Source organism: Mobula birostris, chromosome 1, assembly GCF_030028105.1.
Source record: "Mobula birostris isolate sMobBir1 chromosome 1, sMobBir1.hap1, whole genome shotgun sequence".
Classification (NCBI taxonomy): domain Eukaryota; kingdom Metazoa; phylum Chordata; class Chondrichthyes; order Myliobatiformes; family Myliobatidae; genus Mobula; species Mobula birostris.
Genome location: NC_092370.1, coordinates 199858504 through 199979262, shown reverse-complemented (window position 1 = coordinate 199979262; position 120759 = coordinate 199858504). Strand labels below are relative to the sequence as shown.

The window sequence follows — 120759 nt, the reverse complement described above, 5'->3', positions numbered from 1 at the left end:
CAGTTTTGTAAGTTACAAATAATGCATCGTCATTACATGCCGTGGATGATCATGGTCTTATGACCATGGTTGTTCTTGACAAATTTTTCCATAGAAGTGGTTTGCCTTTGCAGGTCGAGGTATTGTCGATCAGAGTAGGGATGTCATATTGCAGTTGCACAAAAACATTAGTTACACCACACATAAGATTATTGTGTACAGTTTGACACCCTACTACAGGAGGGGCTGATGGGTGTAAAGAGTGCATTAGAGATTCAGCAGAGTCTTGCTCGGAACGAAGGAGACATTTAAACATAAACAACAGGAATTCTGCAGATGCTGGAAATTCAAGCAACACACATCAAAGTTGCTGGTGAACGCAGCAGGCCAGGCAGCATCTGTAGGAAGAGGTGCAGTCCTGACGAAGGGTCTCGGCCTGAAACGTCGACTGCACCTCTTCCTACAGATGCTGCCTGGCCTGCTGCATTCACCAGCAACTTTGATGTGTGTTGCAGACATTTAAACATCTCTAGGGTGAGATTTTCGCCCCAAACAGAGGGCTATGAATTCCTGGAAAAAGATGGCTGCAGTTGCAACACTTAAAATGTGTTTGGACAGGTATTAAAATTGGGAAGGTGGAGAGGGATTTAGATCTAATTCAAAATTGACCTAAAGGTTCTTTTTCTGTGGCATATAGTTACATAACCACTCGATGGTAAGAACTCACGCCATGTACAGTATTTGGCCTAAAATCAAATTCAGACAATGCAAGGAAGAAAAATGGTAATAGATGCATTAAAACCGTTCCAAATGACTGGGAGTACAGAATCATTAGTCCAGTCTCAGGATAATGGAGTATACCATTTAGAACTACATCCAAGTTTTCTTATCCTAGAACCAGATGAAATAGTGGAGGCAAAGTCAGTAAATATACTTAAGAAAAAGGTGCATATATTTCACAATTTTATGAATGTATCCCTCTCACCATAGGCTCATAATGAGTTAGTTATTACTGTGAATACAAGCTAATAGTAACATACCTCTACAAGGCATGGAAATAACAACGAAAATGCCATTTCTAATAAATAAACATGTCTAACGTAAATATGATTTGGGTAAACACAAAATAGAGGTTTCAATGTTCCTTCTGAATGAAATTAAGGCAATTACCTATATGAACATCGACCCACCAATGCAAATTCGCTGTTCACCAGGAAACACTAATTTGGCTCACTAACTTGGATCGAAATTGCATTGACAAAATTTTTTAAACTATAACAAGCAGAATAATACTAGATAATACAAAATAAAGGGCCCATCGTATATATTTGTCTATAGTGTGCACGTAAGTGTTGGAGCTCACTGTTGCATAATCAATTCAGTTTGCTTCATTATGTTTACTCACGGTACTGAAATGGCTCTGCACTGAAGAACCAGTCCAAGTGAAAAAAAATCCATGCAACATCCAAGGAAAAAGGCATCAAACTTTCTCTAAAGTTGTGTGCTAGATAGCTAGCTAGCCAAAAGTTAACCATGAGACCAAAGTCTGTATGAGGATTGTTGTGTATGTGGCCTGGTTACACAACAATACTATTAATAAAAACGCTGGAGACAGGCGCATGCTTAATAGCGCATGCTCAATATGTGTCTAATAGCACATTCAACGACGTTACTAAAAAAAATATAAAGTAGTCCCTTATTATACTGTAGGCTATATGGTACACTCCTCCGCTTTTAATTTAATAGTGTATCAACTTCTTTTTTACTGGGGTGCTATGCTAAACAAATATGTTTACCCCCCCTTAACATACAAACGCCTACCATTTGTTTACTTAGTATCAAATTATAACAAAGTAATGTAATAATATCAAATTATAACAAGCCTTTGTTTTACTTTTGTTCTAAGACCCATTTATAACTCAAGTCTCTGGGGGGGGGGTCTTCTCTGCCTCTCCAGGTAATGTCTGTCAATAAACTTGTTTGTTTTAATACAGATTTCCATATAAAAGTCATGAAAAGTTGACCTCTGAACATAGGGAGTTAAGAAGATCTGCGCCGCCAACTTGCTAAGAGTTCTAGGCAGCAGATCGCCTCTGTATGATGAAGACTCCTCTGTGCAGCTGTCCTAGATATATATGCAGCTTCGTGCTATCACTTGTCTTCCTTACCCATGTCTCATTTGTTCCAACTGAGCTAATTACACAGCCAATCTTCGTATTCTCCTTAGATTCCAAATAGATAGCCTGACCTTTATGATACCATCTCTTATCGCAATATAACTTTCCATCTTCTATTCATGCTTCATATCTTTGCGCTGGTGATTCAGCAGGAGTGCTGGGAAGACGCTCAGGAGAAGGTGGAGATGCTGTCACTTTTTGTGGAACACATCATTTTGGGAGTTAAAGAAATACATGATAAATTGGAGAACAAGGTTGCATTCTACACTGGTCAATTTGCAAAGAATTTGAACAGTAACTCTGATGTGAGATCCCGAGGGCTCTTTCAGGCTGTGATTCAGGTCCTCAGGGACTGTAAAAATAGTGCAGGATGTCCGTTCTTCAGCTATGATCTGAAAGAATGTACAATTTGCTTTGGAGAACTCAACGATCCCATCCTGCTTCCATGTGATCATTTTTACTGCTTAAAATGTATAAAGCAGTGGCTTGAATTAGGACAACGATTCTGTCCACTGTGCCGTAGTTCTCCAGACGATGATTATGTACCAGCGGTAACAGAAGAAATAAGTAAAGCTGTAGCAAAATGAATCATATTTCACAAGAGGTGATGCATTTTTCGTAGCTTCGGTTTCCATGGTCTGCTTCAAAGATGACTTGCCATCAACAAGAAGTGCTTGGTGATCTGCTATCTCTGCTAGTTTACAAAAGTCAGGGCAATCCAATGACTCACAGAAGGATCAGTACTTTACCAGTAATCATTCACCATTTGATGAAGCAGTTGATCGAAATCTTGTTGTTTGTTCCATTGTTCTTAAGCTGCTGTTAAAGTACAGTTTTGCTGATATTAAGGATTACCTGCAGTGCTACCTGTCTGGCTCAAGAGGGAGAATTCCTTCAGGTGCACATTCATCTGGTGGCGTAGTGGCATCAGCGCCGGACTTTGGAGCGAAGGCTCCCGAGTTCGAATCCAGCCGGCTTCCTTGCACGCTTTCCATCTGTGCTGGGTTGAGCGTCGAGCTAGCAACTCGGCCTCGTGAAAATAAGAAAGCCTGCTAAAAAAAACGGCGTCATGATGGCATCCCGATGACTCCACTTGGAGTTAGGGGCTTTCTTCTTCTTCTATACAGTACAAGGATTTTCCAATATCGGTGTCTGTCCTTCCAAATGGGTTCTGGGCGCATTTCACCATGTTCTTTACTATATTTGTTATCTGTTTTCCTTTTCTTTCTCTTCCTTCGATTCCCCACTCTCTCTAGAAAATGGCAACACCATTCTCTCTAGAATATTCCCAAGACAATCCTATTTATTGGCCGATTCAACAAGCCTAACTTATCAATCAACTGAATTTTTATTTTAAACAGCACTGTGAAAAGGGCTTCATATGTTTTCCTCCTCACGCTTCCCCTACCATACTTGTTCTTTTGGTTCATTTTGCACTGCATGTCACTTTGGAATGGGTATCGAAGGCATATGCAAAATATAATAAAAACATTCCATTCAGGAACTCTGCTTACAGATGCCAGGAAGGAGGATGGAGTTAGTAGCTAGGAAGTAGATTTTATGGAGTGGATAACAGATAAACACTCTTAAACCAACTTCCACCTTCAAGTTATAAAATTCTTATCTATGTGATGATTGCAATTTGATTCAAACTCTAAACTAACTCTTCCACATGATTTGCATAATTAAAATCCAGGTTAAGATCCTTCATCTGGACTGGATAGAGAGCAGGGAGATATCTAAAATACCCAACATTCATATACAGTATAGTTGGAAGAAATTAATTATTTTTTCAATTCAGAATGTTGCACAAGCAGCATGACGAATCAACAGAACAGAACACCCAGATGGTATGCTGCCTCCCAAGTGCCAGGATCAGGGATGTCTCAGATCGCGTCCACAACATTTTGGAGAGGAAGGGGCAGCAATGACATAGGAAGGAAAAGCAATGAGGTCCTGAAAAGAGAATTTAGAGAGCTAGGTAGAAAGCTGAGAAGTAGGAACTCCCGGGTAGTAATTTCTCAATTGCTATCTGTGCCACATGCCAGTGAGGGTAGAAACAGGATGATTTGGCAGATAAATGCGTGGCTGAGAAGCTGGTGCAGGGGACAGGGCTTCAGGTTCTTGGATAATTGGGATCTCTTCTGGGGGAGGTATGACCTGTTCAAAAGTGACGGGTTGCACCTGAACCCGAGGGGGACCAATATTCTCACGTGTAGGTTTGTTAGAGCTGTTGGGAAGGGATTAAACTAACTTGGCAAGGGGTGGGAACTGGAGTGAAGGGACTCAGGATAGGATGGATGATAAAAGTCAAGATAGCGTGCAGTCAGACTGTCAGGAAGGGCAGGCAGGTGATGGGACTTAGTTGCAGCCAAGAGGCTGAGTATCAAATCATTAGGGATGCAGAATCAGAAAGGATAGCAAATATGTTACTCAAGGTGTTGTATCTAAATATGTGTAGTATAAGAAATAAGGTGGATGATCTTGTTGCAATATTACAGATTGCCAGGTATGATGTTGTTGCCATCACTGGATCGTGGCTGAAGGATGGTTGTAGTTGGGAGCTGAATGTCCAAGGTTACACATTATATCGGAGAGATAGGAAGGTAGGCAGAGGGAGTGGTGTGTCTTTACTGGTAAAGAATGGCATCAAATCAGTAAAAAGATGTGACAAAGGATCAGAAGATGTTGAATCCTTGTGGGTTGAGTTAAGAAACTGCAAGGGTAAAAGGATGTTAACGGCAGTTATATACAGGCCTCCCAACAGTGGCTGGGAGGTGGAACACAGGTTACAACAGGAAATAGAAAAAGTGAGTCAAAAGGGCAATGTTATGGTAGTCATGAGAGATTTTAATATGCAGGTCGACTGGGAAAATTCAGGTTGGTAATGGATCTCAAGAGAGTGAGTTTGTTGAATGCCTAAGAGAACTTTTTAGAGTGGTTTGTTGTTGAGCCTACTAGGGGATCAGCTATACTGGACTGGGTGTTATGTAATGAACCGGAGGCGATTAGGGAGTTTAAGGTAAAATAACCCTTAGGAACCAGTAACCACGATATGATTGTCTTCAACTTGAAATTTGACAGGGAGAAAGTAAAGTAGCGGTATTTCAGTGAAGTAAGGGAAATAACAGTGGTATGAGAGAGGAGTTGGCCAAAGTAAATTGAAAGGAGCTGCTGGCAGAGATGTCAACAGAGCAGCAATGACGTGCGTTTCTGGGAAAAATGAGGAAGGTGCAGGGCATGCGTATTCAAAAAATGAAGAAATACTTAAATGGTGAAATAGTACAACCGTGGCTGACAAGGGAAGTCAAAGCTATTGTAAAAGCAAAAGAGAGGGCATACAACAAAGCAAAAATTAGTGGGATGATAGAGAATTGGGAAGTTTTTAAAAACCTAGAGAGCAATTTTAAAAAATTAGAAGGGAAAAGATGAAATAATATAATATCAAAGTGGATAGTAAAAGTTTTTTCAAATATGTTAAAAATAAGAGAAATGAGAATGGCTATATGACTGCTAGAAAATGAGGCAGGTGAAAGAATAAAGGGTGACAAGGAGATGGCTGATGAACTAAATGAGTATTTGGTGTCAGTCTTCACTGTGGAAGACACTAGCACTATGCCTGATGTTATAGTGTGTGAAGGAAGAGAAGTGGGTGCAGTTACTGTTACAAGAGAGAAGGTGCTCAAAAAGCTGAAAGACCTGAAGGTACATAAGTCAACGGACCAGAGAAACTGCACCCTAGGGTAATAAAAGAGGTAGTTTTGGAGATTGTGGTGGCATTAGAAATGATCGTTCAAAAATCAATGGATTCTGGCATGGTGCCAGAGGACTGGAAAATTGCAAATGTTACTCCACTCTTTAGAAAGGAAGAAGGCAGCAGAAAGGAAATCATAGACCAGTTAGCCTGACCTCAGTAGCTGGGAAGATGTTAAAGTCAATTGTTAAGGATGGCCCAATTCTGCTCCTATGTCTTATGGTCTAAACTCATCTTGGGCTTCCAGCTGGATAAAAGTATCGATCATAACCGACGTTTTGATGAAAATCTCTGCCATCTTCATCAGGAATGATGGCTGAGCATTTCTAGTCTGGGGGTATATATACACCCCCCGTCCGTCCTTCCTGATTGGTTATTCCTCATGCAATCAGATTTCCACCGTCCCACCTTGTTTACAATCAAATTCTAGTTCTTACTTTGAACGAGACCTTCGTCTTTTTTAAAGTTCTCTTTCTCTAGTTTTATTTCGATGGTTTCCTCAGTAGAGGGTCCCAAAAGTCATTGGTGCAGCACAGTAATTTTTGTGCTGTCGAAGTCAATCCTATGGCCTCTGCGAATACAATGTTCTGCTAACGCCAATTTTTCCAAGTAGCCGAAACAAAAACACCTCCTGTGCTCCTTGATACGGGATTCCACCATGTACCCCGTCTGGCCAATATATGCTGCTTCATATTCACAGGGAATCCTGTAAACACCAGCCATCCTGAGTCCCAGGTCATCTTTGACCCACATAAGCTGGGATTTGAGCTTCCTTCCTCAAACAGCAGCTCTTTCTACTTTGATTTACTGTGTGAAAACTATTTTGGACCTGGAGAGTTTCCATGAGGAAATAAAATTATGCATAAATCAAATTGGCAAGGAGTCTATCGGAAACTCAATCACACAGACTGAGGCTACAACAATAACAGCCTCCATTATGCCTCCCAACATGGAGTGTTTCTTTCTACTTTGATTAACTGTGCAAAAACCTACGGACCTGAGACAATTACACACAATGTTCCTACAGAATGGCTACAATGTGGAGGAAATCAATTGAGCCCTTAAAAGGGCTGACTGAAGAATCAGGAAACCTAACAAAGAGGAGAACCCGTTGCCACTACCTGTCTTCCCTATACCTCCATGGTTTCTGGAAGGATCACCAGGATCCTGAAGAAATATCAGATTAATACCATCTATAAGCCTGTAAGGAAGCTCAGATCACTGAACTAGATATACCAAGGCATTATCCCTGATGAAGATGGCAGAGTTTGTCATTGAAACATCAGTTAAAATCGATACCTGTACCCAGATGGAAGGCCAAGAAGAATTTAGGGGATAAGAGAGATGGTGATGAGGGAGAACATAATATGCTCTTGGACTAAGTACACACTTTCATCGGAGGACAAAAGTGGGCAATCAAAATCTTTCATAATGTACACAAATGCACTAAATGAATTTACAGCATGTATTCCAATTAATGCCAGTAATAGATATAAAATTTCTGCAGGGAATAAGATTTTAAATCCTAAAATCAGGCCCTGAAAAAATAATTTTGGAAATACGGTAAACAGATTTAAAAACTGGGTAGACATGATGTCAAATTTAATCCAACTTCCGAGCACTACACAACAAACATTGTCCAGTAAGATTTTTTGATTTCATAGTATCTAGATTACATATCTAAATTTATAACTTAAGTGTTATAAATTTCCTATAGCTACCTTTTTTTTTCCAATTTCCTTTTTTCAGACTGGGAAAATCTTAAAATATATTCAGTGAAGTAAATACCCAAGTTAAAAAAATTGTTTCCGATTTATCAAAAGAAAATCTTACACAATTTCCTAATGCAAGATCTGATGAATGTGAATGTACAAACCCTTGAGAGATTACAGGAATACTTCAACCGTAGCTCCTTACTCAAGAACAAAATCTGAGGTGAACAAGCAAAAACTGAGCATCAGTCTTAAACCCATTTTCTCCCTTAAATGATATAAATCTTTCTTTTACACATGATGATTGCAACTGGATCCAAATTCTAAACTTGTACCAATGCAAATCCCAACCTTCCACATGATTTGTACAATGAAGCTAAGTTGCAGCATGTTCTTGAATTGTATCTAACAGCATGGGAGAGTAACACAAAGTATGGGAGGAACTCAGTGGGTCAGGCAGCATCTGTGGAGGAAAATGGACTGTTGGCATTTCAAGTTGAGGCCCTACATCTGGACTGGTTAGAGAGAGGGGAGATAGCCAGTATAAAAAGGTGGAGGGACAGGCTGGTATAAGAGCTGCCACTGATAGGTGCACACAGGTGAAGCGTGGATGTTAGATAAGTTCAAACTGTAAAGAAAAACCTTGCCCTAGGCAATCACTGGATGATCATATTGAAACATCATTTCACCACGCCATCTCATTTCATTCCTATTTGTGATAGTAGAATCAAAAGTGACCCTAAATCCAAAAAGTGATTTTAAAAAAATTAAATCATCAGAAGGTTAAATCCAATACCAGAGATCATGGACTAAATATTACTTATGAAGACACTTAACTTCCAGATGAATTCAAACTCTGAATCAACAGCTGGTCCAGATTCTACGTAGCACCCACAGCATCAATCAATAATGTTTTCACAGACACCACCAATACTTAAGGAAGAGCTTGGTTCAATTTATATAACAATATCTCCAAGAGCTGTCTTCCATGTTTGTGAGAATATAAAATGTAACATAAACAAGTCATTAGTATTTTAAATGGATAAGCCTATTTCACATTGTTCCAGACGTGTCTTAACATCTTTGTGACAATGGAACTGTGTTGTAAAGATTTATAATGTTTTGAGGAAAGCAGCAGAGTAAATACAGTTAATCGGGGCAGCCACTTATTTGGGACAATTCTTAAAAAACAAAAACTAATCAAGAAAATAGCTGGGATTCCCTTTGTTTACTTAGGTCATTATGCCACTTGTCTATTGTCTTAATTGGGGCAGAAGATTGTTGCCAAATAGTTTCTAACTAGCAAGTGCAATTATGAAGAAAGCATGGCAGCGTCTCTAGTTATAGCTTGCAAAAAAATCTCCGTAACATCTAAAACTTAGACAAACTTCTACAGATGTGTGGTGGAGAATATATTGACTGGTTGTATCACAGCTTGGTATGGAAACACCAATGACCTTGAATGGAAAGCCCTACAAAAAGTAGTGGATATGGCCCAGTGCATCACAGGTAAAGTCCTCCCCACCATCGAGCAGAGCACATCTACATGGAGCACCGTTGCAGGAAAGCAGCATCAGTCATCAAGGACTCACACCACCCAGGTCATGCTCTCTTCTCACTGCTGCCTTCAGAAAGATACAGGAGCCTTAGGACTCACACTACCAGGTTCAGGAACAATTATTACCCCTCAGCTATCAGGCTCTTGAACCAGTGGAAATAACTTCACTTGTCCATCACTGAACTGTTCCCACAGCCTATAAGGGACTCTTCATCTCATGTTTTTGATCTTTATTGCTCATTTATTATTATATTTTCTTTTGTATTTGCAGTTTGTTGTTCTAGGCATATTGGTTGTTTGGCTGTCTTGGTGGGTGCTGATTTTATTCTGGTTCTTAGATTTACTGAGTATGCCTACAAGAAAACAAAATTCAGTGTTGTATGTGGTGACATATGTACTTTGATAATAAATTTACTTTGAACTTTGAACCAATTGAGGGATAGAGAGAGCAAACAAAATTCACAAGGGGGCAGAATTCTAGACAATTGGTATTAAGGACAAAGTGCAGACTAAGTTACAATACAGTAAGCAAATATGATTATAAATGGTTCAATTTGCAAAACAATAGTGCAGAGCTCAGAATAAATGAAATATAAATTGTATTTTTGAAGGAGCAGGGGCAAGATAGCTCAAAAAATTGTTAACTCAAATGTATGATTTACAGAAGCAGAAAAGATGTACAAAGTCAGAGGTCAAAAAGAGAGCAATTGCATGCAGAAGGAAAAGAACTTGCAGTCTTAAGGACAGAGCAGCAGCAAAAGAGATCTGCACCAGTTACACAGAATGCAAACCTCTGACGAACAAACCATGACTACCATTGTTATATTGAATGGAACTTAATAAAATCTGTTGCGCTCATGCCAATATACAGTGGCATGCAAAAGTTTGGGCACCCCGGTCAAAATTTCTGTTACTGTGAATAGCTAAGCAAGTAAAAGATGACCTGATTTCCAAAAGGCATAAAGTTAAAGATGACACGTTTCTTTAATATTTTAAGTAATATTACTTTTTTATTTGCACGCAAACAACAGGAATTCTGCAGATGCTGGAAATTCAAGCAACACACATCAAAGTTGCCAGTGAACGCAGCAGGCCAGGCAGCATCTGCAGGAAGAGGTGCAGTCGACATTTCAGGCCGAGACCCTTCGTCAGGACCATCTTTTACAGTTTCAAAATAACAAAGTTTGGGCACCCTGCATGGTCAGTACTTAGTAACACCCCCTTTGGCAAGTATCACAGCTTGTAAACGCTTTCTGTAGCCAGCTAAAGCCCAAATTATACTTCTGCGTCAAATGTACGCCGTAGGTACCGCATACCCTACGCCGTAGGTGACGTACACCTCCCCAAAAAAGTAACTCATGCGTTGTGGCGCCACAGACTGCAACAACTGTGATTGGTCCGCTTGGTAGCATCACATTTCCTCCTACGCATTTCCGGTTGTTTTTCTCCGCCATGTCTGTACACTGATGCGAAATAAATGGTTGGAGATGATGAAACAAATCGTCAAATCTACCTGCCAACATCCGAAAATATTTGAAATGCGTTACCTTGTCCATGTCTCTCACGAAGAAAATCAACACAGTAGCATAGAAATCCTACTGCCAACTAGCGTCTTGGCGGTGAATTGCAGACACAACTACGCATGCTCGCTACGGTGTAGGGCGACGCAAAAGTATAAATCAGGCCTATGGCATAGCCCGTACACACAAATATAAATCAGGCTTAAGAGTCTTTCAATTCTTGTTTGGGGGATTTTCGCCCATTCTTCCTTGCAAAAGGCTTCTAGTTCTGTGAGATTCTTGGGCTGTCTTGCATGCACTGCTCTTTTGAAGTCTATCCACAGATTTTCGAGGATGTTTAGGTCGGGGGACTGTGAGGGGAATGGCAAAACCTTCAGCTTGCGCCTCTTGAGGTAGTCCATTGTGAATTTTGAAGTGTGTTTAGGATCATTATCCTGTTGTAGAAGCCATCCTCTTTTCATCTTCAGCTTTTTTACAGACAGTGTGATGTTTGCTTCCAGAATTTGCTAGTATTTAATTGAATTCATTCTTCCCTCTACCAGTGAAATGTTCCCATGCCACTGGCTGCAACACAAGCCCAAAGCATGATCGATCTACCCCCGTGCCTAACAGTTGGAGAGGTGTTCTTTTCATGAAATTCTGCACCCTTTTTTCTCCAAACATACCTTTGCTCATTGCAACCAAAAAGTTCTATTTTAACTTCATCAGTCCACAGGACTTGTTTCCAAAATGCATCAGGCTTGTTTAGATGTTCCTTTGCAACCTTCTGATGCTGAATTTTGTGGTGAGGACGCAGGAAAGGTTTTCTTCTGATGACTCTTCCATGAAGGTCATATTTGTGCAGGTGTTGCTGCACCGTAGAACAGTGCACCCCCACTCCAGAGTCTGTTAAATCTTCCTGAAGGTTTTTTGCAGTCAAATGGCCTATGTGCAGTTCTCTCAGAAAGTTTCCTTGGTCTTCCAGACCTCAACTTGACCTCCACCGTTCCTGTTAACTGCCATTTCTTAATTACATTACAAACTGAGGAAATGGCTACCTGAAAACGCTTTGCTCTCTTCTTATAGCCTTCTCCTGTTTTGTGGGCATCATTTATTTTAATTTTCAGAGTGCTAAGCAGCTGCTTAGAGGAGCCCATGGCTGCTGATTGTTGGGACAAGGTTTGAGAAGTCAGGGTATTTATAAAGCTTTGAAATTTGCATCACCTGGCCTTTCCTAATGATGACTGTGAACAAAGCCATAGCCCTAACAAGCTAATTAAGGTCTGAGACCTTGGTAAAAATTATCTGAGAGCTCAAATCTCTTGGAATGCCCAAACTTTTGCATGGTGCTTTCTTTTTTTTCCACTCTAAAATTGTACAAAACAAAAATAATACACTAATCTTGCTACAACATTGAAAAGAATGTTTCATCTTTAACTTTATGACTTCTGGAGATCAGTTCATCTTCTACTCACTTAACTATTCACAGTAACAGAAATTTTGACCAGGGATGCCCAGACTTTTGAATGCCACTGTACATTTTACTGATAATGGTTTGTTGTACTAACAAAAAAGTTTCTTGAACTGGGTCAAATCCAAATTAGCAAATGTTACAAGAGGGGAAAGCTCATAAATATGAATAAGAGATCTTCATTTAGTATGTTTTGCTTTGGATACATATTGGAGCTCAGCTTCATTATCCAGTGGCTACATACTCACCAGTTCTTGGTTCTGCAGGTCTTACCATCTTCCTTCATTTGATGGTATGAGGCATCTCTCTGTTGAAGCTGATCCTTCTGGCACTTGAAGCTCTACAGAAAGCATAAATCATTTAATTTCATTCAAAAAATTTTAAATCACCTAGTCCACCTGCAGTTAACCAAAACAAAATGTCATTGTCTCCACATTTGGTCTCCATAACTTTTTCCACCAACATAGCTGCAAATAAGGAGAAACAAACATGTGCATGAAAACTGGAAAAGTCAAAGAGAAATGCACAATTTATTGCAACACTGAGGGGACAGATGAACATTACCTCATTCTGTTCAGCATGAAGTTGAGCTTTCCATTTCAGGTAACCCAGACCCAGACTCCTGCTGTCCTCCTCTCACACACATTTCTTCTCCCTTTCTTGACTTTCCCCACCTGGTTCCATCTGCCCATTCCATCTCCTCCCCACCTGGGTACACCTCCCCACTCCCCTACACGATATCACCCCTCTCCCCACATAGTGCTCTATACTGGCAAACTTTCCTCTTAGTCCTGCTGCAGAGACATGACTGGAAACATTGACTTACACATTTTGCCTCCACAAATACTGCTCAACCCACTTACGTGCTGGAATGTGGAACAAAAAAGAGACACCAGCACTGTTTTTTTTTGTTCCAGATTATAGCATCTGCAGTCTCTTTTGACTTCATAAAAACTGAAAACTGAAATCTAAACAAAATCCAACACCTTAGAGGATATGAAACAAATCCCAGTGGTTTGGCATCTGACTCTCTGAATGGTATTTCCCACATTTCCCTTCCACTTGCCAGGTCCCCAGATTCCCATATCCCCTGTCAGCTCACCAAGGCATCAGATCCCCACTCCATTGAAATGTACTAGATTCTTTGAAATCTTATTGTGTAATATCTAAAATGAGAATTAAAAATGTGTTGGAGTATTAATAAAAGAACATCTCAGCCCAGAAAATCTGCTGGTCCAGCACCTATCAAAATCCTGAACATACTTACAAGTAATTAAAAGCCTACTGTTCAGATTAGCAACAAGTTCCAAGTAAGCCCACCAATTTATTAAAAGGAGTATTCAAATAAAATTTACAATTTACCCTTTTGGAACAACGCAATATCAAAAATTTATTGCTATATTATTCATAATAAACTCTACAACACAGAAGTATTACTAATGCCATAATCTTCATCAAAGAAAGTTGTTGCAGTCAAAATTAATTTGATTCACCTGTCACATGACCTTCCACTCACTTACTTACTATTGCACACCATCTCTGATAGGTAACTGATTGCAGGTCCTCTTCACTTGCAGCCAAAACAGCTACCTTAAACCCCATCATAAACTATCTGCTTTTGAGTAGAACACCATTTGACTGAACAGCAGAACTGCCACAAGTGATAAACCCAATGCATGTTGTAAATGTAAACTTAATAAAAGAGATATTAAATATCCCCAATGCAACAAAGTTCATTTTCAAGAACATTTATAACTCAAGCTTGTCTAAACTTAAATTTAATAAATGCAATTTACAAATAAGATGCTATTATGTTCAGATCATGTTGAAACAATTTACAGCATTGTTAGTCCTTTTTGAAAGCAAAGGCAGACAGTCTTGAATTCACAGTTGGATGTTCCTGTTTCTTCTTTTTGGCAGAAGCATCAGATTCTTCAGAATTTTCCTTTCTGTCTTCTAGTTCATTCACACCTTGCTCTTCTGTACGCTTGCGTTTTTTAACCTCTGTATCAGGCACGGTATTGGTAGCACTTTTAGCCCTCTCTGTCCAGGCCTGGAAAATAAAATCATTGCATGATCTGTCCATTTTGGAATTTGGATAACTATTTAACTACAACTAATTCTAACTTTTCTTTTATTGAAGGGTTAAAACAGGAGATGCAAAAAATGTTTACTATTGACTTCTGGCCTCTTTAATAGGTAGGAATCTAAACTATAGATACTTTAAGTAAATTGATGATTTGCAAGTTGAGAACTTACTGGACTAAAAACCCAAATGTTACTAACTTAGAATCTCACCATGTCAATTTGTGAAGCTGAATTCCAAAATATACCCCTGGTAATTAATGGACTAATAACATAAAATGCTGCATTCTTTCTTGGGCAAGCAAAAAGTATTAAGACTCCATTGCAACATACACAAAATGCTGGAGGAACTCAGCACGTCAAACAACATCTATAGAAATTGATCAACAGTCATCATTTTGGGGTGAGACCCTTCTTCAGGGCTGAGAAGATGCCAGAATAAAAAGGTGTGGGGAGGAGGAAGGAGGCTGGCTGGAAGGTGATAGGTGAAGCCAGATGGGTGGGAAAGGTCAAGGGCAGGAGTGGGAAAGGTCAAGGGGAATCTGATAGGAGAGGACACAGAGGGAACTGATAGCCAGGTGAGAAGTAGTATTTGGTCAGAGTGGTGAAGAGAGGAAGTGCAGGGAGGGGGGAGGGGGAATGTTTTAAAACTATATGATGGAATATTCAAGCCATCAGGTTGGAGGCCACTGAAATAGAATACAAGGTGTTGCTCTGCCACCTTGAGGGTAGCCTCATCTTCTCATATTGGCACAAGAGGAGGCCATGGACCAACATGTTGGAATAGGAATGGGAACTGAAATTAAAATGTTTGGCCACCAGGAAGTTCCAGTTGTGGTGGATAGAGTGGAGGTACTTGATGAAGCGGTTTCCCAGTTTAAGAAAGGTTTCACCAATGTAGAGGAGGCCGCATAGGGAGTACCGGACACAATAAACAACCCCAGTTGATTTGCAGGTGAAGTGTTGCCTCACCCAGAAGGATTGTTCGGGGCCCTAAATGGAGGTGAGGGAGGAAGTGTAATGGGCAGGTGTAGCATTTAGGCCGCTTGCAGGGTTAAGTGCCAGGATGGAGATTAGTGGCAAGGGATGAATGGACAAGGGAATTATAGAAGGAATGATCCATTCGGAAAGTGGAGGGGGAGGGGAGGTAAAAATATGTTTAGTGGTAGTATATCTTTCCAAATGGCAGAAGTTGTGGAGGATGATGTGTTAGATGTGGAGGCTGATGGGATGGTAGGTAAGGACAAGATGAACTATTGCTGTTAAACAATGGGAAGATGGGGTGAGTGCAGATGGTTGGGAAATGGAGGATCTGCGGGTGAAGGCAGCATCAATGTTGAAGGGAGGGTAACCCCATTCTCTGAAGAAGGAGAACATCTCTATGAGCCCTGACCAGCATCCAGTCCAGGTATCAGATGTCTGGAGAAGAGGGGACTTCAATCAGGTCTATGGCCCAAGGATAAAAGGCAGGAGCGAGTTGCGGCAGCGTAACAGAGCTTTGAGCAATGACCAATTGGCATTTGGGATTGATTAGTCAGAGCAAATTAAAGGAAGGCAGGGGCAAGAGCAGCAGCTGTCGTCTGAGTGGACATAGAATGGTGATCTTAACGCTTTAGCTCTTCAAGGCTTCAGCGAAGAGTGGCTTCACTCAAAGAAAGCAAAGGAAAGAAAAGCTCAAGTTTTTTCCTTCTCTTTATATCTGCTTAGCTAGGACAGTAGAGATGCCAGACAGGATAGTGAAATGCTCCTCTTGCAGGATGTGGGAACCAGGGAAACCTCCAGTGTCCCTGACAACCACATCTGCGAGTAGCGCATCCAGCTGCAGCTTCTAACAAACCACATTAAGGAGCTGGAGCTGGAGCTGGATGAACACAGCTAGGAATCACTAGATTTTGGAATGGTTCTAGAAGAATGGAAAAGTGCAAATGTCACTCCAGTCTTCAAGAAGGGAAAGAGGCAGAAGAAAGGAAACTATAGGCCAGTTAGTTTAATCTCAATGATTGGGAAGATGTTGCAGTTGATTATTAAAGATGTAGTCTCAGGGTACTTAGAGGCACATGATAAAATCAGGCGTAGTCAGTATGGTTTCTTCTAGAGAAAGTCTTGCCTGACAAATCTGTTGGATTTCTTTGAAGACAAAGGAGAATCAGTTGATACTGTGTACTTGGGATTCTCAGAAGGCCTTTGACAAGGTGCCACACGAGGCTGCTTAACAAGCTACAAGCCAGCCCACAGTATTACAAGAAAGATTCTAGCATGGATAAAGCAGTGGCTAATTGGCAGGAGGCAAAGAGTGGGAATAAAGGAAGCCTTTTCTGACTGGCTGGCAGTGACTAGTGATGTTCTACAGTGGGCTGTGTTGGGACGGATTCCTTTTCCGTTATATGTTAATGAGTTGGATGATGGAATTGATGGCCTTGTTGCAAAGTTTGCAAATGATATGAAGATAGGTGGAGGGCAGGTAGTTTTGAGGAGGTAGAGAGGCTACAGAAAGCCTTAGACAAATTAGGAGAATGGGCAAAAAAATGGCAGATGGAATACAGTGTTGGGAAGTGTATAGTCATGCATTTTTGGTAGAAGAAATGAAAGGGTAGACTATTTTCTGGAGGGAAAATACAGAAGTCTGAGGTGCAAAGGGACTTGGGACTGCAAGATTCCCTAAAGGCTAATTCGCAGGTTTAGTCCGTGTTGAAGGTGGCAAGTGCAATGCTAGCATTCATTCAAGGGGACTAGAATATAAAAGCAAGGACGTAATGTTGAAATTTTATAAAGTATGGTGAGGCCTCTCTTGGAGTACTGTGAGCAGGTTTGGGCCCCTTCTCTTAGAAAGGATGTGCTGAAACTGGAGAGGGTTCAAAGGAGGTTCACGAAAATGATTTCAGGATTCAAAATGCTTGTCATATAAAGAACATTTGATGGCTCTGGGCCTATATTTACTAGAATTCAGAAGAATGAAGGGTGACCTCCTTGAAACCTATGAAATGGTGAAAGGCCTTGATAGAGCGGATGTGGAGATGATGTTTCCTATGGTAGGAGAGTCTAAGATGAGAGGACACAGCCTCAGAATAGAGGGGTGTCCTTTTAGAACGGAGATGAGGAGGAATTTCATTAGCCAGAGAGTGGTTAACCTGTGGAATTATTTGCCACAGCCAGCTGGGGAGGCCAAGTCGTTATGTTTATTTAAGACAGAGAGTTATAGATTCTTGATTGGTCAGGGCATGAGGGGATATGGGGAGAAGGCAGGAGATTGGGGCTGAGAGGAAAACTGGATCAGCCATGATGAAATGGGCCAAATGGCCTAATTCTGCTCCTATACCTTATGATTTTATCTGATTCCATTGGAATCATCAAGCAAAAGGGAACATTTCAGCCTCCTAAATCAAGGACTCCATTAGACTAGCAAGGTTGCAGAGACAGGACAGCCACTACCAAAACTCATGCCCCTGCAGAAGGGATAAATAGGCTGAGGCAAAAATTAGAAGGAGGTGATTAAAACAAAGGTTAAAAAAATGTGAGAAAAGCTAACAAGTTATATTTTGAGCAAAGTAGCATTGGTATTCAGATTTATAATCAAAGTGTTGAAAAAAAAATTAAAAATGCTAGAAGCATAAATTCGGTTTAAAAGAGACTTGGTTACAACCAAAGCACAAGTAGAAGTTTAAATTATTTTTTTAAAAAAACAAAAATCAGGAAAATGAGAGAGGAATTGGAAGTTGGGCAAACAAGACAATAATTACAGAAGAAATTGAATGACAGAGTGAAAACTGAACCAGTAGACAGCAACGATGCAAGATTTGGGTAAGAGGTAACCACAGACCTCACGATAATAGTGATGCCTGAGGGATGGTGAATCAACATGGAAAGCAGGAAAACACAAAGCAAATAAACTGTATTTTGTTAGAATGGGTGATACTTTAAAAGAGGATGCAAAACTACTCAAGCAAAATAATAGATTTCATAAAAGTAATCATATGGTTCTCCAAAACGTGTTTTAGTTCAATGGTAACATCAGGAATTCTGCAGATGCTGGAAATTCAAGCAACACACATCAAAGTTGCCGGTAAACGCAGCAGGCCAGGCAGCATCTATTGGAAGAGTTTCAGTCGACGTTTCATGCCGAGACCCTTTGTCAGGACTAACTGAAGGAAGAGTTAGTAAGAGATTTGAAAGTGAGAGGGGGAGGGGGAGATCCAAAATGATAGGAGAAGACAGGAAGGGAGGGATGGAGCCAAGAGTTGGACAGGTGATTGGCAAAGGGGATATGAGAGGATCATGGGACAGGAGATCTGGGGAGAAAGACGGCCGGGGGGGGGGGGGCGGGGAGAGACAGAGGATGGGCAAGGGGTATAGTCAGAGGGACAGAGGGAGAAAAAGGAGAGTGAGAGAAAGAATGTATGTATAAAAATAAATAACAGATGGGGTATTAGGGGGAGGTGGGGCACTAGCGGAAGTTAGAGAAGTCGATGTTCATGCCATCAGGTTGGAGGCTACCCAGACGGAATATAAGATGTTGTTCCTCCAACCTGAGCGTGGCTTCACCTTTACAGTAGAGGAGGCCGTGGATGGACATGTCAGAATGGGAATGGGACGTGGAATTAAAATGTGTGGCCGCTGGGAGATCCTGCTTTCTCTGACGGACAGAGCGTAGGTGTTCAGCAAAGCGGTCTCCCAGTCTGCGTCGGGTCTCGCCAATATATAGAAAGCCACATCGGGAGTACTGGACGCAGTATATCACCCCAGCCGACTCACAGGCGAAGTGTCGCCTCACCTGGAAGGACTGTCTGGGGCCCTGAATGGTGGTAAGGGAGGAAGTGTAGGGGCATGTGTAGCACTTGTTCCGCTTATCTTTGTAAAGATAAAGTTGTGGTGGTAGGAGATTTTAATTTTCCATACATTGATTGGGACTCCCATACTGTTAGGGGTCTAGATGGTTTAGAGTTTGTAAAATGTGTTCAGGAAAGTTTTCTAAATCAGTATATAGAGGGACCAACTAGAGGGGATGCAATATTGGATCTCCTGTTAGGAAACGAATTAGGGCAAGTGACGGAAGTCTGTGTAGGGGAGCACTTTGGTTCCAGTGATCATAACATCATTAGTTTCAACTTGATCATGGACAAGGATAGATCTGGTCCTAGGGTTGAGGTTCTGAACTGGAAGAAGGCCAAATTTGAAGAACTGAGAAAGGATCTAAAAAGCGTGGATTGGGACAGGTTGTTCTCTGGCAAAGATGTGATTGGTAGGTGGGAAGCCTTCAAAGGGGAAATTTTGAGAGTGCAGAGTTTGTATGTTCCTGTCAGGATTAAAGGCAAATTGAATAGGAATAAGGAACCTTGGTTCTCAAGGGATATTGCAACTCTGATAAAGAAGAAGAGGGAGTTGTATGAAATGTATAGGAAACAGGGGGTAAATCATGTGCTTGAGGAGTATAAGAAGTGCAAGAAAATACTTAAGAAATCAGGAGGGCAAAAAGAAGACATGAGGTTGCCTTGGCAGTCAAAGTGAAGGATAATCCAAAGAGCTTTTACAAGTATATTAAGAGCAAAAGGATTGTAAGGGATAAAATTGGTCCTCTTGAAGATCAGAGTGGTCGGCTTTGTGCAGAACCAAAGGAAATGGGAGAGATCTTAAATAGGTTTTTTGCGTCTGTATTTACTAAGGAAGCTGACATGAAATCTATGGAATTGAGGGAATCAAGTAGTGAGACCATGGAAACTGTACAGATTGAAAAGAAGGAGGTGCTTGCTGTCTTGAGGAAAATTAAAGAGGATAAATCCCCGGGACCTGACAGAGTGTTCCCTCAGACATTGAAGGAGACTAGTGTTGAAATTGCAGGGGTCCTGGCAGAAATATTTAAAATGTCGCTGTCTACGGGTGAAGTACCGCAGGATTGGAGAGTGGCTCATGTTGTTCCGTTGTTTAAAAAAGGATCGAAAAGTAATCTGGGAAATTATAGGCCGGTGAGTTTAATGCTGGTAGTTGGTAAGTTATTGGAGGGAGTACTAAGAGACAGAATCTACAAGCACTTGGATAGACAGGGACTTATTAGGGAGAGTCAACATGGCTTTGTGCGTGGTAGGTCATGTTTGACCAATCTGTTGGAGTTTTTCGAGGAGGTTACCAGGAAAGTGGATGAAGGGAAGGCAGTGGATATTGTCTACATGGACTTCAGTAAGGCCTTTGACAAGGTCCCGCATGGGAGGTTAGTTAGGAAAATTCAGTCGCTAGGTATACATGGAGAGGTGGTAAATTGGATTAGACATTGGCTCAATGGAAGAAGCCAGAGAGTGGTGGTAGAGAATTGCTTCTCTGAGTGGAGGCCTGTGACTAGTGGTGTGCCACAGGGATCAGTGCTGGGTCCATTGTTATTTGTCATCTATATCAATGATCTGGATGATAATGTGGCAAATTGGATCAGCAAGTTTGCTGATGATACAAATATTGGAGGTGTAGTAGACAGTAAGGAAGGTTTTCAGAGCCTGCAGAGGGACTTGGACCAGCCGGAAAAATGGGCTGAAAAATGGCAGATGGAGTTTAATACTGACAAGTGTGAGGTATTGCACGTTGGAAGGACAAACCAACGTAGAACATACAGGGTTAATGGTAAGGCACTGAGGAGTGCAGTGGAACAGAGGGATCGGGGAATACAGATACGACATTCCCTAAAAGTGGTGTCACAGGTAGATAGGGTCGTAAAGAGAGCTTTTGGTACATTGGCCTTTATTAATCAAAGTATTGAGTATAAGAGCTGGAATGTTATGATGAGGTTGTATAAGGCATTGGTGAGGCCGAATCTGGAGTATTGTGTTCAGTTTTGGTCACCAAATTACAGGAAGGATATAAATAAGGTTGAAAGAGTGCAGAGAAGGTTTACAAGGATATTGCCGGGACTTGAGAAACTTAGTTACAGAGAAAGGTTGAATAGGTTAGGACTTTATTCCCTGGAGCGTAGAAGAATGAGGGGAGATTTGATAGAGGTATATAAAATTATGATGGGTATAGATAGAGTGAATGCAAGCAGGCTTTTTTCACTGAGGCAGGGGGAGAAAAAAACCAGAGGACATGGGTTAAGGGTGAAGGGGGAAAAGTTTAAAGGGAACATTAGGGGGGGCTTCTTCACACAGAGAGTGGTGGGAGTATGGAATGAGCTGCCAGATGAGGTGGTAAATGCGGGTTCTTTTTTAACATTTAAGAATCAATTGGACAGATACATGGATGGGAGGTGTATGGAGGGATATGGTCCGTGTGCAGGTCAGTGGGACTAGGTAGAAAATGGTTCGGCACAGCCAAGAAGGGCCAAAGGGCCTGTTTCTGTGCTGTAGTTTCTATGGTTCTATGGTAAGTGCTACACATGCCCCTACACTTCCTCCCTTACCACCATTCAGGGCCCCAGACAGTCCTTCCAGGTGAGGCAACACTTCATCTGTGAGTTGGCTGGGGTGATATACTGCGTCCGGTGCTCCCGATGTGGCCTTCTATATATTGGCGAGACCCGACGCAGACTGGGAGACCGCTTTGCTGAACACCTACGCTCTGTCCGCCAGAGAAAGCAGGATCTCCCAGTGGCCACACATTTTAATTCCACGTTCCATTCCCATTCTGACATGTCCATCCACGGCCTCCTCTACTGTAAAGATGAAGCCACACTCAGGTTGGAGGAACAACATCTTATATTCTGTCTGGGTAGCCTCCAACCTGATGGCATGAACATCGACTTCTCTAACTTCCGCTAGTGCCACACTTCCCCCTAGTACCCCATCCGTTATTTATTTTTATACATACATTCTTTCTCTCACTCTCCTTTTTCTCCCTCTGTCCCTCTGACTATACCCCTTGCCCATCCTCTGTTCCCTCCCCCCACCCCCCCCCCCCCCGTCTTTCTCCCCGGATCTCCTGTCCCGTGATCCTCTCATATCCCCTTTGACAATCACCTGTCCAATTCTTGGCTCCATCCCTCCCCCTCCTGTCTTCTCCTATCATTTTGGATCTCCCCCTCCCCCTCTCACTTTCAAATCTCTTACTAACTCTTCCTTCAGTTAGTCCTGACGAAGGGTCTCGGCCTGAAACGTCGACTGAAACTCTTCCAATAGATGCTGCCTGGTCTGCTGCGTTTACCAGCAACTTTGATGTGTGTTGCTTTAGTTCAATGGGACAGGTTAAACATGACTATGTCTGATGAACCACAATTTGATTATAGTGAGCAAATTTAATATTAAGATCAAGAGACTGAAGGGATGAGCCACAATGGATTTAAATAAAGCACAAAAAATAACTAATTACCATCAAGCATACCGGTATATTCATAAAAACCCTGAGACAGCTGTACTTGAAGTAATAACTGGTAAATATAAAATGAATGCATGCTTATACAAATCAAAAACTCAGCTTGTGAATTTATGTAACAATGACAATTTAAAAAATAACGTAATACAGAAACCTTGCAAAGGGTATCAAAGCCTATACCAACTATTTTACGTATTTGTAGAATGTCACAAAAAAATGACAATTTAAAGACAGGTGCATGTGATAATTGATAACAAGGGTAATATTAAATCAGTACACTTTATTCATATTAAAACTATGGAAGAAAAAAAGGAATATAAAAATTAGTTGGAAGGTATGGTAAATGTATAATGGCAATGGAAAAAAAATAATAAGATTGAAAATAGACTAATCTTCAAGAAATAATGGTTCCTATCCAGAGTATTAAATTAAAAATTTATCAACCATTATACTCCAATTCACCCACAAGTCTGCCTGACAGTGTCTCCAGCACAGAAACAGCCTACCATGTTCATCAGGTACCCATTTACACTAATTCCATTTACCAGTACCTGGCCTCTAGTCTACACTACCTTGGTGATTCAAGTGCTATCCAGATACTTCTTAAATGTTGTGAAAGTACCACCTCCTCTACCTTTTCAGGCAGTGTGTTACAGAAATCAACTACCGTCTAGGTGAGAAAGCTCTTCCTCACGTTGTCTCTTTACAATTTGCCACTTACTTCCAACTTTCCTATTGTTTTATCTTGTACACTTCCAACTTTCCTATTGTTTTATCTTGTACTATCTCAATGCTCTGTTATAATGAATTGATCTGTATGAACAGTATACAAGACAAGTTTTTCCATGGTACGTTGGTACATCGGTACACCTGACATTAATAAATAAATTTACCATTTAAAGTTCAGCCCATTCTGTTTCTTCCCATATCTGAAATGTTCCTTCATTTTGCATGAATTTTCTCTGCACCTCTACTGCAATCATTTCCTTCCTATCGTGTGCTAACCAGAATTGCACCCAGTCTTCCAAAAATGTTTTCAGAGTTTAAAGCTCCAACCAACTTGGACAAAGTTCCTTGATGTTCTCAAATTAACATTTACTTTTTGCATTTCCTCCAAGCTTTGTCTAATTTTTGGTTATATTTAATTATTTCAGATTTGAGTTTATTTGCAGGATTTTCTCTCGTTTTACATACACCTTTGATCCCTTCACCCTTTATTTATTTTCTTCATATACAGTAGTTGATTTCCAATTGATTGTGAAAATAAGCCTATCACTTTGACAAACAGTTGAATGACATTACACATTACATTGCAAGAGAGAAAAAAAAACAAATCGTAAGGTGCATATCTGTCTAAATGCTCCACCCACCCTGAAAATTGCAAATCCTACCTGTCAGCCAAGACTAATCACCCTTTCATACATTCATTGAGCAAGATTGCTGCAAACCCTTCCATAAAATTCTGTTCCTCATTCTCCAGATTTTATGTCAATTATGTGACCATCTGCCAAGTTGGTTAAATAACAATGTCATTTGCTCACACAGAAATAAAATAAATATTAACAAATACATTAATATATAGTTCCTCAGCAACACCAATTTAAAACCAACTTAGTTATACTTACATTTGCCCAGGATTTTCAGGACACCTGGACACAGCCACTTACCTGAAACATCGTCTATTTATTCCTCTCCACAGATGGTAGGAGGGCTGGGCTGCATGTGACCGTGAAACAGAGTGGGTTTAAGCCACCCCTCCTCAGCATACTAACCAGCTAACATCTAAGCCATCAAGAACAAAGCTGATAAGGTAAGGGCAAGACTGACCTACCAAAGAAACTAAGGGATTGCTACGTACTATGCCTCACCAGCTGGTTCCCTTCAAACTGAGGACTTCTCAATTCACCAGTGTCCTTGAGTAAAATTAGAGGTGGTGGACTCTGGTGAGTTCCTGCTCAACCAGTTTGGAATATTTAACAGTAAAGTCATTCTATCTGCTACAGAAGTTGACTTCAGATATCCTAATTGCAGACTACATCCCACCTCAAACACACATGAAACCTGCATCCAACGAGCTCTGGTCAAGAGCCTTGTAACAGGACACCCAGAGGCCCTTTTCTTCATTGCTAGTGACTTCAACCAGGACAACTTCAAAAGGATATTACCAAAATACTACTAGCATGTATCCTGTCCCACCAGCGGCCTGAACACAGAGCCATTGCTACATAGCCATCAAAGATGCCTACCGAGCCACCCCTGTCCACACTTTGGTAAATCTAACCATAGGCTGTGCTCCTATTCCCTGCATACAAACAGAAACTGAAACGGGAGGATCTAGTGAAGTCTACCAGTGCATATGCTGGCCTGAGGAAGTAGATGAGTTTTACATGACTGGTCTATGTTCAATGACCCGGCTGCCAGCCTCAATGAGAATGTAACATTCTCTATCAGCAAATATATTGATGACTCCATGCCAAAGAGGAGAATCTGGGCGTTCTTAAACCATAGATGAACTGGGAGATGCGCTCCCACTTAGGACTGCAGCACTCAAATGAGGTGACCTTAACCGATACAAAAATTGAGATACTAACCCATAAAGCCATCAGAGCTGCCAAGAGACAGTACCAGTCCAAAATAGAGTCGCAGAGCAGCTATAAGTTGTGGCAGGGCTTATACCCTCTCAGGAGACTACAAAACAAAGTCAGGCAACATTGCCAACAATAGCACATTTCTGTCTGAAGAACAACTCATTCTATGAATGTTTAGAACAGATGCTCCACTGTCAGCTCACTACACAATTGTATCACCCTCAAAGTAGCGAAGATCCCCCTCAGGTTCTCATTAAATACTTCCACTTTCACACTTAACCTATCACCCTTAGCTCTAGTCTCACTCAGTCTCAGTGGAAGAAGCCTGCCTGTATTAACTCTATCTATACACCTCAAATGTTTATACCCCCATCAAATCTCCCCTCATTCTCCATTGCTCCAGGAATAAAGTCCTAACCAAGTCAATCTTTCCCTTTCTCTAAGCTCAAAGTCCAAGCAACATCTTTGTAAATTTTCTCTGTACTCTTTCAATTTGATTGATATGTTTCCTACAGATGGGTGACCAGAAATGCACAAAAAATACTCCCAAATAGGCCTCACCAATATCTTATACAACTTCAGCATCCTGACTCTATACTCAATACTCTGATTTATAAACGTGTCAAAACCCTTCTTTTCAGCCCCATCTACCTGAGATACCACTTTCAAGGAAATATGGATCTGTATTGCTGAGGCTTTATAAGGCATTGATCAGACTGCATTGGAGTACCATGAGCAACTTTAGGCCCCTTGTCTAAGGAAAGATGTGCTGGCATAGGAGAGGATCCAGAGGAGAACGATTCCGGGAATGAAAGGGTTAATGTATGAGGAGTGTTTGATGGCTCTGGACCTGTACTCAATGGAGTTTAAAGGAATGACAAGGAATCTAATTGAAACCTATTGAATATTGAAAGGCCTAGGATAAAGCGGACATGGAGAGGATGTTTCTTAAAAGGGAAATCTTAGACCAGAGGGCACAGCCTCAGAATAAAAGTACATCCCTTTATAGTAGAAATAAGGAGGAATTTCTTCAGCCAGTGGGTGGTGAATTTGTGGAATTCATTGCCACGGATGGCTGTGGAGGCCATGTCATTGGGTATATTTAAAACAAAAACTGACAGGTTCTTGATTAGTAAGGGTGTCAAAGGTTATGGGGAGAAGGCAGCAGAATGGTTTTGAGAGGACTAACAAATCAGCCATGATGGAATGGTGGACCAGACTCAATGGGTCGAATGACCTCATTGTGCCCCCAAGTCTTATGGTCTTATGCCTCTGTTCTACCGTATCCTCAGTGCCTCACCATTTACAGTATAAGCCCTACTCTGATTGGTTCTTCCAAAGTGCAACACCTTACACCTGTCTGCATTAACTTCTATCTGCCATTTTTCAGCCCAGTTTTCCAGCTGGTCCAGAACATGCTGTAAGATTTGACAACCTTCCTCCTTGTCCAATATGTTCACAATCTTGATGTCATCTGCAAATTTACTGACACATAATCATCCAGATCACTAATACAGATAACAATGGACCCAACATTGATTTCTACAATACACCACAGGTCACAGGCACCCATTTACTACCACCCTTTGGCTTCTTCTGCTAAGCCAACGTTAGTCAAATATACTACTTCGTCCTGAATGCCAAGTGATTGAACCTTCTTGATTAGCCTCCCCCACAGGACATTGTCTAAAGTCCATGAAGACAACATCCACTTCCATTCCTTCATCCACTTTCCTGGTAACCTCCTTGAAATACTCTAAAAGATTGGTGAGGCACTATCTACCACACACAAAGCCATGTCGACTATCCCTTTTAATGATCAATAATAATCTTGCACCTAATTATTTACTTTTTCAATAGTTGCTACACTTTATTCTGCGTTGTTTAACCTTGTTCTACCTAACTGCACTGTGGAATGATTTGATCTGTATGAACAGTATGCAAGACTAGTGTCAAACGAGCTGCGAGTCGAAGTGGTGGATGCAAGTTTGATTGCTACATTTAAGATCAGTAGATGGATGTGAGGGGTAAGGAGCACCGTGATTCAGATGCACGTTGATGGACTAGGCAGACTAACAGTTCTGCAACTCAATGGGCCACAGGGCCTGTTTCTGTGCTATAGTGCTCCATGACTCCATAAGCTTTACACTGTATCTCGCTAAGTGACGATAATAAACCAATTCCAGAGAAATGGATTTAAAATTAAAATCAAACCATTCTAGTGACAACATTGCTTCCTGATAAATTTTCCAGTATTCAAGAAATATCAGTATGCTGGCTCTAACTCAATGTGTCTATACAGGCTTATATTCTTTCCACCAAGTTAACCAACAACCATAGATTTAAATCTGTATGTCAGCTACAAATAGGCAAGCTTACAAAATCATACATTGTATCCAAACAGATGTTTTTAAATATAACAGGTTTTCTTTGGCACTGTCAAAGCAATCCAAGGTGAGAATCCAAACCAATTAAACACTAAAATCATAAGGCAAGACATAAGACTACAATCAAAGCAATGATCAAAAACTATTTGTCCAAGCATATACATTCTCATGGAAGTGGATTTTCTGAGCTGATAATCTTAAATAACTTGAAGATTTCAATGAAAATGTTTCTAAATTAACTTTATTATTTATAAAGCCAAGACAAAATTGGTGTATTAAAAGTATCAAGAGCTAACTACCAGATGGGTTTCCTACCTTCCTTTCCTCAGCAGATAGAATGCGGAATCTGTTCATGCCTTCTTTAATTATTTCTTCTTCTGTAAAATCCGGACTTTCAGCAATAATATTATCTCGGCTTTCCTCCAACCAAAGTTGGAAACCTGTTTTCTTTGGCCTTTTCACAATAAAAAAATAATTACTCCTTTATTGCTATCTCCAATCTAGTCATAGTCATAGTCATACTTTATTGATCCCAAGGGAAATGGTTGATTAAGTCCACTTGATTAGAAATTACAATTGGTGCTTATTATGGAAATAATAATCTGAAATTCAAATGCTGTGTGCAGTTGCTATCTGGTAGTATCATCATAATTTACATCATATTTATAGAAAATGAGTCATAAAGTTTTTTAAATGTACACTTATCAATACAAATTATTAAATTTCCAAGCAGTTTAATGGTTGTCTGATGTGTTTATCCTTTGTATATAATGTAAAAACACACTCACTTTTTGTTATCTGTAACTTTGCTCTCTGGATTAACTGTTTGTACAGGCTTAGCCTCAATAGGTTTATCTTCCGTAATTGTACTGCTGGACTTGGGGGTGGTTGTTTGGAAGAGTGTAGCCTGGGTCTGTAAAAAAAAAAAGTGAAAAATAGATGCCAAAATAGATTCACAGCACCAATGCATTGCACGAGTTAATTACTCAAGACAAAAACTTTTACAGTGGCATTTAAAATAAAATCGAAGTTTTATTTTATATTTGGCTGTCTAATGCTGGAACAACCAGATAACCATATTTTTGTAAATCTCAAAGCATTATAAGGATGCAAGCAAAGTAACTACAAAATTGATTCATGATATTCAGCAAAATTAATTGGAACATCTTTGAAACAAAATCATATAGCATGCACTTTGTACCCTCTGGAGTTTGACATACAGAAATGCAAAATATTTCCTTTTTAGTTCTACTTTAGTACTTATTGCATGGAGCTTACAAACATCAGCTATATTGGTTCTTTTTCCACATACAAAAAGAAAAATCAAATTTCACAGTATTTTTCAACTCAGACTCACTTGTGGTCGAAAAGAACTTCTATATAATAATGTGGTATATGATTGGCTAATGTTTGTAACTTAGTCACAAGGGGAAACACCAAATGAACATATAATTCTTCGTCATAGTCATACTTTATTGATCCCGGGAGAAACTGGTTTTATTCTGAATCTAAACTAAATACTTAATTAGATTAGTACCTGTTTTGTCTTTAACTTTGACATCAGAGGCTTCAGGACTGTCGATTTTTCCTTATTTGTAGATTGACTGTTGTTGTTTGTTGATCTTTTATTAGTTTTCACCATGCTATCTAGAATGCTGGTGTTACGAGTTTGAGCTCCAGGTAGTCCAGGAGTTATGCCACCGGATGTCACCTTGGAAGGAGAACACAAAAGACTGGATTTAAGAAAATTAAAAAAGTAAAGAGCTCCATTCCTCCATGACCTCCTCTACTGCCATAATGAAGTCAAAATCAGGTTGGAGGAGCAACACCTCATATCCCATCTGGCATGAACACTGATTTCTCCAACTTCCAGTAATTTCTTCCCCTCCCTGCTTCTCTCCTTTTCCATTCCCCATTCTGGCCATATTCAAGCTTGCTGACGACACCACTGTTGTAGGCCAAATCAAAAGTGGTGACAAATCAGCATGTAGGAGGGAGACTGAAAATCTGGCTGAGTGGTGGCATAACAACAACTGCTTACTCAATCTCAGCAAGACCAAGGAGTTGATTATTGACTTCAGGCAGAGGAAACCAAAGGGCCACGAGCCAGTCCTCCATCAGTGGTGGAGAGGGTCAGCAACTTTAAATTCTTAGGTGTTGTCATTTCAGAGGACTTATCTTAGGCCCAGCACATAGATGCAATTATGAAAAATGCAATGCAGGCCCTCATATTTCCTTTGGAGTTCGCGACGATTCAGTATGACATTTAAAACTTTGACAAGCTTCTACAAATGTGTGGTGGAGAGTATAGTGACTGGCTGCATCACAGCCTGGTATGGAAACACCAATGCCCTTAAATGGAAAATCCTACAAAAGTAGTAGACACAGCCCAGTCCATCACGGTTAAAGACCTCTCCACCATTGAGCACATCTACATGAAATGTTATTGCAGGAGAGCACAATTCATCATCGGGACCCCCCACAACCCAGGTCAGGCTCTCTTCTCCCTGCTGCCTTTAGTAAGAAGGTGCAGGAACCTCAGAACTCATATCACCAGGTTCAGGAATAGTTATTACCCCTCAACCATCATGGTCTTGAACCAAAGGAGATAATTTCACTCAACTTCATATGCCCCACCATTGAAATGTTCCCACAGCCTGACAACTCACTTTCAAGGACCCTTCATTTCAATTTCTCAATATTTATTGCTTATTTATTGATTAGTATTATTTTTCTTGTTGTATTTGCACAGTTTGTTGTCTTTTGCACACTGTTTCAATCCCCAAGCTGGTGCGGTCTTTCATTGATTCTGTTATGGTTATTATTCTATTCTGGATTTATTGAGTATGCCCGCAAGAAAATGAGCCACTGGGTTGTTTCTAGCGACATACTATATACTTCGATAATAAATTTACTTTGAACTTTGTTTACCCTCTCACATCATCTCCTCTTCTCACTTGCCCATCACTTCACTCTAGTTTTTGGTCCCTTTTCCTTCCCCTTCTTCCAGGGTCCACTGTCCTCTCCTGTATCCCCTCCCAGCTTCTTACTTCATCTCCCCTGCCCCACCCATCTACCTACCCCCCTCACCTGCCTGCTTGTACTACTTCCCCTTCCCCACCTCCTTCTTCTGCCTTCTACCCCCTTTCTTTCCAGTCCTGTTGGTCTTAGCTCAAACTGTTTATTGCCCTCTGTAGATACTGCCTGACTTGAGTTCCTCCAGAATTTTGCGTGTTGCTATTAATATATTCCTACTAAATTCAGCTTTGTTGATATGAGATACTGCTCCCTAAGAAGTTTCAATACAAATAAGAAGCAGAAAGATATGCAACTTCATCAGTAGACAGGCTCCGTTTGTACCCATAATACAGTCCTATTTGAAAATACTGAGAATATGCTTCTTCTCCTTTTCTAGAAACAGGCCTTACAAGAGTAAACACTGGAAGGAATATTTAGGATGTCATTGAAAAAATGTAATTTACAAGACTAAATGGCAAACTATCTTTTTCTATCATTTTTCTACCTATACTCAAACATTGAAGGAGAAGGAATACAATTAGCACAAAATCTTCAAGTAAAGTAAAACAATCCCTTACCTTAAAGGGATTGCCACGTGCAAGAATATTGCTTGTAAGAGCTACTGTTAACAGAAGAGATATCAAGTTATACAACAAAACCTTAGAAGGACAAAAATGACTTTACAATTTTACTGATGGAAAAAAATGTTGTTCCACTGTATATTAAAATTTACGTCAATTAGTGTATGAAATGATCATCCAGACACAATCAACAGAAGAGGATTGATAAAGGCAAGGCTGTGGACATTGTCTACATTGGTTTTAACAAGGCCTTTTACGAAGTCCTGCACGGTAGGTGAGCTTGGAAGGTTAAATCACATGCAATGCAGAGAGCGCTAGCTTGATCATAGAGGTCGATGATGAAAGGTTGTTTCCAGGCAGGAGGATGTGACCAGTAGTGTGCTATGGGGATTGGTGCTGAGCCTACTGCTGTTAACATCAGTGATTTGGATGAGATGGTATAATTCATGGTTAATAAGTTTGCAGATGACACTTAAATGTGTGAATGATAAAATACAAAGAATGTTATCAAAAATTTATCATCTAGATAAATTGGCTGAGGAATGGCAAATGGCATTCAATACAGATAACAACAAAGTGTTGCATTTTGGAAAGCTTACCAGGGTAGAGTAGTACAGTGAACAGTAGTGCTCATGGGAATGTTGTAAAGGACTTAGGAGTACAAGTATATGGTTCATTGAAAATAGTACCACAGTTAAGACAGTATTTTGGCATGCTGACTTTCATCAGTATACCTACAGGAAAGATGCAAATCAGGTCAAAAGAGTACAGGAAAAATTTACAAGAATATTGCCGAATCTGGAGAACCTGTGTTATATGGAAAGATTGAATAGGTTAGGACTTTATTCCTTAGAATGTAGAAACTTAAGAGATTTGCTAGAGGTATACAAAATTATGAGGGGTATAACTAGGGTAAATGTAAGCAGGCTTTTTCCATTGAAGCTACGTGGGACGACAATCAGAGGTCGTGGGTTAAGGGTGGAAAGATGAAAAGTTGAAGGGGAACATGAGGGGAAATTACTTCACTCAGAGGGTCGTGCGAGTGTAATGAGTTGCTAGCACAAGTGGTGCATGCAAGCTCAATTTAAACATTTAAAAGAAGTTTGGATAGGTTCATGGATGGTAAAGGTATGCAGGGCTATATTCCAGGTGCAGGTCGATTGGAGTAGGTGATTTTGACATGGACTAGAGGGGGCAAAGGTTCTGTTTCTGAGATGTACTTCTCCATGACTTTATAGGCTTGAACATCATGTTGCAGCTGTACAAGATGTTGGTGAGGGTGAAATTGGATACTCTGTATAGTTTTGGTTATCTTGTTATAGAAAAGATGTCATTAAGGTGGAAAGAGCGCAGTTACCCGAATGCTGTCAAGTCTCAAGGAAGAGCTTGAGCAGGCTAGGACTGTTCCATGCAGTATACAAGAATGAAGGTATAGAGGTGCATGAAATCATTAGGAACATGGATGAAGTGAATACACATAGCCTTTTTCCCTCAGAGAAAGGCAATTGAAAAATAGAAGGCATAGGTTTAAAATGAGAGGGGAAAGATTTAAAAGGAAACCAATCGGCAACTTCTTCACACAGAGGGCGCTATGTATATGGAATAAGCTGCCAGAGGAAGTGGTTGAGGCAGAGACAGTAACAACGCTTAAATGACATTTGGATAGATAGATTGATAAGAAAGGTTTAAAGAGAACTCAGCCAAATAGGATTAGCTTTGATGGGCATATTGGTTGGCATGGACTCTATGCCAAAAGAGCTCCTTTCTGTGCTTCTATACTCTACTTAAAGGAAATGATCCTGGATCAAAAATATACTTGATATTAATGATACATGTCCTGATGTGACACTTACATCATTGCACAAATCATACTCAATATAGTCCACTGTCCAGCACCACACTCCTCTCTTTCTACATTCTAACTAGTTACTGTGTCCAATCTTACTTGAACTCCTGTTTCAGGAGCAAGATGAAAAGGCAATGGGAGCTTCACATATTTGCTACGCATCATTTATAAACCTATGTGGATTCTTTTCTTGACTGGGCTTTACTCTGACAGATTTTGATAGCTTAGCTTTTGAAGTTTTTAATATGTCTCAGATCCATGTGGATAGCTTTTAAATGTCTGACTCTTAAATACTAATTTCAAATAATTTAAAATGCAAAACAGCGAGGTACTGTTAAATAATTAGAAACATTACAAGGTACAATAATCTTAGAACTTGCCTTCCTTGGCATGATCTGATTGTATTCAAACCCAAGGAGCACATGTTCAAACATCAGACATTCTTGGAATAAATCAGAAAGGGCAGATTTAAGTGGAGCCACTCTCTCAGAGTGCCAGAGACACAGGTTCATTCCTGGCCCTGGGTGCTGTGTGAGGAGATTCTGTGACTACATTGGCTTCCTCCCACATCCTAAAGATATGTAGTTTAGCAGGCTAATTGGTGGCTGTAAATCGCCCTGATAGTGTAGGCAAATGGAATTGATGAATATGTAGGAGAATTTTAAAAATGGGATTTACAATGAGTATTTACTGATCAGCATACTCAGAGGGCCAAAAGACCTGTTTCCCTGTTGTGTCTTATCTATGACTTTAAAAGTCCACCTATCTTATCATTTCTGCATCATTGAACTCAGTGGTAAGCCGAGCACAAAGCAGATGGTTAACTGCATCAACAACTAACGTCCAGTACATTTCAGATTTCCATGCACAGAAGACCAAGACACACTGACTACCTAACAGCTGATAGTTAATTGTTTTACTGGTGAACACGATTCAGTCTAGTAATGAAGCAAATGGTTGAACAAATTCTGATGTTTTAAGGCATGGCATACTGCAATACGTATTTATCATGCATGTAAGCAAACATACTAAGTTACAGTATTTCTCAAATTATAATTCTAAATACGTAAATGTAAAAAATTGCAGTACTGGCAAGTTCCATGAATATAATTTGATATTACATACCAGATTTTGCAGTTATTTTTTCCGGAGAGTCAAGATCTTTACTAAATGGATTTAATCCTGCAGTAGAGAAGTCCACAAATTAATTGTATTCAATAAGTACTCAATGTTGTTTTAGTTGAATACTAGATTAACCAACTGACAAAATGCCAGTAAAAATAAACTAAAATTATTTTAGGAAATTGAGGGAAAGTTTCAGTCAGTCTATTTGTACAAGTATTTCCTCTGTTTATTTTTAACACACTTCTGCACAAAAGGATAAGATGAAAGTGGGTAGATAGAAACATAGAAAATAGGTGCAGGAGTGGGCCATTCGGCCCTTCGAGCCTGAACCACCATTCAGTATGATCATGGCTGATCATCCAACTCAGAACCCTGTGCCTGCCTTCTCTCCGTACCCCCGATCCCTTTAGCCAAAAGGGCCATATTTAACTCCCTCTTAAATATAGCCAATGAACTGGCCTCAACTGTTTCTTGTGGCAGAGAGTTCCACAGATTCACCACTCTCTGTGTGAAGAAGCTTTTCCTCATCTCGGTCCTAAAAGACTTCCCCTTTACCCTTAAACTGTGACCCCTCGTTCTGGACTTCCCCAACATCGGGAACAATCTTCCTGCATCTAGCCTGTCCAATCCCTTTAGAATTTTATACGTTTCGATAAGATCCCCCCCTCAATCTTCTAAATTCCATCAAGTATAAGCCTAGTCGATCCAGTCTTTCATCATATGAAAGTCCTGCCATCCCAGGAATCAATCTGGTGAACCTTCTTTGTACTCCCTCTATGGCAAGGATGTCTTTCCTCAGATTAGGGGACCAAAACTGCACACAATACTCCAGGTGTGGTCTCACCAAGGCCTTGTACAACTGCAGTAGTACCTCCCTGCTCCTGTACTCGAATCCTCTTGCTATGAATGCCAGCATACCATTCGCCTTTTTCACCGCCTGCTGTACCTGCATGCCCACTTTCAATGACTGGTGTATAATGACACCCAGGTCTCGTTGCACCTCCCCTTTTCCTAATCGGCCACGATTCATATAATAATCTGTTTTCCTGTTTTTGTCACCAAAGTGGATAACCTCACATTTATCCACATTAAATTGCATCTGCCATGAATTTGCCCACTCACCTAACCTATCCAAGTCACCCTGCATCCTCTTAGCATCCTCCTCCTTAGCATCCTCCTCACAGCTAACACTGCCGCCCAGCTTCGTGTCATCCGCAAACTTGGAGATGCTGCATTTAATTCCCTCGTCTAAGTCATTATTATATATTGTAAACAACTGGGGTCCCAGCACTGAGCCTTGCGGTACCCCACTAGTCACCACCTGCCGTTCTGAAAAGGTCCCGTTTATTGCTGCTCTTTGCTTCGTCTGCCAACCAATTCTCTATCCACATTAATACCTTACCCCCAATACCGTGTGCTTTAAGTTTGCACACTAATCTCCTGTGTGGAACCTTGTCAAAAGCCTTTTGAAAATCCAAATATACCACATCCACCGGTTCTCCCCTATCCATTCTACTAGTTACATCCTCAAAAAATTCTTTGAGATTCGTCAGACATGACTTTCCTTTCACAAATCCATGCTGACTTTGTCCGATGATTTCACCGCTTTCCAAATGTGCTGTTATCACATCTTTGATAACTGACTCTAGCATTTTCCCCACCACCGATGTCAGGCTAACAGATCTATAATTCCTCGGTTTCTCTCTCCCTCCCTTTTTAAAAGCGGGGTTACATTAGCCACCCTCCAATCCTCAGGAACTAGTCCAGAATCTAAAGAGTTCTGAAAAATTATCACCAATGCATCCACTATTTCTTGGGCTACTTCCTTAAGCACTCTGGGATGCAGACCATCTGGCCCTGGGGATTTACCTGCCTTTAATCCCTTCAATTTACCTAACACCACTCCTCTACTAACATGCATTTCCCTTGGTTCCTCCATCTCACTAGACCCTCAGTCCCCTAATATTTCCAGAAGATTATTTCTGTCCTCCTTAGTGAAGACAGAACCAAAGTAGTTATTCAACTGGTCTGCCATGTCCTTGTTCCCCATGATCAATTCACCTGTTTCTGACTACAAGGGACCTACATTTGTCTTAACCAATCTTTTTTCTTTGCACATATCTATAAAAGCTTTTACAGTCAGTTTTTATGTTCCCTGCCAGTCTTCTCTCATAATCTTTTCTCCCTTTCCTAATTAAGCCCTTTGTCCTCCTCTGCTGGACTCTGAATTTCTCCCAGTCCTCAGATGTGTCACTTTTTCTGGCTAATTTGTACGTTTCTTCTTTGGAATTGATACTATCCCTAATTTCCCTTGTCAGCCATGGGTGCACTACCTTCCCTGGTTTATTCTTTTGCCAAACTGGGATGAACAATTGTTATAGTTCATTCATGCGATCTTTAAATGCTTGCCATTGCACATCCACTGTCAACCCTTTAAGTATCATTTGCCAGTCTATCTTAGCTATTTCACGTCTCATACCTTCAAAGTTACCCTTCTTTAAGTTCAGAACCCTTGTTTCTGAATTAACTATGTCACTCTCCATCTTAATGAAGAATTCCACCATATTATGGTCACTCTTACCCAAGGGGCCTCCCATGACAAGATTGCTAATTAACCCTTCCTCATTGCTCAATACCCAGTCTAGAATGGCCTGCTGTCTAGTTGGTTCAGAAAACCATCCCGCATACATTCCAAGAAATCCTCTTCCTCAGCACCCTTACCAATTTGGTTCACCCAATCTATATATAGATTGAAGTCACCCATTATAACTGTTGTACCTTTATTTATTTCTAATTTCCTGTTTAATGCCATCCCCAACCTCACTACTACTGTTAGGTGGCCTGTACACAACTCACACCAGCGTTTTCTGCCCCTTAGTGTTATGCAGCTCTACCCATATCGATTCCACATCCTCCCGGCTAATGTCCTTCCTTTCTATTGCATTAATCTTCTCTCTAACCAGCAATGCTACCCCACCTCTTTTTCTTTCATGTCTATCCCTCCTGAATATTCAATATCCCTGAATGTTGAGCTCCCATCCTTGGTCACCCTGGAGCCATGTCTCTGTGATCCCAACTATATCATATTCACTAATAACTATGTGTACTTTCAATTCACCCACCTTGTTACGAATGCTCCTTGCATTGACACACAAAGCCTTCAGGCTTGCTTTTACAACACTCTTAGCCCTTATACAATTATGTTGAAAAGTGGCCCTTTTTGATTTCTGCCCTGGGTTTGCCTGCCTGCCACTTTTACATTTTACCTTACTACTTTTTGCTTCTACCCTCATTTTACACCCCTCTGTCTCTCTGCACTTGTTTCCATCCCCCTGTCACATTAGTTTAAATCCTCCTGAACAACAGTAGCAAATGCTCCCCCTAGGAAATTGGTTCCAGTCCAGCCAGGTGCAGACCGTCCTGTTCGTACCGGTCCCACCTCCTCCAGAACTGGTTCCAATGCCCCAGAAATTTGAATCCCTCCCCCTTGCACCATTTTTCAAGTCACGTATTCATCTGATATATCCTCCTATTTCTACTCTGACTAGCACATGGCACTGGTAGTAATCCAGAGATAACTGCAGTAAAAGTAATGCAATTATGTTTATTTAATATCCTCATGGGAATAGCCTCACAAAAGGAACAACCAATATTGTAAAACTACAGCCGGTTAGAATTAGAATCAGGCTAGAGAAATACTCTGCAAATTTAAAATTTTAATATTTGGCTTGTCTCACTTCTATTTGCATGAAGTCGTTCCTCAGGATCCAATCCAGAGACACCATCTTCTTCTGCATCGTTCTGTACACCTTCCTCATTTCTTCCTCCTGTATTCTGAATGCAACTTTGAGCTGAAGGTTGCATGTGGGGTGAATTATATCCAGTAACTGGTCTACTGTAACTATATAAAGAAGACAGTGTCAATAACTAGCAGAATTTACTCCACTAAGTACCTCAAGGTTTAACTTAAAGAAGATCACTTTTCTATACCAAGCAATTCAGTGCCAAGGTACAAAAACATGCAGAGGCTGGTTGCTACTTATTTATTTCAATGTGATTAGGTGAAATCAATTACTCTTTAGAATTTAATGGGCAACTGTGTGCAATGCCATTTACTGTATTTCAAAATATCCTAACTGCTCATTTTTTCTTCCAAGCTATGAATGATATTCTAAAGTTATATGGGGACTCAGCTTATGCTTCACAAATAAACTTAATTCAAACCATTTATACTTCACTCCAGCATTTTCCCTACATGTTGAAAACATTTGTAAATGTATACACATCACAGGCATCCATTAGTCCGGTGAGACCATGGATTTGCACCTTGGAAGGTTTCCAGGGCACAGGCCTGGGCAAGGTTGTATGGAAGACCGACAGTTGCCCATGCTGCAAGTCTCCCCTTTCCATGCCACCAATGTTGTCCAAGGGAAGGGCACTAGGGCCGATACAGCTTGGCACTGGTTTCATCGCTGAGCAATGTGTGGTTAAGTGCCTTGCTCAAGGACATAACACGCTGCCTTAGCTAAGGCTTGGACTAGCGACCTTCAGATCACTAGACCGACGCCTTAACCACTTGGCCACGTGCCAACTATACACATCAGAGTAATACAGTACAAGCTAAATTAGGAGTAGAACCACTAGAAAGAAATGGTGTAACAGGAGGAATTTTTAATTCATGATGTGCAGCACTAGATGAAATATTTCAAAAATTTCAGACGTTAACTACATTCTGCTGAGCCATTAACAGTATTTGGTGATTTTGGCTTGGTCATTTTATTTACATTTTATCCTATAATATACTCTCCAGCTTTATAATGTATGTGGAATAGTGTGTCCTTGAGATGTCAATTTTAACACTGCAAAGAATTTGTTACTGCGTTAAGATCTTTTTCCTTAGACCATGATTTTGTGGGAATATACTGCAATTACAATATAACACAAGTACCAATACCCAGTATTTAATTCCGTATCCTCCTCCTGTACCGCAGTCAGTGTTGCAGCTTTCTCCTGCGCCAGATCACTGAGGCGCTGTGCAAGCGTTAGACGTTTTGAACGTGAAGCATATTTGATAGCCAGACTTAAGACATTCTGGGTCATAAACTCCGAAAGCTCTTCACAACGAAATTCACGATCAACCTTGCAAGATAACTAAATGATAAACAAAATATTAATGCTTTACTTACTTGTCAGATTAGTTCTCATTTTAAAATTGTTTACTTTTAAAAAATACAAATTGCAAGAAGGAACATTAAACAGTTATCACCTTTGTCCTGTAGTTGAAACATCAGTGCTCAAATCAATCTTCAGTGATAAGGAATCTGCATGCATGGATGATGCAAATTTTTCTTTTGTATCATCCATGAAGAATTTCCAATGCATTCAGAGTCAGTATTTCTGCTTCTCAACAATATTTAATCAAAACTTCAAGTAAAATAAAGGAAAAATAATAACTCAGACTATTTGGGCACAGGCTTCTTAACATGCAACTGCATGATTTTAAAGGAACTGAGTTTCAGCCCAGAGGTCTGATGACACAATATCCAGAAGTCTATTGTGCAACTGTCACATGGGTCTCCAATGCACAATACTACAATAAAGTGGCAAGATTAGTTCTATAGTACATCGTCTCATTCACTGCAATCTTAGAAGATTCATGTTTCAGTTTACAGGGGACCCAATATACTTATAAAACTACTTTTTGTTGCAAATTCTAGTAAAGATACGAGGTGGAATTAATCACCCTCACATTAAAAATATTTGCATTTTACCTTACAAATATTGCACTTGAGCCAGATCAATCCAAATTCCAATCGCTACTTGTTAAAACTTTAAGAAGATGAGGAGTTAAAGTAGCTCCAAATCGAATGTATATAAAACTATTCAGTTGTACATTAAAAATAAGATTCCAGCCACAATTTATCATACAAAGATTCTTTTGTTGCAGAATATTAGAAGAGTTCCATTTTCACAAACAGCCATGAGATAATACTTATATTTGCAGAAACAGCTGTGGAAGATTATATACATTATACTCACAGCAAACATTTTCATAAGCAGTTCCTGCTGTTCTTTCACTGCTTGGTTTTCCACAGCTAGATCGAATTCATAGTTATTTGCTTCCAAATAGTCAAAATGGTTATGAAATAAAACAGATCGCCAGTACTGCTCCTGCAAAAAGAGAAAAATTGAAATTATCTATTACGTGCTACTCACAAAATTTGAATACAGGGACTTGATATACTGAATATCTGCAGATTGAGCCAACTAATATCGAAAAAGCAAAAATCTCCCCAGGGCTTATATGAAATCCATCTATACTAATTATCTTCAAGATTAACCTCTGCTTACAGATCCAAATCCTACAGAATCATTAGTTGCTTAAAGCTGCATTATGGCTCCATCTGGCACTGGGCATCACAACAATCACAGTGGCAAGAATTGGCTATTTAAACAGTGGGTCAATTCACTTACAGGTGACATACATGTAGATCTGTAGCAGTGACATTCACCTTTCTTGGAAGATGAAGTAGTAGAGTGGATCAGTCACTGATTATGGAACCTAGCTGAATTTAATTTCTGTTGATTTCTTTGATCAGAAATGGCATCACCCAAATAATTACCCAATACTCAACCCTCCCAAACATCAGAGTATGTCTCAGTTTTTTCAAAATCTAATAGGCAACTGGGGATGCACAACAACGTAGTGGTTAGCACAACACCTTATAGTACCAGCAACCTAGGTTTAATTTCCACCAATGTCTGTATAATGTTTGTATGTTCTCTGCACGACTGCGTGGATTTCCTCTGGGTGCTCCAGTTTCCTCCCACAGTCCAAAGACTTACCAGCTGGTAGGTTAATTGGGCATTGTAAATTGTCCCGTGATTATGCTAGGGTTAAATTGGGGAGGGGGCTGCTGGGTGGCACAGCTCGAAGGGCCAGAAGGACATATTCCGCACTGTATCCCAATAAATAAATAAATCTATTAAACTTGTTGGAAGTTTTGATCCTAGCTACATTCTCAGAATCAAAGCCTATCTTCCCAAAATATACTTTGAAAAAAACATGACAGAATATTATACACACATACCTACATCATCTGCTAAACTTGAGAATGCAAACTTAGAAAAATGGTTAACATAAATTTCACTGATTTAAAAAAAATATTTCAACAATTAACTACATAAACTAGAGGCACAGAAGCAGGCTGTTCAGCCTACCACATCCATGCCAACCAAGAATCAAGCTAAACTAACCCCGTTTAACAGCACTTAGTCCAGAGCTTTCTATAACATTACAGTTCAAGTGCCTGTCTAGATACTTTATTAGTATAGAAACATAGAAAACCTACAGCACAATACAGGCCCTTTGGCCCACAAAGCTGTGCCACACATGTTCCTACCTTAAAACTACTTCAGCCTTAACCATAGCCCTCTATTTTTCTGAGCTCCATGTAGCCATCCAAGAGTCTCTTAAAAGACCCTATTGTTTCCGCCTCCACTACCGCCGCCGGCAGCCCATTCCACACACTTACCAGTCTCTGCGTAAAAAAACTTACCCCTGACGCCTCCTCTGTTCCTACTTCCAAGCACCTTAAAACTATGCCCTCTCATGCTAGCCATTTCAGCCCTGGGGAAAAGCCTCTGACTATCCACACGATCAATGCCTACCATCTCTTCAGACATTGTGTCCGAGGTCACAAGTGAAAAAAAATCTCTCTTTAATCTTTTATTCACTTTAAATCATGTACTTTTCCTTTAAATGCCTTTGTTAGAACATGGAACAGTGCAGACCCTTCCAATACCATCTGCTCCTATCTCTCTTCAAGACTGTGGTTAAGGTCAGGGAGTTGTGGTCACTGTCTCTGAAATGCTCAGCCATCAAGATACCTGACACCTGACCAGATTCATTAACTAGTAGCAGATCCAATATGGCCTCTCCTTTAGTTAGGCTGTCTAAGCATAGTGTCAGGAATCCTTCCTGGACACACTTATGATATGCCATCTCATCTGAACTTTCTGCACTAGAGGTTCCAATCACTCTTAGGGAAGTTGAAGTCACCTATGACACCCTGTTATTTTTCCATTCAACTTTAAGAAGATGAGGAGTTAAAGTAGCTCCAAATCGAATGTATATAAAACTATTCAGTTGTACATTAAAAATAAGATTCCAGCCACAATTTATCATACAAAGATCTGCTCCTCAGTGCCTCTGTTGCTATTGGGGACAGGGGGTCTATAGAATATTCCCAATAGTGTGATACCTCCCTTCATGTTTTGTGAAATCTGCCTACTGACCTGCTCCTCAGTGTTTCTGTTGTTATTGGAGTGGGGTGGGGTCTATAGAATACTCCCGATAGTGTGATACCTCTCTTCATGTTTCTGATTTCCACCCACACTGACTCAGTAACTGATCCCTCCATGACATCCTCCCTTTCTGCAGCTGTGATACTATCCCTGATCAGCAATACCACTTTCCCCAACTCCTTCACCTCCCTCCCTGTCCCTTTTAAAACATCTAAACCCCGGGAACATCCAGCAGCCATTTCTGTCCTTGTGGCAGCAAAGTCTCTGTAATGGCTACAAAGTCGTGGTTCAATGTACTCATCCATGCTATGCATTCAACCTTGTTCCTGATACTTCTTGCATTAACAGATACATTTCAACCCATCCAACTTACTGCAGGTATGCTCTATCCACTGCCTAATGTTCCTCACAATCGCTCTACACATTATATCTCCCTTTAAACCAACAGCTCCCTTATCTGACCTGTCACTCTGGTTCAACCCCCATCAACCTAGTTTACACCAACCCCAACAGCTCTAGCAAACCTGCCTGCAAGGACAATGGTTTCCCTTGAGCTCAGGTATAACCTGACCATTGTGTACAGGTCATACCTTTCCCAGAAGATGTCCCATTGATCCACAAATCTGCAACCCTTCCCCCTCCACACCAATTCTTCAACCACACATCTGCCATATCATCTTATTCTTACCCTCACTGGTATGTGGCACAGGCAGCAATCTAGAGATTACTGCCCTTGAGGTCCTGGTTTCTAGCTTCCTACCTACTCCCTGTATTTGCTCTTTAGGATCTCACCCATTTTCCTAACTATGTAAGTTGTACCAACATGCACCATGAGTTCTGGCTGCTCATCCTCCCCTTAGGAGTGCTGTGGACTTGATCTAATATGGCCTAACTTGGTACCTGGGAGGCAACATATCATCAGGGAGTCCCTTTCATGTCCACCTGTCTATTGAATCTCCTATCACCACAGCTCTCCTCTGATCCCCCATTCCCTTCTGATCCACAGAGATAGACACAGTGCCAGAGACCTGGTCGCTGTGTCTTTCCCCCGGTAGGTCACCCCTCCCACTCCCCCCACCCCACTATATCCAAAGTGGTTTACTTGGTAGTGCCACAGGGGTGACACTGCACTATCTGCATTTTCCCTTCTCCTGACAGTCACCCAGCTACCTGCCGCCTGCAACTTAGACGTAACTGCCTCTGTAGCTCCTATCATCCAGTTTCATCTCCAGTTCCCTAACACAGTCTGTAAGTAGCTGCAGTCAGATGCACTTCTCACAGGTGTAGTCATCAGGGACACTGGAGGTCTCCTAGACTTCCCACATTGTACAAGGAACACACCACTGCCCTGGGATCCATTCTCTTTCTATAACTAAGCCAATTTTGTATCCAATTTGGCAGCTCCGCTTGGATCCCAGAGAAGCATTCTGGACAGGTCTTCCACATGGGATCTTGTTCAAAAACTTTGCTGAAGTCCATGTAGGCTACATCAACCGCACTGCCCTCATCGGTAGATTTTGTTACTTCTTCATTTGTCATACAAAATCTCCGACAAACAAGGCTGTGCTGATTATTCCTCATCAATCCCTGAGTTTCCAAGTATAAATTAATCCTATCACTCAGAATGTTAATTTTCCATTAACATCCCTACAACTGACAGTAAACTCACCGGCTTATAATAACCACATTTGAATCAATCCAAAAGAGAAAGCAACCACATTGAAATTCAGTTTGAAAATACACTGGTGGCATCCTTTATGATTTCTTATGCAATTTATAGTGAGTTAATTTGCCTTTCTTTTGATTTATCTTAAGTTGCAATAAAGAACAAACTAAATTTTGCGAACATTAAGTACTCAAGTAAAACTTATGTTATGTTTAAAAAAAATGAATTTAGGACATAGGACCAATATAAAAGAACATACCTCCATTTGTCCTTTTTCTGAAGTAGTCTGACAATAGGGAAGTTTCAGTGGTAGGACTGTTACAGTGGGACGAGGAAGTGTTGGTGGAAACTTTGCTCCTTTGCATGGAATGCATCTGTTGATAATGATATGTTTTAGTTCCAAGAATGTGATTATATTTAATCATAATTATTAGTTTTAAATTACAAATGCCATTTGCTTGCTATATAATGCAAGTATTAGTAATGCAGGTGTTAGGTAAAACCAGGTAAAGGGAGAAGTAGGTGGGTGTTATATGGGTGGGTGAATGCTATAGTAGATCAGTAGAGCTGCTAGGACTTGATGTTTCAATCCCTGTGGTAAGTTGGCACCCTTGATGTTGGCAGTGGGCTTGAAGTGGTGACAAGAAGGGAGGGTAGGTACGTCATCGGGGTCATCAGGTAGGCACTCTCCTTCTTTGACGTTTCATTGATAAGCCCACGACGTCTCCAGAGGGCTCAACTGTGCTACCTGGTGTCCCAGATACACCCCCTTCAGTTCCATACCCTCCTGTCTTCATCTTGCAGCCCAGTTGTTGTCTTTCCTTTTAATCCAAATCCAATTGCTGCTTTCTTCTGCTGCATTTGACAAGGACTTGATTGCTTGTTGGAGGGAGAGACCCCTCACCCCCATCTTCTTCAATAGACTGGTGGTAGATGTAGAAACGAATCCCCTGCATCCCACTTCTACAGGGAAAATCTCGGTCTTCCAGCCATTCTGGGCAGCTTCAGTTGCCAGTTCAGAGTACTTGGCCTTTTTCTTCTCATAAGCTTCTTTGACACCATCTTCCCATGGTACTGTCAATTCCACAACATATGCCAGCTTGGCTGTTGTAGACCACAGGACCATGTCTTGCCGGTGTGCTGTATCCACAATGTCTGGGAGAAACACGAGCTTTTTTTCTCAAGCCCACGTCCATTTTCCAATCCTGAGCAACCTGCAGAATGCTTACATCTTTTGATGTTATATGGTGCTCTGGAGGTTGGCCTGCTGGTACAAATCGTGTAATGTGGACATTTCCTGCCGATGTTTGTGGGAGAGCATTTGTGGTGATTCGCCTCTGTTTCAAGATTGATGCCAGCTGTCTGAGAACTTGGTTATGCTGCCAAGTGTACCGCCCCTGGGTGAGGCTATTACAATTGCTATATAAATCTTCCTGGTAATCTGAACTTTTTTAAAACTGCGTTGTTCAGGTTGCCTTACTTGAAACATGCTCATCAGTAAAAAAAAAAGACACTGCCACTGAGAAATTCATCATCCCAACCACTGGATTCCACTAGGAAGTTAAGACACCATCTCACCCTCTGGCAGAAATAGGACAGTGCAAACTAGAAGTCAATATCCTCACAGATTATTGTAGACTCACTGGAATTGGTTTTAAGAAGCACAGCATGGAAAAGACTCTTCCAGCCAAACGAGCTACACCGCCCAGCCATCCACCTATTTTACCCTAGCCTAATAACCCGTATGCCTTTGACTGTGGGAGGAAACCGGAGCACCCGGAGGAAACCCACACGTCCACGGGAAGTACAAACAAACTTTCTTGAAGAAGACGCTGGAATTGAACTCTGAGCTGAAACAACAACTGCTCCGCTACCATGGCACTCATACTTGACTATTTTTCAAAACAAATAGTACTTTTAGAGTAATTAATTACTACAGCACATAAACAGGCCTTTTGGCCTATCTAATCCGTGCCGAACTGTTATTCTGCCTAGTCCTATCGCCCCGCACGAGGACCATGCCCCTTCATACCCCTCTCATCCACGTACTTATCCAAACTTATCTTAGATCTTGTAATCAAACTTGCATCCATCACTTCCACTGGCAGCTTGTTCAACACTCACACCACCCTCTGAGTGAAGTTTGCCTTTAGGTTTCCCTTAAAGATTTCACCTTTCACCCTTTACCCTTAACATACAACCTTTAGTTCTAATCTCAACCTATCTTAGTGGAACAAGTCTACTTGCATTTACCCTATCTATACCCCTCATAATTGTGGTACACCTCTATAAAATCTCCCATAATTTTCCTATGATCCAGGCAAAAATGTCCTAGCCTATTCAACCTTTTGATAGCTCAGCTGCTTAAATCTCAGCAACATCCTTGCAAATTTTCTTTGTGCTCTTTCCTGTAGGTAGGTGACCAGAACTGCACCCAATACAACCAACTTGGCCTCACCAATATCTTATACAACTTCAACATAACATCTGAACTCCTATATCCTGATTTATAAAGGCCAATGTGCAAAAAAGCTATATTTATGACTCTATCTAGCTGTGACATCACTTTCAAGGAATTATGGATCTGTATACCCCTTGTTTGACTGCATTCCTCAGTACCCTACCGTTCACTGTGCAGACTAGCTTGTCCTACCAAAGTGCATTAAATTTTATCTATTTTTCAGTCCATCTGGAAAAATTGTTCACCATGCCCCCCGTCTTGGTGTCATCCACAAAATTGCTGATCCAGGGTGCTACGTTATCATCTGAAACACTAATATAGAGGATAAATTGATTTCTGCAGCACACCACCAGTCACAGGCCTCCAGAGAGGCAACCATCTATTACGACCCTGTGGCTTATCGTCCTTGATTACGCTTTGCGTCAAGCTACCAAAGATCATGAGAAGCTTGGTTTTACTATAAAACCAGGGCGAACCAAAAGGGTCAGACCAGTTACACTCACAGATCTCGATTTTGCAGACGACATAGTCCTCCTCTCTGACCAGATGGAGGAAGCACAGCAGCTCATGACAAAAATGGAAATTGAGTGCAATAAAGTTGGACTTCACCTAAATGCTAAAAAGACAGCGTACATGGCATTTAACTGTGATGCAGGTACTCTCAAGACCGTAGAGAATGATACCATTAAGAAAGTCTTTGAATACAAGTACCTCGGGTCAAGAATGATGAGTTCGGAGATGGACATAAAGATACGGAAGGTGCTGGCGTGGAGGGCTATGAACCCTGAAGGAAATCTGGAAGTCAAACCTGACCAGAGGGCTTAAAAAGAGGATTTTCATAGCAGTCATAAAGTCCATTCTCACGTACAGATGCGAGACGTGGACACTCACCAAGACTATGTGAAAGTCTCTAGATGGTTGCTATACACGAATGCTCCGGATGGCTCTTGACGTGAGTTGGCAACAGCACATGATGAACGTCGAGCTCTATAACAATCTACCGATGCTCACCACTAAAATCGAGGCGAGAAGACAGCAACTAGCGGGCACTGTCTACGCCACCCCGAGCTAGCTGCCAGCCCAGTCATCATATGGGAGCCCAAGCACGGGGGAATGAACCCTGGGCGCCCTCCCAAGACTATGGTCAACACACTCCTAGAAGACAGCAGCGCGGCTAATGTAGAAGAACTGAACACACTGATGAGGGAGAGGGAGAAGTGGAGAGTCCGTTATTGTGCCCGACGTCAGCCCCCTAGGCTTGAGTCGACATAGTAGTAGTAGTAGGCTTACCCTACTAAGGCAATGTTGAATCTAATTTACTACTTCATCCTGAACACCAAGCAACCGAGCCTTCTGAACGAGCTGCCCGTCCGAAGCTTTGTCAAAGGCCTTGCTATAGTCCATGAAGACAATGCCCACAACCTTTCCTTCACCGATTTTTCTGGTAATCTCCTTGAAAAGCTCTACAAGACTGGTTAGACACAACCTACTTTTGTTTGAAGGAAAATGTTTAAGAAGTATCTATTTAAAGTCAAATATTGGTATTGGTTCATTATTGTCATGTGTACCAAGATACAGTGAAAAGCTTGTCTTGCATACAGTTTATACAGATCAAATCATTACACTACATTGAGCTACAATGGATAAAACAATAACAATGCAGAATGAAGTGTAAAAGACACCGAAAGCGCACAGTGCAGTAAACACTAAAAGTCCAAAATCATAACAAGGTGGACTGCGAGGTCAAGAATCCATGTTATCATTCAAGAGTCTGATTCTGATGACACTGGGATAAAAGCTGTCCATGAACCTGTGGAATGTGCTTTCAGGCTTTTGTATTTGCTGCCCAGTTGGAGATGAGAGAATAGAGAATGCCTGGGGTGGGTGAGGTCTTTTATGTTACTTTACCGAAGCAGTCCGAAATCTACACAGAGTCCATAGAGGGGAGGCTGCTTCCTGAGATGTGCTGAGATGCAGCTTCTGCAATTTCTTACAAATTCGTGCAGAGCTGTTGCCGTACAAAGCTGTCATGCATCCAGACGGAATGCTTTCTCAGGTACGTCGATGAAAATTGGTAAGAATCAACTGGGACATGTTGAACTTGAAACTGAGTTGCAATTTAGATCTCCTTCACAAAAAACCATTCATCAATATCAATAATAATTTTGGGCCCACAAAGTATACACAACTTGGCTAAAATAATTTTCATTTTCTGATAATAACCTAAATACACTGTATGTAAGCATTCATATTTGTTATTGCAGGCAAAACCATTTTGAACAGTTTGTATTTCAGGGTAACATACATTGCAATGAAGGGAGTTTTTTTTTAAAAATAAATGGTGTTTAATATACTGCCTATTTTACTTAGAATCAAGACAACTTAAACTTATTTCTGGGATACAAACAACATTAACCAGACCAGTATTTTTTTAAATTCATCTGAAGTTATTAAAGAGAAGGCAATGTTGAACCAATTCTTGAACTGCTGCAGCCTATGCTTTATTCATCCATTGGGAAAGGATTTCCCCGAGTTTGATTCTGTAACAATAAAGGAAGAGTGGCATATTTGCAAATCAGTCTGAGCTGTGAACTGAGCAGGAAAATCCAGCTGGCAGTGTTCCTATGTATCTTATCTCCTTGCTCTTTTAAATGATAGAGTGGCTTTTGAAAGTATTTTAGTGAATTGCTACAGCGCATCCCGTGGTCTGCACACACATCGGTGGTCAAAATAGAGAATCTCTGTAGCTGCAACTCGTTAGGTATTCATTGGAATAAGTATTTTCCCAAGTCCTACATTAGCATAAAATGCCTGTAAGGTACTGTTTACTCACACAAACTGCTGGAGAAATTCAGCAAATCAGGCAGCATTTATGGATGGGAATAAACAGTCGATGTTTTGAGCTGAAACTCTTCATTAGGGCTGGAAAGGAAGAGGGCAGAAGCCAGAAGGCGGCGATGGGGGAGGGGAAAGAGTACAAGCTAGCAGGTGGTAGGTGAGACCAGGTGAGGAGGAAGGTGGGTGGGTGGGAGAGGGGGATGAAGTAAAAAGCTGGGAGGGATTAGGTGGATGAGGTAAAGGGCTAAAGAAAGAATCTAATATGAGAAGACAGTGAACCATGCAAGAAATGGAAGGAGAGGAACCAGAGGGAGGTGATGAGCAGGTGAGACGCGAACACATGAGAGGATAACCAGAATGAAAAGGGAAGAAGAAGGAGGGAGGGGGAGAAATTACTGGAAATTAGAGAAATTGATGTTCATGTCATCAGGTTGGACCGTACTAGACAGAATCCGAGGTGTTGCTCCTCCAACCTGAATTTGGCCTCATCGTGGCAAAATAAGATGATGAAAGGCATTGATCGTGTTGATAGTAAGAGGCTTTTTCCCAGGACTGAAATGGCTGACACGAGAGGGCACAGTTTTAAGGTGCTTGGAAGCAGGTACAGAGATGTCAGGGGTAAGTTTTCTTACACAGAGAGTGGCGACTGCATGGAATAGGCTGCTGGCGATGGTGGTGGAGGTGGATAGGTATCTCCTGGATAGGTACATCCTTAAGAGACTCCTGGCTAGGTACATGGAGCTTAGAAAAATAGAGGGCTATGGGTAGCCTTAGGTAATTTCAAAGTAAGTATACGTTTGGCACAGTATTGTGGGCTGAAGGGCCGACATTGTGCTGTAGGTTTTCTATGTTTCTATGGCAGTAGAGATGGTCATGGACAGACATGTCAGAATGGGAATGGGAAGCTGAATTGAAATAGGCGGCCATTGGGAGATCCTGCCTTTTGCAATGGACAGAGCAGTAGCGCTCCACAAAACAGCCCCCCAATCTGCACTGCTTTACCTATGTACAGGATATGAGATGATGGTTACTCATTACAGTCGATTTTGGTTAAGTGAGACACATCAGGACCTGTACAAATAAGCAGCTGCTCCAAATAGCCAAAGTTTCATGAAAATAGTTAAAAGGTATATTAAAAAAACAAGCTACCACTTTACTGAGTCAAAATTTCTGTGCTTAAATGAAATACAGAACAAACTAGAACATTACCAATACCTCTATAGTACTATAAAACCGTGTATTAGTTCTTGATAGTTATCGACGGAGGAATTCATCTGTCACATTCCTATGATTGACTTTAAATGAACAAAATCAGTGCAGACACCAAGTGCAGATAATGGTCTGCCTTCATACAATGTCTTAGATGATTCCATTCCAAATCTTCATTTTCATTGTAGCATTCAAGATGATGGTCGATACCTACAAATTCTTCATTTCTGGCATCTCCAAACCTCAATGCTTGAAACTGCAGCTAGCAAAACAGTTCTGAAATGTCTTACTGCTTACTTCTCAACATCAATGATAAATATCACTGCTTCTTGAACACAAATACACGCAATTGATGCTACTTAAAAACTGATCACTCTAAGCTTGGTGTATTGCCTAAGTCACACAAGTGCATGCGACTGACACTAGTTAGAAACTGTTCAGCAACAGTCTCCTGCCTCAATTGAGTGGCATAATGTTCCAAATAAATGGCTGCCCCAATTAACCAATGACCCAAACAACTGGAATTCACTATTTCATTTCTAATGAAAAACGTGTCTTAAAAATACATCTTAATATATACAAGTATGTCCAAAAACTTTAAAGATCAAAGTTACAAATTGTGGACAATCTGACCTTACTTCTATAACATTACTTTTTTTGAAGATATTTTGTGGTAGAATTAAGACTTCCCAAATTTGCAACATAATTCAAAATATTTGCTTACTGTAGTTACAATTTGGACAATTTGAAACATTTGTAGCAAAACATGAACACAAGAAAATCTGCAGATGCTGGAAATCCAAAGCAACACACAGAAAATGCGGGAGGATCAGCAGGTCAGGCAGCATCTAAAGAAAAGAGTAAACAGTCGAACCCACATAATACATGTGCTAATGGTTATAATTCTTTCACCTGAGTTGTTGAGGGTTTTCATGGATACCGATCACCCAGTAATGATCAGACTTGCTCTTGCAATGGTCCCTAGTGTTAGAGATAGGAATCCAGGTCATCCCTAGAGATCTGTTCAACATTCGTACTATCCCATCCGAATCTGCAAATGCTGGAGTTCCTGTAGTGAAGTAACGTTACAAGTTACAACAGTTACTGTACTGAATATGATAATTATTTAGTTGATCATATGCCATAACTATTTCAAAACATAACAATTACTGCAATATAAAGACAATGAATTAAGATCTTCAAAAGAAGAATATACATTTAATGCTTTTAAGTTCTAGTCTAGCATTTTTGCAAAAATATCTTTAGTACTACACTTGCAAAACATTTTTGATTAACCAATAATTCTCAAAGTGGTAAAACAAGGTTCCAACATGGAGGCCAAAGTGAAAAAGCACCAGTAACCAATGAAAAATCAAAGCAAAACTTTGCACTTTTGATTTAATAACCCAACATAAATAATATAAATTAGAAGAATAATCAGTGATATTATTATTAAAATATTACCAGGGTGATCCACAACATGAATAACCTATTAGCACAGAACCTCACTCAGAAAGATTTCCCTCTGGATTAAACTGCAGAACTCTCTGTTCTGTTTCTTTTTCTGTCATTGCAGTGCAATATTAAAGGTAAAGAAACTGTCATGTTGATTATTTGTAATTCTATTTTGCCTACGTATTTTATCCTGCAGCAAGTGTCATGTTAAGGACATACTAAGATTACCTTCAGCAGAAAAGCCCTGCCACGTCAGATATGACTTTCTACTTAAAGGAAGGGGAACACCATGGAGAACCTGTGACCTTCTTTTTCCTAGTTCCATAAGTTGGACCCCAAGACACTGATCTCCATCAAATCCGGTGCCTGAAGAGAAAAATAATTTTTCAATAATATAACAAATTATTTTAATAAAGGGAAATAACTAAAAGAACAAAGAAACTAAGTTATCCACTATGTCCTTAAGGGAATGGTGAAACTGTTCTTGTGTTAATTCTACCTTAGCATGGATCACATACATAGAAATCTCTAAAGTGGAGAGGAGTTACCATAAACACATTCTGCCGAGCATCCTACAGAAATGCATTCTGCATGCTAAATGTTTGTAGTGTTTTCAGTTTTTACCCTATTAAGTTCATAACTATGAAATATGTTCATGATAAAAAGATCAAGATTCAAGATCCCAATTTATTTATCATGTGCATATTAGAACATACAGTTTCATTTTTATTAACATTATTTGTGTCAATATCTAACACATATTCCAGTGCCAACATAGCACGCCAGCAATAAACATTACACGTCTCAAACGGTTCAAAACCTCTTGAATAATTTCTTCCACTTCAGCACCTGAATTAAATAATTCAATCCTGCGGCTTATTGAAAATGAACAGCTTTCCCATAAGGTACAGCAAGTTTAGAAAAATTGAATCAGCCTTCAGCAGAAATGCTCACTTACAGTTAAGTGCAAGGCCTAAACAGTAAAAATACACTAAACAGCAAAAATTAAGCAGCCTAGAGAAAATCTTTTCTCTTCCCCAGGATCATATCATGCACTAAGGCAGAAATACTTAATCACCCAGATGTGTGAGATTTCTTAATCAACATCTTCAGCAAGTACAAAGAGCAGTTCTAATAGATACCATTAGCACAGTCTACCCCACTTCCATAAATCAGCAAAGGAAGAATACTATATTCAGCTGAATCAGGATCAACCATAATCTGAGAGCAAGTTAAAAATACTAAATATAAAACAAATATCTTCATATCAAAATCTCAATATAATGTTGGGCAGATCTAAATAATTTTTTTTCCTTATGCTTTCAAAGAAAAGCAACATAGAAGGATATAAAAGTTTAATGAACAATGTTAGCCTAAGACACTTTAAAAAAAAAAATCCTTTGTCGACTGATGCTTGGATAGATGCCTTCCAGCATTGTTACCAATATACTTCTGGAAAAGGGCAAAGAATATTTTATTACTGATATAATGTATTTTGTCATGGTGGCATTGCGGTTAATGCAATGCTATTACAGTTAGAGTTCAGAGTTCAATTCCAGCATCCTCATAAGGTAGGCTTGTACATTGTTTCCTGGGTATGCACGTACTTCTTCTGTGCTCCAGTTTACTCCCACAGTTATATAATACCCACTTGGAGTACTGTTCTCAGTTCTGGTCATCTCACTACAGGAAGGATGTGGAAACCATAGAAAGGGTGCAGCGGAGATTTACAAGGATGTTACCTGGTTTGGAGGGCATTCCTTATGAGAACAGGTTGAGTGAACTCTGCCTTTTCTCCTTGGAGAGACGGAGGATGAGAGGTGACCCGATAGAGGTGTATAAGATGATGAGAGTTATTGATCGTGTGGATAGTCAGAGGCTTTTTCCCCAGGGCTGAAATGTCTAACACGAGAGCGCACAGTTTTAAGGTGCTTGCAAGTAGGTACAGAGGAGATGTCAGGGGTAAGTGTTTTATGCAGAGAGTGGTGAATGTGGGGAATGGACTGCCAGCAACGGTGGTAGAGGCGGAAACGACAGGGTCTTTTAAGAGCTTAGAAAAATAGAGGGCTATGGGTAACCCTAGGTAAATTCTAAGGTAAGAACTTGTTCGGCATAGCTTTGTGGGCTGAAGGGCCTGTACTGTTGTGTAGGCTTTCTATGTTTCAGTCCAAAAATGTATCAGCTAGTAGGTTAATTGGTCATTGTAAATTGTCCCATGATTAGGCTGGCATTAAAATTAATTGCTGGGCAGCACGGCTCGCGGGGCTGGAAGGGCCTGTTCCACACTGTAATTCTAAATTAAATAAATAAATAAATTCCTAGTCTACTAAAACAATGACGTGACTAAAAATGCAAGTACTTAAGATCCCACTAGGTGGCAGTCTATATTTCCAGGCAGAATGAACCAAATTTCAACTCTCTTGTTAGATCAAAAATAACTTCCAATTATACAGTAAATTTACTGTTAGAAAATATCCATCCTCTTTGCAGAGCTGTAATCAAAAAATGGGAACAGCCAGATAAGGAGGTGTTCGAAAGTGAAATCAAAATGACAAGATTTAAAGGGCATAACGAGGAGACAGACGAAGTCATACAACAGAGAAGCAGTCATTTTGGCCTATTGTGCCTATGCCAACCATCAAATGAAGACCTATACTGCACACATTCAGCTGCACTTGGTCTGTGGCCTTCCTTGCCTTGGTAGTTCAATTGTCTGTCTAGATTCATGTTAAATGTGTGAGAATACCTGTGTCCACCACCCCTCAGGCAGAAGTGAACAGATGGATTTCTGTCTGGGCTGCTGTGGGAAAGGCAAAGAGATCCAAGGCACGCATACCCTACCACATCATTCTCCCATTACTACTCACACATTCTCCCATTTGTCAATGTCTTCCCTCAGCTCCCTCATTTCCTTGCCTACCAAGTACTCTCTGTCCTGACATTCAACATCTTGCTAAACAAACCTCAGTTATTTACTGAGATCTGTGGCCCTCCCACACCACCATGCACAATACTCCAGTCACCCCTCACCAGGTACTCCTCTTACAAATTCCCTCCAAAATATTCCCAACCATCCCTGCAAGATCCTCTTGCCTACCTCCTCAATCATACTTTCTTCATTTCATTCCAGTAATAATACTCTCCCAGATTCTTCTACATTCCACCTAAACACAGCTGCTCACAAACATACTTCCACCAACCCTCTTACTGATTCGATAACCCCAGGATTCATTTATTAATTTGACAGCTCCAACAGTTTGGATGTCTCCAGATTAACTGGTATGAACTGGTTACTCTTTACCAAAGACGTACATGATTTAGCAAGGCAGTACTGCGGTTATATTTCTGCATTGTTATTTTAGAAGTTTGCACTAATGATAATCAAACATGAACTACAGTCCCACAAACAGTAGATTAAAACGTTAAATTCAGTAATTTAGGTAAATCTGGAACAAACAGGTATCAAGAGTGGTAAACAAGAAACGATTAATTCTCATACAAACTCTTCTGATTCGGCTAATGCCCCAGAGAAAGAAAAATGCCACACATTCTGCTCCCAAGTCTCATGGTCTCACACCATTCTGCCAAGGCACGTGAATATTTATTCAGAATTTTGCTACACAAGTCTTAGCGGGCTTGCTGCTTAATCTCAAACTGAAATGTCAAAATTTAAAGATAATTTATCCTCTGTAATAACCTCAACAATCAATGATAAAGGTGCAACATAGATTCTCAAGTTCAGTTCATTACCTTGATGATAAGAGATCATTAGCTGTTCCCCGTGTCCTGACATGGAGACCACAGGCCCTGGTAGACTGAAGAGTTCCTTTTGGATACCACCAATGCTGAATATACGAACAATTAGAGCACTTGTTGAAACAGCAGCCCAACCTTGACCAAGACAGATAGCTTCAATGTTTTCATTGTCTGCCAGATCAACCATCCATTCTTTATTTCTGTCCCTGGAGTTGAAGTGGATACACTGCAGTGTGCTAATTGGTAGACAAACAGAAAGCAGAACGTCTTAATATACATAATAATTTCCTTTACAAAGTTTAAAGTTCAAAGTACATTTATTTTCAAAGTATGTATATGTCACCAAATACCAGATAAGATTCATCTTTTACAGGCATTCACAATAGATCAAAGAAACACAATGGAATCAATGAAAAACTACACACAAAAACTGACAAGTAACCAATGTGCAAGAGAAGACAAATTGTGCAAATACAAAAAGAAACAAATAATAACAAATAAATAATACTGAGAACACGAGTTGTTGAGTCCTTGAAAGTAGGTCCATTGGGTGTGTTCAATGATCAGTTCTGTGTTGTGGTAAGTGAAGAAGTCCACACTGTTTCAGGAGCCTGATAATAGAAGGATAATAACTGTTCCTAAGCTTGGTGGTATGGGACCACTAATCCAGCATTTTATATTGGACCTTCAAGGAGAAATAAGCAAACTGAATGTGCTGAACAATTTAAGAAATTAATTTAAGATAGAAGTGCAGATCTGCACATTCTGTGCCCCACAGTTCCCGAGGAGACGTTAGATTATGCATAATTAGGCACAGCAAGGCCCAATAAAAAGAAGTTAGGTTTAAGTGGAGGGGCTATTGTGAGAGTGGCCATTGTGTGAGTGAGCCAGTGTTAGGGTGGGAAGCTCAGGCTTTGCCAAAGAGAGGTAGAGGCAGTAGGTAGATTTTTTTTGTTTAATTTTCCTTTCTTACTACACAGTTGGAACAGTGGAGAAGCCAGGCAGGGTAGTGAAATGATCCTCTTACTGGATGTAGGGAGGCTTGGAGAAAATTATGTGTCCCTGACGACTACACTTACAAGAAGTGCTTCTAGCTACAGCTTCTTACAGATAATGAAACGGTATTAGAGCCAGAGCTGGATGAACCACGGATCATTCTGGAGACTGAGGCATGATTGACAGGACATACAAGGAGGTCATTACACCCAAAGTGCAGGACAGAGATAGCTGGCTGACTGTCAGGAGGTGGAAAGGGGATAGGCAGCCAGTGCAGAGTACCCCTGTGGCCATTCCAATCAACAACAGGTATACTGCTTGGATACTTTTGCTCGGGGGGGGGGCGGGGAACCTGAGCAGGGAGCAGATAGTGGAGTGGTTATGGGGGAAGGTGCTGTTAAACCTATATGCAACGTCAGGAAACGAAAGTATGGTTGGACTGATGTTCTGAGTAGTGCACATTTCAAAGCAAAGAGTATTGTAGGAAAGGCAGATGAGGTTAGGGCTTGGATCAGCTCATGGAAGTATGACATTGTAGCCATTAGTGAGACTGGGTTGCAGGACGGGCAGAACTGGCAGCTCAGTGTTCCAGGGTTTTGTTGTCTTCGACATGATAGAGTAGAAGGGACTAAAGGGGGAGGGGAAAAAGGACTGGAGAGGCTATATGGATGGAAATAAGGAAGGGATAACCACGTTAATGCGATTATATTATAGACCACATAACAGTTTGCATGATTTAGATAAGGAAATTTGTGGAGATCACAGACTGCTGCAAGAAACATAAGACTGTAATAATAGCGATAGTGGATGTGGAAAGAATGTTTCCAATGGCTAGGGAATCTAGGACTAGAGGGGCATCCATTTAAAAAAGAGATGCAAAGAAATTTCATCAGCCAGGTGGTAAATTTGTGGAATTTGTTACCACAGGCACCTGTGGAGGCCAGGTCGTTGTTGGGTGTATTTAAGGAGGAGATTGATAGGTTCTTGATTGGTCATGGCATCATAGGTTTAGGGAGAAGACCAGGGAGTGGGGCTGAGGAGGGGTAAAAAGAATCGGCCATGACTGAATGGCCCAATTCCACTCCTATGTCTTATGGTCTTATCCTGTAGGAGGCTAGTGCAGAAATTGCAGGGGGCCATAGCAGAGATATTTAAAATATCCTTAGTCACTGGTGAGCTACCAGAGGACTGGAGGATAACCAATATTATTTTATTGTTTAAGATAGGCTCGAAGAATAAGCCGAGAAATTGCAGGCCAGTGAACCTGACATCATTAGTAGTAAGTTATTGGAAGGTATTGTAAGGGACTGCATTTATTTGGATAGAGAGGGACGGATTAAGGATAGTCAACATGGCTTTGTGCAAGGTAGATCATATCTAACTAATCTTATAGGGTATTTTGAGGAAGTTACCAGAAAAGTTGGTGAAGGCAAGGCAGTGGATGGTGTCTACATGGGCTTTTCAAGGCCTTTGACGAGGTCCCACATGGAAGGATGGTCAGGAAGGTTCAGTTATTTGGCATTCAAGATTAGGCAGTAAACTGGATTAGACACTGGCTTTGCGGGAGAAGCCAGAGAGTGGTAGTAGATGGTTGGCTCTCTGACTGGTGACTGAGGCCTGTGACTAGTGAGGTGCTGCAGAGATCAGTGCTGGGTCTATTGTTTGTCATCTCTGTCAATGGCATGGTTGATAAAGCAGTAAACTGGATCAGCAAATTTGCAGATGACACCAAGATTGGGGGTGTCATGGACAGTGAGGAAGACTTCAAAGCTTGCAGTGGGATCTGGGCCAACTATAGATTTCAAACAACGTGCAGTAAAATTCCAATAATTGGCAATCCCATTGTTCAGAAATCCTGATGGGTTGGCATCTGGCTCATTTGCATATTTCCACTCACTGGGGACCCATTTCCCCATACTCCCTTTAAATCCACCTGCTTCATTAGAAAACTTTTGGTGTGCAACATCAAAAAGTACATTAAAAGTGTATTAGGGATATTAATAGGAATAAAACCCAATAGTTCAGAAAACCTTGACAGCTCCTCACCACCAAATACCCTGGGGCATCATCAGAAATTTACATTATGTTGACAGCAACGAGAAATTTCTTCTTTTAAGTGAGCAAAAGAGCTTTCCTGGTATATACTGGGCAATGATTCACTTGTGTTTGTGGGACCTTTGAGCCAATAACTCGCCATGTTTGGCTAACGATGCTTCAACGTATCAAGGGGAATAAGTTCCATTATATGTTTTTATTCCCAGCATGACAATATGCTGTCCTGGAGTGAAGGAGGAATAACTATTTGCAGTTCCAGCTCCTAACTATCATCCAACAGCCAGTGTACACGACAAGCTTGGGCAGAGGTACAATAGACAAATAATGCCTTTGACAAAGTCCCGCACAGTAGGCTAGTCGTGAAGTTTAGAACACATGCGATCCAGAATGTGTTAGCTAAGTGGAATCAAAATTGACTTGGTGACAAGAGATAGAGGGTGGAGGGTCATTTTTAAATTGTAGGGTTGTGGTAATGAAGTGCCACAGGGATCACTGCTGAATCCCCTGCTGTTTGTCATATCATCATTATGTAGCATGTCATATGATATGGGCAATCATGGTCTTGACCATTATTGTTCTTGGCAAATTTTCTACAGAAGTGGTTTGTCATTGCCTTCTTCTGTGCAGTATCAATGCTCATCGGAGATTGTGTGCCTGGCGTCAGTGGTTGCATAACCAGGATATGTGATGTGCACCAGCTACTCATTTGACCATCCACCACCTGCTCGCATGGCTTTACGTAACCCTGATTGGGGGTCTAAGCAGGTGAACACCTTGTCCAAGAGTGGCCTGCAGACTAGCATAGGGAAGGAGTGCCTTACACCTCCTCTGGTGGAGATGCATCTCCACCCCACCACCATTATTTGTCATGTGGAATAATGATTTGTATGGGAATGTAAGTGGCATGATTAGTAAGTTGGCAAATGACACCAGATTTAATGCTTTAGTGGACAGTGAAGATAGCCTAAAGTTACACTTAGATTAAGATCAATTGGAAAAGTGGGCAAAGGAATGATAGATGGAAGGTAAATCAGGCACATAAAGGGATGGGAAGCTAAACCAGGGTGGGATATGCACAGTGAATGTTAACACCCTGAGGAGTGTTATTGGAGAGCATGATTGAGGGATGCAAGTATAGAACTCCCTAAAAGTGGGAACAGAGTTGGACAAAATAGTGAAAGTGGCGCATGTCATGCCAGGCTTCGCTAGTCAGGGCAATGGGGTTTAATACAGATTACACAAATTGGCATGGATGAGTTGGTCCAAATGTCCTGTTTCCATGCTGTCCAATTCTATGATCATTGCGTAAGTTGTTCAGGATAGTGTCCGAGGCATAACTATCTCAGCTGCTTCATCAATAACCTTACATTCATCTTGTATTCTGAATCAAGATGTCTGTACAATATTTACCTGTGTTCACAACGTCTCAGAAAGTGAAAGTGTCTGGATGCAACAAGATCTAAACAACAGACAGGTAAGTGGCAAATAACACATAACTGCCAGGCAAAGAACATCTCTAACAAAATAAAGTCTATAATCTGTACCCCCAGCTCTCAAAGGCAAAAACATTGCCTCATGCCCTAGATTATTTACTATTGACCAGAAACATAATGGGACAAGCTATGTTAATAATGAGCCACCCCACAACCTTTCCACCAACTAAAAGGCATGCCAGGAGTGATTAAATTTGCCTGGAAGAGTGCAACCAAGAGTGCCTCCTTGACTGATACCTGATGCACGACCCTAAAGGCTCATTCCTTAAGCCACTAGCATCCTGTGCTTGTACACTCTGCAATCTACAAAATAACAATGAATACTCAACATGACTACACTCACTGCATCTCCCAAATCCATGATCACTACATTCTAGAAGGAGAAGAATACAATACCACCACCTGCAAGTTCCCCTCCAAGTCTCAATTATCTGAATGGAAATGTATGAGCATTTCTTCATTGTCATTGGGACTGTATCCTGAAACAGTGGCAGAAGGGGTGAGGGGTGGGTAATACTTTACCTAATGAAACATTTCAAGGCATAGATCATTGCCATCTTCTCAAGTTCAGCTAGGGACAGAGAATAAATAATGGTCATAGCAATGACATACACACACAGCCACTAAAGAAAATCATCACATGCTGCCAACTGGTCTAGTGCTCTCAGGACTGCCAACCAATCTTCTGCTGTAACTTCAACTGAAAATTTACACTGATATGTCAATACCTTCCTCCTGATCTTTACTGATTATTGATCTCTCAACATCTCAAACTTGAAATTCACATCTTTGCAAATAACAATTGAATGCCTTGCACTCCCCATCTCAGTGATGAACAAGTTTCTTTATTCATTTTACTCCAGTCTCTTACACTTGTCTCACTATTATGGCAGGATTGATTGTGCTCACTACTTCCAGTGTTAGTACGTTGTTATGCCCTTGAAGGAAAAAGGGGTGTGCATATAAGAACATCATCACTTCTGAATTCCTTGCCAAGTCATACTCCTGTCAGAGTTGGAGCGGATTATTAACATTTCTTGACCATCAGGGACTTTCTATTCTCCTTCCCTACCAGTACTTTCACCAAACACACTCAAAGTTAATTTTTTCCCAGGATAATTTATAGAAGATAAGGAAGTCTTGCCAGAAATGTACACAACTATGAATGAATTTTAAAATAAACCTAAATGTCTTGAAGTTTTGTGTTGCTCATGGAAATTACTAACACAAGTGTTCAAGTAGAATTGTTGGTGAGATTTGGCCCTCAGACTGAACGTTTGATATTGTCAAAGGAGGGAGGAATTCTGAATTGCAACCACTGAGTAAACATTCAAGAATGATAGTCCAACCTAAATCTCTTAATGGTATTAAGTATTGGGTGCCATAGTAGCAGATCAGTGAGCACAACACTATTACAGTTGAGGGAGTTTGAGCTCAGAGTTCAATTCCAGTGCCATTCTGTAAGGAGTCTTGCATGGAATGTGTGGGTTTTCTCTGGTTTCCTCCCACAGTCCAAAAACATACCGGGTAGGTTAATTAGTTATTGTAAATCGTCCAGTGATTAGGTTAGGGTTAATCGGGGTTGTGGCATTGTTGAGGCTGGAAGGTCCTACTCCGCACTGTATCACCAAATAAAATTAAAAATAAATCAAACGAACAATTAAAACAGACCAATAAAGATGATTAAAACATCCACCCTCTGCAATTTTACCTGGGATGTTCATCAGATTTTGCACAGGCCAACAGCACCGCTTCATGTGATAAATCTGCCATGGTATGATTAAGAAAGTTACTCAAATGAATTGCGTGGTGTATAGAGGTATCATGGAATTCTACATCTATAGCATTATCTTGATCATCACTGTAGCAGCGAATAATACCAATGGAATTCCACACCTAAAAACAAACAAGCATATTACAATGAAGAAATACTGTGACTTAAAAGTTAACATTCACAGTGTTTGAAGCAAAAGTGTTAAAAAAGAGTGACCTTGGTTCAGAGCACATTAATTTCATACACAACTTTACGCACAATACAGGATTTTAACTCATGCATCATTGCATTTCAACTAGAACAGAGGTTCTAAATGAATTGCAACATCATCTTAACAAAGCAAAGAAGCATGACTATAGTTCCATGACTAGTGTCAAATATAAAATCTCTTTCACTCATTTATTGGAAACTGCTTTGTTATATCCATTACTTGAAAGGAACTGATCCTGTATTACGCAAGTAAAAAGCTACTTTTTATAAAAAATCCCAAAAACGGTAGTCAGGGACACTTGCTACTCAAAAAATTCTTTTGGTCCACTTGCTCTCTACTGCCTACATTAACGGCCAAATCAACAGAGTTTTATCAACATAACATACCTGGCACAGTCCTGTCATTTTGTGTCCAAACACGATTTAACAAATACATTATGGTCACACCGCTAAATTCCATCAACTAAGCCAAGAAAATTACAGCTGTACCTCATCTATAAGCTCAGGAGTGATACAACTGAAATCTAATTGTGACCTGAAAAGCCATCAGTCTCATTCAGCACAAATCCAAATTACCTCAGAATCGCAATGAAATGCCCACTCACATAAGACCCATAATGAGTTTTCATGATCTAATTTAAGCAATGTACACCAAGCTTATTCAGTGAAGGAATGGTTTGCTTATGTCAAAACAAAACCTGATGCTGAATAGTAGCTACAGAATAAGGTAAGATGGCAGTGTGCTTGGTCACAGCAACCTCTTACGGGTTCAACAAATGGTGCAAATGTTTGTCTTAAACATTTTTCTTGTGATGGCAAGACTCTGTTGGACATTGGTAATACAAAATACTACATCGGGTTCATTGCTGAGACTGATGGTGGGGCAGCTGTGTGGCCTCCGTTGTTGCGCAACAAGGTCCCCATGCTGAGATGTTACCTGTTACAGCCACCTAGGGGAGGAGGTGCCAGAGGCAATCTGGGAGGGATCAGGGTGTGCTGGAATCCGTGCTGAGTTGCAGGCTGGCCTTCGCAGGCTGACTCTCTTGTTGGTGCAGCTCCCCGAAAGACAAGCTGGACTGCCTTCATCCGCGACTGACCCAGCGCGAGAGGAGGAACTTTTCGTTCTTGCAGAAATGTGGTTCCAGTACAATATCCCATGCACCATTAATCTTCAGAGCATGCCATTCAGAGACTTGAGCTAATATTATTTTGTGACTGTATGTGCTATAACTACACGTGCTGTGTGCGACTTTATGTACTGTGTTTTGCACCTTAGACCCAGAGGAATGCCGTTTCATTTAGCTGTATACATGAGTACGGTTGAATGAATTTGAATCACAAATCACTGCCTTAACCATCAAATGTCAACAACATGAACATCTTTAGTGGATCTAGAGATCAGTGAACAGCCAAGTGGTAAACAACAAACATAATTACACACAATGATCATACATACATTCTTCCTGCCAACATAAGGAACCAGCGTTAGCTGTAAAAATACGAGGGGCATTGGGACTTTGCAGACCTCAATAGTGGGTTCAGTTTGGGTATTACAACAACTAAGCAGCATTCTGCAGAGGCAGAAGAAAAATGAACCACATGTAAGGCGCTAATCTGCCTTCATAACCATCATTCCCGAGACCCTGAATTGCAGTATCCAGTAGCACTTGGTCTGCCCACTGCTTGTTTATTGCCTCATGTTTGAAGATTTGACATAGGTCCAAAGGAGAACTTCGAATAATGACCAAAATGGGAACGTAACTGGCTTCGAAGGATAGATATGAAAAAATGATCATTCCCTCAGATCAGTTCTTAATTCTCTTGAAAGAAAGTATACTAAATATCACAAAACTGTGGCATCCTAACCTATTGGCTTTAGTCAGCATCTACTTTAAAACTGTGTCCAGGAACAAATGTAAACATTTTTGCGCAATGAGAATGCTTTCACTGGTAGGAGAATCTAGAGCTAGGAATTACCATTTAAAAGTAAGGGATCCTCCATTTAAGACATGCAAGGTCAAGATTTCCAACTAAGAGAGTTGTTAGATTTTAGAACTCTCAACCTCACAAGGCAGTGGAAGCAATCTTTGAATTTTTTTTAAGACAGAGACAAATGGATTTTCAATATGAAAGGATTCCAGGGTTATAAGGAATGCAGAATTGAGTTTATAATGAGATCAGCCTTGATTTTATTGGATGGAAGAGCATGCTCAAGAGACTAAGTGGTCTATTTTTGCTCCTATTTACTATGTCTGGATATGCACATGCTTGGCAAAGTTGATAGTACTGTCAAGAGTGAAGGATCATCTCATTCAAAATTCTGCCCAGAAAAGGCAAGCATGTACCAAAGGCAACAAGTCCAACCTAAGGGCCAGGTATACGTAGGATGGTTGTTTATTTTGTATTTCCTATAAGATAGAACATAGGACAATACAGCACAGTACAGGCCCTTCAGCCCACAATGTTGTGCCGACCCTTAAACCCTGCCTCCCATATAACCTCACCACCTTAAATTCCTCCATATACCTGTCTAGTAGTCTCTTAAATTTCACTAGTGTATCTGCCTCCACCACTGACTCAGGCAGTGCATTCCACGCACCGACCACTCTCTGAGTAAAAAACCTTCCTCTAATATCTCCCTTGAACTTTCCACCCCTTAACTTAAAGCCATGTCCTCTTGTATTGAGCAGTGGTGCCCTGGGGAAGAGGCGCTGGCTATCCACTCTATCTATTCCTCTTAATATCTTGTATACCTCTATCATGTCTCTTCTCATCCTCCTTCTCTCCACAGAGTAAAGCCCTAGATCCCTTAATCTCTGATCATAATGCATACTCTCTAAACCAGGCTGCATCCTGGTAAGTATCCTCTGCACCCCTTCCAATGCCCCTACATCCCCCCTACAGCGAAGCGACCAGAACCAGACACAGCACTCCAAGTGCGGCCCAACCAGAGTCCCACAGAGCTGTATCACCACCCTGCGACTCCCAAACTCCATCCCTCAACCCATGAAAGCCAACACTCCATAAGCCTTCCTAACCACCCTATCCACCTGTGAGGCAACTTTCAGGGATCCATGGACGTGTACCCCCAGATCCTCCCCACAAACAAAGTTTACCAGCAATGGTGCTTACCATGAACCTATGTGAGAGGTGAGAGGGTGTGGAACACGGCTGAAAAGGCTTTTGCTTTGGTGTTGGCAATGGTCCAGTGTATCCAACAGAAACTGGTGCTGCTTGTGCAATACTAGCATGGTCGTCATCGTCATCAGCCACTTTACCTAGGTGGATGGGAGATCCAATATCTGAAAGAAATTTATGGTTTAAAAGTGTGATTGAAACATTCCTATGCTTCACCCTCTGCACTATTACAAAATAAAAACCTGGTGATTATAATAACTGTAGTCTCAAATAATTATATTTATTTTCATTAAATATAAAGGATTGAAATAGTTTCCTTTGTTAATGGATCAAATATCTCAGGACATATTCTCTGGCACACTTGGGAAATGACAGAAGCTGAACCACAGAAATTGCTCCTACTTATTTCCTCTATGGAAAACTGTTCTTGAGTACAGGCGACCCCCGGGTTAGAGACATTTAGGTAACAGAATTTTGCCTTTGTAGAATTCACAAACCATGGCTCAAAAATTTGAAATACAAAATAAAATTTGGTCTCAAGAAATCTGTGCCAAAAAAACAATCAGTATCAACTGCATTTCTTGACAGTTGTGCAAACAAAGCAGCTTCACTTTAAAAGGAATAAATAAATCTCATATGGACTTTTTATTTCAGGAATGCAACCAACACACCTCCACCAGCCACAACTCCATAATCATTAACTGGTTTTTGTGTGGAGCAACTACATCAGTGCATGTCTGAATATTATCTGGGTCTTGTGCATGTAGGTATGGATTGCCTCAATTTGAGGATGTTCAAATAGAAGCAGCTTTCATAGAAACCGCAGCAAATATCCCCACTTCTGGCCTCATAATGGGAAAGGATTATGGATGAGACAGCAGAAGATGTTGAGCTCAGGACAGTGCCCTTATGAACACCTGCAGTAACGTCCTGTAACTATGATGATTCCTCTTCAATAAAGACATCTATGAATGAGGTAGGACTCTAACCAGGCTTTACCCCCTCCGCGTGCCTGTTGACTTCAATTTGACCTGGGCTCCCCAGTATCAATTCAGTAAAATGCTGCCTCACTTCATGCATGCCAATCTTAGGTCCACATCTGGACTAAGGTTGTGATAAGATCTGCAGCTGTAACCCTAGCGAAGCCCAAACCAGTCAATTGACAGCAAGTGCCTTATCATAGCAAATTAGTGTCACTTTCCACGACTTTGTCAGTGCTGGACAGAACACCAATCATATGATTATATAAGCAGATTGGATTGGTTTTGCAATTGTGGACATATATACCTGAGTAATTTTCTACCTTAGTGAATAGTTACCAATGATGAAATCAATGAGTATCAAGGGGAAAAATAACGCTTCTGCCCCATGTGTAGGTAACTATTGGCATAACCTTGGTAGAGGGGTGGTTACTTTTGGTGTAACATCAAACTTCCATCACCAAGAATGGGGATGTTCCTCAACATTCTTCTCCCATTAGTTGCTTAATTATCTATCACCATTTATGACCAGATTTGCCAGGCCAAGAATCTATTCTTATGGGAATGCATTAATTGTACTGCAATTTCATCAGGCTGACGCCTTGTTTTCTTGGTATATCTGGTATTACACTGGCATGTTCCTACATACTCCTTGTTAGAGCCAAATACAATTGTTGGGCTTGATTATAATGGAATAGTGCCAGGCCATGATTTTACAGATCGTGGTAATCCACATTTGTCTAGTTAAGGGTCTACAGCTGTTTCAAGCTACCATGTCTGACTAAATTCTGCCACACCTCACAATCAAAAGATATCCTTACTGCTAAGTCATTTGCATAATGTTTCTTAGCACATTCAAAAAATTTTCAAACTGGTTACAGAAGTACATATTCCCACACAAGAAGTTGTGCTCATTTAAAATCAGTAGTTCCAAATGCAAGGAAACAGAAAATATATTTTACAGATATAGTAAGATGGATTTCTTTTTCCCCCTTTAAAAAGAACTGTTAAATCGCTATTCCTGATTCTTTAATCAAAAAATGACTTCCAGTTTACTATTCTTCACCACTGTGGTTTAAATTATCATGAATGATGAGAATAAATTAAAAAAGCCAAAAGGATAGATGCAACACACACAAAATGCTAGAGGAACTCAGCAGGCCAGCCAGCATCTATGGAAAAAAATACAGTCGACATTTCCGGCCGAAACCCTTTGGCAGGACTCATCTTTGTCTCTTCTGAAGATGGATGCATTGATATTTTTACAAAAAAAAAAATCATTGCTCCTCATACCATGCGAGTTATCATCTTCAACTGCCCGATGATATCGAGACCGGTTGACTATGCCCATCACATCGTCATCTTCATCATCATCATCTGCTAATGGATGCCTTATTGGTGATGGCTGTGACAGATAGGTTTCTTTTGTTGTCAAGTCACCACTTTCTTCATCAAATAAATCACCCACTGTAGTAGCAGTGGAATGCGAAGTCAATCCCTAAGCAAAAAAAAAACAATCCATTAATGTATAGTAACTGATTTGAGCTGAAGTATTTGAATCTTTAATAAGGTACCGTGGATTCCAGATAATTGGAACACATTGGGATAGTACATTTTGACCCAATTAGGCAGCTGCCCCAATTAGCCAAAATTTCATGGAAATGATTAAAAAGGTATTTAAAAAAGACAAATTACAGTTTAACTGAGTAATAAATTATGTATTTAAATGAAATACAGAGCCAATTAGAACTCTACCAATATTACTACAGTACTATAAAACTGTGTATTAGTTCCTAATAGTTGTCAACAGAAGAATTCATCCAGTGAATATTACCACGTTCTTTTGATTATTGTAAATTAACAATTCTTTGTAGTTCCTAATATGTTGAAGTGGTGAAATTGTTTCATTTTCACTCCTGGGCATTTCTGGCACCTCCAAGCCCGAATGCTTGAAACCGCAGTGAGCAAAACAATTCTGAATTGTTGTATTACTTATTTCTTGCCAACTATCAGTGACAAAAATCACTGCTTTTTGAACACAAACACATGCAACTGACACCTTTTAAAACTGTTTGCTCTAAGCATGGTGTAGTGTCTAATGGCCTCACAAAAGCATGTAACTAATGGTAACAGTCTCCTGTCTCAATTAAGTACCATAGTGTCCCAAATAAGTAAATGGGATCTCGGCTATTTTCTCAATTAATTTTTGTTCTTTAAGAGTTGTCCCAAATAAGCAGCTGCCCCAATTAACCAATGGCCAAATTAACTGGAATCCTCCATGTTTTTAAAACAAGCAATAAAATCAAAAATGTTTATACAAAGGCAGCAAAAGCACTTTAGAGTGTTGAACAAACACTTGTTAATTAAAGTTAATTAATATAACAATTTTCTGTCAAAGTAAGAGAATAGCAATAACACATGTACTTAAGCATACATGCACTAATATAAACACACAATATTTATGAAAGTAGATTTAGTACAAAGGCACAATTAAATAAAGGAGCTTTAACTTTATTTACCATTGGTTACCACCTCAATAGCATGTTTAAAAAGGACACGGCATAACAACACTAAATTACACAAGGAACTAAACACTCTGTTAACATTCTTTCCAACTTACTTTACTGCTAACATCTGCCCAAATCCCTTCAAACATCCCCAAATTTCCTTCAGAATCCGTATAAGCTAGATTTCCTTTCAAAGGGTGCCATGCCATTGCACATATTCGATAAGCCTTCTCATGCCGCAATCTAAGGAAACACATTTCATAACACTTAACATATCATATTTGACATTTAACAACTCTTTTGAAAGACAGCAAACATACCAGCTGCAGAAAAAGAAGTTTTATTGCTGAAACAGCTGCAGTGCCCCCAGGGTTGTGTGCTGGGTCCATTGCTGTACGCTCTGCTCACACATGATTGCAGGACCAAGCATCTGAGTAATCTCAGTCAAGTTCACCGATGACATGACAGTGGTGGGGCTCATCACCAACAACAATGAGGTGGCCTACAGAGAGCAGGTGGAAGAGCTCTAAGCCTGGTGGCAGGCAAATAACCTCTTCCTCAATGTCATCAAGACAAAGGCAATGGTCATCATCTTCAGAAGAACTCACACCCCTCTTCACACATCAGCAGTGAAAACTATAAGCAGTTTCAAATCCCTAGGAGTGGATATATTGCGCAACCTCTTAAGGTCCCAGAACACTCTCTACACAATCAGGAAAGCTCACCAACATCTCTGCTTTCTGAGGAGACTGGAGAGCTGGACTATGCACATCTATACTCATGTCCTTCTACAGATATGCAGTAGAGAGCACCCCAACATGCTGCATCACAGCATGATGTGGAAACTGGACTACGACAGACAGAAAGGCTTGCCAAAGGGGAGTCAAAACTGCCCGATGCATCACCAGCACGTTTTATTAAGGAATGAGGCTTAGAGTTGCAAGGAGTGAAAGGTGGTAAGTGGGTGGGGTGATATTTCCACTAGCAAAGTGAATAAAAGTGACAAAATTATCTGCCTATTATCACAAGAACAAAGAGGTAGAATGAAAGTTCGAGAATTCTACAAGTTCTAAACCACACATGATAAATAGCCCAATATCAGTATGGTTTCCTTCAGAGGAGAACTTGCCTAACAGATTGGTTGGAATTCTTTCAGGAAGTAACAAGCAGTTACAAAGAGTCAGTAGATATTGTTTACTTGGATTTTCAAAAGGTCTTTTGAAGGTGCAACACGTGAGGCTATTGAGCAAGGTAGGAGTCCATGGTAGTACAGGGAAAGGTAGCAGCATGGACAAAAGACTGGCTAGCTGGCAGAAGGCAAAGATTAAGAATAAAGGGGGCCTTCTCTGGTTGGCTGACAGTGACTAGTGATGTGCCACAGAGTTCAGTATTAGGTCCCCTACTTTTCACGTTATATTTTCATGATCTGGATGATGGAACTGACGGTCATGTGGCCAAGTGTGCAGATGATACAAAGATAAGTGGAGAGGAAGGTAGTGTTTAGGAAGCAGGGAGTTTGCAGAAGGACTTGGACAGACTGGGAGAATGGACAAAGTAGCAGATGGAATCTATTGCAGGGAAGTGTATGGTCATGCCCATCGGTAAAAGAAATAAAGGTGTAGTCTACTTTTTAAATGGGGAGAGAATTCAAAAACTGGAGGTGCAAAGGTACTTAGGGAGTCCTAATGCAGAACTTCCCTAAGGAGTCTTAGTAGCAGTTAGTCACAGAGGCAGTCGAGTAATGTAAAAATTTACAGTACCAGCGACCAAGGTTTGATTCCCACAGCTGCCAGTACAGTAATGAGTTTGTACATTCTCTCCATGCCTGTGTGGGTTTCCTCCAACATTCCAAAAAAAAAGATATACAGTTAATTTGTCACTTGGATGTATTTGGGTGGTGCTGGCTTGTTGGACCAGAAGGACCTGTTACTGTGCTATAGCTCTAAATAAAATAAAATTAAAGTAAGGAGGCAAAGTAATGTTTGCATTCTCTTCAAGAGTTCTTGAACATAAAAGCAAGGATGTAATACTGAGGCTTTACAAGGTGTGGTCATAAGTGCAAGAGATTCCGCAGATGCTGGAAATCTTGTGCAACACACAAAATGCTGGAGGGACTCAGCAAGTCACAGGGCATTTATGGAGGAGAACAAACATACAATGTTTTGGGTCGCGACCCTTCATCAGGACTAGAAAGAAAGGAGGAAGAAGCCAGAACAAGGTGAGGGTGGGGAAGGAGTACAAGCCAGCAGGTGATTGGTGAGGACAGGTGAGGGAGACGGTAGGTGGGTGGGGGGGGGGGGTGAAATTAGAAGCTAGGAGGTGACAGGTGGAAGAAATGAAGGGCTGAAGAAAAAATCTCACAGATAGGATGGTGGATTGTGGAAGAACATGTCACAATTTTCCACACTATATTCCATCTAACAGTCTTTTGCCCATTCACTTAATCTATAGCCATTCGTGATTTCTTTAGAACATATTAACCTATTTATTTTAGTATAATCAGCAAACATGGCTACAGTACTTGAAGTGTTTTTAATCCAAGTAATGAATATAGATTATAAATAGTTCAGGCTCCCAGCATTAATCTATAATACCAGCCAACACTAGATGCTGGCTGCCAATCTGAAAAAATGACCCACTTATCACTACTCATAGTTTTGATTTTAACTAGTCACTCCCCTGCCTTTGACATTGCACATTTCCGATCATTCATGAGTTTCCAGTCCTCCAGAGTATAGAGAGCCAATAGGGAAAAAAGGTTTTCACTTTATCTCAAACCTTTACTCTTAGGGTAAGCACATAGCCCCAAATTTCAAGGTTTCCAGCTGGGGGAAACAACTTCACAATATCTACTGTCGTATCATAGATTTCTGATAAATTTCAAAGTTTTAACCAATGCTCAGATTTCCTTTAACAGAAAAAAAAAAGAGATCTAACTATTGCACAATTCAGTACGAGTTCGTATTCTAAATTCACAAATGATAACAAAGTTTCACAAATCAATAGCCGCATAATACCTTTCTACACATTTTTTCATCTGTACATTCCATACTGCCATGGATCCATCAATACTTCCAGCAGCTACATAATCACCACATGGAGACCATGATACAACATTTAATGGCTAGAGGAAATAAAAAGAATATAATTTATTCATGTAATTCTTGAAAAGATTGTCTATTATGCTTTTCAACAGTATCCAAGTCTCTATGAAATAACTTTCAATTAGCAAGAATACTTTATAACATAGAAATACAAGAGTATTTATGAAACAAACTCTTTCCTCCAGAAACATATTTCCATTATTTTGGTTAAAACATTGATTTTTCTATGATATTCAGAACAATAATGCTATTTTCAATTAAGTATTTAAGTTGAGTTAAACTATTCCTGCTTCATGAAATCATTTTCCTAATGTATTACATGCATATATATTTTCTGCTGTTATATCCAAGAAAACTGCTTTTAATTTATATAAGGCTTACCATCGTAATGCTGTCATCTGAAAGATTGGCAACATTTTCCCAGGATTCTCTTTCATACAGTTTTACAACTTTTTCGACTGGAACAGCCAAGAACTAAGTGCATGTACCAAACAGAGAATAAAAAGTTAGACTAAAGAAAACTTTCAGACATGCTTACCTTATTAAATATCAAAACGTAATATCCCAAATCTGTTCAGTCTCTGCTCCTTTAACCTATTTTCAAAGTTTATCAGATGAGCTCTGAAGAAACGAATCACCATGCTTAAGATGCTTAAGACACAGTGCACATTGTTCAAGATTGATGATTTGCAGTAAATACATCCTCTTTAGAGAACTGTTTTTCACTTACAAATATTAACAATATCCCACTTATCACTTATAACCTGCTTCAGATGAACGGCCATCAAAACTTGGGAAGTGCACACTACAACATTGTGCAGCTAGGACAACACAAGCTAAAGCAATTTGAAACTATTTACCTTTCCAGACTTTGGTTGCCACTCAAGTCTACAGATGGATGTAGCACGGTTCACTTCATTGAACTTGGTTAGCAATGGCCAACTGGATGCAAGTGTCTACAAAGCAGAACGGTACTTTAAGACGATTGCCAAACCTATTAAACATGTCATGTTGTAAATCACATATAAGCAACTTGAAATACTTGTTTCTTTTCATGAAAAAACTTGGGCATATCATGGAACATTCTATCAAGACCAAGGAACTGATTGTGGATTTAAAAGGAAGAGGAAGTTGGGAGAATACATAACAAGCCTCACTGAAGGAGCAGCAATGGAAAGGATCAGCAGCTTTAAGTTCCAGTGTCAGCATCTGAAAGATTCAATCCTGGCCACAATACATCAATGCAATCATGAAGGCAGCAAACCAGTGGCTCTACTTTGTTCAGAGTTTGAGCATATTTGGTATGCTACCAAAGACTCTATCAAATTTCTACAGATGTAAAGTGGAGAGCATTCTGACTGCTTGTATCAGAGCCTAGCGTAGAGGCTTCAATGCACAGGACTGTAAGAAGCCACACAGGGTTGTAGACTCATCATGGGAGCAACTATCTCCACCATAGGGGTCATCTTCAAGAAACAGTGTCTCAAGAAGACGGGATCCATCACCAAGGATCTTCACCATCTGGGATATGCCCCCTTGTCGTAACTACCATCAAGGTGGCACCTTAGTAGCCTGAAGGACATTATCCAAAACTTTCAGAACTGCTTTTTCCCCTTGCCATCAGATTTCTGGAAGGCCCATGATCAATACCTCATTATTCCTTTTACTTACACAATTCATTTACTTTTGTAATTTATATATCTTTGCACTGTTCTGCAGCATGAAATTTAACATCGTATGTCAATGATAGTAAATCTGATTCTGACTTCTACAGATGTGCTGCTGAAAGTGTCCTCATGTTGCATCAGTGGAAGGCATGGCAATTCAAAGGCACAAGAACATAAAACATGAGGTGCTACCTCAAGAACACAAAGTTCAAATTCATTCTAGATTAACCTCAACTCTGACTTTGCATGGGACTTAGATGCAGATTTCTCAACCTCAATGAGTCAAATCATAATTTTTCTTCAGAACATTTTAAAGAATAACACAAATGGCACATTTTCGTTCCTAATACTGATCACGTAATGTAAACTATAAGACTTATCCAACTAACCTGATCAGATATTTTCCAGATACATACTAATCCATCACAGCTGGAGGAAGCCTGAAAAATAAAACACCTTGAGATTATTATGAACAAAGCTACTGAAGTATTGAACTGCACAAGAGTTGTAAATATTGCATGCCACTATCACTTAAAATATCAAAAACACCAAAAGCAAACATTGTAAACCTACTCAGGTAATATAAAGTCTACCACAATTATTCCATGGCTGAAGCAATTCAAGGTGCTACTAAAGATTCTATGTGAATCAAGTGATTTTAAATTAATTACCAGATACACATCCTTTGGGTCAAAAGTCACACTGAGAATAGGACCATCATGACCCCGAATTGTCTTCTGTTGACTATTGTCTTTAACATCAATGATCTTTACCATAAAATCACTGCAAATTGAAGACACAATACAAAAACTTGAAGCAACATTCATAATTCAATTGAAGAAAAATAGATCATGAGAACATAAGAAATAGCAGGCGTTCTGTTTAGTTCACAGTGCTAACTGCAATGAGATCAGATCCAATCTTGTACCTCATTACCATTTTCCTGCACCTCTTACATGTTGTTAATATAGTTACCACAACCACTTCTTCTGGCAGCTCCTTGCATACACTGACCACAATTTGAGTGAAAAAGTTGTCACTCAGGTTCGTATTAAATCTCACCCATCTCATTTTGAGCCTACGCTCTTTAGTTCTTGATTCCCAAAACTGGGAAGAAGACCAAGATCCTTCACCTTATTTGTGCCTCTCATGATTGTATATTCCTCTGTAAGATCACCCCTCTTTTTTCTAAGCTCAAATGAAAAGGAGTCCCAACTTGCTTAACCTTTGTCTGGAACTCAGTCCCTCAAATCCTGGCAGCATTCTTGTAAATTTCCTCTGTACTCCTTCTGGTTTAATAGCATCTTTCTTATAGTAGAGTGACCCAAAACCAAGTATAACATACTAAATATAGCCTTACTAACTTCTTGTTCAAATGCAACATGAATGTCCCAGCGTCAACACTCAATACCCTGACTGATGAAAGGCAGCATATCAGAAGCCTTCATCATCATCCCGTCGATCTGTAATGCCACTTTCAGAGAATCATATACTTGTACTCCTGGATCCTTCTGATCTATAACAAACCCCAAAGGCCTAACACTGTCTAAATTCTACCTTCATTTGTTATCCCAAAATTCAACATCTTGCCCTTGGCAAAATTAGCCTCTATTTTCCATTCCTTGGCCTGCTTACCCAGCTGATAAAGATCCCTTTGCAAGTATTGATTCACTGCCAATAACACCACCTATTTTAATGTCCTACAAGCTTACTTAGCATTAACATATATGACAATTAGCAATGGGTTCCCTAGGGAACACCATCAGTCAGAGGCCTCCAGTCTAAAAACCTGAATTCCATGTGATATAACTTTCCACAGCAGTCCACAATGTGGAATCTTTTCAAAGGCCTTACTGAAGTCCATATAGACCACATCTACTACCCTGCCCTCATGACCTTCTTGGCTACTTGTTCAAAAAAAAAACTCAATGAATTTGTGAAATGTGGTCTCTGACACAGAACTGTGCCAACTATCCATAATCAGCTTGTCTTACCAAGTACTTGCATTTCCTATCTTACAATCAAAGTACCTCTGCTGGGGAAACATCATCACTACACCTACATATCAAAACTCATAGGAATCTGATTTGTCCTCTCGTTCTTCTGAACAATGAAGAGAATGGGACCATCCTTGGTTCTTCTGCCAAAACAAAACCATACCCCTCCCCGCACCCATCCTGAATCACCTCAATCAATTTAGTGAAACCCCAATGCCTCTGTGGGCAAGAAGACTAGTACTGTACACAATGACTTCTTTGTGATCTTATTAGGGATCCCAAATAATTTCAGCACCATGTCTTTACACATTGACTAAAATCCTTTTGCAATAAGAGTAAATTAACCATCAATCTTCCAACAGTTTGCTGCTCCTGCATGTTAATTTTCAATGTTTGATGTACAAGGACAACCTCTAATCGACAATACTTGTCAGATTCTCAACTTTTTTTCTACTAAAGTGAGTAATCTCAAAATTTTTATCATCATCAGTATGTCACATCCACATGCTTAGGTTGTCTGTGTCCACTTGATACCTCCCTACATCCCCTTTGCAACCCACACTGCTACCTGGCTTTGTATATCATTAGCAACCTAAATACATTTAATTTGGCTCCCTATCAATATCATTGACATGAATCATTATAGCATGGGGCCCAACACTGATCCTTGCTGCAAATCATTTGTCATGCCCTCCCAACCTGAAAATAACCTATTTCTACTCTCTTATCTATTAATCAATTGCCAAAGCATTCAAATAGTCAAATCAAGTTTAATTATCATTCAAACCATACACGGATACAGCCGAATGAGATAGTGTTTCTCATTCCCATCTATTTTGTTTTATGATCCAAACACACCATACTTAAAACCTCAAAATCTCCAATAAAATCCCCCTTGATTACTTTATCCTAATTACAGTCATCCTACCTTGTTATTACTCTTTAGGCACCTATAGATAACACACTAATGTTTTCTTCCCATTTATGTTTCTCCGCAGTACACAAAACGTTTCCAAGCTATGATCCTCCTCCTCTCTCCACTTATATCGAGGCTATCCCTCCTCCCTTTCCATTTCTCCTGTCCTTTCTAAGAATTAAGTATCCTGGAATACTTAAATCTCAACCATACATCACCCTATAATCACATACTCAATACTAATTAGATCATACATATGAATTATGTCATCAGTTTATCAATCTCGTTACTCAAACTGTATACATTCAGTTTACATAGCAACAAATGTGAGTTTTTACCTTTTTCCTCTTATAAATCCAACTGGTATTCTCCTTTCTTATTTGCTTTCCTTTTCAGACTAACTCTAATTATAGATACTTTTTGCCTCCTGCACTATCATTTTGTCCATCAAATGCCTTGACCAATTTATTTCCTTCCACGATTTAGTTTAATGCCTTACCTGTAGGCTTCGTTATTTGATAGATTTAAATAAAGCATATTTCAAAGGGACAGATCCCCCCCTTCCTTAGTGATAGGACTAGTGGCCCATGAATTGAAATCCATTTCTCCCCTCCCATTTTGAGCTACATATTCAACTTTCAGATCTTACTGATTCAATGCCAATTTGCATATGACTCAGGTACTAATCCAGAGATTATCATTGTATTTGTTTTTTTTAAAATTGGATTCTAATATTCCTTTAGGAGAATCTTTTTTTTGACCCTTCTCTTTATCCTAATCTTCATTAACATAAATAATAAACAATAATTCACAAAGTCAATAATAGCTATTGACTGCCATCTGCAATCGTTCCTGCTGCCTCCAGAAATTGTGCAGTTGATTTCAAATTTTTGAAGAACTCTCCACCAAAATCAAGAACAACTGGGGAAAAGTTGTTGCAATATAATGAGGAAATAACAGGCAGGGTAGACAAAGAAGAGTCAGAAGATGTTGCATACTTGGATTTTCAGAAGGCCTTTGACAAAGTGCCGCACATGAGGCTAATAAATAAGATAATGGCTTAAGGTAGTACAGGAAAGATGCTTGCATGGATAGAAGATTGGCTGACCGGCAGGAGGCAAAGAGTTGGAATAAAGGGGGCCTATTCTGGTTGGCTGTAGGTGACTAGTGTTGTTCCACAAGGGTCAGTGTTATATGTCAACGATTTGGATGACAGGATTGATGGTTTTGTGGTCAAATTTGCAGACGATACAAAGATAGGTGGAAGGGCAGATAGTGTTGAGGAAACAGGGAGTGTGCAGAGGGACTTGGACAATTTGGCAGAATGGGCAAAGAAGTAGAAGGTAGAATATAGTGTTGGGAAGTGTATGCTCATGCACTTTGGTAGAAGAAATAAAGGTGTAGACTATTTTCTAAATGGGGAGAAAATTCAAAAATCAAAGGTACGAAGCAACTTGGGAGTCCTTGTGTAGGATTCCCTAAAGGTTAACTTACAAGCTGAGTTGGTGGTAAGGAAAGCCAATGCAATGTTAGCATTCATTTGAAGAAGACTAGAATATGTGAACAAGGATGTGATGCTGAGGCTTTATAAGGCAGTGGTCCAACTGTACTTGGAATATAGTGAGCTGTTTTGGGCTCCTTGTCTAAGAAAAATGTGCTGGCATTGGAGAAGGTCTAGAGGAGGTGCACGAGAATGCTTCCGGGAATGAAAGGGTTAATGTTTAAAGAGCATTTGATGGCTCTGGGCTTGTACTTGCTTGATTTTAGAAGAATGAGAAGAGATCTCATTGAAACCTATTTAAAGGCCTAGATGTGGAGAGGATGTTGCATATAGTGGGTGAATCTAAGACCAGAGCACACAGCCTCCATATACAGGTACGTCCATTTGGAACAGAGGTAAGAAGAAAAGTCTTTCACCAGAGGGTGGTGAATCTCTGTAATTCATTGCCACAGACTGCTCTGAAAGCCAAGATACTGAGTATATTTAAAACAGAGTTTGATAGGTTCTTGATTAGTCAAGCGTCAAAGGTTATGGGGAGAAGGTAGGAAAATGAGGTTGAGAGGGATCATAAGTCAGCCACGATGGAATGACAGAGCAGAATCAATGTGTTGAGTGGCCTAATTCTGCTCCCATGTCTTATGGAAAGTCGGCTCCAGATCACGATCATTTCTCCATTATTACTTTACCTGGATCCAGCAGCAACAGTAGTTGCATTGTTATTGAAAACAACGTGGTTTGCTTCGGCAGTGAAGCGAGTTAAAATTCCATCTGGGGAACCATCAGGGAATGAATTTACTTGAACAATATTGTTAGAAACAGTGGTAACAAGCATTCCATTCTAGAAGAAACAAAAATATTCATTAGATAATTAATGTCTCAAATGCAAACCATTTTCTATGAACATAAATCTCTCTAGATATAGTGAAAATGAAATGCCACATGGCAGTACCCTGAGATATGACCATAGAGATTCTCAAGGCAGCTATTTCCTGAAAAAATCATCTGCATCAAAGTGATGTTCTGTTCCATTTCAACACCAAGTTCATATTTGCCATACGGTATTTTAAAACAGTGGTCACAGAATCCATTGCATCAGAGGTAGAAACCAAACAATGTACAAGTGCTGCAGTTGCAACTGATTTCTGCCATCTGGGCTAACTCTGCTGCCAATACGGCTTTACTGTTAAATGCATCAAGGATGCCACAGCTCGTCAACAATCTGTTCTCTAGCTGGTTAATGGCTCACCCAAAAAATACTGTTGGATGGTGTAAAAAATTATAGGACAACCTAGAGGAGAAGAAAAAACAAATAGAGGTCATGGTCACATTGACTTCAACAACTTGATTTAAAAAAGCCAAGAGGTCCAGCAAAATGAATTGAGGAAACTACATAACATATTCAAGAGCAGAATCTCTAAGATTACATGCCATAAAAGACATGCTAACAGCTATTAAGAGTTTGAGGAGATTTGGCAAGACTAGGCACAGAACAGGCAACTGCTTTGCTATTTCAAGCTTCTGATTAAGTGTTATTTCAACTCCACCTATTCCCACACTTACTTGTCTGTCTTCAGCCTTTTTGTTACAGCCATGGTGAAGCCAAATGCAAACTAAAAGAACAGCACTTAACTTCCACTTTGATAGCCCATAGCCCAAAAGTATGCACATTGAATTTTCTGGCCGCCCTGAGTTACTCTCCCTTTACTTATCTTTTCCATTCCTCCTCCCACCTGCCTCCCCTTATTACCATAACTTCACCCTCCTCCACCTGGTTCCATCTCCCTGTTACCCCCTCCCTTATGCAGCTCCACATATCAACCATCAACTCCCAGCTCCACTCGGATTTATCTGTCAAATATTTATATTTTTACCTATTTCCATACATCATTTATCAGCCTCCATCTCCACTCATTCCGCCCCTTCCCTATCTACCCATGAATCCCCCACTATATTTTTGTGGGGTACAGAGGAATTTTGACAGGGGTACTGTATATGTCTAGAACTAATTATCATTAGAAAGGAATAAGTATTAGATGTCTGAACAGGCCCAGAGGAGGATAAATCAAGAGGGTCGGATGAAATATATCCCAGGGTGCTCTGGAAGGCAAAGAAAGAGACTGTTGGGGCTCTAACAGAGATTTTTAGATCTTCACAGCTCACAGGCAAGGTGCTAGGTGATTCCAGGTCAGCAAATATGGTACCTTTATTCAAGAAGGACAGCAGGGATAAACCAGGTAATTAATGAGGCTCTGAGTCCATGGTCACTAATTGGAAAATATTCTGAACAGAATTATGTGCAATTAGAAAAGCAAGGATTAATCAAATTGAGACAGAACAGTTTTAATGAGCTAAATCTTGTTTCACCAATTTATTCCAAAGGAGTAACTAAGGACAGTGTGAGCGATGTAATCTACATGAATTTCAGTTAAGTCTTTAACAAGCTCCCATACGGAACTAGTCCAAGGTTAAAGTCCATGGGGAAGGCTGGCAAAGTAAATCCAAGAGTAAGATGATAGTAGATGATTGTTCATACTTCCAGTATGCCCATCCAATCATATGCATTTATTTAAATTAATTTAGTAGATTGTGCTACTTTCTGGACATCCTAACTTCCAAATGTTCCTGATATTGGGAATGAACGACACTAATAGCACTAAAAAGGAGAAATCGAGACCACCACTTCATATAGACATCATCAGTTGCTGGTTGCCACATTATTCTCAATATGAAGCAGGTCAAGGTCCACTGCACCTTGGTCTTTCTATATTCTAAATTAGTAGAGTGAAGTCCTCAAGTGAATCAGGATTAGAAGCCAGATCTTGATTGCATACTAAAAGAAAAGTTCTTGTTAATATTTGCAGAATTTTTCCTTTTGCTTCCTGATCCAAAAAGGTGCTACAAAAGGGCCAGTAATATCATGGAGGATGCCATCCACCCTGCTCGTGGCCGTTTTGTCCCACTCCTATTAGGGAGGCTACGTAGCATCCACACCAGGACTACCAGCTCAAAAACAGTTACTTTCCCCAAGCAGTCCCTCCACACTCCCCACTACCACTACTTTATCATTTCCCATCAGTCACCTTGCACACAGACACTCCTGTGCCTAGTGTCACTTTATGGACAGACAATCTATGTATATAAACTACCTTATATAATTAAATATTCATTGCTTTTTTATTATTGTGTTCTTTATATTATTGTGTTTTTTTTGTGCTGTATCAGATCCAGGGTAGCAATTATGTTGTTCTCCTTTACACTTTGTACCGGAAATAACATTAAACTATTTTGAATTGAATTGGATTGCACAGGATGTAAACATGAGAAGTTTCAGAATAAAGGCATTAAATAAAAATTTCAGTACAATATATATTGAAAGTGAAGCACCTCCTTTTTAACTAATGTGGAAAAGAAAATAATTTTCATAGTCACTATCTTACAACTTCCTCCTTCAATGTCTGCATTCATTTATAAATTAAGCTAAAGTTAGCAGCTGTCACTATGAAAATACATTCAAAATTTTACATTTTCTCTACATGTAAAATCTTTAAAGATTTTAAAATCTTGACATTCTCAGCATATTCTCTCCCCGTCAAACCCCATATTCATGAATATATTTTAAATTTAATTATCATTCCCTTAATATGTTTGAATTTATAATTAAGTCTTGCCATAAATTACACCATACACTTAATAAGACATTTGCATTTCATAACAGCAGGAATTTTAGAAAGCAAAGGAATCACATACCCGGAGAGCAAGTGAGTAAACTTTATCACCAACATTGATTGATTTGGGATCATCATCATCTAAACTTTCCCAGATTCTTACATCACCATCACTACCTCCAGTTACAATATATCTGGAAATTCAAAAAGATTTGTTTAATTCAGGACCTTCAAAAGATGATTAGTCTACTGACCATTTTGATCATTCCAAGCCATCTTTTCGATCAGAATGGCTTCAAGCTCCATTCCAGGATCAAGAACATTAAAAGTATAACTGTAACTACAGCCAGCCCTCCGTATCAGCAGGTTCCGCATCCACCGATTCAACCAACCGCGGATCGAAAATATTCAGAAAAAATTCCAGAAAGTTCCAAAAAGCAAAACTTGAATTTGCCACGCGCCAAGCACTACGCTGAATCCACGTGAATGAAGTAATGTGTAGGCATACCCTGCTGTAGCCTCCCACCATTTCACAGATCCTCAGCCTCTCTCCAGCACTCGTTGTTTGAGCATTGTTCGCCTCGCGTCTCGTTCATTCGCTACTTGTGTTGTGAGCAAGAGGAAGGAATTTAGGGCTAGTAAGGGATGGCTGGCTGGCTATGTAAAGCACCACAGCCTCAAGAACTTAAAGATCACGGGAGAATCGGCATTGGCTGATGCCGAGGCAGCATCAGCGTTCCCAGAAGAGCTACGGTGGTTGCATCTGTACTGAACAAGTACAGACTTTTTTTTCTTGTCATTATTCCCTAAACAATACAGTATAACAACTATTTACATAGTATTAGGTATTAATACTATTTACATAGTATTATCTAGAGATGATTTAAAGTATACGGGAGGATGTGCGTAGGTTATATGCAAATACTACACCATTCAAAATAAGGGACTTGAGCATCTGCAGATCTTGATATCCACGGGGGTCCTGGAACCAATCCCCCGCAGATACCGAGGAACGACTGTACACTGTTCAGCCTCTCATGCTTTTTCTACAATTCAGCATGTCATAATTTAGATCTTACTTGATAACATTTTCCTGCACAAACCCAACATCTCTCAATTCCCTTGAAATCTAAAAGACTTGTACCTTTCATTTTGAAAATATTCAACAACTGCATCTCTACCTTCCAGATTCACTAACACTTGTGTGAAGAAATTGCTTCTCATTTCAGAACTTAATAGCTAACCCTGTAGCGGTGTGCTACACACAGTGCTAGAATAACCACACGGAGTCGGCGAGTTGGAGTTGCGATAAAGAGATTTATTCAAACTTCGTGGCCTGCTTTAAAGCCTTCCCGTTCCCGCCCCCTCTGGGCGGGACTACTGTGGGGAATGCATATTCCCAGACCCTTTCCGCACGCGGGATTTTCCCCCTGCTGGTGAAGATGGCCTGGCACCCTTTTTGGGGCCGGCCTCTCTGCCTGCACACGCTATTTCGTGAGCCGGTTCGTGTGTGCCAGAAAGTGGGTCGCCACATAACCACCCCCGAGAACCGGCGATACCTCCCCCAATGTCCACAGTCTGGATCGGCCTCTGTTTGGGAGGTCTGCCCCTGCGCCGCGGTGCCTGAGCCTGGACCAGCTGCGCCAAGTCCACATGGGCTGGTTTGAGTCGGTCCACCGTGAAAACCTCCTCTCTCCCCCAATGTCCAGCACGAATGTGAACCCGTTGTTCCTGATCACCTTAAACAGCCCCTCGTAGGACCGCTGTAGCGGTGCCCGGTATCCGCTCCATCATACAAAAAGAAACTTACAGTTCTGCAGGTCTTTGGGTACGCAGGTCGGGCTCTGTCCGTGCTGTAAAGTGGGTATGGGGGCCAGGTTGCCGAGCCTCTCACGTAGTCTGTCCAGGACTGCTGTGGGTTCTTCCTCTTGCCCTCTTGGGGCTGGTATGAACTCTCCTGGGACAACCAGGGGTGCGCCATACACCAACTCGGCCGACGAGGTGTGCAGATCTTTTTGGGCGCCGTGCGGATTCCAAGCAGGACCCAGGGAAGCTCGTCCACCCAGTTAGGCCCCTCCAGGCGGGCCATGAGAGCCGACTTCAGGTGACGGTGGAAATGCTCCACTAGTCCGTTCGACTGTGGGTGGTAGGCAGTTGTGTGGTGTAGCTGCGATCCTAAAAGGCTGGCCATAGCCGACCACAGGCTGGAGGTGAACTGGGCGCCCCTGTCAGAGGTAATGTGGGCCGGTACCCCGAAGCGGGCTACCCAGGTTGCGATCAGTGCTCGGACGCAGGATTCGGAGGTGGTGTCGGTGAGCGGGACTGCCTCTGGCCATCTGGTGAACCAGTCTATCATAGTTAGGAGGTACCGCGCTCCTCGTGACACTGGCAGGGGCCCCACGATATCCACATGGATGTGGTCGAACCTCCGGCGAGTGGGTTCGAACTGCTGCGGTGGAGCCTTGGTGTGCCGCTGCACCTTGGCTGTTTGGCACTGCATGCACGTTTTGGCCCATTCGCTGACCTGTTTACGCAGTCCATGCCACACGAACCTGTTGGCGACCAGCCGGACGGTTGTCCTGATGGAGGGGTGCGCTAAGTTGTGAATGGATTCGAAAACCCGCTGGCGCCAGGCTGCTGGGACGACAGGGCGGGATTGGCCAGTAGCTACATCACATAGTAGGGTCCTCTCACCTGGGCCTACGGGGAGGTCTTGGAGCTGCAAACCGGAGACTGCAGTCCTGTAACTGGGGATCTCAGTGTCTGCCTGCTGTGCCTCTGCCAGCGCTGCATAGTCCACCCCCTGGAACAGGGCCTGTATGGTAGGTCTGGATAGTGCGTCCGCCACGACGTTGTCCTTTCCAGAGACATGCCGGATGTCCGTCGTGTACTCAGAGATGTAGGACAGATGTCACTGCTGGCGGGACGACCGGGGTCGGACACCTTCATGAACGCAAAGGTAAGCGGTTTGTGGTCTGTGAACACGGTAAAGGGCCTACCTTCCAAGAAGTACCTGAAATGCCGGATTGTCAGGTATAGTGCCAATAGCTCCCGGTCAAAAGCACTGTATTTGAGTTCAGGTGGTCGTAGGTGTTTGCTGAAGAACGCCAGGGGTTGCCAGCAACCCTCGATGAGTTGTTCCAGCACTCCACCGACTGCTGTGTTGGATGCGTCCACCGTGAGGGCAGGAGGAACGTCCGTTCTGGGGTGCACTAGCATCGTGGCATTTGCCAAGGCTTCTTTGGTTCTTTGGCTGCGGCCTCTTCGTCCCAGGTAATGTCCTTGCCCTTACCCGACATCAGAGTGAACGGGGGCGCATGGTTCGGGCTGCTGAGGGGAGGAAACGGTGGTAGAAATTCACCATACCCACGAATTCCTGCAAGCCTTTGATTGTGTTGGGTCGGGGGAAGTGGCGGACTGCGTCTACCTTGGCAGGCAGAGGGGTTGCCCCGTCTTTAGTAATCCTGTGGCCCAGGAGTTCGATGGTGTCGAGTCCGAACTGGCATTTGGCTGGGTTGATTGTAAGGCCAAATTCACTCAGGCGGGAGTAGAGCTGGCGGAGGTGGGACAGATGCTCCTGACGACTACTGCTGGCTATGAGAATGTCGTCCAAATAGATGAATGCAAAGTCCAGGTCGCGTCCCACCGCATCCAGTGGTTGCTGGAACGTCTGTGCGGCATTCTTTAGACCAAACGGCATTCGGAGGAATTTGAAAAGTCCAAACAGGGTGATGAGTGCTGTTTTGGGGATGTCGTCTGGATGTACCGGGATTTGATGGTATCCCCGGACGAGGTCTACCTTGGAAAAGATCCTTGCGCCGTGTAGGTTTGCTGCAAAGTCTTGAATGTGCGGCACAGGGTAGCGGTCTGGCGTTGTATCCACGTTCAGTCTGCGGTAGTCACTGCATGGTCTCCAGCCCCCCGTTGCCTTGGGCACCCTGTGCAGGGGGGAGGCCCATGGGCTGTCGGACCGTCGTATGATCCCCAATTCCTCAATCTTCTTGAACTCCTCCTTCGCCAGTCGGAGCTTGTCCGGGGGAAGCTTTCGAGCACGGGCGTGGAGGGGTGGTCCCTGGGTCGGGATGTGGTGCTGTACTCCGTGTCTGGGCATGGCTGCCGTGAACTGCGGTGTCAGTACTGATGGGAAATCCGCCAGGACCCTGCTGAATTCATCTTTGGACAGTGTGATGGAGTCCAGGTGTGGGGCTGGCAACTTTGTTTCACCCAGGGAGAATGTTTGAAAAATCTTGGCGTGGACTAGTCACTTCCCTTGCAGATCGACCAGCAGGTTGTGGGCTCGCAGAAAATCCGCCCCCAGGAGTGGTTGGGCCACGGCGGCCAGTGTGAAGTCCCACGTGAACCGGCTGGAGCTGAACTGTAGCTGCACCGTGCGGGTGCCGTAGGTTCATATTGTGCAGTCATTTGTGGCCCTCAGGGTGGGTCCAGGTTCTCTGTTGCGGGTGTCGTAACTCGTTGGAGGTAAAACGCTGATCTCCGCTCTGGTGTCGACCAAAATTCGGCGTCCCAACTGCTTGTCCCAGATGTACAGGATGCTGTCCTGATGGCCAGCCGCCATAGCGATCGGTGGCAGCTGGGCCTTGGCGTTTCCCAGGAATTTGCAGGGTGGTCTACAGCGGCGGGCCTCTGTGCCCCACCGCTGGTGGTAGAAGCACCATTGTTCGTTGGGCTCTGCTGCCGGGCCTGGTCTGGTCTGTCGTTGGGCACGCAGCTTGGTGATCTGTGTGACAGACGTCCCTCTCTCCTTCTTGGCATTCCACAACACATCTGCTCGGGCCGCCACCTCCCGGGGGTCACTGAAATCTGTGTTGGACAGCAGCAGGTGTATGTCCTCGGGAAGTTGCTCTAGGAACGCCTGCTCAAACATGAGGCAGGGTTTGTGTCCTTCAGCCAGGGCCAGCATTTCGTTCATTAATGCCGATGGCAGCCTGTCTCCCAAACCATCCAGGTGCATTAAGCGGGGTGCTCATTCGCGCCATGAGAGTCCAAAAGTCCTTATGAGCAGGGCTTTGAATGCTGTGTATTTGCCGTTCTCCGGGGGCGACTGTATAAACTCCTCAACTTGTGCAGCAGTCTCTTGGTTGAGAGAGCTCAGCACGTAGTAGTAGCGAGTGGACTCCGAGGTTATCTGCCGAATGTGGAATTGTGCTTCTGCCTGTTCCAACCACAGACGGGGTCTCAGCGGCCAAAAGCTTGGCAGTTGTAACGAACTGCGTGAACAGATGTGGCGTCGGTCATCTCTGGCCCAAATATCGTTTGGGCTGTCAGGGTCACCAAATGTAGCGGTGTGCTACACACAGCGCTAGAATAACCACACAGAGTCGGTGAGTTGGAGTTGCGATAAAGAGATTTATTCAAACTTCGCGGCCTGCTTTAAAGCCTTCCCGTTCCCGCCCTCCCTGGGGCGGGACTGCTGTGGGGAATGCATATTCCCAGACCCTTTCCGCGCGCGGAATTTTCCCCCGCTGGTGAAGATGGCCTGGCGCCCTTTTTGGGGCCGGCCCTCTGCCTGCGCGCGCTGTTTCATGAGCCAGTTCGTGGGTGCTAGAAAATTGGTCGCCACAACCCCTTATCTTGAGATTGTAACCACATGTTCTAGAAACCCTATCGGGGAAACTAACATCTTGAGCTATAAAGAATTTTTGTGTGCTTTATTGAGATCATTTCTCACTCTTGTAAACAAGATAGAAAAAGCTGAGTCTACGTAATGTCCCCTCATATAACAAACCTGCCATCCCAGAATCAAAAATGAAAATAGAAAATGCTGGAGATAGTCAGCAAGTCAAGCAGCATCTGCAGAGAAACATAACTAACACTTCTGACAACCCTTTATCAGAACTGGATGTGAGAAGACAAATACAACTGTAGAGCGCAGAGAAGACAGGTGGAGAACACCTGCTCTACAGTGGAGGCCAAGGTTATACAGCTAACACACTTACTTTTGCTGTTGATTACAGTTGTTCTGGCTGGAGGAGTATAAATTCCGGAAGATGAATCAGGCACATGGAAAAAGCCAAAACAACAGAAGATGCTACAACTATGAGAGGCAAACCACAACAGTTGCTCAAAACCAAAATGAAAGAAAATGCTGTAAATATTCAGCAGATCAGGCAGCATCTGTTGCAAGAAATTAACTGAGTTAATATCACTGCTCTATGGTCACATACCAGAACAGGCAAGCTCTCAACATTCTGGGAAGGTTGATTACCTGAAAATGTTGAGTTCAATTGAGTGCTGAGGCTCAATATGTCAAGATGGAAGATGAGAAAAATAAAATAAGAGGACTCTCAAAGCTCAGAGACTCTTTTGTGGGCTGTATGGGGATGTCCGTAAAGCAGTTGCTCCATCTGCTTTGGGTTTTGCCTCTGTAGAGATCAACATATGGCAAATATTGCTCTTTCTGTTTTCATTTTAGATTTCTAATGTCTGCAGATTTTGCTTTACAATCCCACAAATCAATGTGGTAAACCCACCCTGCAACTCATTGTAAAGGGCATATATCTTTTACTTTGACAGGAAGTTTAGACATTTCAACAATACAGGCTTTTTAAGTAGAAGCTGCAGCCTCAAATAAAAAACTCTGAATGACATAATGAGAGAAGGAAATATTGTCCATAACGAACAGTTCAGGAACTGTTCTGTGCACTATGGCAAGATACTCATCTATCTCACACCCTGTTCCTTTACATTAATCAAGAAATTCAAAACTAAGGAGGGTAATTATTAAGTTACTCTCTTAACTAGAAAATGAATTGGATCATCTGCTCTTATCATGTCACAGAGATTAAACTACCTATAAAAATCCATTAAATAGCGCTAGATGGAAAAGTGGACTAAATTGCCAATTTGATCTTGGCCTTGGCTCAATTTTCCATTTTCAGTTGCCCATAATCCTCAAGTCCCCCACAGACTAAAAATTTTAACTTTCAATTTATTTAAAGGGTTGGCATCTCTCTGGGATAGAAAATTCCAAAAGATTACAATTCTGTGTGGAGAGAAATAATTTCTTATCTTGGTCTTAAATAGGTGACCCTTTATTCTGAAACTAGTTCTGGATTCCACTCTCCCACCAAACTTAAGTGGAAACATTGTCTCAGGACCTAACTTGTCACTCCCTAAGGTAAAAATGTATTTTGAAAGAGAGTTAAACTTTAATATAGAGTTTAACTATGGGTGCTCTATTAAATTTAGGTACATCAAGGGACCTTACCTTCCTGTTTCATCAAAACAAACACCAGTGTATCCCTCGGGGTGTGCATATCGCATTGGCTTTCTTTCAGCTGGCATCCTCAATTGCTGTTTTAACCAAGGAAAAATAACATTCAAAGTGAAGGCACAGATTTTATAGGTACAATAGAAAAAAAATAGAAACTAACCAGTCTCAATTCTTGTTACATACAATGAGAAATCAACATTTTCAGAGTGGTCTGGTGGATTGTTGTGGAGGATGCAGGTATAATACACTTAATCCAAAAGACACTTGACCATTTCATTTTGGAAAATGAAACAAATTCAAATATATTAATCTGTATGCAATTTCCTCAAAACACACGGTTATTCCTAGGATCACAGATGTCATCCCAGAGTGACTAATTCCATTGCAAACAATGCAGGACACAAGCTTGATCTAGTCTGAAGGAAGCCATCCACCAACAAATCATACAATAACTGGAAGGAAGTAGAATTTAGAGTATGGAGCAGTAACTAATTATATTCTCTATTTATGTTCCAACTGTACTGATATATAGGGGTATTAGAAAAAAGTGCACACAGTGAAAGCTTCATTGTCTAGCTCAAGCAGGAGACAGATGCTAAATAAATAAGTACGCCTATTAACCTTTATGCTACCCTCAGTGTTGATCTGGTGCTGCCCTAATAACCTCCCCTGAAGTGCCCACCTCTAGAAATTGATGAAGTGCCAACTAACTGACCTTCCCAGCGCTAAACTGGGCTGGGGATGTGGTCCTAATGCAGGCAATGGGATTACTGTGCATGGGCAAGAGGATCAACATGGAAGCAATGAACCAAAGAACCCGCTTCTGAGCCGTAAAACTCATGACTCTTGCTATCACTGTATTGACAGAGTGGAGATGATTGGAAGGGAGGGAACTACATCTACGTGAGATGCATCCAGCTACAGCTCCTTGAAGACTGTGTCAGGGATCTGGACCAGCAACTAGATAACCAAGAGACCAGCTTGTACAGGAGAGTGAGGAGATCATCAGAGTTACAGGGAAGTAGTCACCCTTTACGTTGCAAGAGGTGACTGTCAGTAAAAGAAATAGGAAGGCAAATAGGCAATTAGCACAGAGTACCCCTGCGGTCATTCCCCTCAATAATGAGTGTACTGTTTTGGATACTGTTGTGGGGGATGATTTCCCAGGGGAATGCCACAGAGACCAGGTTGCTGGCACTGAGCATGAGTCCGTGGTGCAGAAAGGAAAGAGGAAGGAGGAGGAAGCAGTAGTGATAGGGAACTCAATAGTCAGAAGAACAGACAGGAGATTCTGTGGACATGAATGGGACACCTGGATGGTATATTGCCTCCCGGTTGCCAGGGTTGAAGATGTCTTGGATTGCATTTTGGAGCGCAAGGGAGAGCAGCCAGATGTTGGTACCAATGACAGAGGAAGGAAAATCAATGAGGTCCTGAAGAGAGAATTTAGAGAGCCAGGTAGAAAGCTGTGAAGCAGGACCGCTAGGCTTGGAATTTCTGGATTGCTACCTGTGAAATGCACCATTGAGGGTAGAAACAGGATGATCTGGCAGATAAATGCACGGCTGAGAAGCTGGTGCAGGGGGCAGAGCTTCAGGTTCTTGGATCACTGGGACCTGTCCGGGGGCAGGTATAACCTGGACAAAAGGAACAGGTTGCATCTGAACCAGAGGGGGACGAATATTCTCATGGGCAGGCTTGTTTGAGCTGTTGGGGAGAATTTAAATTAATTTGGCAGGGGGATAGGAGCCGGAGTGAAGGGATTCAGGATAGGACGGATGGTAAAAAAGCAAAGCGAGCATACAGTCAGACTCTCAGGAAGGGCAGGCAGATGATAGGGCAACATTGCAGTCAGCAGGGAGAGTATCAGTGCATGACAGAGGCAGAATCAAAAAGGGTAGCAAACACAATACTCAAAATGTTATATTTCAATGCACGGAGTATAGGAAATAAGGTGGACGATCTTGTTGCACTTGTACAGATTGTCGGTATGATGTTGTGGCCATCATTGAATCGTGGCTGAATGATGGTTGTAGTTGAGAGCTGAATGTCCAAGGTTATACATTGTATCAGGGATAGGAAGGTAGGCAGAGGGGGTGGAGTGGCGCTGCTTGTAAAAAATGGCCTCAAATCTTTGGAAAGATGTGACATAGGTTCAGAAGATGTTGAATCCTTGTGGGTTGAGTTAAGAAACTTTAAAGGTAATAGGACCCTGATGGCAGTTATATACAGGCTTCCAAACAGGAGCTGGGATGTAGACTAGATTACAACAGGAACTAGAAAAGGTGTGCCAAAAGGGCAATGTTATGATAGTTATGGGAGATTTTAACATGCAGGTAGATTGGAAAGATCAGGTTGGTAATGGATCTCTGGAGAGCACATTTGTCGCATGCCTGCAAGATGGTTTTCAAAGCAGTTTGTTGTTGAGCCTACTAGGGGATCAGCTATACTGGTTTGGGTGTTATGTTATGAACTGGAGGTGATTAGGAAGCTTAAAGTAAATAACCCCTAGGAGACAGTGATCACAATAGGACTGAGTTCAACTTGAAATTTGATAGGGAGAAAGTAAAGTCTGATGTAGCAGTATTTCAGTGGAGTAAAGGAAATTACAGAGGTGCGAGAGAGGAGTTGGCCAAAGTAAATTGGAAGGAGATGCTGGCAGGGATGGCAGCAGAGCAACAATGGCATGAGTTTCTGAGAAAAATGAAGAAGGTGCAAGATAGATGTATTCCAAAACCAAAAAATACTCAAATGGCAAAATAGTACAACTATGGCTGACAAGGAAAGTCAAAGCTAATGTAAAAGCAAAAGAGAGAGCTTACAACAAGCAAAAATTAGAAGGAAGATAGAGGATTGGGAAGATTTTAAAAACCTACAGAAAACAACTAAAATAATCATTAGGAGAGAAAAGATGAAATATGAATGCAAGATAGCAAACAATATCACGGTAGATAGAAAACGTTTTTTCAAATTTCAAAATAAAAGAGAGATAAGAGTAGATATAGGACCTCTAGTAAATGAGGCCAGAGAAATAATAACAAGGGACAAGGAGATGGCAGATGAACGAAATGAGTATTTGCATCAGTCCTGACTGTGGAAGACACCAGCAGTGTACCATGTGTTGAAGCATGTGAAGGAAGAGAAGTGAGTGCAGTTACTATTACAAGGGAGAAGGTGCTCAAAAAGCTGAAAGAAGTAAAGATACATAAGTCACCCAGACCAGATGAACTGCACTCTAGGGTTCTGAAAGAGGTAGCAGTAGAGATTGTGGAGGTGTTAGTAATGGTCTTTCAAGAAACATTGGACTCTGGTTCCGGAGGACTGGAAAACTGAAAATGTCATTCCACTCTTTAAGAAAAGAGGGAGGCAGCAGAATGGAAATCATAATCCAGTTAGCCTGACCTCAGAGGCTGAGAAGATGTTGGAGTCAATTGTTAAGGATGAGGTTATGGAGTACTTAGTGACACAGGATAAGATAGGACAAAGTCAGCATGGTTTCCATAAGGGAAAATCTTACCCGATGAACCTGTTGGAATTCTTTGAGGAGATTACAAGGAGAAAGGAAATGCAGTGGATGTTGTATATTTGGATTTTCAAAAGGCCTTTGACAAGGTGCCATGCATGAGGCTGCCTATCAAGAGCCCATGGTATTACAGGAAAATTACTAGCATGGTTAGAGCATTGGCTGATTGGTAGGAGACAGCGAGTATGGATGAAAGTATTCTTTTATGGTTGTCTACCAGTGACCAGTGGTGTTCCACAGTGGTCAGTGATGGAACCACTTCTTTTTATGCTGTATATCAATAATCTAGATAATGGAATAAATGGCTTTGTTGCCAAGTTTGCAGATGATATGAAGATTGGAGGGGTAAGGCAGTGTTAAGGAAACAGGAAGGCTCCAGAAGGACATAGACAGATTAGGAGAATGGGAAAGAGATTTGGGAGTCCTTGTGCTGAACATCCTGAAGGTTAACTTGCAGGTTGAGACTGTGGTGAGCAAGACAAATGCAATGTTAGTATTCATTTCAAGAGGTCCAGAATACAAGAGCAGGGATGTAATGCTGAGATTTTATAAGGCACCGGTGAGGCCTCACCTTGAGTACTGTGAATAGTTTTGGGCTCCCTATCTAAGAAGAGATGTGCTGGCATTGGAGACGGTCCAGAAGCAGTTCACAATGATGATTCCGGGAATGAAAGGGTTATCGTAAGAGAAATATTTGATGGCTCTGGGCCTGTACTCACTGGAGTTTAGAAGGATAAGGTGAAACCTCATTAAAAGTTTTCAAATGTTGAAAGATCTAAACAGAGTAGATGTAGAAAGGATGTTTCCCATGTTGGGGGAGTCTAGGACAAGAGTGCACGCCCTCAAGATACAGGGGCATCCATTTAAAGCAGAGAAGCAGAGAAATTTCTTTAGCCAGAGGGTGGTGAATTTGTGCAACTTGTTACCACATGCAGTTGTGGAGGCCAGGTTGTTGGGTGTATTTAAAGTAGAGATTGATAGGTTCTTGATTGGCCACAACATCAAAGGCTATGGGAAGAAAGCTGGGGAGTGGGACTGAGGAGGGGAAAAAAGTATCAGCCATGACTGAATGGGCCAAATAGTCTAATTCTGCTCCTATATCTTATGGTCTTATGGATAAATTTGCCATCAGTCAACCTAAGTAACTGAAACTGAATTTAAGACCCATAATTAGATATAACACTTGTTTTTCCTCACTGAAGAATTATTAATCCATTTACTGAAAGAACTTCCTGTAGTTTTTAAATTTGATTTTTTTTTTGTTAAATGGACCATTTCCTGAGTAAATTGATTTTGTTGTAGAGTTGACTGGACAAAAATCTGGCAAATGCAGTATATGTGGAAAAATGTAAAATCATCCACTTTGACAGGAAAAATAAAAGGGCAAAAACGGAGAGAGACAGCAGAATCCTGGGATGCAAAAGGATCTAGGTATCCTAGTGCAAGATTCCCAAAAGGATATAATTCAACTAGAAAAGCTAATAAAATGTTATTGTACTGACCTCCTCTAGCAATGAGGCTGGGAAATTATACTTTAGCTGTGTAGGGCTTTGAAAGACCATTTACATTTCCTTATAAAATAGAGCTCCTTATTTAAAGAAGGATGGCATTGTATCGGAAACAGTTTATGAAAGTTCACTAGACTAATACCTAACATGGATGTGTTCTTTTACAAGGTTGAACAGGCCAGGCATACACAGTAAATCACAACCACAAGAAAATCTACAGATGCTGGAAACCCAAAGTAACACACACACACACACACACACACACAATGCTGAAGGAGCTCAACAGGTCAGGTAACATCTATGGAAAAGAGTAAACAGTCAATATTTTGGGCCAAGACCCTTCTTCAGGACTGAGAAGAGGGAAGATGCCAGAATAAAAAGTTGGAGGGAGGGGAAAGAGACTAGCTGGAAGGTGACAGGTGAAGCCAGGTGGGTAGGAAAGGTCAAGGGCTGAAGAAGAATCTGTTAGGAGATGAGAGGGGACAATAGGAGAAAGAGGAGGAGGAGGGGACCCAGGGGAAAGTAATTGGCAGGTGAGAAGTAGTGAAAGGTCAGAGTGGGAATAGAGGAAAGGAGGGGAGGGAAATTTATTCACTGGAAGGAGAAATCAATATTCATGCCATTAGTCGGAGATACCAGACAGAATACAAGGTGTTGCTCCTCCACCCTGAGAGTGACCTCATCATGGCACGAGGAGGCCACGAATCGACACATCGGAACAAGAATGGGAATCGGAATTAAATCTTTTGGCCACCTAGAAGTCCTGTTTGTGGTGGATGGCGTGGAAGTGCTCGACGAAGCGGTCCCCAATTTATGACGTGTCTCACCAATGTAGAGGAGACTGCATTGAGAGCACCAGACACAATAGACAACCCTAGCAGATTCAAAAGTAAGATGCTGCCTCACCTGGAAGAACTGTCCCCAACTTTCACAAAACCTACATGACGTTAAGGTCATGAATGAGATTGAGCACCTTTGACAAACATCCAGCTATGCTGCATCACAATATCTGTCAGATTTTCATAAGTTTGAAAAAAGCTTGAAGAAATAAAACATAAGAGGAGCATATACTGTACATTAAACAGCAGGACCCTTGGGATCATTGAGGTGTGAGTCTATAGTTCCCTACAAGTTAAAAGGGTGGAAAAGGTGTATGGCATACTTGCCTCAATAGGTCAGCATGTTGAGTATAACCACAGGAAGTCACACTACAGCTGTATAAAACATTGATTGGGCCACATTTGGTGCATCTCTGGTCACTCCTGAAGGATATAGAGGCTTTGGAGAAGGTGCAGAAGAGGTTCACCAACGTGTTGCTGGATTAAAGATTATTAGCTATAAGGAGTATTTGGACAAACTTGGATTGTTTCCCCTGGAGCACTGGAGGCTTAGGGTTGACCGGATAGAAATATTGTATATTATGAGAGACAAAGATAGGGTAGATCGTTAGTCTTTTTCCCAGGGTGGAAACATGAACCAGAGGCTATAGTTTTAAGGTAAGAGGAGCAGAAAGCTTAAAGTTGAGTTCCAAAGCAATATTTTTAATGCACAAAGTAGTGGGTGCACATCATGCTGAGGTAGGTGATGGAAGCAATGTTTAAGACATTTGGCAGGCACATGAACAGGCAGGGAATGAGACCATTAGACCACAAGACATAGGAGCAGAATTAGACCATTCGGCTTAGCAAGTTGGCTGCACCATTCCATCATGGCTGATCAATTATCCCACTCAACCTCATTCTCCTGCCTTCTCCCTGTAACTTTGTCACCCTTAAAAATCAAGAATCTATCAACCTCCATTTTAAACGTACCCAATGATTTGGCCTCCACAGCAGTCTGTAGCAATGAATCCCATAGGTTCACCACCCTCCAAGAATGGAGTGGTACAAATCGTGTGCAGGCAGATTGGATTAATTTACATTGGCATTCTGGTTGGCAAAGACACCGTGGGCCTTTCCTGTGCTGTACTGTTGTATGACTAAGTAAGAGGACATCTGATTAAAACTTAAGAGATTTAAACTTTCCCTGCCTCCCCAACCTTCAGCTCTAACCATGAATGTTAAATATTCACGTACTTTATTAGTCAAACCTAGCTACCTTTGTGGCTTCCTCATATACTCTATTTTCTAATTTCATGTGACAATAACTCTCTGGGGTCTCAACTCAACTCTCATCATTTTAGGCTTCTCCTCTGCCTATTTATGACTCCACTCCAAGCTCACAACCTCAATGACCCGCTCTCTACTACCGACATCCCATTCTCATTAAACTGCTAACCAACATTGCTTCTGACTCCCTTGGCAACAGACATTGTAAACAATTTCCCCAGGGCCAAATAAATTCCATCGGTGTCTGTGACCACCAAACAGAGCACAGCAACAGTTGCAAAGACATGAAAGCAAAATCTGTACCAACACAGGAACATACAGAGACCCCGCACTTTCAAAGACTTCATCTTTGAGGTGTTAATCCAAAGCTCCTCTGGCCAGTATTATGGTGCACAAAAGAAACCATGGTATTATTTAAAGAAGAACAATGTCCTAAGCAGCAGTGAAATGTAAACTGCTGGAAGAACACAATGTGTCAAGCAGCAGGTGTGGACAAGAAGGGATGGTTGATGTTTTGAGTTGAGACCCTGTATCAGAATTGAGAACGTAGAGGGAAATAGGTGCAAAGGGGGGGGAAGGGAAGGAAGATGATGGACAGATTTAAAAAGCAGGAAAAGTAATCTCAGGATTACTACCAATGCTGCACGGGTAGAAACAGGTACACAGTGCATTTCGATACAGGACTAAGGAGCTAGTAGAGGAGGGAGGGCTTCAGATTTATATATAATTGGCAAGGCAGGTAGGATCGCTACAAATAAAACAGTCTTCATCTGAGCTGGAAAGAAATCAGTACATTTGCCAGTGCTACTTGGAGGGTTTAAACCAGAGTGGCAGAGGGGTGGGAACCACAGCAGCAGGGCAACAGGTGGTACGGTTGAAGGCAAGGAAGACAGTTGCCAAGTTAGACTGAAAGGGAGGAAAGCAGGGGATAAGCTAATGAACATGGTGGGACAGAATGGTTGAAATGTGTTTATTTCAACTCTAGGGCTATTATGGGTAAGTCCTCCTGTGCGAGAGCCAAGAGCAATTCCTTTAAAGTTTTCCTACTCTGTAACTGGACAAATGCGCACAAAGTATATCGTTCCCTCTTCGCTTGTTTTCTGTGTGTGTCCTGCGCATGCCCAGTAGGAGGAGATTCACCCAAATATCCGCCTAATGTGGACGGAGATATTTTGAAAAACGCTTAGTGTGGACGCCTGTCGTTTTTACTCGAAACCGGCGTTTTCAAAATTATCCGGCGTAGTGTAGACGTAGTCTTAGAACCTAGATAAGTACATGGAACTACGATGAATTACAAAGGCCTGGTTGCATGAGGGACAGTACTGGCAGCTCATTGTTCCTGGGTTTCCTTCTTTTATATGTGATAAAGAGGGATTTTGGAGGAGGGTAAAAGAGGTCGAGGGGTTTCACTAAGGGATAAGGGAGAATGTCACAACAGTACTCAGAGAGGACTCATTGGAGTGATATTCCAGAGGCATTTTGGGAGGGACTCCAAAATAAGAAAGGTGCAATTGTGCAAATGAGATTATACTATCGTGCCCTCCCCCATAAGCCACTGAGAAGTGGAGAAGCAGATATATAGACAGATTGTGGAAAGGCGTTAAAGAAAAGGGTTTAAAAAAAGTGCTAAAGTGGGGGAATTTAACTTTACTTATATCAATTGGAAATTCCTTAATACAAGAGACTTTGATGGAGCAGGATTTCTTCAGTGCATCCAAAAGCATTCCTGAAACACTATGTGGAGAATCCAACTAGAGAAGAAAACATACTGGATCTGGTTGTGAGAAATGAGCCAGACCAGGTGATAGACCTGACAGTGGGTGAACATTTTGGGAATAGGACTGACATGTTCAGGTAAGGAGTAAGGGCAAAAATGTTAAGAGAGCCTTGAATGACCTGGAACGTCCAAAATATAGTCAGGAAGATAAAGGCAGCATAAACAAGGATTAGGAAGAAAAAAAATACAGGCTAGACTCTTCTAGAATATAAAGTGCTCAAGCAGGCAATGAGGAAGGCTCAACAAGATCAGGAAATGTACCTGGCAACCAGATCAAAAAGAAGGCGAAGGCACATTAAGGAAAAAAGAGAATAACTAAGGAGAGGGCAGGTCCACTCAAGAATGGAAAGGATAGGAGCCAGGGGGTGGGGTTGTGCTTGGAGTCAAAGCAAGTGGCAGAGTAAATGAGTACTTTGTGTCAGTACTTACTGAGGAAAAGGATTTGGAAGATAGTGTGGGCATGCTAATGTGCTGGGATATTTTAAGATTAAGGAGAAGGTAATGCTGAATCTTCCAAGACACATTAAGGTAGTTGTCCCCAACCCCTGATGGTATATACAGTCTACTAGAATATTGAACAAAGTGAGGAGACTGCTAGGGCTTTGACAAAGATCTTCGTGTCCTCACTAGCAACAGGTGAGTTCCAGGAGCACTGCAGAGTAGCAAAGGTTGTGCCTTCGTTCAAGAAAGAAAATTGGGATAATCCAGATTGACCAACGATCTTCACATTAGCTGTCAGGAAGATATTGGATAGGATAGTAAAGGATAAAAATTGTGTTTGGAAAGACATGGCCTGCTTCAAGACAGTCAGCATTGCTGTGCAGGGCAAGGTGGGTCATGCCTTATAAACTTAACCAAGTTTTCCTCCCCCCCCCCACCAAAAGGAGCTTTATGAGGGTAAGGCTGTGAGCATTATTTCCTGGCATAATTTACATATTACTATTTAATTATTTATGGTGCAACTGTAACGAAAACCAATTTCCCCCAGGATCAATAAAGTACGGCTATGACTATTATCTGCTTAGACTTTAGTAAAGCATTTGATAAGGTCCCTAATGGTAGGTTGATTAAGATAAAGGTGCATTGCATCCAGGATGAATTACAAGTTTGCCTTGCCCATAGAATGTAGAGTAGGGGTGGAAGACTGTTACTCTGATGTGACCAGTGGTGTTCTGCAAGGATTCTTGAAAATATAGATAGGTGGATTATCAAGTTTTCAGATGACAGCAAGATCGGTGGAATTGTGAACCAAGTGGCATATGGCTAAGTGGTTAAGGCATTGGACCAGCTACCTGAAGGTCGTGAGTTCGAGCCCCAGCTGAGGGAACGTGTTGTGTCCTTGAGCAAGGCACTTAATCACACATTGCTCTGCGACGACACTGGTGCCAAGCTGTATGGGTCCTAATGCCCTTCCCTTGGACAACATTGGTGTCATGGAGAGGGGAGACTTGCAGCATGGGCAACTGCTGGTCTTCCATACAACCTTGCCCTGGCCTGTGCCCTGGAGAGTGAAGACTTTCCAGGCGCAGATCCATGGTCTCGCAAGACTAACGGATGCCTTTACTTTTACTTTAAAGGACTATTAAAGAATACAGTGGGATATAGATCAGTTACAGACGCAGGCAGAGAAGTAGCAGGTGGAGTTTAATCTTGTTTTATGTCTTACCGCAAAACAATATATCATGACATATGTCAGTGATGATAAACCCAATTCTGATCTGGACAATTATGTGGTGTTGTATTTTGTGAGGTCAAATAAAAAGAGGAATTATAGGTAAGTAAGTTAATGGTAGGCCACTTAATAGTATTGAGGTATAGTGGGATCATGGAGTCTAAGTCCATAGTTGACTGAAAGTAGCTACACAGATGCAGAAGGCGGCAAAAATGGCATATGGCATACCTGCCTTCATTGGATGGGGCGTTCAATATAAGAGTACAGAAGACATACTGCAGCTATATAAATCAGTCACACCACACTTGGAATATTGCATGAGGGTCTGATCACCCCATTATAGGAAGGATGTGGAGACTGTAGAAAAGGTACAGAAGATGTTTATCAGGATGCTGGCTAGATCAGAGGGCATGAGTGACAAGGAAAGTGTGACTCTACCCAGAACATCGGAAGCTGAGAGGAGACCTGATAGATGTTTATTAAATTATGAGAGGTCTGGGTAGATAGTCAGCATCCTTCCCTCAGGGTAAAAATGTCAAACACCACAAGATATGTTTTTAAGGGTGGAAGTCGAAGTTTAAAGGCAACATTAAGAGCAAGTTTTATCTTAATAATGTAGAGAGGTAGGTGCCTGGAATAGGTTATTGGGGGTAATAATGGAAGCAGTTTGGTGGAGTTTGAGATTTCCACATAGACACATGAATATGAAAAGAAATGGAGGGATATGGAGGAGAACAGCAAGTATAATCTGACATCAAGATCAACAGAACATTGTGAATGAATGTCTGACCAGTGTTATATTGTTCATGTTTGATGTAGATAGGGCCAGGTGGGGGAAGACTCATGTTACAATAGAGGAACCACAAGAGGGGAAATTAAGCAGATGAAGCCACATGGGAAAGTGGAGGGAGAAGGGTAGAGACAGGTATGTGACAGGTTGAAGGGAGGGATGATAGGCAGATGGAAACCAGGTAGAGGGTAGGATGGGAAAAGTGAATCAAAGGGGTCAAAGAACACTGAGGCTATCTACAAGAAGGGTCAGAGCCAAATCTATTTCCTGAGGAGACTGAGGTCTTTTAACATCTGTCGGACGATGCTGAGGATGTTCTACCAGTCTGTGGTGGCCAGTGCTATCATGTTTGCTGTTGTGTGCTGGGGCAGCAGGCCGAGGGTAGCAGACACCAACAGAATCAACAAACTCATTCGTAAGGCCAGTGATGTTGTGGGGATGGAACTGGACTCTCTCACGGTGGTGTCTGAAAAGAGGACGCTGTCCAAGTTGCATGCCATCTTGGTCAATGTCTCCCATCCACTACATAATGTACTGGGTGGGCACAGGAGTACATTCAGCCAGAGACTCATTCCACCGAGATGCAACACAGAGCGTTATAGGAAGTCATTACTGCCTGTGGCCATCAAACTTTACAACTCCTCCCTTGGAGGGTCAGACACCCTGAGCCAATAGGCTGGTCCTGGATTTATTTCATAATTTACTGGCATAATTTACATATTACTATTTAACTATTTATGGTTCTATTACTATTTATTATTTATGGTGCAACTGTAACGAAAACCAATTTCCCCCAGGATCAATAAAGTATGACTATGACTATGACTATGAAATCCGAATAATCCATATTAGGTATGTAGGTAACACACACAAATGCTGGAGGAACTCAGCAGGCCAGGAAGCATCTATGGAAATAAGTACAGTCAACATTTCAGGCCTAGACCCTTCTCCAGCATCTGCAGATTTTCCCTTGCTTGTGTGGGGTATGCTGGTAATGGGTAGGGTAATGTGCTGGACATGGAGGCTAGTGGGCGAAAGATGAAGACCAGAGGAACTCCATTTCTGTTCTGTCTGAGAAAAGGGGCGAGTAGGAAATAGCAGAAATGCATGTGAGGGCTCCAACTATTAGAGTAAGGGAACAGCTACATTTTCAAAGTAGGACTTTTCAGAGGTTCCAGAGTGGAAGGCCTCATTTTGAGAGCAAATGCGGCAGATGCCAAAACATGGTTTATGTTAGCTTCTATAAACATCCCTTCAGGAGACAGCTCGGAGTAAGTGTAGTTGTGATAAAAACAGAAGTCTTCGAGTTTATGGTAGATAATGTGACAAACACTACAGAAAAATTTTCTCTTCTTCAGTTAACGAGATTGAGACTCGCAGTCCTCCACTTTCTTAAAATATTTGCCTTCAATTTCTGACCTAACAAACATCACCACATAATATCTCCAAATCTGTTTGTAGATGCATTTCTACTGTAACTTTGTTTGAATCACTTTAAATATTATTCCCGCTACACCAGCTGTACCACTGATAAGGACCAGTTCGTCAAAAAAAACACAAATGCCATCCCTTTTCTTTGTCTACATTATCCTTCTTCATATCTGTGAAGTTTGATGTCGATGAGAATCCAACAAACCTCCTCCTCCGTTTGCTGCTTAGGGAGACAGACCCCTGTCACCTGCAATCACATCCACAGCGCTTTCACTGCTTCACTTACGCCACTATTTCAACATTATTTTCACTGAGGATGCTCCACTTCCTCGCCCAGATTTGGTTTAATCTGCAGAGCTAGATAGGGAGGGTGCTTCCAAACGGGGCCAGTTAACTTCCCACAGTTTGGAGAGAAGGTGCATTGTAGGGCCGACGGCAGCGTTTTCACTCACCGGGCACCGATCGCTTTCTTTCTCGCCGCCGCCGCCGCTCAGCAAAGGTTTCGTGTTTCCCGCCAAACGCCTCCGGCACGTCACAGACTGCGCCAGATGAGGAGGATAAAATACCATATCTTGGGTCGATTCTTAAACTAGAACTTGCTTTTGCCTTGCTTTGTTCTTTTTTTAAAAGTGAATCTGGAAAAGAAAGTTTTATTTTTGTGTGAATTTTAATCTTGGTGACTTGCTGCGAGCAACCGCCCCGTCCCGTCGTCACTTCCTATCGCCGCCGATGTCAGGCCGAGGTGATAAAAGGGAGGGCCCGGGCCGGTGGTTCCGATGATCCGGCGGACGGTCGGTAACGCGAATTGTAAGTCCTGATCTTCTGTTGCCGTCGAAACAGCTCCCTGTTACCCAGCCGTTTGTCCAGATCCCTCCTCCCTTCACCCCACCCCCGGCTCACGCCACTTTTGTTATGGCTTCTACTTTCCGGCCACTTCCTTCCCATTCATTCGGGGTCAAACTGTTCGATGAGCGTTGATTTCTCCGGACGCGGACACCGTGCCGGGAACGGGGGTAGGGACTGTGCAGATACCAGCAGGAGAAAATGGTGGTGGAATTAGTATAAGAGGCCTATGTTATTGATCCCATAACGGCAGCTGACGAATCCAAATTCTAGTAATAAAGTAAATCTGAAGATGGATCAGTAGTGATAAGTTTGATGCGACTATAGATCTGCTAACCTTGCCTGTTTTGGCGTGTATGTGACTCCAGAATGATTGAATTAAAACGGACACATCTGGGAATGATAACTTTACCAATAGTGTCCAGTGAGTGAATTCAGAAACAATACTAAATACACATCACTTACAGACCTCAATCACCAAACTCCGCACGCTTCCTAACTCTCCTACCCACACCATCACTTCGGCACTCACATACGTCTCTTTACACTCTTCCCCTCCCATGCCACATCACTGAAATTACCCTACTCTCTCCCCGGCACCTGCAGCCCAACCTGGCTCCTAAATCTATCTCCTTCCACACCAACCTCATGAATCAGCCTATGAGTTTGTTAAACTGGTGACTTCCGTCCACGGCAGATCTCTTTCTCCCTTCTTCCTAATTCCACTTGCCTAGAGTAGTTCTCTACCTCCCCCACCCACCCACCATGTACCATTGAAAGTATCCTGCACAGCCGTAACCTCAGAAGCTGTTTCCAACCCAACCCCTCTAGATTAATTTTTTCTTCTTCTTCTTGTAAGGTTTAATGATATTTGGTAGACTAACGTAAGGTGCACTATGGCTACCTGCTGAGTTGGAGTGGAGCATAGAGACGGGAAATATAACCACTAAATTTATGATAGCAGTGATATCCTAACAAACTTTCCATCGTAAACTTTGTCTGTCCCAAAGGTCTCAATTTAGTAATTAGATGTTTCCTTTGCACCTCATGGGAACTTCATTCTAATAATACTGTATGTTGCACTGTTTTTTGACAAGTGCACTTCCTACAAATGCCCGTATCATGCATGCAAATTCTGAACAAGGAATTATTTAGCCTAGTGTGTCCAATACATAAATGTCTAATTATAAATTCTTCCACCTTTTTATACCCATCTCTCAGTTGAATTCCCTCCATCCTCTCAATTTTATATAAATGCCATCCTTACATTTCCTTATCCCATCTTGATTGCCACAGTGATCGAATAGACTTTTTAATTGTGGCTTTCACCCCCCCCCATGTAAAATTTGTGTAGATATGTAAGAAGCCATAATGTCTGCCTTGCATATATTGCTGAACTACTTGTGCCACTGATATACAATCATTCTTCATCTTGATCTTTTCTTGAAGCCTTAAATTAACCAGAGACAAAGGGAGACACTATGGAGGAGCAACAGAAAAGAATACACTGAGACCATAATCCACATTAAGCAACCCAAAATTTTGTGCCCATTCATTTCCCATCCACCCAAAAGTGGAAACCTTAGGAATGCAACGCTCTCAACACTCTACAAATGTTGCCGGTATTGGATGACCAACTTTAAGTCTTATTACGTTAATCCAATAAACCATTGGTAACTGTAGCCTGCGTAGTTGGAAAAGTACTTCACCCATTTCTACCAGTAATGTTGAAAGTGGGATGATTTAATAACATAATCTCAATACTTGATCTTGAACTTTAAGACTGTTGGTGAGACTGACCCATAAGGAACATATCGATAAATCAAAGACATCTAATTAAAGAAATATACATTTGTTTGTGATCTCCTACTCATACCCCAGTCACACCTAACTAAGCATAATAGGGGCTTCTCTCTTTACACATCTCTAGAATTTTATTCACGTGCACTTTCCATGTTAGTCTTGTGTCCATGCACATAATAGAAATTTTATCACTGACTGTTGTTTAAGAGATTCACCATATAACTTGAGGTCAACTCTGGGTGTAATGTTCCTTTTAGGAAAACAAACAACTTGAGCCTTTGCAACAGAAAATTTAAACCCCACTGTCATCACCATTCCTCTACTTCATTAATAGCTGCCTACATTTTCCTAACTATATAATTTATATTCCTGCCTCTCTTCCACACTGCACCATCATTAACATGCAATGATTTGGAAATGTCTGAGCGAGCATTTAAGCAAATATCATTAATCATAATATTAAAAAAGGAGTGGGCTACACTGTGGGGTCCCATTCTCTATCTCATACTCAAAGAATGTTGTTCCCAACCTAATGTATATTTTCCTATGACATGAAAAATCTTGAATCCAATTGAACATTGTATCACCTATTCCCATCTTTCCAGTTTGAGCAGCAATCCTTGTGTCCATAAAATACCGTAAACTTTCTCTACATAAAACAAAACCGCTACCACTGATTCTTTATTAACTTTCGCCTTACGAATATCAGACTCCAAATTTAACACCAAGTCCATGGTCATTCTCTTTGTTTTGAAATCCAGTTTGGTATACAGCTAATTTCAACTACCTTCCACGAAATAAGAAAGCCTTGCTATAACCACTTGTTTCATTAACTTACATACAGGTGAAATTGGTGAAATAGGTCTGTAACTGAAAGGATCTGATTAATCCTTACCAGGTTTCAATATAGAGATAACAACCACTAATTTCCAGGAAGCAATAAGTTGCCCTTCAACCCATATTGTGTGAAAGAATTTCAAAACCAACATAAGTTTCAAATCCAATAACTGTAAACATGTTATAACAAATATCACCTTTCCCAGGTGATGTCTGACCAGCACCATTAATAGTCCTTTTACGTTCAAACAATGTAAATTCAACATCCAAGCAGAAACTGGAGCATTCTTTTTTTCTCAGCAATCTGAGGAATGCTTGCCAAAACTGATTCTCTATAAGACCGCTCTTCTTTACTTAAATTGGCCAAACTATGTACACTGACATATGTTTTTACGAATAATTCTGCTTTTTCAGAGTCAGTAACCGCAACCTTCTCCCCACCATACAAAACTGGTAATGCATCAAGTTTTCTAACTCCCCCCATTTTCTGTATCATATCCCAAACTTCCCCAATTTGGGTCTCTTTCCCAATGCTATCACAGTATGGTCTCCGATACTTTTTCTTTGCCCTTCTCATTACTTTTCTAACTATGGCTTGAGCTGTGTTATACATATAAAAGATGAATAGGAGTAACACTAAAAGCTTTATTCCGCACCTTCACAGCTCCTTTTCCTTCATCTGTCCATCAGGGAACAGCTCTCCTTTTATTATCTCCCAATAATCTGGGGATTGATTCCTTAGCTATTGAGTTGAATACAGAGCACAAGGTATTATTACTCAACTCAATATCCTCCTAAACCAAATGATCCGGAAATATACTTCCACATAAATAATCAAATACATCCCAATTTGCCTTATAAGATTCCATCTGGAGATATGAGAACCTTTGATACATATCAAAGTTTCAAAGTACATTTATTATCAAAGTATCTGTACAGTGCACAAAGCAGGCAGCCACAAAACAAAGAAACACCTGGAACCCATTTAAAGAAAACATCAAACGCCCAACGCATGAAAAGAAAAAACAAATTGTGCAAACAGCAAATATCAGACAGAATATTAAATATCGAGCTACAGGGTCCCCGAAATGATCCAGGAGTGACAGCCTGAAGTCAATTCAGTTCAGCACTATGTCGATGACTGCAGACTTCAGCCACAAAGCCAGTTCTGTACCAAAGCACCTCAGTCAAATTGTGCAAATATATGCTTCCTAGTTACACATATTTGCTATATCCTTAGATATCAGCATAGGGTCTATAGCAGAAACAGTGCTATTAAATAAATTTATCCTGTGCTCTTACTATCATTCAAGCACACCAAACACCTTCCAGAAAGTCTTCCACCAACATTCCATTCACACTTGTGTCACTACAATCCCATGTAGCACTATGAGCATTAAAATTCCCACACCATATAATCTTACTTTTCGTGCTTTACTATTCTTTCCCCAAATTTCAGCCATAACTGGCTCATAAACAACTCCAATTTCTGTAACTCTTATGTGCTATTCCATTTTTGACAAAGGGTAGCCACTCATCCATTACCCATTTTCCAATCAACATAAACCTGTATCTTAAAACTTCGACAAGATTTCAACCAGATTTCCTGGACACATACAACATCAGGCATATTTGGTAAAGCTTCAATAAATGTCTTAAATTCTTGATCATTGGCTAACAGGCTTCTAGCATTCCATTGTAAGATTACAAGAACCATAAACAACCCTGCTTTGAAATCAGAGCATTATTTACTACTCTTGTAAGGCATCATCAATAACTTCCAGAGTAAAGTCTTTTACCTCTAGATGCTTTTCTCCAGCTTTCAATATAATTTATTTTCTTCTGTCCCACTTATAGTTTGTGCTGTACAATTTACCACATCTGCCATGAAAGTAACAAACTTTAGTGTATCAACAGTCAGCCAATCCTTTGTTATATATTCAAGCACTTTACATAGTCGTGAAGAAGAGTCTCAGCCTGAAATGTTGACTGTTTACTATTTTCTGTAAATGCTGCATGACCTGCTGAGTTCCTCCAACATTTTGTGTGTGTTGCTTTGGATTTCCAGCATCTGAGGAATTTCTTATCTTTGTGATGCATTTTACACACTGTCTTTAATCTATCTGTATTCGGGATATTAATAGGTCCCATTGACACTGTCTTTTGTACTTTCTGCAGAGTCTCTGCATATGACATACCCATTTCCACTCAAACACATTGCACTTCCACAGCTTTCTTATATACAGGACAACCTGCTTAAGCTCCCCTGCTTATGTTCCCCTCCAAAGTTGCTACATTTTAGGCTAATGCCTTCACAATTGCCATAATCATGTTCTCCACCACATCTAGCACACCACTTTTTAGCTGTACACACAGCTGCTACATGGCCAAACTTGTTGCATTGAAAACACCTCAGAGGAGGCAGCATATCCACTCGAACCACAATAGTCCAAATTAACCATATCCAGCAACTTTTTCCATCAAATTTAATCAAGACCAATAAGCTATCTGTTCTTAGTCCACCACAAAAACTTCTAAATCATTTTACCATCTGCAAATTTTCTCCCAACTAAATTGTTTTTAACTTACTCAGTGGATACATCTAGAGGCACTCCAGAGATTACTGCCAAAGCCATTGTTGTTCATTATATATCCTTAGTGCTCCTCCTTCCCACAGTTTTTAATCCCAGAGTTTCCTCATGTTGCTTACTATCTTTGCAAAATACTAAGAGTGCCCCATCTCTTAAAGGTCTTGAGACCCCAATATCTCCTAATACTTTTTTCAGATCCTTAGTTTGGATTGATAGCAGAAAGAGGTCCACATTTGCAACTCATTCCTTCTTTCATTGAAATCCTGACTATTGCCTTTGTCACTAGGTGATACGTAAACCACTACAGTCCTCAATCAGCCACTTATTTTTCGTTTCCCAGAAACAGGCCATTCACCTTTCTCCATACAGCTCCTATCACCCAATACCACTTCCTGTTCGTTACCTCCATCTTCTCTGTTGCTTCCTGCATCTCTAACCACCCTCCCCCACTTTCTGCCTGAGAGCAACTTCCAACAGCAGGCTCAATCCTATGCTCCAACCCTAATCATTCAACCAAGCCTCGTGCGTGTTATTGGCTGCAGGCAGGAAGAGCATCCCTCCAGAAAGCTCCTTGCACCCTGATTAAATTATTTTTCCATTCATCCATTTTCAATTGTGGCCAATTTAGCAGGCTTTAATTTGAAGCCTCCATTTTAACAGTAAGTCATAAAAGCAAGAGTAAGCCATTCATTTCTCCCACCAGCTTGTCCCTTTTCTCATCCAGTCCCTCCTCTTTCCTTGGGAATGTACTCACTCTATTTTAATTATAATTGGTTCATGACCTTTGCTCCATTTTGCTACTTAGTACATCAATCAGTATACACAGGGAATAAATATCCATCATCCTTTTGGGTGGAGAATTACAAAAGCTTATGACCCCATAAGTAAAGAAATTTCTTCACTCACGAAGCCGGGCTCTAAGGAAAGGGATGAAGAGTGAAGTCAGCCAGAGTGATAGCAATAAGGAACTTGATAGTAGGGCTGTCTGAGAGGGGAGGATGAGCAGAAAGTGGTTGTGGTCCATATAGGTACCAATTACATAGACAGGAGCAGGGATGAGGTCCTGCGAAACGATTTTGGGAAGCGAGGTAGAAAGTGAAAACGCAGGACTTGCAGGGTTGTTATCTCAGTATTACTGTCCTGGCTATGTGCTAGTGAGGAGAGAAATAAATACATAGTGCAGTTCAATGTATGGCTAAGGAGCTTGTGCAGGAAGGAGAGCAACGCACACAAAATGTTGGAGGAACTCAAAGTACAGTCAACATTTTGGGCTGAAACCCTTCGGCAGGACAAAGGCTCCCAAGGGGTATCAACCCGAAACATCGAGTGTACTCTTTTCCTAGATGCTCCCTGGCCTGCGGAGTTCCTCCAGCATTTTGTGCGTGTTGCTCGGATTTCCAGCATCTGCAGATTTTCTCATGCTTGTGGCAGGAAGAAGGGCTTCAGTTTTATGAATCATTGGGCTCTCTTCCAGGACAGGTGGAATCTCTATAAACAAAACAGTTTGCTGCTGAACTGGAGAGGAACCAATATCCTGGCCAGGAGTTTTGCTAGTGCTGCCCAGGAGGGTTTAAACTGGAGTGACGGTGAGATGGCAACAGGTGGTAGAGTTGAGGGCAAGAAAGATGGTATGACAAATAAGATTGAAAAGAGTAAAACCAATGGCCAAACAAGTAAACATAGTGGAATTGAATGGCTGAAATGTGTTTATTTCAACACTATTATGGGAAGGAAGATGAACTTAGAATCTGGATCAGTACATGGAATTACAATGGTGGTAAGGTGAGGAGCAACTTTTTTATGCAGAGAGTGGTAGGTGCCTGGACTGGTTTACCAACAATAGTAATGGAATTATTACGTTTTGTGGAGTTTAACAGACTTTTAGATAGATACATGAATATGAAGGGAATGGAGGGTTATGGATGAAGACATCTATTATAAATAGGCATCAAGATTGGCAATAGAGTAAATGGCCTACCCACTGCTGTACTGTTCTATGTTTAAACATTCAACCCCTTAGCCTGAAACTGCCTTCCTTAATTTTAAAATATCCAGACAGGAAACCTTGTAACGTTTATGTTGTTAGGAATAAACAGAATTTAGAATAGTTGATAGGTGGTTTTTACGCAGAGAGTGGTGTGTGCGTGAAATGGGCTGCCGGCGACTGTGGTGGAGGCGGATACAGTAGGGTCTTTTAAGAGGCTTCTGGATAGGTACATGGAGGTTAGAAAAATAGAGGGCTATGGGTAACCCGAAGTAATTTCTGAAGTAAGTACATATAAGAGGAGGGAGGAGAAGATGGCGGCACGACACAGCGCATGCGGCTGTTCCGAATGATATCATATGTGTAACTAGGGGCCGTGCACAATCCGGATTTGATGGAGACACCCATGAGAAGCGCAAAGGAACATCTGGAGTAACTTCCGAAATGCCTGCTTCGCTGCCGCTGCTACTGTGCGATCGAGAATCTCCAGAGACGAAGGCGCCAAATCCTCGGCTTTACATATCGCCTGTTGCCAGGGCCGGGGTCGAAGCGCTGGGCAGAGATGGTGCTCGGTGTCGAATAGGTGGTTGGAGGCTCAGAGTTTTTCGGATGGACTTGGAGTCGAACTGTGGTCGGATGCTTCCAGAATGCTGCACTGGCAAGTTGGCGGCGCTGGAGGTTTACCCTCTGCGTGAGATGATGGGACTTTCGAGAGACTTTGAGACTTTTACTTTGCCATGGTCTGTTCTTATCAAATTACGTATTGCTTTGCACTGTTGTAACTATATGTTATAATTATATGGTTTTTGTTAGTTTTTAAGTCGGTTTGTCATGTGTTTTTCGTGATATCATTCTGGAAAAAACATTTTATCATTTCTTAATGCATGCATTACTAAATGACAATAAAAGGGGACTGCTTGTCCTCATAATCATAATCATAATAATAATAATGTTCAGCACAGCATTGTGGACCAAAGGTCCTGTATTGTGCTGTAGGTTTTCTATGTTTCTATGTGATATACCTTTTCCAATCCAGATCAGTATTGATAAGTACTTGTCAGATAAGTAAGCCAAGTTTCTCCTGTTACTGATATCAAGTGATTAAATCTTATTGTAACTTACCTTTGCAGTACCTCTATGTAATACATTTAAATATACTTATTTATTTTTGGTTTTCATTTAGTGATACAGCACAGAACAAGCACCACCTATTTAACCTTTGCCTACTCACAAGAAAATTTACAATGACCAATGAACCTACTAACCAGTATGTCTTTTGGAATGTGGTAGGAAACCAGAGTACCAGGAGGAAACACACATACTCTCAGGAAGTACATATACTTCTTACAGACAGCGTCGGAATTGAACTCTTAACGCCCCAAGCTGCAATACAGTGGTGCTAGAAAGTTTGTGAGCTCTAGAATTTTCTCTATTTCTGCATGTGACCTAAAATGTGATCAGATCTTCCTAAAGTCCTAAAGAGAACCTGATTAAATAAATAACACAAAAAACATACTTGTTCATTTATTTATTGAGAAAATGATCCAATATTACATGTATTTGTTGGAAAAAGTATGTGAACCTTTGCTTTCAGTAACGGGTATTGACCCCCTTGTACAACAATAACTTCAACCACACATTTCCAGTAATTGTTGATCAGTCCTGCACATTGGCTTGGAGGAACTTTAGGCCATTCCTCTTTACAAAACTGCTTCAACTCTGGGATGTTGGTGGGCTTCCTTGCATGAACTGCTTGCTTCAGGTCCTTTCACAACATTTCTATCGGAATAAGGTCGGGACTTTGACTCAGCTACTCCAAAACACGGATTTTCTTCTTTCTAAACCATTCTGTTGTTAATTTACTCTTGTCTTTCAGATCATCTTGTTGCATTGTCCAACTTCTATTAAGCTTCAGGTGACGGACTGCTACCCTGACATTCTCCTGTAAAGTGTCTTGATACAATTTTGAGTTCATTGTTCCCTCAACAATTGCAAGCTGTCCAGGCCCTGAGGCAACAAGGCAGCTCCAAACCACCATGCTTCACAGTTGGGATGAGGTTTTGGTACAGGTTTCCCCCGCCATCCGAAGGTAGCGCGTTCCTATGGAACAGTTCGTAAGCCGAAATGTCGTAAAGCAAAGAAGCAATTACCATTTATTTATATGGGAAAATTTTGTGAGCGTTTGCAGACCCAAAAATAACCTACCAAATCTTGCCAAATAACACATAAAACCTAAAATAACAGTAACATATAGTAAAAGCAGGAATGATACGATTAATACACAGCCTATATAAAGTAGAAATATTTCTCTACAATGATTGCAGAGATCTCCGTAGCGAAAATCTCACGCAAGCGCTGTTGGCATAAACGCGCTCTCCAGTAACCTTTAAACTATGAAGCTGCCAGATCTACCAAATAACACGTAAAAATACACAGCCGATATAAAGTAGAAATAATGTATGTACAGTGTAGTATCACTTACCGGAATTGGGAAAACAGCGCCGAGCACACTGATGATGGTGTGTTAGACTGAGTCGTCGCAGGTTGGGGTGGTGCAGTGGCCCCCACTCTCCAGGCCGCCGACGGATACATTGCCGTGAAGAACACAGCGGTAGCCAGGAGGCACACAGCACATCTTTAAGAAAAAAGCCGAAATAAACGAGCTAATTAATTAGGTTCTGCCTAGCACGTAATTGTCGGCCCAGATCAGAGGGGACTGCCGATTGCATCGCCTCTGATCTGGGCCGACAATTACGTGCTAGGCAGCACCTAATTAATTAGCATGTTTATTCGGGGTAAAGATGTGCTGTGTGTCTCCCAGCTACCACTGCACTCTCCGCGAATCGGTACAGTATTCGGGGCCTGCGGGTTGGGGTGGTGGGACACGGGGGTGTCATCTCATCGTCGATCAGGGCAGGCAGCTCATTTTCTCCTATGACTGCCTGCCTCGATGTCGAAGGTCAAGGTTCATCGTCTGCTGTGGCTGGTGTGGAAGGCTTGCTTGACTGCTGAGCCTCGTGCATCTTTCTATCATACAGTTGTTTGTAAGCACTCAAACCATCCTGCAAATATCCCCTAAGCCTACGTACCCTTTCAAAATTAAAGTCGTACTTTATCATTGCAGCAAAAATCTCACGCACTTGCTTCACGTTCGGTTCACTGCTGCATTCAGTTTCAATTGTCATCCTTTCTTCTTCCAATTGCATCAGCTCTTCACCTATCAGTTCTTGGTCATAGGATGCCAAAACCTCTTCAACATCATCTTCGTCAGCTTTCACAAGCCAAACTCACTTTGTCCTTGCTTCGTTCACCACGATCAAAACGCTTAATTATGTCTAGTTTTACGCTAAGTGCAACACCCTTACTCTTTCAGGCTTTTCCGACACCTTAGAACTCATCTTGCAAATGGCTGCTCACAGGCACATGTTTAAGCAATGCCATTCCGAATCCGGAGGAGAGCGGCTGCTCGGAGCGTGCGCTGATTTTTTATCGCGCACTGCCTTTCTGCGTAACAGTGAAAACACCTTCTGAAAGCGATAACAGGGTGCTAATGTAGGTCTTTCATAACAGTGAGGTTTCGTAAAGCGAATGTTCGAAAAGCGGGGAACACCTGTATTGGTGTGCAGTGTCCTTTTTCCTCCAAACATAGCAATGTGCATTTCTGCCAAAAAGTTCAACTTTTGTCTCATCTGTCCACAGAATATTGTCACAGAAGCATTGTAGAACACCCAAGTGGTGTTTTGCAAATGTGAGATGTGCAGCAATTTTTGTTTTTGGAGAACAGCGGTTTTCTCCGTGGTGTCCTTCCATGAACACTGTTCTTCTTCAGTGTTTTTCTTATAGTGGACACGAACAGAGACCTTAGTAATTTGTAGGGATTTCTGCGATCTTTTGCTGCTACCCTTAGGTTCTTTTCCACCTCCTTCATTGCACGTTGTGCTCTTGGTGTGATCTTTGCAGGATGTCCACTCCTAGGGAGAATAGCAACAGTACAGTGTTTCCTCCATTTGTAAACAATGTTTCTTACTGTGGACTGATGAACACTCAGGTCTTTAGAAATGCTTTTGTGGCCTTTTCCAATTTCATGCTTCTCTATAGTTCTTCTAAGATCCTCTGAAAGATGTTTTGATCAAGGCATGGTGCACATAAACAGATCTTTCTTGAGACAAGCAGGCTCTGTCAGTAACCTGACTTTGTGTGCCTTTTTTATAGGGCAGGCCACCTCTACAACCCACATGCAATCTCAACTCATTGATTGGAACACTTGACTCCAAATAGCTTTTGTAGAAGGCTTACCCCAGAGGTTCACATACTTTTTCCCAACAAATACATGTAATATTTGATCATTTTTCTCAATAAATAAATGAACAAGTATAATGTTTTTGTGTTATTTATTTAATTGGGTTCTCTTTATCTAATTTTAGGACTTGTGTGAAGATCTGATCACATTTTTAAGTCATATTTATGCAGAAATAGAGAAAATTCTGCAGGGTTCACAAACTTTCTAGCACCACTGTAGCTATGCTATGCTACTGTGGTGCCTACACATGACGTGAGATTAACCTAGCCTTTTCTTAGTGTAAAAAGGCTCTAGCGTGATTTTTGCTTCTGAGTCTTACTCCATCTTCTTTGCAACAATCTCTGCTGCCATTCTTTGTGTCAAGCCCTAGTCTGCACTTGCAGGCTAATGTAAATGGTCCGTTACCACTATTTTGAAAATGTTTTGGGACTATGATAATAATCTTGTGATGTGATTGTGACAAATCATCCTTGAGCCAGTACTCTGTCAGATTGTTGTATTATTTTCTGTGAGAGCCTGTAGTTCCAAAAGTGACTATGATATTTCTTATCTTTTGCTTCTAAATTTCATTAGCTTTAGACTGCTTCATGGGCCCACAGTTATAAAAGTTGACATTGAAATGCAACATTTTAATGTGTATTTTTGCAGTGGTCATTATGGACAACCCATCCACCCATTCTCATTTGTTCATCCTCTTTATGTCAGCCTACTCTCTATATATACAGTACCTGTGAAGCCTTGTAGCAACAAATCTGTAATTAGTACTTTCTACTTAAATATTAGAATTTATAAATTGTTGTTTTAACTTTTTAATTCAACTTGTATAGTTTCAGCTGTCTTAGCATTGAAGAGCTCCTTCCCTATAAATTGGTACCACCTCATGTAACGGGTATGAAGGTTTCAGCCTGCTCTGATCTTAACTTTTCAAAGGGCATATCAAAGGCATATTGTGGGTTACTGCCTCTCAGTATTATTTTTCATTTTATTTGCACAATTTGTCTTCTTTTGCACATTGCTATATGTCAGTATTTGTTCATTTATAGCTTTCATAAAATTCTATTGCATTTCTTTTTTCCCCTGTAAAGAAGGCCTGCAAAAAATAAATCTCAAGGCAATTACATATACATACGTTGATAATAAATTTACATTGAACTTTGTTTAATCATAACCTGAGTTTAAAATTAAAAGATATATTTTATCATCTGCCTTTTAGATGGTAGGCTTTATTTTTAAATAAAAATCATCCCATAATCTTGAACCAGATGGACATACATAATAGTATATTGCTTTGTGCACATTTAAATCAACACCTGGCACCCATGATGAATGAACAGGTTGGTGTGAATTTATAGCTAAAGTATTCTTAGCCTGCCCATAAAATTCTTTCTCTTCTCTAAGATTGATATCCTGTTAGTTTTATAACAAATTTACTGTTTGTTCACACACCATTACTTCCTTAGGAATACAGTTGCTCTTGCTTTTGTTCCATTTTATTGATTACTGTTTAAGATGATTTCAGCAGTTTCTGAAGTTGCTCTTTACCACTTTCAGTGAGCAGTTAGATATGGACAATAAATGTTACCACTAAAATCCTCTTCCCATAAACGGATGAATAAAAGTTTAGAAGTAGAACATTTGTGAGTCAACAATTGCTGATTTGCACTGAGACTTGTAATCCTGACTGATACTATAGCACAGTACTAAGCTAAGAATTTACCATTTAATGTTACATCCTTTCCTCAAGAGTCTGGAATAGGACAAGAATCATCCCATAATGAAACTAGTTCTTACATAGTATCTTAATCTTGAATGTTAATTTACGGGTTGAGTCGGTGGTAAGAAAAGCATATGTTAGCATTCATTTCAAGAGGACTAGAATATAAAAACAAGGCTGTAATGGTGAGGGTTTCTAAGGCATTGCTCAGACTACACTTGGAATATTGTAAGCAGTGTTGTGTGCCCTTATCTAAGAAAAGATGTGCTGACAGTGGAGAGGGTCCAGAGGAAGTTCACAAGATCGGGTTACGTATGAGCTCTGGACCTGTACTTGCTGGGGTTTAGAAAAATTGGCGGGGGGGGGGTGAAATTTCATTGAAACTATCGAATATTGAAAGGCCTAGATGGAGTGCATGTGGAGAGGATTTTTCTTATAGTGGGTGAGTCTACGGCCAGAGGGCACAGCTTCAGAATGGAAGGACGTCCCTATGGAACAGAAATCATTTCTCTAGCCAGAGGGTGATGAATCTGTGGAATTCATTGCCACAGATAGCAGTGGAGGCCAAGTTATTGGGTAAGTTTAAAGTAGAGGTTTATAGGTTCTTAATTAGAAAGGGTGTCAAAGGTTACGGGGAAAAGGCAGAAGAATGGGGATGAGAGGGATAAGAAATCAAACTTGATGGGCAGAATGACCGAATTCTCTTCCTATGTCCTAATGCAGAAAAGTACTCTAGGTTCCTCACGTGGTCTGGTCATATCAGCAGAATGAGTCCATTACAAGTGAATCCGTGGTAAAGAAGGAAAATGCAATGTTGGCATTTATTTCAAGGAAAGTAGAATATAAAAGCTAGGAGATATTGCTGAGCCTTTATGAAACACTAGTCAGGTTGCACTTTTGGAGTATTGTCAACAGTTTTGGGCCCCATATCTCAGAAAGGATGTGTTGTCATTAGAGAGAGTCCAGAGGAGGTTCACGAGAATGATTCCAGGAATGAAGGGGTTAATGTATGAGGAGCGTTTGGCAGCTTTAGGCCTGTACTCACTGAAATTAAGAAGAATACAGGGGGATCTTATTTGAAACCTGCCGAATGTTGAAAGGACTAGATAGGGTGGATGTAGAAAGGATGTTTTTTATGCTGGTGGTATTCTGAACTAGAGGGCACAGCCTCAAATTTGAGAGGCAACAGAGGTGAGGACTTTTTTTTAGCCAGAGAGTAGTGAATCTGTGGAATGTTCTGCCACAAACTTTGGTGGAGGCCAAGTCCATGGATATATTTAAGGTGGAAGTTGATCGTTTTCTGTTCAGTCAGGGCATCAAAGGATATGGCCAGAAGGCAGGTTGAGTGGGATCTGGGATCTGCCATGATGGAATGGCAGAGCAGACTCGATGGGCTGAATGGCCTAATTCTGCTCCTATATCTTATGGTCTAATGCAGATTAAAAACTTGAATCTTAGAGAATAAGCAGCATTGGGAAGGAATTTCAAAACAATGGCTCTATCAGCTGAATGTTTGCAGCAGGGGAGGGGTGGAGGAAACACCAGATTTTCAGAGTCGTTTAGCTTGGGGAGGGTGAGATTTTACCCTGGATGTATAATTGAATATACAAGCGTCTGACCAGAAGATCATGCTCCCGTGTGAATCAAGCTGATGGAAAAGAACATTTCAGTCTTTCAGAAATATCTCTTTAAAATTAAAGCTCTCATTTTCTCTTCTTTTTATGCAGATTTTATCTTTTGAAGATGCATGGTGAATTGTCTGTGCAGCCGTTGGATGAAATGGTCCCATGGTGACTTACCAAATCCTAGATCATATATTTTGCCATTCGGTTTGCTGAAATACTGATGTCCTGAATGAATCCAACTATCTGAAGGTTAATGAAAGCAATGTCACATCAAACAGGAGCAGCAGCTCATAACTTGGATGTAAAACCCAAGGATGGCCAGGGGAAAAATATTGATCGTAGGGATGGTTATGCTTGGAGTGGCAAGAAACGTTCACGCACTTCCAAGATAGATACTAGTTCAGATGGTGAGGTTGGGGATGTTGCTGGCATATTGTCGATAACTCCGAGAAGGGAGAGGAAATGGAGTTCCCCTGTGCCTGATCTGGATCTTGAAGATTCATGTTCTCGCAAGCTTTCTAGTCGATCACTGAAGCAAAAGATACAAGATGCAGTTGCTCAGTGTTTTCCCCTTAAGGCGAATAATCATAAAAACTCTGTAGCTTTAATTTCAAAAAGTAAAATCCACATTAATGATCTAGTCAATAGTTGTCCGTTTCCAGCTGGAATGGAGCTGGCTGAAAAATGGGACTTAATTAATTGGCATACAATTCCATTAACTCAAAACTGTGACATTTGGGAAGGCTCAGCAGTAGGATTTGGTGAAGAAGAGCCAGGAGAAGGATGCAGAATGAGTGTTGAACTGGAGGTGAATCCATCAGATACACAGATTCACAACCTGGAAGTGATTTCTCGGATTAATGCATTACACGGACAAGACTCTGAGGTGGAGTCTGGAATAACTGAATTAGCAGGTGACAGTGGTATTACATTTCCGTCAAATGATTCAGACTCTGACGAGGAGCTGATGGCTCTTTTCACAGACACTGAAAGTCAGGCAAATACCAAGCTGGATTTTGAGAATGAGTGCAATTGGCTAACACCCTTTCATAAATGCCAGGCTCAGTTCGGCTTCACCTACTGCTTAGTCCCAGATCTATTTCGGATCAGTAATAATCCGTGTTACTGGGGTGTAATGGATAGATATGGAGCTGAGGCTCTATTAGAAGGTAAACCAGAAGGTACATACTTGCTGAGGGACTCTGCTCAGGAGGATTATCTCTTCTCTGTCAGCTTCAGACGTTACAGCCGCTCTCTTCATGCTAGAATTGAACAGTGGAATCATAACTTCAGTTTTGATGCCCATGATCCCTGTGTTTTTCATGCACCAAGTGTAACAGGCCTCTTAGAACATTACAGCGACCCAAACTCTTGTATGTTCTTTGAGCCACTGTTGTCGCTTCCACTAAACAGGACTTTTCCATTTTCACTTCAGCATCTTTGCAGAGCTGTTATTTGCAGCCACACAACCTATGATGGTATTGGTGATCTTCCTGTACCACCATCAATGAAAACCTACCTGAAGGAGTATCACTATAAACAAAAAATAAAAGTACTTAAGATAAGTACACAACAATGGCATAGTGGATTGAAAGGAAACCATTGAAGGTTACAAGAAAGATTAAGAAGGATCACCAGGAGCTTCTCTCCACCATTAAAAAAAACTTGGAACAGTTTTAAATAGGAGATTACTGGTAATAATTTTCTCCCATCAGAAATTTTGTTTGAAGACTGTTAACTTCCATTCTTTATTCATGTGCTTGTTATTTTTTCCATCTCAACAGTGCAATGAAACATAATGTACCTTGTCTAATCTGACAAATCATTTGTGCTTATCTTCTACAGTCCATGACATTTTGGCGTTTTTGCCAATAATATATTCTAGTGTCATGTTGGAATGCAGTTTCAAGACAATGAATTTGTTTCTGAAGCCATGACCATCACGCTAAAGTGTACGTTTAGAAGTTCACAAAAATGTTGGCATGTGTATCAATTTTATTTGCACTTTAAAAGACGTTCATATATCTAATTTTCTAAGTTATCTGATGCTTTAAGTATGTGACATGCACTATTGCAATGTAATTTTTAAATTAATTTTGAGTAAAACCTCTGAGAGAAATATTGTTCTTATGTTTTGTATTGAATTATGCAACTTGTAAGTCAAATATTAGTATATCCAACATTGACAAGTATCCATCTTTATGTTGTAATCCCCAAACAGTCCAACAAATGGTTAGGGAAGCAACTTTCTAAATGAGAAGGATTAGAGGATACTTGACAAGGACACCCTTCAGTTTTTAGACATTCAGGCAGACTCCAGAAGATGACAGTAACATGGTATCACCTAAACTTGCAAGAGTTTTTTTTTTAAATATATATATGTTTCCGGTGACAACACTTACCATTTCACTTTGTAGATCGTGTTTTATTTAATCAAAATATTGTGCTGAAATATACTTGCATCTGGCCCCATTTTTTTTGGATCACTTTGCCTTATTCTTTGGCACGCATGCATTAAAGACCATAAGATATATAGGAGCAGAATTAGGCCATTTCATCATGGCTGATCCATTTTCTCTCTCAGCTCCAACCTTCTGCCTTCTCCACATATCCCTTCATGCCCTAACCAATCAAAAATCTAGCAACCTCTGCCTTAAATATACATCAAGATTTGGCCTCCATAGCCACCTGATGCAATTAGTTAAACAGTTTCACCATGCTGTGGCTGAAGAAATTTCTCCTCATCTTCATTCTAAAAGGACGCCCCTCTATTCTGAGGCTGTGTCCTCTAGTCCTTGACACTCCCACCATAGGAAACTTTCTCTCCATATCCACTCCATCGACGCCTTTCAACATTTGATAGGTTTCAATGAGTTCCCCCTCATTCTTCTGAATTCTAGTGAATACAGGCCAAGAGCCATCAAATGCTATTCATTTGACAAACCATTCAATCCTGAAATCTTTTTTGTGAACCTCCTTTGCACCCTCTCCAGTGTCAGCACATCCCTTCTAAGATAAGGGACCCAAAACTGCTCACAATGCTCCAAATGAGGCCTCACCAGTGCTTTATAAAGCCTCAATATTATATTCTTGCTTTTATATTCTAGTCTTCTTGAAATGAATGCTAATATTGCATTTGCTTTCCTTGCCACCGACTCAATCTTAATGAGCCAGATTTGATAAGGGAACTTGAGATAAAGGAGCCATTAGGAGGTGGTGACCATAATATGGTAAGTTTTAATCTACAATTTGAGAGGGAGAAGG

At 41.1% G+C, this 120759-nt stretch overlaps 2 protein-coding genes across 7 annotated transcripts; one reads left to right on the top strand and one right to left on the bottom strand.

Moving 5' to 3' along the window:
- Positions 1 to 13559: 13559 nt before the first annotated feature.
- On the bottom strand, positions 13560 to 102360 carry wdhd1 (WD repeat and HMG-box DNA binding protein 1). 5 transcript variants are annotated; one of them, XM_072268521.1, is made up of 26 exons: positions 102251 to 102360; positions 88984 to 89069; positions 81838 to 81949; positions 78777 to 78928; positions 74348 to 74459; positions 74066 to 74116; positions 72870 to 72965; positions 72391 to 72483; positions 71923 to 72029; positions 69019 to 69148; positions 67692 to 67896; positions 65413 to 65582; positions 62008 to 62192; positions 55747 to 55988; positions 52225 to 52362; positions 51454 to 51610; positions 44293 to 44407; positions 40100 to 40231; positions 39015 to 39211; positions 37798 to 37961; positions 34061 to 34117; positions 31087 to 31130; positions 29028 to 29201; positions 28279 to 28403; positions 27806 to 27944; positions 13560 to 14203 (listed from the first exon to the last, which is right to left on the bottom strand). In XM_072268521.1, the coding sequence occupies exons 2-26, from the start codon at positions 89058 to 89060 to the stop codon at positions 13997 to 13999; spliced, it is 3381 nt and encodes a 1126-aa protein (XP_072124622.1). In that variant the 5' UTR covers positions 89061 to 89069; positions 102251 to 102360; the 3' UTR covers positions 13560 to 13996. The 5 variants fall into 5 exon arrangements, with proteins under 5 accessions (XP_072124622.1, XP_072124639.1, XP_072124630.1 ...); XM_072268538.1 differs by having other exon boundaries at positions 31087 to 31127; XM_072268529.1 differs by lacking the exon at positions 102251 to 102360 and adding an exon at positions 102004 to 102045.
- A 53-nt stretch (positions 102361 to 102413) lies between these two features.
- Positions 102414 to 119624, top strand: LOC140202943 (suppressor of cytokine signaling 4-like). 2 transcript variants are annotated; one of them, XM_072268566.1, is made up of 3 exons: positions 102414 to 102605; positions 110228 to 110596; positions 117598 to 119624. In XM_072268566.1, exon 3 carries the CDS (start codon positions 117749 to 117751, stop codon positions 119099 to 119101), a length of 1353 nt encoding a protein of 450 aa, XP_072124667.1. In that variant the 5' UTR covers positions 102414 to 102605; positions 110228 to 110596; positions 117598 to 117748; the 3' UTR covers positions 119102 to 119624. The 2 variants fall into 2 exon arrangements, with proteins under 2 accessions (XP_072124667.1, XP_072124677.1); XM_072268576.1 differs by lacking the exon at positions 110228 to 110596.
- The last annotated feature ends 1135 nt before the right edge of the window (positions 119625 to 120759 follow it).

Excerpts from the sequence above, each read along its gene's own strand:
- LOC140202943 (XM_072268576.1), top strand. The coding sequence starts at position 117,749 with ATGAAAGCAATGTCACATCAAACAGGAGCAGCAGCTCATAACTTGGAT.
- wdhd1 (XM_072268521.1), bottom strand. The coding sequence starts at position 89,060 with ATGCCAGCTGAAAGAAAGCCAATGCGATATGCACACCCCGAGGGATAC. Across the intron at positions 74,460-78,776 it reads ACTGTTGCTGCTGGATCCAG|TGATTTTATGGTAAAGATCA; the intron begins GTAAAGTAATAA and ends TTCAATTTGCAG. Across the intron at positions 69,149-71,922 it reads ATGAAAAAATGTGTAGAAAG|ATTGCGGCATGAGAAGGCTT; the intron begins GTATTATGCGGC and ends GTGTTTCCTTAG.